This window comes from Manis pentadactyla, chromosome 11 (genome assembly GCF_030020395.1).
Source record: "Manis pentadactyla isolate mManPen7 chromosome 11, mManPen7.hap1, whole genome shotgun sequence".
NCBI lineage: Eukaryota > Metazoa > Chordata > Mammalia > Pholidota > Manidae > Manis > Manis pentadactyla.
In genome coordinates this window covers 30,884,806-31,009,531 of record NC_080029.1, presented here as the reverse complement: position 1 = coordinate 31,009,531, position 124,726 = coordinate 30,884,806, and the positions used below count along the sequence as shown (strand labels likewise).

Here is a 124,726-nt window from a genome sequence, read left to right as displayed (position 1 = left end):
ACCTGAGATTGTTTCCTTGGGACAAAATCCAAGAATGAAATTGCTTGACTATCTTTAAGGATTTTTATATACGTTGCAAATTGCCCTTCAGAAAGTTTGTACCAAATTTTGCCCTCCTTTGTTTGAGGCTTCAAAAGTGCCCTGACCCCTGCACCTTCACTAAGAGTGGGTATTATCACTTATCAAATCTTTACTAATCTGATAGGAAAATAATAGTATGTCTATGTTATCTGAACTCATACTTCTTTATTAGTGAATAACATCTTCATATGCTTATTGACCATTTGTACTTCTTTCTTTGTGATTTTTCTATTTATTTTGTATTGGGACGTTTATCTTTATTATCAATATGTAATTTTATTAAGAATATTATTTTTGTCAAGAAACATTGCTAATATGCTTTCTGAGAGCTTTGCCTTCAAACTTGGGTTATGGTGCTTTTTTAACATACATAAATTCTCAATTCTGAAATTAATTTGCTCCTGTGTTGCCAGATTCTTCTGCCTGTGGTTCACTCTCTCATTTCTATCAGAGCAACCTTTCTAAAACACAATCTGATTATGTTGCTCCATAGCTTAAAAGTCTTTAGAGGCTCCTCATCCCTTTTAGGATAAAGGCCAAACTCAGCATGACACATAAGGTCTTTCACGTGATTTCTTCTGCTGACTCTCCCAGGCTCACCTCCTGGTCCTCTTCCCCAGGTTCCCTACATTCCACTGCTACCCAACTTCTGGTGATTCCCTGAACCCAACATTCTGGGTCTCTGGGCCTTTCCATGCTGTTCCCTCCGCCTAGTTGGCCATGCCACACCGTTCCACCCCTCTTCAGCTTGCTAGCTCCTATAGGTCTTGATCAATGCATCATTGCTTGAATGCCTTTCTTGGCCCCTTAGTCTGCTCCACTAAATTCATATGAGCCTACCTCTGCCTAACACTTGCCACAACAAATTGGAATTTCCCGGATTTGTCTCACCCGGATATTCCTCAAGGCAGCCACTGTGGTTCATTCATCTTTGCAGCCAGAATGTCTAACACAATGCCTGGCATACAGTCAGTGCTCAATAAATGTTGAGCATTGAAACTCACCAGTCAATGCGTGAAGAATGGATTCAGTGGCAAATGGTACTTGAGGTAAACGCAGCGCTGGACTGGATCTGTGCTTCTGAGAATTGAAGAAATCCTAGGAGACTCAGGATAGAAGAGAAGCCAGGTGCTTCGATGCTGTGTTTTCTAAAACATCAGAATCACTTGAAGTAGCTTTTTAAAAATACATGACTGCAGGCCCTAGAGCCACTGAATCAGACCCATGGGGAAATTCTCAAGATACTATAGTTTTTTTAATGTCCTTGAAGTTTTTCTGATGACCAGCCAGGTTAAGGAGTTGCCAGGTTAAGGCAGACAGACAAATCAGAGTACCCAGCTCCACCATTTCAAACCATACAAACTTTTGGAGTGGATCGATGGAGCTTTGTTTGAATACCAGCTATGACATTTACTAGCTGTGTGACCTTGGGACACTTGTTTGGCTTTTCTGATCCTCATTTTTATACATGGGGATAATGTTATAGCCCTTAAAAGAGTGTTGGGAGAATGAAGAAATATCTGTCTTCTAGCTCAGTGCTGGCACACAGTAAGCATAAAATAAACGTTCATTTCCTTCCTCCCACCCGCCTCAGCCTTGGTTTCCTCATTTATGGTGTGGCTACTAGTACTGTATGTTCATCTTCCATATTCCCAACCTGTACACTAGAAGGAAGGCAACTTCCAGCAGGCCCTGGGATTACTTTCTGATCAAACAGGACAAGTACTTGGGGGTGTAGTGGGGCAGAGGAAGTCCTGTACTCCTTCACATGCCCTCTCCAAGCTTATCAGAGACTCCACAGCGATCAATTGGCATAATTCTGATAATTTTCACAACCAAGTGTCTTCTAGTCACACCCAAAGGTCAACAGTTTACTTCTTGTGGTTCTACCCAGGGGCCAGTGGCTTCTGGGCTACAAGGAGGGGGCAGTTGTCAAGAAAGTGAGTGGTCACTGCCCACTCTCCTTCCAGTGCCCTGTTATCCTCATCACATGCCTCCGGGCAGGAAAGACAAACTGGCTGGGAGGCCAAAATGCCTCATCAGCAGCCACTTTGATTAAGATGCCCCCGCTTCCCACTCCCAATGTCTGTACACTCTCCCCAGCAGCCCAGGGTGGGCAGCACAGACAGGGAAAATGCACTCAGTCCATCAGGCATGGCAGAGTTCAAATTACCGAGTCAGCATGAAAAGTCCCACTCTAAATGGACTGAAATTGGATTCTATTAAAAACCACATTCAGTGAGGCCCTTGGCTATTAATATTTTTAAGACATGGGGGAGGGGGAGGACTCAGAGGCCCCTGCAAAAGGTTGGGGATCTTAGCTGGTCCGTTGAATTGCTTGTCTGCAAGTGAGCCTACAACTGAAAGCTAGATTTGCCCTGTTTTCAACATTTCACAGAATATTAGGGCTGGAAGGAATATTTAAGCTCAATAGTTCAACCTCTTATCTTACAGACAAAGGATCAACTCCAGAGATGGTAAGTGACTTATTCTGGGTCACACAGCTAGTAAGTACTGGAAATTCAGAACTGGAACTCAGGTCAGTTTTCTGACAATAAACAATATTCTGTCCACTGAACCAAAATATACTTACAAAGCGCTTTTTTTCTTAATATGATGCTGTAAAATTATTCTCTACCAAAGAAAGAGGGAACATAGTACTCATTCATTCACTCATTTCCTCACTCAATATTTATCATTCCAGTCTCTTCAGTGGTTCAATGGTTAACAAGTTATTGTCTTTCTTGAGAAGCTTACAGTCTATAGAGTAAGAAGAAAAGCAGACAGGCAACTTCAAATCTGTGTAACAATTTTACAAAAACAGCAAGGACGCCCATAGAACAGGCATCTGTTCCAATCCTGGAGGGTCAGGGAACATTTTCCTCAGGGAGGCACCTGGCGGAGCAGAAGTGGGAAGAGATGAGTAAACTTCAGACCAGGGTTAATGGCAAGACACCACCACTCCTTTTCCTGGGTTTAATGTGAAAGGGTTTGAGACGGTCATCATGAGCTGTTTTTCCTACTGTTTTCCTTGTTTTTCATGCCTGGACTCAGACAATATCACCTTTTACTACCCTTGTAGGCCCAAAGCCTGAGAAGTTGCAGAAGACACTGTGGGTCATAGCTGATTGAATTTTCTTTGTATAATCAGGACAAGTGACTACACATGTTATCTGTGAGTGCAATCAGAAGCTCTTCAAAACTTGTGATTTCCACAATAAGTGAAAAATCTAGACCAGGTCTCACAATAAGGCATGATGTCTGAGCACCCTGCATATATCCCATTGTTTTATGCCCCTTTGTTTTTTTCTTTGATCTCTCCCTCTTTATTCTAGAACAGCACCACCATCCATTAGAAATATAATGTGAGCCACCTATATAGTTTAAAATTTTCTAGGAGACACATTTTAAAAAGTAAAAATAGAAAAAATTACTTGTAATAATATATTCTAGACAAAAATAAAATGAAGAAACAATAAAAAAGAATACTCATGAATAAATTCAGCAAAAGTAGTACAAAATTTATACTTCATAAGTTATAAAATGCTATTGAAAGAAAATAAAGAAGACCTCAAAAAATGGAGAGATATCCCCTGTTCATGAATTGAAGAATATTATTAAGATAACAGTACTTCCCAAGTTGATCTACATTGAACATAATCTCTATCAACATTCCTATTGATTTTTTGCATAAACTTAAAAACTGATCCTAAACTTCATATATAAATTCAAGGGACCCAAAATAGCCAAAACAATCTTGAAAAAGAAGAGCAAAGTTGTATGACCCACACTTCATGATTTCAAAACTTACTACAAAGCTACAGTAATCAAGACAGTGTGGAACAGGCATACAGATAGACAATAGATCAATGGAATCAAAATGGTATCCAGAAATAAACCCTTACATTTATGGTAAATTCATTCTGACAAGGGTACTAAGACAATTCAATGGGGGAAAAAAGAGACTTTTCAACAAATAGTGCTGGGAGAACTGGATAGCCACATGCCAAAGAATGAAATTGGACCACTACCTATACCATATACAAAAATTTACTCAAAATGGATAAAAGACCAGTATGTAAGAGCCAAAACTACAAAATTCTTTGAAGAGAATGTAAGTATAAATCTTTGTGATCTTGGATCAGGTGATGGTTTCCTGGCTATGACAACAAAAGCACAAGCAACAAGAGAAAAAAATAGATAAACTGGGCTTGTTATCTATTGAAATTTAAAAATTTTGTGCTTCAAAGAACAACATCAAGAAAACAAAATGACAACCCACAGAATGGGAGAAAATTTTGCAAACATGTATCTGATAAGATGTGTCTCTGATATATAAAGAACTATTACAACTCAATAAAAAGACAACCCAATTTTAAAATGGTCAAAGCATCTGATAGAAATTTCTTCAAAGATATGCAAATGACCACTAAACACATTAACAGATGCTCAACATCATTAGCCACTACAGAAATGCAAATCAAAACCACGATGATGCCACTTCATGCCCACTTTGATAGCTATCATTAAATGAATACCAAGTGTTCGAGGCTGAAGAGAAATCGGAACCCTCGTACACTGCTGGTGGTAATGCCATAGGTGCAGCTGCTGTGGAAAATAGTCTATCAGTTCCTCAAATGGCTAAACACAGAGCTACCCAATAACCCAGCAATTCCACTCAAGAGAACTAAATACATATGTCCACACAAAAACTTACACACTGATGGTCATAGCAGTGTTATTCATAATAGTTAAAAAGTGAAACGATTCAAGTGTTCATAACTGATGAATGGATAAAGTAGTATAGCCATACAATGGAATATTATTCACAATAGAAACAAAGTAGGTACTGATACATGCTACAGCCTGGATGAACCTTAAAAATATTATGCTAAATGAAAGAAGCTAGTTAGTGAAGTACCTCATATTGTATGATTCCATTTATATGAAATTTCTGGAATATGCAAATCTAGAGACAGAAAGTAGATTAGTGGTTGCCTAGAGCTGAAGATTTGGGGGTGATGATGAGACAGGGACCTTGGATGTAGTCAGAGTAGGGTGAGGGCCTCCAGAAAAAGCAAGGCAGGATATTTACAGTCACAGCAATGTAACAATGTGCAAAGAAGTCCCTATCGAAACTCTGTGTTAAGCATTATGCAAAGTCAAGGTCATTCTAATTCTCTAGGGTAAAGATACCAGACTAGGAATATAGACATCTTCAGTGAGATCAGTTAAAGCTCAAAAGGCCAGGAGCAACTTGGCCTGGAATGTTTGAGTGTTCCACAAATAAAGAAGGGTATCTCAGCATAACCATTGACTTCACTGTATCTCAACTATAAACAGCCTTAGTAAACAGACAACAACCCAGCCCACCTTGGGGGCAGGGCAGGTGATACAAGTCTGCACCCCTAGCCCTTTAACCATATTCCTGACAATCCTCAACCAATTATTATCCCCTAGACAACGCACCATCACGGGCTCTCTTGTCCCCTCCTGGTGTGAGCCAGTAACTCTGTCCTCTCACTGTCTCTCTCAATAAAAGCCTCTTCCTGGCTCTCCTACCTTGGGTGTTTGCTAAGTTCATTTTTCGACTCCACAAACAAAACCCTGGTATGAGTGATAGGAGGGTTGGGGAGTGATGACTAAGGGGTGTAGGGTTTCTTGTTGAAATGTAATGAAAATGTTCTAAAATTGGTTGTGGTGATGGATGCCCAACTCTGTGAATATACAAAAAGCCATTGACATGTACATTTTAAATCAGTGAATTATCTCAAAAAAACTTCAAATAATATCTGATTTAACCCAAATATATCAAATATTACCATTACAGCATATAATCAATATAGAAACTACTAAGGATATATTTTACACTCTTTTTTCATAATCCAGTGTGTAATTTACACTGACATCATATTCATTTGGACAAGCCACATGCCAATTGCTCAGTAGTCACATGTGGCTCATGGTTACTATATTAGACAGCGAAGTTCTAGAGCTTCAAGGAACATCCTATGAGTACTAAACAGTCACCAGATTAGTGGAACCTTCCTGGTTGTTTAAATCCTGCTTCTTCATGGAGTTTCCATGTCCCCACCCCAGACTCCTCTATAGTTGCTGCCTTTGAACCAAGGCAGAGGAGCATGGATTGGAGGGCTCAGTCTGCTTCCTTGGCCTCTATTCTGGCCCCATGCTGACTCACACACCCTCTGTAATGTCAGCCAGGTCAGGGCTCAGCTTCAGACTTCAACACATTTTAGTGGTGTGTCTCATTACTGAAACTGGAGATAATAAAAGTACCATGCTCAGAGAGTTTTTGTGAAGATTAAATGTGATAACGTATGTAAACTGCTTTGGACAGTGTCTGGTACAAAGTAAGCATTCTTTAGTATTAATTAATTATTTAACAATAAGAAGGAGAAGGGGGAGGAAAAGAAGCAGGAGAAGAGGAAGAAGAAAATTATTACTCTTAATTTTCTCTCTAGATTTTAGCTGAGTGCCTAGCACACAGTAGACGTTCAGGAAACCGTAGTTCTCCATAGTTGGAAGCCTATGAAATCCTCACTAGTTGATTCTCTAGTCTCTGCCTGAATACTTCCAGTGCACCTTGTATGTGCATTCCATTTTTAGGCAGTTCTACTCGTTAGAATCCACCTTCACAGATTTGGCAAGACCAATAGCTTCCATCCACAACCTACGTTTGACCTTCTTCAGAGCAAAAATGTCCCCTCTTCAGCATGTCATCCTTCTGTCTGGGCTCTCTTTGAAGTCTTCTATTTTTCTAGGGTATATGTTCCAGTTCCTTTAACTATTCTTCTCCTAGCAGGTTGTCCAGCTCTGGCCCTTGTTTTTCAGTCTATTAGTGTCCCTCTTAAAATGTGGCACACAGAACCATACTGGCTAGCACAGAAAACAGGGATCCACCATTGTCTCTCTATATCTGTCTGAAAAAGGTGTCTAGCTTTTTTATCAGATCATTTCAGAGCTGGCTTGTAGTATGCTTGGGGCCTCATCTTCTACCTGTACCATTGATGTTTACATTTTTAATATTGAGTTATAATTAGTACTACAAAAGACATAGATCTCAAGTGTCAATTTGATAAGTCCTAAAATGAACACTCCTGTAACCAGCACAACAATCCTGATCGAGAACATCACTATCGTCCTAGCAAGTTCTCTTGTACTCTTTTCCAGTCATTCTCCTCCTGAAGCCCTAGAGCTAACAACCACTATGCTGATTTCTAGCTCCATAGATCGGTTTTGCAAAAATAAAAATTGTTCTTGAAATTCATTTAAATGGAATGATATTGTAACATATTTTATCTTAATGCCCAACTTTATTCCTACTAAATTTAGTCATATTGATATCAGTTTTTTCTTTACAGATTATTATGACCATTTTCATCTTGATTCCAATCCCCGTATCTGCTAGTTCTCCCAACTTCATGCCACATGGGACAATAATTCTTTCTGTCCTTAATCCAACATAAAACAAGAATGAAGATGGAGTCCAGCATACTGAATTAGAAACCTCCCTCTAATGTTCCGGTTTAGGAGATAGGAAGCGTTGTGGAAGCCCTGGCCGGAAGGAGGCCTGGGAGGTGATCCACGCTGACGGAGAGGACGGAGCTCTGTTTGGAACGCACTGAGAGAGGGAGGTGGTGACCGGACGTGCTAGTGGCCTGTGTGCTGGGGAGAGGGCAGGGCTGCAGAGCCTGGTCTGAGAGGCACAGCACAGAAATGAGCCCTGGGGTAGAGGGAGGAAAAGAGCTCCAAATGGAGGAACCTAGGCCGGGTCCGTCACCCATACTTACGGGCCATGACGGTGTCCAAGATCATCTCGGGAGTCCTGAGCTAAAGTTATTGTCTGGTCTGATTTTATGTTTTGTTTTGTTTGTTTTGCTAAGCCCTAAATGGATCTGGCAGCTGATAAGGAAAACTGTTCTCTCAGCGTTAGGATCTACCAAGGTTGTTGAAACCCTGAAGGGTTCTTTGTCTCTCCTCTTGCTTCCCCAGCCTCAAGGCGCGGAGGCTTTGGGTGCAGGCTGACCGCAGGCCGAGGAGTGGTGGGGCACGGGACACGTGGAACGAGTTGGTTCTTTACGTCTCTCCATCAGGGGACAACTCTGGTAAAGTCAAGTCACCTAATGTTCCCTAAATTTGTACTTAATGATTACTTTTGACTCAGCACTACAGGGCTTCTGTTTCTTTAACACACATGTGGGCTGAGAAATGCAGATAAGCACGTGACCTGATTGAGGAAACCTGACCCCTGACCTGCCATCACCGGCTGTGGGACGTTGAGCCTGTGGCAGGCCTCGTTTACCTCATCTTCATCTCCACAGGACTGAAGCGTAGTCAGAAATCTATCTGGGTATCCGGATCACCCAGCGAGCATTTTTAAGAACACAGATGGTGGGATCCAGGAAATAGCATTTTTTTAGAAGCTGAAATTCTGATATTCATCCATAGACTGATATTTGGTTATCACTGAACTACCGTCAGGTCTCTTACAGTTCTACTATTCTATAAATGTCCTGTAGGATCTCCTAACTGACCCTAAACAGAACTGCCCTTTCTGGTTTATGCATTTCTTTCTTTTATTTGTGTGAATTAATATGCATGTTGGTCAAAGGTAGGAAAGGCTTCCTTTTTTTTTTTTTTTTTTCACTGAGGAGCTTGAGAGAACATAGAGGAATGGGAATTAAGACAGTGGGGTGTCTGACAGGCATGGTTACAAGTTCATGGTAGACTGACACATGATGGAAATTTCTGTAAGGAAGAGACTGAAAAGGCATGCCAGTGCCCCATTTGGCACCTAATTCGGCGTCAGCAAGGTCCTGATACCTCATCATGAGTGGATCAAACTGTGTAACCTCTGAACACGAGGGAACTTAGGGCTCTTAGATATCATCAGAGCTGACATGGAGCTTGTAGCGGGGCTAAATTCTTTAGCTTCCTCCATTCCCCTTCCATTCCTTGCAACCACAGCTGCCTTTTGAGCCATTAAGCCCTGCTGTCATAGCCTGATTCTAATCCTGCACCTGCCTGGGGTTAGCACCAACCTCTAGTTTAAAAAGACCCAAGGTCTTAGTTGAATTGTGCCCTGAGATCCAGAAAAAGGAAGAAGAAAAGTTGCTGAGAGTCTGTTCAATCAGGTAAACCTCTTTGTTCATCATGTTGCTCACTTGGCAGGCGAGCAGCTGGGGCACAGAGCAGTGATTTGCCCGAGGAACCATGATGGATGCAGCAAGAGCGTCACTGACCAGCCCGGAGCCCACCTGGGGCCTGCTGCACAGAGACCACAAAGTCTGCCTTCAGGACTGCTGGAGCTTGCTCGAATTGACTTCCTGCATCCCCTGGCAGGTGGCGATAGGGGAATTTTAATAAGACTATTAATAGAAGTTATGCATTAGGAAATGTCTAGTGAATCCACTAATAGAGGAATGATGTCTGGTGATTTTTAAAAAATTCAAACTGAATACTGTGAATATTAAATTGTGTATATATGCCAAGGACAGGAGGTTTGTTGTTGTTGTTTTTGTTTTTGTTTTTTTTATTAAGGTATTATTGATATACACTCTTATGAAGGTTTCACATGAAAAAACAATGTGGTTACTACATTTACTCATATTATCAAATCCCCACTCATACCCCAATGCAGTCACTGTCCATCAGTGCAGCAGGGTGCCACAGATCCACTATGTGCCTTCTCTGTGCTACTGTTCTCCCCGTGATCCCCCACACCATGTGTACTAAACATAATACCCCTCAGTCCCCTTCTCTCTCCCTCCCCACCTGCCCTCCCACACCGCTCCCCTCTGGTAACCAGTAGTTCCGTCTCAGAGTCTCTGAGTCTGCTGCTATTTTGTTCCTTCAGTTTTGCTTCATTGTTATACTCCACAAATGAGGGGAATCATTTGACATTTGTCTTTGTCCACCTGGCTTATTTCACTGAGCGTAATATCCTCCAGCTCCATCCATGTTGTTGCAAATGGTAGGATTTGTTTCTTTCTTATGGCTGAGTAGTATTCCATTGTGTATATGTACCACCTCTTCCTTATCCATTCATCTACTGATGGACACTTAGGTTGTTTCCAAACCTTGGCTATTGTAAAAAATACTGCAATAAACATAGGGGTGCATATGACTTTTTGAATCTGAGAAGTTGTATTCTTTGGGTAAATTCCAAGGAGTGGGATTTGGTATTTCTATTTTTAGTTTTCTGAGGAACCTCCATATTGCTTTCCACAATGGTTGAACTAGCTTACATTCCCACCAGCAGTGTAGGAGGGTTCCCCTTTCTCCACATCCTCACCAGCATTTGTTGTTCTTAGTCTTTTCAATGCTGGCCATCCTTACTGGTGTGAGGTGATATCTCACTGTGGTTTTAATTTGCATTTCCCTGATGATTAGTGATGTGGAGCATCTTTTCATGTGCCTGTTGGCCATCTGAATTTCTTCTTTGGAGAACTGTCTCTTCATATCCTCTGCCCATTTGTTAATTGAGTTATTTGCTTTTTGGGTGTTGAGGCGTTTAAGTTCGTTATATATTTTGGATGTTAACCCCTTGTCAGATATGTCATTTACAAATATATTCTCCCATACTGTAAGATGCCTTTTTGTTCTGTTGATGGTGTCCTTTGCCATACAGAAAGCTTTTAGTTTGATGTAGTCCTATGAGTTCATTTTTGCTTTTGTTTCCCTTGCTCAAGGAGATGCGTTCAGGAAGAAGTTGCTTATGCTTATAGTCAGGAGATTTTTGCCTATGTTGTCTTCTAAGAGTTTTATGGTTTCATGACTTAACATTCAGGCCTTTGATCCATTTTGAGTTTACTTTTGTGTATGGGGTTAAACAATAATCCAGTTTCATTCTCTTGCATGTTGCTGTCCAGTTTTGCCAACACCAACTGTTGAAGAGGCTGTCATTTCCCCATTTTATGTCCATGGCTCCTTTATCATATATTAATTGACCATATGTGGTTGGGTTTATATCAGGGCTCTCTATTCTGTTCCACTGGTCTATGGGTCTGTTCTTGTGCCAGTACCAAATTGTCTTGATTACTGTGGCTTTGTAGTAGAGCTTGAAGTTGGGGAGAATAATCCCTCCTGCTTTATTCTTCCTCCATTCCCCTTCCATTCCTTGCAACCACAGCTGCCTTTTGAGCCATTAAGCCCTGCTGTCATAGCCTGATTCTAATCCTACACCTGCCTGGGGTTTGCACCGACTTCTACTTTAAAAAGGCCCAAGGTCTTAGTTGAATCATGCCCTGAGATCCAGAGAAAAGAAGTAGAAAAGTTGCTGAGAGTCTATTCAATAAGGTAAACCTCTTTGTTCATCATGTTGCTCACTTGGCAGGCAAGCAACTGGAGCACAGAGCAGTGATGCACCCGAGGAACCGTGATGGACAAAACAAGAGCATCGCTGACCTGCCCGGAGCCTGCCTGGGGTCTGCTGCAGGATTGCTTTAGCTATTCGGGGTCTTTTGTGGTTCCATATAAATTTCAGAATGATTTTCTCTAGTTCATTGAAGAATGCTGTTGGTATTTTCATAGGAATTGCATTGAATCTGTAGATTGCTTTAGGCAGGATGAAGGCCAGGAGTTTTTGATGTGTCAAAGACACATTGGTGATGTGGTTCCCTTTTACTGTTGGTCTATATACACAGACATTATTCAAAGATGAGCCCACTAATGTGTGAAGTTAATTTAAATTTAAAATGTAATCCAGGTCTTCGCATCACTCGCTGGCATTCTGTCCTGGCATAAAGAGTTTAAAACGCACAGCAGCTCACACCCCACCATGGACAGCCTGGAAGCCAGATGGGTGATTGTGAAGAACAGTGCTTCTCAAGCTTTAATGCACCCATGAATCGCTGGAGAATCTTGTTAAAATGCATATTTTGATTCAGTAGGTCTCGAGCAGGAGGCCCAAGATTCTGCCTTTCTAACAAGATTCCAGGTGATGCAATGCAGTTGGCATGCAGACCACACCCTGAGTAGGGAGAGAACAGAGCAGTCTGACTCCTGAGCTGAGGCAGACAGCCTGTAGTCAGCTAGTTCCCAACCCCATGCCAGATTCTTCATCTAGCCACACACACACATATTATTTATGAATAAACTACTGTAGTTGGAAGTATCACCAAAACTTTTGGGGATTCCACCACTCTAAACATTTTGGGAATCAGGATAAGAACTCCACACTCACCTCCATCTCCACCCCTTCTGTTGACCTCTAAGTCCTTCTGTGCATAGTCACCCCAATCCACCCTTTATAACCCATGCGCCCAAACCTGCCTTCTCATTCCCCATTTTTCCCTAAAATGATCCAATCCTATAAGAGTATGCCAGACTTCTGTGTGCCAGAACTGTGTTTTGTGATCCTTACTGATTTGCAAACATCCCTTTATGGGATAGTGAGTATTACAACATTCATTTCACTGATGGCCACTGTGATATGTTGTCCTGGGAGGTTGTCCTGAGAGAGTAAGTAATTCATTCTCTCTGAGATGTCAAGGGCTCTCAGATCCTCTTCTCAGCCAAACTCTAGCTCAGCTTAACCCACTCTGGCTACTTTCATCTCTTCTTAGCTTAGAACGAAACTGCATTAGGTCCTGAATGTCCAGAAGTCTGGCTTAACCTTTGAACATCTTCAGCACATGAGAAGTTGGCCAAATTGATCTTTGAGATCTGAAGCTTCCCCTTCCTGCATCTGCTGCCTCCATGGACCTCCCGACAGCCCCCTTCTCCCACTCACTTCAGGAGCCTCTGCCTGCCTTTGTTCTGTACCCTCCTTTCCTTCCAATCAAAGGTGGCTTTTAGAGAAAGATCTGAAAACACTTATTTATGCCTCCACATGCATGAGTCGTCCAAGGCAGTTTGCATTGTAAGCCTTATCACTTAACCAAGGGAGGAAAGTCTCAGGGAGTGTAGGTCTGAAGGATAAATGGTTGTTGATTAGGCCCAGGCTGGAAAGGGAAGTGAGAGAAGGAAGGGCATTCTGGGCAGAAGGACCTATTCTTGCACACTGTAGTGACTCAATAAATGTTTTTTGATGAAATGCTAAAGAGAAGAGAGTTGAACAAAAAAATACTTAATATACAGAGTCTTCTCTCCTCTCCTGGCCATATAGATTTATTTTTCCTTTGAGTATTTCAGAAGTAAAAATAACAATTCTACCGGGTATCACTTAAAGAAGAGGAAATCTATGTCTTCCAACCAAAAGGTACTTATGATGGAGCAAGTTGGAGTTGCCTTCTTTACCCTCCCACTGGCTCATTTGGTTATTCAGGCCTCTACATAGTTTTTCCCTCTGGGACTGCGGCACAGCCACTTGGAGTCAGTCTCTGACCTTTGGAGCAGAATGGGAACCAGAACCTAGAGCTTGGTTGGGAGGCTACACGTCAATCCAGCACATGACTGAGCAGCTCCACCCACTCTCTGTGGGGCTCATTTTTCTTGCCCCCTCTCTAACTCTTGACCCTTCTGAGTTATACGGACCTGTGGCTGCTCCTTTAAGAGAGGCTCAAGCAAAAGACAGCTTTGGGGTGAACTTTAGGCAACTGGAAGGATCTAGAATTGGTTGATGCCTTTGTACCTCTGAATAAAAGTGTATTAGACTAGAATAGAAGACAGTAGTGTGAAGAATGGATGAGGCTAATGTGCAGGCCAAGGAATAAGGGTGCAGACAAAACAATCAGTTCCTTATCATCTACTGAAACATCTCCCGATTATTTGTTGGGTTGGGAACCAGGGCCACTTGAGTGGCAAGGGCCTGCTTATAACAACAAAGAGCAAGAAGAATGTGTTCACATGGACATACAGAAAGAAAATTCTGAGCTTTTACATCACCAAGTGTGGGATAAGAGTATGGTAAGAGTTTGCATAGTCTTTTTACCAGTGGGGCATCTTGCTAGAAAAACTAAAGAAACTTTCTCATATACAAAATGCTTGGGCAGTGACTTGGGAAAGAACAAGCTTATTCTAGGAACAGCCAGGTTGAATTTTTTTAAAGTAATCTCTAGCTGCTTAGTGAAGTGCTGATCATCTAGTTATTAGTCTCCATGTTTGTCTCCCCAGTCAGATGCAACTACATCGAGGGCAGAGACCCTGTAACTTGCTCATTTTTGCTACCTGATGACAGGTGTCTAACAGTTTTGGTAACCCACTGGCTTCTCAGCATTTAATAGCCAAAGAAAAGAATTCATAATAAAGATCAAGGGAAAGAAAAAGAAACTGAATAGCCAGAACTACTTCTTCATCATCCACTTCTACACAAAGCTTAAGGCAAGGGAAGACACGTGCTCTAAAGGTGCCCTCATGAAAATCCAGCCCTTCCCCAGTCTCTACTGCTCTCACGGTGCATTTCACTCACCTCCTGGATGTTGCCTAAACAGCAGAGCTTTGCACCCCAAAGTAAAATATTCCTAAGTAAGCTGTCATTCTGGAACCGTAATTCTGACCACAGTTTGGTCACTGCAGTCTCAGTGGGGAAAAACCAATTATGTGGTGACTTCTACTCTGATAACCCCATACAGAGTAACCAGCAATCCCATGTCACTGGTCCAAGGGTTATTTAGGAAACATAATCTTAAGGGCGGTGGTGACCAGTTCAAGAAGATCAGAGAGAGAGTTTGGGTTTTCACATCACAGGTTTGAAGGAGTAGCTTCACGCCAGCTTCAAGACAGCTGGCAGGCTCTGTGCTGCCACGGAATGGAGATTCCCCCATGCAAAGCTCGGAGAGCTTCCCTATTTCTCTACAGCCCCTCCTACCAGGTGATGACCCCAAACAGAGCTAGTGAGGGACGGGCGACCTGTGGACACCCAGGAATGGGTGGGCCTGCGGCCACACAACTTAATGTCACTCATCCTTGCCTTGTCACACACAGAGCCCTGGAGCTGATAGAGATGTTTCATTTTCTGTCTGAAAGAACTCATAAGAAACTTGAGACGGGAGACAAGTGGGAACAAAGAAACTCAACTCTGCGGCATCACCTTCCCTCTCCCTGCATTTCTCGCCTCAGAGATGAGCCTCTTCAGCTCAGGCTCCCGAGGGAGGCCACTTGGCAGAAGGGTGACGAGCTTTCCAGCCTTAGCCTGGTAGTCTAGCTCAAAAGGCATCCTCTCTGCCATCAGGCCGTTTTAGAAAAATGTAACTTGCCTACCTCTCTTGATTGATAGGAAGATAAACTTAAGAAAGACTCTGAAGAAGAAACCTAAGAAAGACTTCAGGGAACTAAATACCTCAAATAACAAAGTGCTTTCATTGCATAAACTTCACAGGCCTTTAGAGCTTGAAAAGAGCTCATTTAATTGATCTCCCATATAATGAGGCTGAGGCCCATCAGGACAGGGCTGGGACTCAAGTCCATTACTTGTGGAGTCATAGTCCAGAATTTCTTAATGGCACTAGTTCTTCCATGCCTTCCTAGAGTGGAAACTTGTTTCCTGGGCTAGAAACTCAATCCTGGGACCCCAAAAGGTACACCTCAAAACTAAGAAGGGAGGAGTGTCTTCTAAGCTTCACTGTCAGGTCACTAAATTGAAAGAGAGCTGCTACCACAATAAAAATTCCTCAAACCTCCTCTTTGGGGACTTGGCTTCAGAGCTTCCTGACCCCAGGGGCCATGGCTGTGACATTAGGGGTCTTAGCAGCCTTCTAAGCCTTAGGTCTCCATGGAAAGGGGTGACCCCTGAGTGGGTTTGTCAGAGACATGCACTGAAAAGATGGGCTGGCCAGAAGAAGGATCAAAAGTTACATTTTGGACCTGGAATTGAAATCTATGTTACTGCTAGCAGAATAAGGCAGTGTTCTGTCTCTGACCCCCTCAGTCTATTCCAAAGTGATTCTACTGCAACTTGATTCAGATCGTGTCATTCCTTTGCTCAAAACCTTGCAATGGCTTCCCCCTCACTCAGATTAAAGGCCAAAGTCCTTACTATGAATTACAGGATCTGACACAATCTGGTCCTATAATACTCTACGTTCATCACTGTCACTCTCTGTGATGTGTTTTTTCATATATAACAGTGGTAATAGTATTATACACAGCAGTAATAGTAGTATAAGTCTATTTGGGTTCCCAGACCTGATTCTAATGTGTGGGAGGGGGTCTTCCCATGCATAACACCAAGCAATTCTCAAACACCAGCAGGGTGTCCAACAACTCAACTCAATTCTGATGCTATCTGCCTGAAGACAGCACCAGATTCCCCAGGTTAAGGGCTCTGTCCTCCATGCCCCACTCCAGATGCCGGTTGCAAGCCCCAGACAGTTACCTATGCTTCTGACCTACTGGCTACAGATTGGAGGCCCCCATAACCTCCCCCTTAGGCTCAATTAATTTGCTAGAGCAGCTCACAGAACTCAGAAAAATACATTTACTAGTTTAAGATACTATAACGGATACAAGTTAACAGCCAGATGAAGTGATACATAGGGAAAGGTCCCAAATAAAGGAGTCTCCATCCTCATGGAATGTGGGGCCTGGCTCGGTGGCACCTGGAGGCGTTCTGTCTCCCCAGACATAGAAGCTCTCTCCAACTGGGAAGGAGGATCCAGGAGAGCGATAAGCTCTTCTCAGGGGTTTCTGTGAGGGCTTCATTGTATAGTCATGATTAACTAAGCCATTGGCTTTTTGCTGATTCAGCCTCCTGCTCCTGCCCTTGGGTGGGGTCCAAAAGTCTCTCATCAATATGACAAGACATCCATTTCACCTTTAAGACTCTGCAGTGCTTTCAGGAACTGTGGATAAAAACCAAATACACCTGGAAATACATATTTGGTCATCTGAATGACCAAATATATATATTTTTATGACTTATTATATTGCGCACTCCATCTGCTCCTGTGCCATGGATCCTCCTGTGGGTCCTTCCTGGTGACAGGCAGGCTCCCACCGCAGGCCTTTGCACGGGCTCTTCCTTCTCAACACCTCCCATAGCAGTGCCATCCTGTCACTTCTTTCAAGGTTTTAATCAAAAGACATCTTCTTTGTGATGCCTTCCTGACTACCCCCGTTTAAAATGTTAACCACTCACCCCACCTGGCTGACATGTCACATGCCTCTTTCCCATTTTATTTCTTCTCCTTAGCACTTGCCAGGAACATATTATATATTTTACTTATTTATCTTATTTATTGTCTTCCTCTCCCACTAGAACACAAACACCACCAGAGTTCACTGCTGCATCTCCAGCAACCAGAACAGTACTTGGCACATAGTAGGTGTTTGATTGGTATCAGTTAAGGGAAACAATGAGTGAAAGGATGGCTTGAGTGCTGAAGCCCAGGACATGGTAGCAATGGCCTGCCTTCCAGCTGGGATTTAGAAGTCAGACCTTCTGAAATGAGAACATTTGGACATCCTCATCACCAGTTGCTTGCAGCTCTGTCTCCCTGATGCATGGAGACCATTGCCCATGCTCACACCCCTCGGGCCTATTCCTTCTGAGCTTCCTTCCCTCCCAGGCCCGTCCCAACTCAGAGGTCTGCTGACCAATCCAGTGAACCTTATCTCAGATAAGAGCAAGGACTAAACAAGTGGCAGGCTTACTGTGTTATCAGCCACGATGCTAAGCACTTTATGTATTTTATTTAATCCATTGATCAATTAAATTTAATTAATCCATTAAATTAAATAATAAGAGGTAGTTAACATTATCCCCATTTTCACATGAGAAAACCAAAACTTAGAGTCTGCATTGAACTCCTAACTGGATAATTTCCCACTTCTTTCTTCTCCCTGAGAATCTTTCACCTATCCACAAAGGTGGGTTCTAGCTGGCATGATGTGCCAGGCATACACCGCCACCCCCACCATCACCTGCTTCCTGCACCATCTCCCTGGCCAGGGGGTAAAAGCTTGACTCCCGTGAACAGGTTTCTTTTTAACAGAAATGTAGATTTGAATGTAGAGACCTGTGTCCTCACTGTGAGGCCTTTCATAAAGGTGGGACTGGAACAACAGTATGGGGGTCCTGTGTACCAGGAAGGCCAACTGAGAAAGAAGAAAGGATGTGCTCAGAAAAGCAGGAGCAGAGAACTTTGTGACTCAAGTAAAGGAGAAAGAGGAAGAAAGAGGCCAAACTGTGGCCCAGGGCAGCTCTTCCACCAGCTCCCAGATTTTTGGAGAATCTTCTTCTCCCAATTAAATACTCCATTTTGATTAAGATAAACTGAGGGACTTTCAGATATTTGTAACCAAAAGGCTTGCCGCAGAGAAGTCAAGTAACTCACCGACAGCGCATAGCTCCGGAGGGTGAAGCAGGAGGTCCAGAGCCCACACTCGCCCTCCTCTGCCGAACCACGTGGCCTCGGCTTCCCCCCAGCGGCCGGCAGGGCAGAGACGGGCGCTGCCCACCAAATCACACTGTCTCCTTGCCCTCCTTTCACACCAGTACACTTTCCCAAGGAAAACTGAGATCACAGTCACCTCCAGGGCAGCTTCAAATAGGAAAGTGGTTACTTCCTGATGAGAATGTGTAGAAGCAGAGAAGGGCAGCGCCACTTTGGTGGGCAGGGATGGGGCATCATGGGCTGAGTTCACATTTTTATCAAGCAGGTGGAGCCATGCCTTTCCCTCCATGAGACCCAGCTAAGCTGATGGCTAGGGTGTGGAGGAGAGAGGCTGGGAGAGAGTATGGGGACAGCTTCACCTTGGAGCAGGGACTCTGTCCATGAGTCCTCCAGCCCAAAGCCCTCATCAAGCAAACTGCATTCAGACTTGCTCCAAATAAGCAACCAAGCCAGGGGAAGTCCAGAGAAAAACAGGCCAAAGGCTTCTCTGGGCAGATCCATTAGTGAGAGGTAGCAACTCCCTTGGAACCACTTGTAGTCTGTAGCTCCTGGAGCTCTGTTTATTGACTCTATTTCTCTAATTTGTCAAGTACTGTCTGCAAGCTCGAGCTTACCTTCTAAGTGCTCAGCTTCTAACCCGCCTTGCAGGCTTCCCAAATTTGATTAGCATACTCTGCACTGCATCTTTTGAGTCATTAATGAAAACACAGGTGAATACTGGGCATAAGTCAGATCCCTGGGAGGGCTCTCCTTCACTGTAATGCATTTTTGACTGACTAACAACTGGGCAGGGATGAGCCCCTCCTTTCAGACAGCCGTTGCCCCTTGTTCAGTAGTTTTTACCCTCTCATTTCTTTTTTTATTTTTTTTATCATTAATCTACAATTACATGAGCAACATTATGGTTACTAGACTCCCCTCATCATCAAGTCCCCACCACATACCCCATTACAGTCACTGTCCATCAGGGTAGTAAGATATTATAGAATCACTACTTGTGTTCACTGTGTTGTACAGCCTTCCCTGTGCCCCCTCTACATTATGTCTGCTAATAATAATGCCCCTTTTATCCCCTTGTCCCTCTCTTCCCACCCACCCTCCCCAGTCCCTTTCCCTCCACCCTCCCTAGTCCATTCTTAGGTTCTGTAATTCTGCTGATGTTTATTCCTTCAGTTTTTTTCTTTGTTCTTATACCCCACATATGAGTGAAATCATTTGATACTTGTCATTCTCCGCCTGGCTTATTTCACTGAGCATAATATCCTCTAGATCCATCCATGTTGTTGCAAATGGTAATATTTGTTTTCTTCTTATGGCTGAATAATATTCCATTGTGTATATGTACCACCTCTTCTTTATCCATTCATCTACTGATGGACACTTAGGTTGCTTCCATTTCTTGGCTATTGTAAATAGTGCTGCGATAAACATAGTGGTGCATATGTCTTTTCAAACTGGCTCCTGCATTCTTAGGGTAAATTCCTAGGAGTGGAATTCCTGGGTCAAATGGTATTTCTATTTTGAGTTTTTTGAGGAACCTCCATACTGTTTTCCACAAAGGTGAACTAATTTACATTCCCACCAGCAGTGTAGGAGGGTTCCCCTTTCTCCACAACCTCGCCAACATTTGTTGTTGTTTGTCTTTTGGATGGTGGCCATCCTTACTGGTGTGAGGTGATAACTCATTGTGATTTTAATTTGCATTTCTCTGATAATTAGCGATATGGAGCATCTTTTCATGTGCCTGTTGGCCATCTGAATTTCTTCTTTGGAGAAGTGTCTGTTCAGATCCTGTGCCCATTTTTTAATAGGATTATTTGCTTTTTGTTTGTTGAAGTGCATGAGCTTTTTATATATTTTGGATGTCAGTCCTTTATCGGATATGTCATTTATGAATATATTCTCCCATACTGTAGGATGTCTTTTTGTTCTATTGATGATGTCCTTTGCCGTGCAGAAGCTTTTCAGCTTGATATAGTCCCACTTGTTCATTTTTGCTTTTGTTTCCCTTGCCCGGGGAGATTAGTTCATGAAGAAGTTGCTTATGTTTATGTCCAAGAGATTTTTGCCTATGTTTTTTTCTAAGAGTTTTATAGTTTCATGACTTACATTCAGGTCTTTGATCCATTTGGAGTTTACTTTTGTGTATGGGGTTAGACAATAATCCAGTTTCATTCTCTTACATGTAGCTGTCCAGTTTTGCCACAGCAGCTGTTGAAGAGGCTGTCATTTCCCCATTGTATATCCATGGATCCTTTATCGTATATTGACCATATATGTTTGAGTTAATATCTGGACTCTCTATTCTATTCCACTGGTCTGTGGGTCTGTTCTTGTGCCAGTACCAAATTGTCTTAATTATTGTAGTAGAGCTTTGTAGTAGAGCTTGAAGTTGGGAAGCAAGATCCTTCCTGCTTTATTCTTCCTTCTCAGGATTGCTTTGAATATTCGGGATCTTTTGTGGTTCCATATGAATTTTAGAACTATTTGTTCCACTTTGTTGAAGAATGCTCTTGGTATTTTGATAGGGATTGCATTGAATCTATAGATTGCTTTAGGCAGGATGGCCATTTTGACAATATTAATTCTTCATAGCCAAGAGCATGGGATGAGTTTCCATTTGTTAGTGTCCTCTTTAATTTCTCTTAAGAGTGTCTTGTAGTTTTCAGGGTATAGGTCTTTCACTTCCTTGGTTAGGTTTATTCCTAGGTATTTTATTCTTTTTGATGCAGTTGTGCATGGAATTGTTTTCCTGATTTCTCTTTCTGTTAGTTCATCATTAGTGTATAGGAAAGCAACAGATTTCTGTGTACTAATTTTGTATCCTACAACTTTTAATTTAGATTATTAGTTCTAGCAGTTTTGGAGTGGAGTCTTTAGGGTTTTTTATGTAAAATATCATGTCATTTGCAAATAGTGACAGTTTGACTTCTTCTTTACCAATCTGGATTCCTTGTATTTCTTTGTTTTGTCTGATTGCCATGGCTAGGACATGTTGAATAACAGTGGGGAGAGTGGGCATCCCTGTCTTGTTCCCGATCTTAGGTGAAAAGCTTTCAGCTTCTTGCTGTTCAGTATGATGTTGGCTGTGGGTTTGTCGTATATGGCCTTTATTATGTTGAGGTACTTGCCCTCTATACCCATTTTGTTGAGAGTTTTTATCATGAATGGATGTTGAATTTTGTCAAATGCTTTTTCAGCATCTATGGAGATGATCATGTGGTTTTTGTCTTTCTTTTTGTTGATGTGGTGGATGATGTTGATGGATTTTTTAATGTTGTGCCATCCTTGCATCCCTGGGATGAATCCCACTTGGTCATGGTGTAAGATCCTCTTGATGTATTTTTGAATTCAGTTTGTTAATATTTTGCTGAGTATTTTTGCATCTATGTTCATCAGGTATATTGGTCTGTAATTTTCTTTTTTTGTGTTGTCTTTGACTGGTTTTGGTATTAGAGTGATGCTGGCTTCATCACTCTTCAATACTTCAGGAAGTATTCCCTGCTCTTCTATGCCCTCTCTTTTCATTCATTCATTCATTCACTTATTCAAGCACTCATTCATTACTTGTGCTAGGGCTAGAGAGGCAGCACAATCCCTGGCAAATGCAAGTTTGTGGAAAATGCTTAATAAGTACAAGCTATTGGTACTATGAGGTGCTGTGGGACATAAAGAAGCAGAGGACAGACTCTAGTCCTCAACAGAAGAATGGGAATAAGAATAACAGCTGCAACTTATGAAATGCCTGCCAGTGCTGAGCTAAGTATTATACTGATATTATCAAGCCTATGCTGGACATTATCCATCCTTGGGAGGCAGTTGATGGTCCTAATTAAGCATAAGGATTCTAAGTCAAAGTTCTTATTCTGGCCCTTCCATTTACTGGCTTAAACCTTTGCCTTAGATTCTCCCTCCGTAAACATACTTCATAGGTTTGTCATAAGGATTGAAATTATTGAATAATACAGAAAAGGTGCTTAGAGCACTGCCCAGCACATAATAAGCACTCAGGAAATGCTAGCTATTACTATTATTTATTCCATGCAATACTACTACCTGATACGGAAGCAGTTATCTGTACTTTACCAACAAGAAAAACTATGTAGGAAGAAAACATGCACAAGGAACTATTTTACAAGAAAGAAAAGCAAATGAGACTATAAAACACTGAATATTTTCATGACACACAGTGGATTCTCAATAAATACTACTAAATGAGGATAAGGATGATGATAAACTTACAAATGTCATACTGAAGTTTTAGATAAAAGTGTTTTAGGATGTCAGAGAAAAGAGAGATCACTTCTGAACAGGGCAATAGTAGGAGACTTCCATGGAGGAGGAGCCATTTGAGTAGACCTCAGCAGAGGGGTGTGCGTTGGGCACAATGAGAAAAGAGAAAAAGGTATCCCGTGTAGAGAAAACTGCATGAACAAAGGCAGAAGACAGGAATGTTTAGGGTATGTTTGAAAAAAATAAGAGTTTCCATTTAGATGGCATATGGTATATGAAAGAAAATAGTTGGGAATAAACTAGAAAGGAAGACACATTGGCATGGATAGATGAGGCCTGACCCCAAAACTGGCCAAAGCAAAGAGATCTCTCACATTCCGAGAGTCTCCTGACACTCACAGTGGGGAAAGAACCATAGTACAGATTTGGTGATGAGGAATGGGATTTCTCTAATATTTAGGGAAGAGTAATTTCCAGAACTTCTGTGCAGCAGGGCCTAAGTTTAAGGTGGGGACAAGGTAGGGCTGACCTTCAGCCACACATGTGCATAAATACTGGTTGTTAAAATATTAAAGTGTTTCAGACCTTGAGAACATTATGCTAAGCAAAATAAGCCAGTCACAAAAGGAGAAATATCGTACGATTTCACTCATACAAAGTATCTAAAGTAGTCAAAAATCATACAAATAGAAAGTAGAGAGTAGAAAGTTGGCTGCGAAGAGTTGAGAGGAGGGAGAAAGGGGAATTCGTGCTTAGTGGGTATAGACTTTTGGTTTAGCAACGTGAAAAAGTTCTAGAGATCTGTTGTGCAACAATGTGAATATATTTAGCACTACTGTACTCTTAAAATGATTAAAATGGTAAATTTAATGTCATGTATTTTTTACAATAAAGTGAAAAATAAAATGAAATATGAATAGCTACCCACCCAACCAAAAAAAGAATAAAAAATTAAAGTGCTTTCCTTCCAGCTGGTAAAATGGCACTGCCCTGAGCCACCAAGGCCCCTCCTCCTGGACCCCGGGACCTTCCTGACATCCTGCTATAAAAGGATTAATGTCTGGCACTATTTTGAAAACCACCCCCAGAGCTAGGGGACTTGGCTTCAAGTCACTTTTTCTCACCAGTTTTCTTTAGATGGAAAAACACAACAATCGTATCAGTGAATGGAGGAGGCAGGCAGGGTGGTTGCTGAAGAGCGTTGAAAAGCAAACAGATCCAACCATTACACTCTGGCCTCAGACATTCCTCAGGCAAGATCCCTGCAAAAGAGCAAGCATTGTAGGAGCCCTCTTCCTGCTGAGTCACCGGGGCGGCAGCTGCCATAGGACCGTGCTCTTCAGGAGTCTCGGGGTACAGATCCCAAGAGGATTCCTTTCTGAGCCCAGGGAGACCACAAGGGTCCCTGTGAGGACAGCAGGCCCTGACACAGCACTCAGCACCCACCTGACTGTTTTCTTATTGCTCGCAGCACGGGGTAACCCTGACCCCTCCATGGTGCTGCGGAAGGTGCCAGGAAAAACAAGCCTAGAGTCGGCAGCTTTGGCTCAGTCATTTCTCTTCCTGATGAGCCAGTGAAGAGCTGGTTCTGTGGGCACATTATTGCTTCTTTCCCAGCTCCCAGTTCGTCATCCGAAGGCAGTTCACCTCCCTCTGAAACAGGAGGTGAAGGGAAGGGGCCTGCTCTCTCCTCTTCTGCTGCAAATTTAGTCCTCCTGCCCCAAGCACTGGCCTCTCTCTGTCCCCATTTCAAGCTGATTATCTGCACCCCTTGGAGCCTTCACAAAGGAGAGCCAAGAATAGGGAGGAAGGGACCCTGAGACAGAGGCCCTGTCCCTGATTAGGCCAGGGCCCACAAGGTGACTCCGGAGTCAGGTGAGCAGCGCCCCAGGGTGACAGGTGCCACCAAGCTCAGGGCGGGGAGCCCTGCAGGTGGTGTGCTGCTCCTCACTTGGTAAGACAGTCCTACCCTTCATGTGGGAGCAGTAGGAAGGAGGTCCCAGACTTCCAACATCTGTCCTCCTGCTGGATGAAGATACTGTTTCTCTAATAAAAGTCATAGCCTTCCATCCATCCCACCTGGCCTTAATAACACCCATTGTGTATATAATAAGAGCATGTTTGCACATTTGTGGGATGTTTACGGGTGACAGAGCCTTTGGTCAGTCATAGGAGTACCGGCCCAGGGGAGGCATAGAAAGGAAATGCTCATTCTCTCCTCTGCTGTGTTCCTGGTATGTAATTGGTCAGGCATCTGGGCCCAGGGACCCACCCACAGAGTTGCTCCTGGAGCTTGGGAGCAGGGAGCCTGGGCTGCTGGGAGAGCAGTCAGAGAGCATGCAGTCCCGGTGCTCCTGGAGAATTAAGTCAAAGCAGGGAGCAGAGAGCCTGGTGTGCCACAGGGAGAGCAGGGAGTGAGGAGACTGAGACCTACCGCCTAGAGAAATAATCTCGTTCTGGGGAGCAGAACCTTTAGCCGGCCTGGGGAGAGCATCTGAGCAAGCTGTGTGTACCGAGCTGCCTGCAACCGCCTTGAGAATAAACGTGGTAACCCCCTTTATCCCCATTTTCCTTTGCCTTTATTCAGTCTCCTCACATTCAGAGAACTTCCTCCAGGCAGGGACCCTCTCCTCCTGGAGCTACACCTCCCGTGTAAAGAACACTGAGGAGACCCGAGACAGCCTTCACTCATTCACCCCAGGTGTGAATGCTGTCTGAGGCTTTTCCCAGAGGCCTCTCCTGGGAGGGGGAACGGGGAAGGAGAGCCTGGGAATGGCACTGAGGACCTGAACAAAGGAGAAACGGTGCAGGAAATGGAGGGAGGGGGTGTGACGTTGAAATGGTTTTTCTGGGCACTGCAGCCCTCCACATGCAGGATGGCACCCACCCATCCCCCAGCCCCAGTCAGTTCCTGGGGAAGCCTGCGTATTTTCCAAACACCAGAAGGTCATCCAAGTCCTCCCGCTGCAGGGCATGTGGTCTCTGTCCTCCCGCCCAGCACCGGCCTGATGCTTGCCCCCGAGTCCGGTGATCACTGAAATGACAATCACGCATCCCCCATGCAGAACCCACTTTCCAGTCCCTACCTCAGCTCTTCTCTACAGCAGCTGCCAAGTCTCAAGATGACTGCTGATGTGGGGATTTGGTTCAGCCTTGCCTGGGCTTCGCCTATGTTGGCCTGGCCACCCTGACAGCAGTAGGCATGATTTGGCTGCTCCCACAGCCTGGCCATCCCGTGATGGCCCTTGATTGAACTCACTGTGGCTGGAAGCTGGGGGATGGGAATGCCTCTCCTACATCCAGAAGAACTCTTATTGAGCTACGGTACATCAATTTACATTCATAGATAACACCTAATTTTTATAAAACAAGTGCCAAGCACTGTCCAAAGTGTTTACCTGTGTCACTCATTTAACCCTCTCAGCATCACGAGATCCAAACCATTGTTAGCCCCAATCTGTGGACTGAGGAAACTGGACCATATGAGTCTGGTAACATACCCAAAGCTGCATCTAAGGAACAGAGCCTGGATTCCAACCCGAGTTATTCAACTTCAGCATGTGGGCACATTCCAAAACATCAGGCCACGAGGCCACTGAAAGCACATAGGACCAATACACAGTCTCTCTCTCAGAACAAGTGGTGATGCGGTGGGTGGAGAAGTGTAGGAGGTGGCCTACCTGAAGGCAGGAGGCAATGCAGAAAGGGGACAGGAGTCAATGGCTGTAGAACGGGGCTTGCTCTCCACGTTCTCCATACCTGGCTCCCATGGCAGAGGGTGCTCTGTGGGAAGGAGTGGGGAGGAAGTAGGAAGAGCGTGAGGGGGCAGAGGGGCCTCACAGCAAGCAGTGTCTGCAGGCGGACTGGAGAGAAGTGGTGAGAGGGATATAGCACATCTTGGATGCACCTGGATCACTGATTCATGGCTGACCTGGGCAGTCGCTAACTTCAGCTGTAAGGCCTAAAAATAATCAGTTTCCAGGGAAGAGAGGGCCAGGGAAGCAGAGATGGAGACCAAACACTAATGCTTCTGCCAGGAGGGCTGAGGGCATGCCAGCTAATGCCAGTTCCCTGGCCCTGAAGTGTCAGCAGGCTGCCAGGACAGGCACAGGCTAGGGGCGAAGAACGGGAGGAAGGCCTCCCCAAGGCCCTGGGGATACCTTGTCAACAGGCCAGTTTCCTTTGGGAAACACGCCAGAGACTACAGCAGAAGGGAGACAAAGGATTTCCTTCCTCTTCTGACATGTCAGAAATTCCCTCAGGGTTCTCCCAGGAGCCAGGGGTCTGGCTTTGTAACAATCCTCAACGCTGGTCAAAGTTTTTAATCCACCCTGCCAAGAGGAAATGGAGAAGGAAGACGAGTGAAAACATGTGCCAGTCTGTCGCTGCTGGTGAGGGAACTTGCTGGTCCTTGTTGTGGGGGATGAAGCTGAGGAAGCAGAGGATTCTCCATGCTGTATTTGATGGGGGTCGGAGCCTAGAACTGGGGGTCAGGAAGAACCAGAGGACACCATCAGGGGAAGAGGTCAGTAGGAAGGAAGAGAGAAGCAGAGGCAGATGGAGGGAGAGGCTGGAGGGAAAAGAGAGGGGCAAGGGAGGGACGGAAAAGGAAGGGGGCGGCCGGGCAGGAGAGGGCATAGGGAATGGGGGCGGAGGGCGCTAAGGGGAACTGGAATCCTCACCAACTGTGTGCTCCTCCTCCCGCTGCTCCTCCCGTCTCCGTGCCCTCTCAGGCAGCGAGTTCTTGCCCTTGACACTGAATTCGCTCCACCACGCACCCTTGAGATCCTTCCAACCTCTCACCTGGACCATATTAGTGGTTCCCATTAGTCTTCTTTGCTTGTTTCTCCCATTGCCAAATCAATTTTCCACCAATCTGATCTGCCCTCCTAAAATAACTGTCTCATGATGTTTTCCTATTACATAAACCTCTCTTTTAACTCCCACCCCAAAGTTTAGTGTAATGGAAAGAACATGAGCTTTTCACAGAATAGACCTTGGGGGTTCTCAACTTCAGCACTACTGGCATGTGGGAATGGATAATTATTTTGGGGAGCTATCCTGTGCACTGTTGAATGGTTAGCAACATCCCTGCTCCCCAGAAACACATCTCTACCTCCCAAACCACCCCCACCTGTGACAATCAAAAATGTCTCCAGACATTGCCAAATGCCTTCTGAGGGACAAAATTGCCACTGGTTATGAACCACTGACCTGGACTCAAATCCTGGGTCTGTCACCCACTGTGCTCCCTTGGGGAAGTGACATGACTTCTCCTAACCTTAGTTTCCTTGACATTAACACAAGGTTATTAATACCTACCTCACAAAGCCATTTGAGAATTAAGCAAAATAATGCTAACACATAACACATACTTGGCACTGTACCTAGCACACGATAAGCGCTCAATAGTATTTGTTCCTTTCCCTAATCTCCGTTCTTTCATCTTTGATAGTTATCACTGTGTTTGGTACATACCAAAAGTTCCACCATCATGTAGCCCTTTCCTGTATGTATTAGCTAGAAAATCCATTTGTCTGTTATTATAAGGGATAACATGACAGTGGATTAAACAAGATAGGAGTTTCTCTCTCAACAGTCCAAGTAAAAGCTGTCCAGGGCCACCACGAGTCGTCAATATCCAGGCTCGTTCTGTCTTGTCATCTTCAACACGAAGCTCCCATCTCCAGCCCCGGCAGCCACTCCCTCTGCACTGCCAGTCAGTGAGAAGGAAAGAGGAGTGAAGGGGAGGACCCACCTCTTGCCTTATCCCGGCACAACTGGGAAGCCGCCCACATCACCTCCACTCACATTCTATTGGCCAGAACCTAGTCACACGACCACACACACAGCTGCAAAGGAATCGTCTCTGGCTAGGTGGCCAAGTGCTCAGATGAACCTGCTATCCCCGTGGGTGAGAGATATTGGGAGGACTTTTAGCTGTGTTGGTCTCTGCCTGTCACCACATCTTCCACAATTCTGCTCCAGGAACCAGCCCTTCAGTCAGTCCTAATGACTTACTGGCTCCCTCATCACCTCCCAGTCTCCCCTCTGCCTCTCTGCTACTGTTGTTCCCCAACAGGCGCTTCCCTTTCCCTTTTCCCTGTCAATCCCAATCCTGTGCATCCTTCAAGGCTGGGCTCATTCCCCCCTCTTCCTTGAGACCATTCCTGATTGCCCCAGCCCAGGGCAAATGCTTGATCTCTATCCTACAGTATTTGTTAACAACCTAATCATCCAAACCTGAGGGTTATACTGGCTAGGATGGCCAGCTAATAATCTATGTGCTTCTCCTCCTAAAAGAGTTCTAAGTTCTTTGGGGGCTCTAGCCCTAGTTGTTTGCTTTTTCAAATCCCTACCTAAAGCATTGTATTAGTTTGCTAGGGCTGCCATAAGGAAGTACCATGGACTGGGTGACTTAAACAACAGAGGTCTCTTACAATTCTGGAAGCTGGAAGTCCAAGATTAAGGTGTTGGCAAGATTGGTTTCTTCTAGAGGCCTCTCTCCTTGGCTTGTAGATGGCTGTCTTCCCACTGTGCCTTCATATGGTCTTCTCTCTGTGTCTGTGTCCCAATCTCCTCTTCTTATGAGGACATGAGTCATACAGAACTAGAGCCTACGCATATGACCTCATTTTCCTTAATTACCTCTTTAAAGGCTCTATCTCCAAATTCAGTCATCTTCTGAGGTACTGGAGGTTAGGACTTTAACATGTCTTTTTGAGGGGACATAATTCAACCCTAAACAACCACACTGTAGATGCTTAGGAAATATTCCTTATCTATGTGATTAAAAGACACTGAAAGGAAAAGAAAAATCATGCTGTTAATTGACACCCGTGCCCAGGACCTCTCAGTAATGTCTGACATAGTGACTTCCCCTGTTGCCCCTCTTAGAACTCAATAGCCTCTCTGAGTGTCAGCATTCTGTGACTCCACTTTCTCCTAGCTCTCCTTCACAGGCCACTCTGCAGCTCCTCACCCTCCGCCAGCCTTTAAAAAGTCTGTTCATCAGCATTCTTTTCTCCTCACTCTGAGCTCTTTCCATGGTGCCCTCCTGTACTCCATTGCTGGAATCACCATTTGCATTCTGACCGTCCTCAGAGCCAGAGCTTCCACCAAGACCCCTTCTCAACAACTCATTCAAAGCACCAACAGTTTTATTTGGACATCCTACTGGTCCTACAACCTCACTCGGCCTCAAACGGGATGATTTATCAATCCCCCCTGTCTTCTCCACCGTAGTACAGGATCCTCCCCAACATACATGCACACACACACTCACATGCTTCCTTCTGTAGAGACCTTATCAGTGAACTCTACCACCATCACCCCCTGAGGAACCTCTCCCTCTCTCCTATATCCAATCCCCGAATCCCACCAAGTTTTACCTTCTTAATACTTCCTTCCACCCCCTCTTCTACCAGTTGACTTTGGGCCACTGTCATCTCTCACTGAGATGACAAAGGCAACCTTTCTTATCTCCCTGCCTTTAATTCACTCTCTCCTCTTCAAACAAACTGATTTTCTAAAACAAATACAGTGCTACTGCTCCCCTGATTAAAACCTTAGACAAAATTCCAAATTCCTTAGTCTGGCAGAAGAGTTCTTCACGTACTGTCTTTCAGCCTCCAGCTTTTTTGGCATGTTTCTCACTCTGCCCGGACTCTTTTTCTTTTTCTTCTGTCTTGGCAAATTCTTATCCATATTTCAGGTCTCAGTTTAGACATCACTTCCTCCAAAAAGCCTGATCATCTGAGAAATGAAGCCTCTGCGCTCCCTTCCTGGGAATCTCTCTCTTCCTCCAACCTTCAAGCACATTAACACCTTCCCTGGTGGAATTCATTTTCTAACACCCGAGCTCCTCCTGTCCTTTGTTCATATCTTTTAAAGTGTTATCACACTGTAATTTACTTTTGCCCTCCCACCTCCCCCACTAGTTTGCAAGCTCCTTTAGGATAGAGGCTGTGTCTGATTTCTGTGCCAGAAATCCGTCCTTCCAGTTGGGCACTCTGCTCTGCTGTGAGCCCCAGGAGACTGACCTGTTCCAGCCTCATCGGTGGAGTTCAGCCAATGGGACAAACAGAGGGAGGCCAAGGTTTTCAGCAGCAAGAGGAGGCCCTCAACCAAAGGTCACACACAGCTCCTGCCAGGTGGTCCTTTCCACATGGGTCCTTCCTCTGGATTCTGGGAATTTTCTCTCATCTAATCCCTCAGTTTGGGTTGATAATCTTTCCCAACGCTACTAGCTCCAAGGCATTACACTATCCCTTGTTTTCCTACACTCTATCCTCACCTTTGAAAATAGTCTCTTTATTAACCTCTCCTCAAATTACCAATTACCCAGTCTAAGTTTGCCATGACCTAATTCCCTCTTTGAATCCCTGGCAGAGTCTAGCACATACATGTTGAATGAGTGACATGAGGAAAACAACACATGCCGTGGCGAGCTCAGTTTACTCCATTCCACAAGGAGGGGGTCTTCCCACTTTAGGTGAAACTGAAGAGAGGCAGTTTGGGGGCCAGCAAATAAGGGGCTCCTTGAGACTCTTTTGGCAAGAAGTGTGGGAGGGAATTGGAAAGGGGCTGTTGGGCAGATGCCCTCCCACACAAGTAGCCCCTAAGCCCTTCTGTGGAGCTTCCAGAGGGCTCAGCATTTCTCCCAGGTGACCCCCCAAGGGAAGTCCATTTCCTGCAGTGACTCTGTCCCAAGTTAGCTGGGAAGGGCTCTCCAACCTTTCTTTTTCTTGGTCTCACTTCTAGGGAAGTACTTAGAAAATAACCAGAAATGTTACCTTCTCCCTTCTCAATCAAATCCAGCAGCCTGAAATTCAAGCTCAAGAGGTGTGGGAGTGGAAAGGCCAATAGTCATCATAGCAGGATAGACGGCATTACTGAATGGAGGGGGGGTCACGGACACAGCCTGGGGGCAGGATCCTCTGAGATGACTCATACTCCACACAACCCCTGGTGTTCCCCGCCCCGCCCACCCCTGAGGGCCGGAAAAGCTGGGAAAGACCTCAGAGCTCATCGGAGCGGGGGCCCAGGGAGCGGGAATGATCGCCCAGGATCATGTAGGAAGTTGGTGGCAAAGGAGGTGCCAGGACCTGCGTTTGCCATCTCATCGCTGTATATGTGCTGCCTGCTGAGGACAGGGGGTGTCTCCGAGACGACAGGCTTCAGTGGGCAGGATGAGTTCACAAAAAAGGAGGAGCAGACAGACCACAAGAGTGTTCCCCTGCGTGATTGGCAGCAGGGAATCAGCCCGGGTTGAACCCTACATGTCAGGCCCTGTGCACTCTGACATTGGAGGTGAGAGTACAGGTCCCGGGCTCAAATATGCGCCTGAATTTCTGTGACCCTAGATAGGAGACTCAACTTCTCTAAGCGTCAGGGTCCCCTTCTACAAAATGAGGATAAAAAGAATACCTCATAGCATTTGGGGGAGGGTTAAACACAATAATCCACATAAAGCGCTTGGCACACTTGAAAGCTGGCACTCAGTAAGCGCTCCATATATGTTGCCTATTATTTTTATCTGCAGCAGTTGTTTTATTTAATTCTCATATCTTCCTATTAGGAAGGGCTGAGAGAGGGAAGTTACTTGCTCAGATATGTATTCATTCCTATTTGTTAAGCTCTTGCCAAGAACCAGGCAGAGTTCTAGGTACTGGAGATATGGCAGCAACACAGCCAATAAAAACCCACCCTCATGGGGCTGACATTATAGCTGGGGCAGACAGACAATAAACACAAATTAGAAGTGACTTGCACGATATGCTAGAGGGTAAAAATGCTATGGAGAAGCAAGGAAAGAGGGAGCCAGGGTGCAGAGGACTGCAAATCCAGAGTGGCCACAGAAGGTCCCTCACATGATGACACTGAGCAGAGCCTTGAAGGAGGCAGGGGTGTAGGCCTGTGGATCTCCAGGGGAAGAGCATTCCAGAGAGGGAAGCACAGGGCAAAGGCCCTGACGCAGGCACCAAGTATTAAAGGGACACCTGCAGGCTAGTGTTCTGAAACAGGGGAGTACAGGGAGAAGCAGTAGGAGATGAAGATAGAAAACACTGTAAATTATGCTGCTGGAAGTGGGGATTTGAACCCAGAACCAAATCCTAAACCATGCTCACATCTCTCAGCATCACAGGCTCCCTAGATGACTGGCTGGTGTGATTGGGGAGGGAGTTGAATCTCTTCTTTCCAGAAAGACCTTTGTGTGGTTCAAAGTCAGATATCAGGGATCAGGTGAAGAATTCCATTTCCAAATAAGTGTAATGTCTCTATTTTTAGAACCAAAAGTCAGAATAGAAGTTTCAATAAATACATGAACTTACAAAGAAGGCAGAACAGAATATTTGGAACATGGACATCCAAAACATCCAGGCATGGTAATTTTTTTTTTTTTTTGGTATGGTTAATATACAATCACTTGAACAACACTATGGGCACTAGACTCCCCCCATTATCAGGTCCCCCTGACATACCCCATTACAGTCACTGTCCATCAGGGTAGTAAGATGCTATAGAATCATTACGTGTCTTCTCTGTACAGGCATGGTCATTTTAAGCATCACAAATACTTTTCTGCCCCAGAGATCCTCCACTATTTTACCTTTATCCTCCTTTAATAGGGAGCACCTGAGCAACAGCTCCTTCACTGGCCCGGGGAAGGGGATACTGGGAGCCTCTACCCCTCTGTCTGTTGCAGGAGCAGGTCCAGAGTGGGCAGAGCACAGGACGGTGACTAGGAGGCCTGGTCACCCTCAGGGTCCCTGGTGTGCCCTCTCTTCAATCCTATAAGAGGAGAATCTCCCCCTGCATCCCCCTACCTCCCCAAGGAGGGTACTGCTAGGAAGGATCAAAGAGAACCCCTTGGAAGGGCTGGCTCCCACTCCAGATAATTACCAGGTAAACAGAGTGTCTTCTTGAGGTAATGGGCCTGCACTGGCAGAGCTCAATGGAGGAAATTGCTCACTTGGGGAGGGGCAGGAACGCTTCCAGGACATTATGTTCCACAAAGTTGCCTTTGCCAAGGAGAAATGGTTCCCTTGTGACTTGAAAAGTGAACTATCCCCTACCATTTCACAAAGCATTTCAGTTTCCTGAGCTGGACATCCCCTCTCCGTGAAACCTCTGCAGCAGGGCCACTGGGAAAAAGGCATGAATTTCAAAGAGGGTGGGAATTCATATTGAAGGTGGTAGGTGGGGAATGCAGGGGAAAGGTGGAGAAGAGTAGGCTCTTGAACAGGTAAGGGGCCTCAGAGTTATACAAGAGAGGACCCTGTGCCTGGGCGCCAGACCTGGTCATGCTCTGATGCCACCCATCTGCTGAGTGACCTTGAGCAAGTCAGTTCAGGACTCTGGCCTTCAGATTTCTTATGTATAAAACAAGAAGATAATTGCTAAGTTCAAATTCAGTTCTAAAATTCTGTGATTTTAAGCAGAAGAAGAGATGGCATGGGGCTCGTGTAATGATGGGTTGCTCGTGATTGCACTGAGGTGAGCCATTACTGGATCCTTTGTATCAGGTCTGGAAACCTCTTCCATTGAACATCACGGCCACAGGCCAGCCTGAGACCTAGACAGACATTTTCACACAGGTGGCAAAAATATCACATTAAGTGGGGAGTTGGTCATTTTCACTTGGAGCTTGGAGGCCCAGAGGCAAAACAGGCCAATGGGGCCAGGGACACACATACACTCAGTGCCTGAATTTTAATATCAGAAGATCACTCTCATAAGCTGCATCAACGACTTGGTTTCCCAGCTGGTGCCAGCTAAGCCCTCTTGCTTAATTACATGCTTAGAGCACTACAATTTAAAGTGCTGGCAACCACATTCTATGCAATTAAAAACAAACTAACAAACAGGCCTTTCTTGTGTCCCTAAGATTTTGTTAAACTTTGTCCCTGCTGTTCTCACATTTCCCTGGTCACACCTAAGGCTTTTCACCTGACAGCCGCAGTCCCCCCGCTCCCCGTGCCGTCCTCCACTCTCCAGCTACAGTCAGGCACTATTCAAACCCACACTTTGCTGACTCCTGGCCTGAGCTTCCTGGCCACCGTGCTTCCCTTCTTCCCAGCTGAGACACACAGATTCCTGGGCTGAGTTGGGGATGCCAAGTGGGTTTTGCGTCATCAGCGGCTTTGAAAGTTGAAGTGAGCCTCCAGTCTCCAGCCTTGATTAGCCTTCATTCATGAATCAGCTCTGCATTTTCTGCCTTTCCAGGCTTGTGAGTGGAAACGGTTGCATAGGAGACACTCACTGTCAGCAGGAATCACAGAAGACAGAGAACCCTGAACCAGTGTGCTCACTTCTATACATCATCCCAACCCAATGTCAGCCCAGCTCTAGGTTCTTATGAGAGCTGTGTGATCAGGCTTGAAGTTGAACCCCACTCCCCAAGTCCTGCCCCCCACCGCACTCAGCACGTGCTACCCCTTTACCCTGGGGCAAAGGAGGCACCACTGGGCATTTTTCAGGATGGAATCTCCGCATTGAATCCGTCACAAGACTGGGTGCTCTACTTCGAAAATGGTAAACATTTACACCCTCTTCACTTCCAGTGCCACCACCCCGGCCCGGCTGGCATCATTTCCTGGGTGTCTGCAGACAAGTGCAGCAGCCTCCTTTGACAGCTGTGACTTCCTGTATTACACCAGGCAGGTCCATTCTCCACTCCCCAGCCTGAACAATCTTTTCAAAATTCCCAGTGGTGGATGTCACCCATGATTGAAAACACTTATTTCCTTCTACTTAGAATAAAATCCAAAATCTTTGCTATGGCCTAAAAACATCCCAGGACAATCCTCTCCTGACAGTCTCCCGTTGCCTTTTGGGTCTCAGCTTAACCCAGTGGTTCTCAGTTGGAGGGTGATTCTGGCCTCCAAGGGACTTTGACAATGTCTGGAGACATTCGTGGTTGTCACAAATAAGGGTGGAGGGTGCTACTGGCATCTGGTGGGCAGAGGCACCCTACAATGTGCAGGACAGTCACCACAGCAAAGAATTGCCTGACCCAAAATGTCAGGAACACCAAGTCCGAGAAATCTTGGCTTTAATTCACTTCCTCAGAGAGGCCTTCTCCAGCCATACTTCATCTAAGTCTCTCTATCCCGGTGTCCTTCACATTGCTAACAATAGTCTGTAAGTAGGTTTTTGTTGTTGTTTATATAATTACTGTACGTTCTATCCAGTTAGACACCAAGGATGTTCAGCTTTTGTTGCCTCAGCATCTATCACTTAGTAGGTGCTCCATAAATACCTGGGAAGGACAGCGGGAGGGAAGGGGTGAAGGGAAGGAGAGAGGGAGTCAAGGCTAAGCAGCATCTCCACCCCACTCTGAGCCCTTGCAGGATCATGACCACCTGCATTTTCAAGCGGAAAATCTGCCCTTCCAGTTGGCCAGTTTGACCAATAGTTTTACTAGAGAATAAGCTGAGTGGACTTTGAAACATTTTAAAAAGTGGGTGGTGGAGGGGTGGCATGAAGAAGTCTAGATTTCTTCAGTATTCACGTTGTTTTCAAGTAAGTCCACCTGAGGGAAAGAGTCACATCCTTTTCAGTCTCTACTGTAGACCGACACCCTGAGCAGGGCCCAGCACGTAGATACTAGGATCCAAACGATGTTTACGAACCAGTGAATGAATGAATAAATATCAGAGGAGGTCGCAGGTGAGCTGGCAGCCTGGGAGGGGAGAGGTGGATACCACAGCATGCCCACTTCACTAGCTGCTTTTAGACCCATTCAGGGAGCCAGTCCCCAGTTTAGGATTCAGTTCTTTAGATGGTGACCCTTAAAAGAGCATTGCCAGTAAAAACTTCACCTCTGGAAGGTGAAGCTATTTCAGACTGTCCTTGAAAGAAAAGTAAACTTGGCTTCAGGTTTTCCCAATACGCATCTATACTTCCTCACACAAAGCCCAGACATTTACACTATTTTGTCACCAGAGGCCAGCTAACTCTCTCAAAGGTAACCCTCACTCCACACCACCCCAACTACCTCCCAATCCACTCAGGGCTTCCAAACACCTACGGAAGACGCTGCAGGCTGTGAGGTTGCCACAGTGCACTCCTTACTGGATGAATCTGCCTAAATCTCACTCTGAAACCCCAGAGGTTAACGTTATCTTATTAGCAACACAAAGTGGAAGAGACTGAGCTTTTTTGGTTAATCTGCTTAGTTTCCGTGGTTGCAGGGAGCTTTTCCGAGGAATGCGGCTGGCTTTTGTTAGGGGAACTATCTAAACCCAAACAAAAAATCCTCCAACATATTATTCGGCATAAATCTGCCAATCTAATTTAGATTGTGAAATTCCACTGATTAAGTCCTGGACCTGTCCCTTTTTTTCTTACGGAGTCGACAAATATCTTTGCTATTAGGAAATCTCAGGCCATAAAACGCGCTACTTCAAACTCCACTTATATTCTCTCCCTCCGCCTCCTCACACAGCACAAAATCCGCTCCTTCGTCTCAGCAGCGCCATCTGGTGGTGGCTCAAATTCTCAAATACTTAAAAAATTACTAAAGACCCCGGAGTGCCTAAGTGTGTAGGTGCATTATATCTACAAATTTATCTATCCTATTTGAAAATGAAACAGAAAATGCTTAATGTACTGATTCACTTAAAAATAACAACAGTAAACCTATTAAATGTTTAACAGAAGTAACAAAATTTAATGAAAAAAAACCCCTTATAATACTTACCTGGCAGGGGAAATACCAAGATCACGAAGGTGGTTTTCCCAGGAAGAGGTTTATCCATTGCACTCCGGATGTGATGACCCCTGCAATTTCCCCAGATGTGGGAAACTCGGCTGCATCATTTCTGGTAGTGGGGGACTGCGTTCGCGTTTTCCCTTATTAAAAATTAAAAGAAAAAAAACTTATTTTCCAAAACGAAAAAAATTCTATGAAAAGAGAATATACATTTTTGCACATCTCTTTAATGTCTGGCTAAAAAAAAAAAAAAAGCCAAACTATCATACCTGCTTCTTCATTCAATCTCTTTCAATATCTCATTTTGGTTGAAACACATGAAGAAAATCTAGCCTCATACAGATATGTAGTAGGAAAAGGGAGGAATATTTTAATAACCTTTTCAGATAATTGTGGGCATTCTTCTTTGATACTATACAAGAACACAACAAATTATGGTTTCTTAAAAGGTTAGTTGGGATGTGCAATCTGGAGTCATAACCATGAACTTTTTGTACAATGCTCTACTAAAATCCATTGGTCTATCTTGGACTTTGAATAGATTTTTGAATCATGATTTTGTAACCTCATTCATTATCACATGGAAATCATTGGTACAGAGCTATGCAGAACTTCCAAATGTTCACACATTTCTATATGACATCAGATATCACACTCATTAATATTACTTATCAATCAGAAAAGTCTTTCAATTCTTGGGAAACTCAAGTTCATGACAGATCCAAGTTTTCCAAAATCCTGATTTTCATTTGAAAGCTGGAGTTTCATCATTGGGAACAAATACTTATCAGTCATTTTCCTTAAAGTAACAGTCTCACTTCATTCATTTTTGAGAAGATATCTACCAAATACTCAAGCCCAAACAACCATAGTTTGCTTGACAATCATTTTTTTCAAGAAAAACGGTGTTCTATGAAAAAAAAAAGCAGCTAGTTTGGCTAGCAACTCAATCACATATGTGCTTTTCCTCGAGACAATCCTGTATTCCCACAGGCAGTAGAAGTGCTCCAGGGGAACTTCACATTTCATCACACACAATGTGAAAGAGGATCAGGAGTTGAGATGTGATTAAATTAGCAGTGTATTTTGTCAAGGACGTTCGTAAGTGAAACTGGTACTTCAGTCACTGTGAGTGAACAGTGGTGAGGAGCACAAGGAAGCTGTCCAGTCTGGCATCAGTGCCATGACATGTGCTAAGGTGCGAGGACTTTTACCCCTACCCCCATTGCTTTGTGCCCCTGCTGCAGATAACAACATGAGAAGACAACAGTTTAATGCTATTGGAAGAACTGAAAAACATTCTTTGGGACAAACCTCCCAGTATGGGCTACAGGAGGCAGGAGGGAGGGGCTCTAATATTCTGTCATTAATATCATTTGCTCAGATATGGGGTTAAGAGAAAGGCCTCCTGTGACTGGAACCCATTTCCTAAGCCCTCACCTCACATATAATTTCCCATTGCCTGTACCCTTTCTGATTCCACATAGAAAGTCTCCTTAGAGACACATATTTCCCTCCCCACCCAGGGCAGACTGAACAGCACAGGTGGAACCAGCTGGAAGCAACCATTCCACCTCCCGCCTATGCTAAATTTAACCTTTCCTTTTCCTCTTCCGGTCATCACCTAACCCTAACGCTTAGAATAAAGAAAAGGCTACAAGGACCAAGTCTCCTGTGAGGTAAGGACCACAAAATAAGCCATCTGGCAGAAGATTAAACTCCCCTTTATGTACGCAGCTCGCAATACTTGGAATCCCCATTCCCTTCACCACCCAGTGTCTAGTACTAGTTCAGCCTCATTCATCTCGCAGGTCTCAGCTTAGACATCACGTCCTACCTCTCTCTCTCCCTATATACAGTGCCTTAATTGTATATATACTATATATAAATAATATTTTTATGTGTAAATAAAATATAGTTAAAGTACTAAGTATAAACATATGTATATGTGTTCTGCATATATGTATATACAGTATACATTTTATATAGTTTTATCTATATAAACGTACATATATATAGTGCCTTCATCATCTGTTGTCTTACTTGATTTTCTCCACTTCATGGTAAACTCCAAAAAGGCAGGAGTCATTTTCTGTCTCATGCACTCTCAGGGAGTTTTAATCACAGACAAAACCTGTTTGTGCATTCATTTTCTAAGCAGCTGCCTTCAGATGGGGCGTGCCTCTCCACTCGCCACAGTGCCCCACCACATCCCACCATCACAAGAATGCATCACCCCTCACCCCTTGACCTGCCCGAGCCCGGATGGAAGTGTAGCTTGCCAGTGGCACTGCCTCTCACACCACAGTGGGCCTTCAGTGCACCTTTATCAGGGGAATGGCTCTTCTCTTTTCCCGTTGGGCACAGCACAGAATAAGATGGGAGTGGGCGTTTCTGTATCTGGCCACCCAACTAGCCATGGCCCTCAGGACGGCCTTCATCTGCTGGGGTGCCATGTGCTTGGCAAGCTGCTTCAGGGCATCCCAGCACATTCAGTCTCGCCAAGGAGACTGTGACCCAGAAGGTGGAATCCAATCTCTCTTCTTTTCTTCTCTTTCCCCCCTTTCTCTTGTCCAATATTCCCTGGCTTCCCCTCCACCCCAGATTCAACCACTTCATTTACCAATCATGTGATAGTCAGTTTAGACTAGGCAGCAGAGTGTCTGCTCACAATAATGCTCTCAAGCAAGAGGCTCTGCTCCTGGAAGGTCAAGTCTTACAGGAAACAGAGAAGGGTACCGTCTTAGGGGTGAGGCTAAGAGATCGTGGTAAGAGTTCGGGAAGTTAGGCTGGGACCAGAGCGTGAAAGGGCCCTTAATGCCAGGCTGAAGGTGTATCTTTTCCTACAGACTTTGGGGTGTACCATGATCAGACTAGTGTTCCATGAGCATATTTCCTAGAGCTGATCTTCTGGCCCAGACTTCCCTGTTTCTGCGTTCTCACAAAGTAGTCTCCAGGGCCTGTCACTGAGACTGCACAGGAGGCCCTCCTGATTGGGTGACTGCAGTGTGACCAGTGTCTGAGAGGAAGGGCAGGGCAGAGCGGCAGACATTCATCCTTCTGCACCAGCCCACTTTCCTGCACCAAAACACGTTCGCCAACCTGAGCTGGTCAGACTAGAAGGGGTGGGACCTGCAGGGCTCAGAGGATTAGCACATCAGCCCCAGCCTTGAATGAAGTATTTCCGTTGTCAAGCAGACAGGGTGTGGTGTACCCAGGCCCAGCCCAGCTCCTTTCCTGGAGGAGGGGTGGGGGCAGGTGCTGCAGAGAAGAGCACTCTGCATGCCTGTCAGGGCCTGACATTCCCAACCACCTGTCCTCCAGGAGACCTCATGCTGCCTCCTCTCTTAGAATGCAGCCTGTTGCTGTGTCCTCACAAGGTTCTGCTTGCATTCTGCAGTTGACTCACCATGCCAGCACCATCTTTCATTTGGGAGGAAGAAATGAGGAAAGGCATAAAGGGGGGATTCCATTAGGTAAAGGGGTAATCGGGAAGCTGGACCTGACCCCAGCCCCAATTCTACCTTCCGAGAGCAGGGCTGCCTGAGTCACCTTGCTGTATTGATCAGGGCAGGGGGCAGCCTCGAGCAAGTGGCCTGGGCTTCTGGAACCACTGCAGAGGAGGCTGGTGTCATGGGAAAGACCCCAAAACTACTGTATTCTCCATTGTTTTACTGAATGTGAATTATCATATATTTATTGTAAAAAAAAGTCTTAAAAATTCCAAAAGTAAAGAACACTTTTAATCATCCCTAAAGGTATCAATAAAGAAACATCTCCATAAAGATATCAGTATCTGACTTTTTCCTATGCCTATCAAAGTATATTTACTAAAAAGATGGAAAGGAAATATATTTTTTGTTTATAATTGGGACCAAGTTGTTTTTGAGGTATTTTGTATCCTGCCTTTTAATTTATGAATGTTTCCCTAGTTCTTTAATTCTCTGTAAACAATCTAATTTTAACAGCTACATAATATCACATTATGCCATAAAACCAGAGAGAGGAACCTAGAGTGAGGAGTCACAAGAGTCACTTTCAAAAAGAGGCAGGAAAAGCAGTATGGAGGTTCCTCAAAATAATAGAAATACCATTTGACCCAGGAATTACACTCCTAGGAATTTACCCTAAGAATGCAGCACTCAAGTTTGAAAAAGACATATGCACCCCTGTGTTTATTGCAGCACTATTTACAATAGCCAAGAAATGGAAGCAACCCAAGTGTCCATCAGCAGATGAATGGATAAAGAAGAGGTGGTACATATGCACAGTGGAATATTTTTCAGCCATAAGAAGAAAACAAATCCTACCATTTGCAACAACACAGATGGAACTAGAGGGTATTATGCTCAGTGAAATAAACCAGGCAGAGAAAGACAAATGATTTCACTCATGGAGTATAAGAACAAAGAAAAAACTGAAGGAATAAAACAGCAGCAGAATCACAGAACCCAAGAATGGACTAACAGTTACCAAAGGGAAAGGGACAGGGGAGGATGGGTGGGAAGGGAGGGATAAGGGGGAAAAAGGGGCATTACGATTAGCACACATAATGTAAGGGGGAGCACAGGGAGCACAGTACAACACAGAGAAGACAAGTAGTGACTCTATAGCATCTTACTACGCTGATGGACAGTGACTGTAATGGGGTATGTGGTGAGGACTTGCTGATGGGGGGGAGTCTAGTAACCACAATGTCGCTCATGTAATTGTAGATTAATGATACCAAAAAAAAGGCAGGAGTGTGCTGCTTGATAGGAGAGGGTGCCCTGCCATCTTGACTCAACTCAGGCGTCAGCCCCTCCATAGAATCTGTTAAGCCCAGTTCAGGTAACACCAGTCCCCCGAGCTCCCCTAGTGCCATTGTAGCACTGTCCACATTATTTTAAACAGATTTCTTTTTATTTCAGTCTCTCCCACCAGACCACAAGGTCTTTGAGAACTGGGCTCTATCTGAACAAGTTGTGACTCTCCAGTGTCCAGCTGGATACTGGCACATAGAAGATACTCAGTAGATGCCTTGCAAAGAAGCAAAGTTTAAGTAACCCCGTTGTCAGGCATTTAGACTGTTACTAATTTGTAAAGAGGGCTTTCTCTTTCTCTTGCTCTTGCTCTCACTTTCTCAGATTCTATGTTGAGTGAGGAAGAGGGTGGAGGCTGACCAAAAAAATCTTGTTTGGGTCTCTTGTAGTCACTCGAACTCTCCTGTAAATAATGTTGGGATGGTTTGTAAATAAATCTTTGTCTGCATTATGATACAAGGACAGATGCTAGAATCAGACAAATCCCAGTCCACTATTTGATAGTCATGTGGCTTTGGGCATATTACTTGTCTCTCATCCTCACTTTCCTCAGTATAAACTGGAGATAATAATGGAAGGATCTACTCTTAAAGATGCTGAGATACTGCAGGTCAAGTTTTTAGCACAACATTTGAACACTGCAGCTAACTTTTAATTGCTAAATGGAATTTCTGCCTGCATGTTATAGAATGCCACATGGCCAAACTGCTTTCCAGAAACACAGAACAATTTATAGAGGCATACAGCATGTGGGGCCTCTCATGGCATCTTCTCCAGCAAGGACTTTGGTCATTTTTTCACCTTTGCCAAATCTTCACAAATGTTATGTGGGCCCTGGCTAAACTTACCTGGAAGTTCAGCAATAGGTCATCTTTCTCCTCACAGTCTAAGCAACCAGCACAAAATGCACAGCCACCCCATCCCCAGGCTGCAGAGGGAGAGGCTAAGAGGTACGGAGTCGAGTGAAAGACCATGGCATTAAGCCATGAGGGTGTCAGTAGGGAAGTTCAGAAGCCAGTTTTGCACATGCAGCCTAATGATGAAATGGGGAACTCAAGGGGTGGAGAATGGCCCCAAACAAGATTCTTTCTGTCTACTTGCCCACCCAACACATCATCATGGAAAGTGAGAGCATAAAGGCTGCTTTGTGATCAGCTTGCTCCAAGAAGAGGCCAGAGAGGTTAAGTGGCTTGCCCAAGGTCACACAGCTGAGAAGTGTCATTGAGAGTCTCAAGACCCCAAGGAATCCACAACTCACAGCTGGCAAATCTTGTCAACAAGTGCATTTGTGTTGGTCCTCTTAGCTCCATTCACAAGTTCCCCAAGAATGTCAGGGTGACTAAGGGAGCGGAGACAGCACACACTCACTGGGGGCTCCGAAAGCCAAAATCCTTGACCTGTGCATCAGTCAGTTATGAGAAAAGATGAGTTGTGTGGGCAGGCGCCCTGCAGCGCCCTGCTTCTGGAGGGTACCTGTGGTCCAGCTGGGGGCTCTAGGGCCTTCAGGGAGGCTCCTCCCCCACCCGCTCTTTCCTGTGCCACATCCACCTCTCTATAGTTATTTCATGTGGAAATTCTCCAGTTACTTGGCTATCGTGTTAATTAAAAAGAAAAGAGGGGAAACTAAGTTTACAAAGCACCACGGCAAACCAGAAGTCATTGTTATTGGAGTTTTATTCAAGTCTGTGTGTGCTCTGGTGGTGAGACCAGGCTGAGATCGGCATTACACTGTAATACAGTAAGAGGTGTAGCATTGAACCAAGCCTGCTTGGCATCCCTAGTAACAATTTACAGTACCTTGAAAAAACAAAAGCCAAAGAAAAGAACCTGATGCTTCCTTCAGGACTTTTCTATTTTTAAATATTGTTGACAAATTACAATAACTTAAATCCCAAAGCAAAATGGGAATTCAAAGACACAGGGTCAGGACACATGGACACGACACCAGAGCAGGGATGGCCTAGGGATCAAAACTAGTAGCTAAATACAGAGCAACAAAACAAACAAAAGTATGTGGACTTTCAGTTTACTTAGACTCCAAGGCTCTAACAGGGAGGAAAATCCCAAAGTAACTTCTCTGTGAACTAAGTAAAACCCACCTCCAACACCTTTCCTTAATCCTCTAGAATATACAGATAATCTGACTCCATCTGTGTGAGCATGTGCGCGTGCATGTGAGCATGAGTGTGTGTACATGAGCATGAGCGCGTGTGCATGAGCATGAGCATGTGCACATGTGTGTTTAGGATGGAGTGAGGAAAAGTAGATAAGGTTAACAAGTTCATCACTTCCCTTCTTTGCAACAACTGGGTGCCGAGGGCATGTTAATTATGACAAACGGTCTTTTCTATTTTCAGCTGCAGTCCTGTGCTAAAGACCCAAAGCAAGGTGACTGGCAGAGGCCGCACGGAAATAGGGGCAGTAAGTAGCAGGAAGGACCAGTCCCACTGGCTCCAGATTAAAGAGTGAGCCCAGGGAGGCCAGGGTGCTTCCAGGCCCAAGCCCAGATATGGACACAGGAGGGGGCGGGGCCTGTCAATATCTCTTCAGGATGAATGGAAAATACTCAGTGAAGAGAAGCAGAGGAGGGGCTCACAGCACCAACCAGAAGGCAGGGTCAGACTAACCTGTGAATTAGCCTCCTTCAGCCAGGCCTGCCTCCTGCTTCCCAACACCAGTGCCAGTGACGGGCACCCAGGCAGCCGGGCTGGGAAAAAGCCAGGACCCAGGATGCCCCAGAAGTGGCAGAGGGTTTTCCTCCCTGATGTGGATCTGCAGGCACCTGCATTCCTGATCTAAGGAAACGATGATTTGTCTGGCAGAAGAGAGGCACCACAGAACGGCAGCCATCTGCTCCTTCCCCCAACCTCCCCCCACCCCCCCTCCCCCGAGATGCCTCTGGTGTTTCTGACCTGCCTGCCTGGGGCCCTCGCACACCCGAGCCACAGGCACAGGCGGACTTAAACGTGCCGGGAGGGCAGGGAGGAGGCCACCAACGTGCAATTGGGGGAGCCAGTGTTGCCAAGTCAGGCCCGGTGCCCTTGGGCGTGTCACTGTATCCCAGAGCAGCCTCGGCCTGAGGGAAGAGGGGCCTGTGAGGAACCCCACACCATGACACATGTCCAGGGGCAGCAGGCCCTTTCCCAAAGATCTTCCAGGAATTGGCCTGATTCCAGTCTCTAAATAAATCAGACTCTGGGAAGGACTCCAAGAAGTCAGAGGCCCCAAACTGTCCTTCCGATGCTGCCTCCAGCCTCCCCATCTCCCATTCCCTCCTCTGTAACACACTAGTGGTGGGGATGAGAGGCATAGCAAGCTAAGTGTGGGAATAAGGATGCTTGTAAACACCAGGTGCTACATAAATGCAGAGAAGCCTGTGCCTGACCCCATTAATCTTGCTAAACTACCTCCAAATCACTCCATTTCCAAAAACCAAATGGAAAACAGCAGGCAAATGCCCTGGGCAAAGTTGATGAGAACCACAGTCAACTTCAGTGATTCATCCTTGTCCCCCGCAGGAAGCCACATGCTTCTCTGACCCTCTGATATCTCATTGTCTGGGTGAGGGAAGCAGGTTGCAGGTTGCTTTTACAGGAAGGAAATTTGAGAGGCGCAGAGACAAGCCTGGGGTCAGACAGCAAAGGCAGACTGGGGCACTAGGCCAACTTGCTCAGGTCTCAGAGCCTTGTGCCCAACTCAGCAATCAGCCCAAGCAGCTTTTCAATTTCTCTTCACTTGCATCTTCATCTTTAAACATTTCCCCTTCTCTACCAGCAAGTATATCAACTGTAGAAGGAAAATGATGTGATTTTGTAAAAGGAGGAAATATTAGCACTATCCCACATCATCCAAATATAAGGTTTTGTCATTATCACTACCAAACCCTCAGGACACTAAAGGATGCAAAGAGCATCCATGAACCCGTCTTAGAAATAACCCGTGAGGACAACTGGGACATGTACTCAGCCCCTGGAGGTGGCCTGGCTCCCCAAGGAGGCAGACAGAAGGCGGAAGGAGATGAAGGATCCAAGAAGGGAAGAGGGCAGTGGGTGCTTCCTCTCACTGCCCTCTACGTGGTGAACACCTGCCGTGAACACCTGCTGAGAGCAGGGCAGAGTCTCTGAGGAAAAAGAAGGAAAGAGGAAAGGGGAGGCGGCTCTGGACCCAGCAGAGGCTTGATCCCAGCTTCAAGGTCTGCTCCTGACCAGGGACAGAGACCCAGGAAGCAGCTCAGACCTGTTACTATATAGGACTCTAATCCCATCCTGCCGCGTCCCCCACCCAGACCGTGTGGCATCAGGGGCCCATCGGAGACCAGGTTTGGAGGAGCTGAGATGGTAACTCTTCGGTCTTTGTGGAAGCTCACAGAGGCATCTTCAGAATAACTCTGCTTCTGCCTTTTGCAGGTACAATCCTCTCCTTAGCAGAGACCCTGTCTTCCCTTACTCCTCCTGGCTGGGTGAGTGAGGACTGTGCTCAGCCTCTTCCTCGATGGCAGCTGGCCATCATTTTGTCTATACTACATCAGTTACACTACCGCTTCCAAGGCAGATGGCTGCACCCTGACAAAAGGACAACAGGTAGATGAGCAAAGGCCAGCTCCCCGCCTCAGACCTCAGTGCACTGTCCAGAGCCAGCACAGCTCGCACTATGCTGCAGGCTGTGCCCCAGCAAAGGGCCATTTAGTGGGGCCAATAGTTGATAGATATGCCAGTAGCTTAGGGACTGGGGCTATAGAGAGTCCAGGGGAGGGGCACAGAAAAGACCATCTGTGCTCCTCTCCCCATCAAAAATGAAGACAAGTCATTTGGTCATCTGAAACTAACAGGATTCACATTTTTCTCCTTCCTAGCTGAGGAGCAGGTGGAGGGGGCAAAAATAATCTCTTACATATGTCCTCGCTAAACCAAGAAGAGGAGAGAGGGGGGATGCAGCAACAAAACCATGGGCAATAAACCCCACAGTGCCTCTGCATCCAAGACTAGGTGGGGGACCCTTAAACCAAAGGGCCAGTGGGCTCATGAAATAAGGAACAATCTGTAACCAAGGTCACCTCACCTCTTTTTCCCACCATAGACAGACAGCAGTGACCAGACGCACCACTTGGGCCAGTTTGGCCGCTCCCCCATCTGGAATCCGGGCAGCAAACGCAAGGAGCCTGCAGGTGGGCCTCCAACATCTCCAGGGGAGTACTTCATGGTAAGAGACAGTGGAGCAACACTGAGAGTCTTGAGAGGGAAGAATCATGATCTAAGGACTCTACTTCCAATCAAGTTGTCATTCCCACACAAAGACAACTGCCCATACTTGACACAGGAGGCCTTAGAGTATATGGAATGGTGAAGATACACATGAGAAAGCTCCAGAAGTAGCTCAACCTTCCAGCTCAGGCAACAGATTCCAGAAAAGTCAGGGTTGGGCCACTGTTGTCCCTCCTACCCAGTTCATGGTCCAGAGCCCAGCATTAGAGGCCCTCTGTGCAGAGGTAAGAGGCCTTGGTCACGCCAGTGCTTGGGACTTGAAGGTCACTATACATCAGTGGCTCCCTAAGCCCCTTACAGACATTGCCTCAGCACATCATTTTCAGAAGGTCCCACTGATGGCTGCACTTTACTCCCAGGGCATCGTGGAATGAATGGCCTGGGCAAGAAGGAATCCCCTCAGTCCCACCTCCCAGTGAGCTGCCCTGCCCCAACCAATATGCTATTCTGGTGCAGTGCACAGATAAATACCAACCAAACATATAACCCAAAGTCAAATCCACTAATTCCAGGGATTGGAGGAAACGGCAAGGGAAGGCAGCAGCACAGAGATCAGACAACGAAGGGGACAAACACAGGAACTTTGCCTCCAGCTTCAGAACTGGAACCAGTGAGTGAGGAGGCTCCCTAGAAACTATGCCTGGGATGAGCATGTTTGTACCCGAACCTAGTCTGACCATGTCTGGAACCCAGGGAGGAGATAAGTGCCATCAACAGGTGCTGCTTTCTGCCCTTCTTTGGTGATTCCAAAAGGAACAAGGACAGACAAGCTGTTACCCTCTTTATTGCAGCTCAACTCAATCATCCTGACTTCTTCCCCTCCCCCACGTTCTCACTGAGGCAGGTCCCCTTACCACCCAAAGGCTCAAATAAGTAAGTGGGGCACCTGGAAGTGGGGAACTCCTCCATCCCATGCTGGGGCACTCTGCCTTCAGCCCTCTAGCTGGAATGAAAGGGCTCAGCACACAGAGAAGCTCATCTCTCATACCAAACGAGATTCTGATTCATGGGTGTTGGGGAAGATGTGGAAGAGGGACAAAATCAATCACTGAACATCCAATACTGGTGTGTTTGGGAAGGATGAACACAGGGCTAACAAAGGGACCCCAGACAGGCTCTGGGCATACCTAGGGGGCTGGGGAGAGGGAGCAGCAGACAGATTGGCTGAGTGACTCTGCAGGGTCACCCTAAAGGCGAGGAAGACTGTGGAGGGTGGGGGACATGCATGCACCCCTTCCTCCCCTACACAACCAGAGCTGATGGTCACAGCCCTTCCAGTGGACAGAATGGGTAGAATGGCCCTGCAGGGGCAGGAGACCCTCTGAAGTGGCCCTGCTTCCATCCCTTCCATCTTCAAAGTGCATTATCAGTGCAAGAAGTAGAGCTGGATCTCGGGGGTCCAGCTCTGGGAAAGGGCTGTGCCAGCCAGCTCCCCCATCTCCTCCTGCCTCCCCCTTGCCCACCTGACAGATTTTCACGCTTAAGACCAGAACTCTTGCTGGATCTCATAAGGGGCAGGCCTGTGTGCGCTCAGCTCAGCTCTGCATAGCGGCACAGTGCTGTCCTGACTCTGGCCCTCTGCGTCCAGGTCCAGAAGCGTCCGCTCAGCAGGGGGCAGCACCCCCGCCCGCAACGGGAGCAGGGCCGGGAGTCCAGGCCGCTCCTCCGCGGTACTGCCGCTGCTGGCGAAGCAGGAGTCCGGGTTGCTAGGCGTCTCCGCGCTGGAGCTGTTGGCCGGGGAGGCGCTGCGTGCGTGGCTCGGGGACACAAACCACCAAGGGTCCAGCCGCTGCCGGTTGGCAGAAGGACGCGGCCGAGGCAGAAATTCCAGGGTCTTGGGTCTCTCCAAGGCAGAGTCCTGCTGTGTGTTCCAGCGCCGTGGTGTTGGGGGGAAGACCACATTGGGGTCAGGGAGACGGGGGAACTCACCTGGGTCTCGGCTGGGGCTGGGGGTTTTCAACATTCCTGGTCAAAGAGACAAAGTGAGAGGCATCGAAGATGGCATCACATTTCTGGGCCAGATATACAGCACTCCCTCCCCACATTACCGCATCCTTAACAACTGTGGATAACAAATAAATATTTAATGAGGACCTACTATGGGCCATGTAGTATGTTGGGAGGCACTAGGATACAATGGTGAACTAAAAGGCTATGATCATTGTATCTGATAATAGTAAGGGGAATATGAGGGTCCCATCTGTAATGAAATAACATAAGGCAGATGTCAGCAAACTGCAACTGATAGGCTGGCCACCTGTGTTTGTAAATAAAGTTTTACTGAAACACAGCCACACCCATTGCCGGATCCCACTACAGTAGCAGAGTTGAGTAGGTACAACAAAGACTATAAGATTCACAAAGCCCAAAATATTTACCATCTGGCACTTTACCAAAAAAGTTTGCAGATCCCTGGCATATGGAAGTGTCTGTTCATTCATAGTTCATCCATTTAATAAACATGTGACAAGAACAATTCTAAGTATTAGAAATCTAAAGATGATTAATATAAGGTCTCTATTCCCAAAGACAGCACATATCTGAGTATAACCAAAAATCTAAAGGTGGGAGGGGCAAGCCGAATGGTAAAATACAGTTGCCATTCACACTCAAATCTCTTTGAAAGGGTAGTGCTAACCCCTCCCTTCCTCCTGGATTACAGAGTTTCAAAGTCAGACTTATGTCTTCTAGCGAGCAAGGAATAGTGATGGGAAAGACCTAGGAGGACAGTGTATACGCCCAAATGTCCCCGGTATTGGATGGAAGAGGTACGCATATGCCTGGGCACAGCCACTTAGCTGGACAGGTATCCATGGCTGAAGAGTCAGGCGTGAGTAAGGGATGAGTTATAAAGGGTGTGATGCACGGGTGGAAGCTTGCCTTATGAGTGTGTCTGTACTAATGCCACAGTGACAGGCAGGAGCCCAGCTACGTGGCAGGAAGTACCCCTCCTGTGTACAGTGCAGGATTCTTCCTGTAATTCAGACTCTGCCAGCAACAAGCAGAGCTAGCCTCCTGCCCCTCCTGCACCCTGAGAGCACTGCACTGTGCACAATGAGACCCAGGACCCGAGATACCCACAGGAGTCCTGGGTCTGATTCTTTCTAGAACCTACCTATCTTCTTATTCCTCAGGGAAGCCCTCACTGAGGCACAGAGCCGAGAGAAGCCAGCCAGCCCTGACTCCCCACCCCCAGATCAGCATGTCTTGGTTGGCTGAATCAGAAGAGGAATGGAGTTCACTCTAACATCTCCACTCCTGGAGGGACAAAGGCAGGAAAGAGAAAAGAGGAGGAGGACAGGACTCACCTGCTCCAGGGCTGGGGCTCAACCCATTGCTGGAGGGGCTCCTACTGGCTGGGGGAGCCGCTGGCTTGAGGGCCCCATCAGAAGGAGTCCGCCGGTGCCAACTGGGCTGTGTGGGGGCCGTAAGGGTGACATGGGTGGGAGTCAGGGACTGATTAGGGTCCCGCTTGAAGCGCTCCACTCGGATGTTGACCAGGGGGTTGTGGGTACAGGGGGTCAGGGGCGGGGCCTCAACTGGGGTGACAGGCATTTCATACACCACAATCTCATCACTGTCGGAACGCAGCAGGGAGCGGGTGGAGTTGCACTCAGAGATGGAAGAAAGAGAAAGCAGCGTGAGGGAGGCAGAGGGGTCTCCTAGCAACAGCATGGGCTCTTCCTTCTTGAAGAGCTTCCGGGATGGGGGGCTGGTGCTCCGACGAGGACGGCTGGCCCTCTGAAAAAGACCCTCACGCCTCTTCTTCTCCTCCCGGGCTGGCGGCTCGGGCTCCTCCGGGGGAAGCAGCTGGCACTTGCCAGCTTCCAGCAAGTCAAACCCTAGGCCTGTGGCTGCGAGAACAGCTCCGCAGCCAAGCAGAGCCACCTCACAGCGGCGGTGGTGGGTACCGCCCCGCTTGAGGCTGTTGGTCGGAGTCAGCTGAGGGGTACTGTTGGCTGAGTTGACTGGGGTGGGCTCCTCATGGACTCCATCACTGGACGGACCATCCCCATCCTCTCCACGAGGGAACGGGATACAGAGGTAGGACTGGTTCGGCGAATGCTGTAAGCGACTCTCCCCACTCCTCGGGCCTTCACTGTCCTCATCCTCTGTAAAGATGAGAGGAGTGGAGGGGAAATAGGAAATGGGAATGAAGCAACTAGAGTAAGAATATGGTCCTTATCCCCAGTCCTGGACCTCCTGGCTTAATGGCAGATACAGAGGTCAAACAGTCTGATGGGCAGGACAAAGAACCGGGCATTGAACTACCAGGGCCTTACCCTTCCACAAACAACTGTGACCAACATGGGAAAATCACTCTCCATTCCAGAGCCTCTTCTCTTTGCAGAAAAGGGGATTTGCTAGTTTGCTACTTCTTTTATAAGGACCTTTAACAGTAAGTGCAGTATGAGTGTACTAGAACACTGTTTAGAAAATATCCTTAGCATTTTTGCCCTTGAAATTAGAAGGGACCATGGATTTCTGGAATGATGGCCTAGGGACTTGTCTTAAGACTACTCTCCTGCAAGGTCCAAGATGATGGCACAGAACAACCCAGAACTCATCTCCTCCTACAGATACACTGAATCTACACCTGCATATATGCCAGTCCCTCATGGAGAAGTAATGAGGGCTTACGAACAGCTGCTGCACAAGGGATAGAGGGACCACATGGAGAAGGGGAGGAGAGATGAAGACAGGGCAATGAGACAACCTGCAGTAGGAAGGGATTTCACTGAGGGGTTCACATCCACCCTGTGGCACAGCAACAAAACAGTGGTTTGAAGAGCAACTGGACTATAAGTGAAGAAAATCCATTTACTAGCACTACAGCGTCCACAATGGTGGAGTAACTGCTGGAACTCTCTCGGGGTTGGAAGTGTCAGCAGGTGCCTTTGCTTATATTCCCCCTCCACCTTAACAGCGCAGATGGGAGCAGGGTCCAGGTACTCTAGTTTGCCTGCTAGGCCACCCCACTGAACTCTGGGCCCCTAGCCCATACCAGCTCCAACTGTCCCATCAAGATAATCTCAGCATGGTGTGCTCTGGGACACCCCCAACCTGCACCCAACCCAGCTGTTTCACTAGGACTGCTCTGGCACAAAATGTTGTAGGACACCCTACACCTGCACCCACTTCTAGCTCCAGCCATTCCACCAGGGTGGCCCAAGCAGGGGGCTCCTGTGACCCCCCAGCTCCAGCTATCCTGCTGCAGCACCCCTATGTGGAATAGCCCCCACCTCTACCGGCCTCCAGCACCAACCATCCTGCCAGGTGGTCCAGGTGCAGTACACCCAGGGACCACCCCAACTTGTGCCTGCTCTAGCTCTAGCCACCCAGCCAGGGCACCCCCTGTATGGAGCACCCTAACCTGTACCTGCTTCAGCTCCAGCTCCAGCCATGGCACCAGGGTGTCCCTTTTGTAGACTGTACCAGCCCATGCCTTCTCCAGCTCCAGCCAACCTACCAGGGCAGCACCTGGCAGAGTAACCTGGGATCCCCCCCAAGCCTGTGCCCAAAAGGGGCCAAAGTTTCCAGGCACACATAGTCTATACAGGGGACATTCCTACACAAGGCCACTCCTTCAAGATCAAAAGAAGTAGCTGTTTCACCTAATTTATAGAAACAAACACAGGAAGTTAAACAAAATGAGACAGAGGACTATATTCTAAAGGAAAGAAGAAGACAAAACCTCAAAGAAAAGAAATAACAACCTAATGAAACAGAGGTAAGTACTTCACCAGATAAAAGAGTTCAAAGTAATGGCCACAGAGATGCTCACCAAACTTGGGATAAGAATGAAGAAACACAGAACTTCAAAAAAGAGTTAGAAAATAAAAGAAAGTAACAAACTGAAGTCACAGAGATGAAGAATACAATAACCAAAAAATACACTAGAGAAAATCAACAGCAGATCAGATGATACAGAAAAACAGATCAGCAACCTGGAAGAAAGAAAAATACAAATCACCCAGAACAGCAAAAAGAAAAAAATTCCTTTTTAAATGAGCATAGTTTAAGGACCTCTGGAACAACATCAAGCATAGTAACATTCACACTGCAGGGGTCCCTGATGGGAAGAGAGAAAGGGGAAGAAAATTTACTTGAAGAAATAATGGCTAAAAACTTACCTAACCTAGGTGAGGACCAGACATCCAGGTCCAGGAAGCACAGAGAGTGCCAAACAAGATGAATCCAAAGAGATATCCACCAAGACATATAATTAAAATGGCAAAAGCTAAAGAGAAAATCTCAATGGCAGGAAAAAAAAAAAAAAACAGTTACATACAAGGGAAATCCCATAAGGCTATCTATCAGTTGATTTTCCACCAGAAACTTTGCAGGCCAGAGATGAGTGGCAGGATGTATTTAAAGGGCTGAAAGGGAGGAACTTGCAACCAAGAATACTCTATCTGACAAGGTCATCATTCAGAACTGAAGGAGAGAGAAAGAGTTTCTCAGAAAAGCAAAAGCTAAAGGAGTGTCTCATCACTAAACCAACCTTATAGGAGATGTTAAAGGGTCTTCCTTAAGCAGAAAGGTAAAAGCCATAACTTGAAATAAAAAAATATAGAAAAGAAAAAAATCTCCCTGATAAAGGCAAATATAAAACAAAAGCAGCAAATCAGCTACTTAGAAAATTAGTGTGAAGGTAAAAAGACAAAAACAGTAAAATCAACTATAATAATTGGTTAAGGGATACACAAAATAAAAATGTCCAAACAATGCATCAAAACATAAAATATGAGGGTGAGGGAGTAAAAATATAGTGCTTTTAGAATGCATTTGAACTTAAGCAACAACTTAAAATAGCCTGCTATATGAATGTATGTATGGATGTACCTCATGGTAACCACAAACCAAAAACCTTCAACAGATACACAAAAAATAAAGAGAAAGGAACCCAGACATAACACTAAAGAAAACCATCAAAACACAATGGAAGAGACCAAGAGAAGAAAGGAATAGAGAAGAGCTACAAAAACAACCAGGCAACAATTAACCAAATGGCAATACATACATAGCAATCAATAATTACTTTAAATATAAATGGACTAAGTACTCCAATCAAAAAACATGGAATGGCTGAATGGATTAAAAAACAAAACCCATTTATATTACCTACAAGAGACTCACTTCAAATCTAAAGCCACACACAGACTGAAAGTGAAAGGACAGAGAAAAGATATTCCATGCAAATGAAAACAAAAAGCTGGGGTAGCAATACTCATATCAGACAAAACAGACTTTAAAACTAAGACAATAACAAAAGACAAAGAAGGGTATTACAAAATGATAAGGGGGTCATTCTAAGAAGAGAATATAACATTCATAAACATTTATCCACCCAACATCGAAGCACCTAAACAGATAAAGCAAATATTAACAGACATAAAGGAGGAAATTGATAGTACTAAAACAATAGTAGGGAACTTTAATACCCCACTTACATCAGTGGATGGTCATACACTGACAGAAAATCAATGAGGAAACATTGGCCTTAAACAACACGTTAGATCAGACAGACAGACTAAATATGTGTATAAAAAAATTTTACCCCCTAATTACAGAATATACATTCTTTCAAGTGCATATGGAACATTCTCTAGGATACAGTATGTTAGACCACAAATCAAGTCTCAATAAATTCAAGAAGACTGAAATCATATCAATCATTATTTCTGACAATAATGGTATGAAAAGAAACTAGAAATCAATTATAAGAAGAAAACTGGAAAAACAAACGTTGAGATGAAACATGGTACTAAACAATCTGTGGGTCAATGAAGAAGTCAAAGAGGAAATAAAAAAATACATTGAGACAAATGAAAATGGAAATACAACTTTCCAAAATTTATGGGATGCAATAAAAGCAATTCTAAGAGGGAGGCTCATAGCAATACAGGCCTACCTCAAGAAACAAGAAAACTCCCAAATACATATAACTTTTTACCTAAAGGAACTAGAAAAAAGGAAGAATAAACAGCCCAAAGTTAGTAGAAGGAAGGAAATAATAAAGATTAGAGCAAAAATAAATGAAATAGAGATTTAAAAACAATAGAAAAGATCAGTGAAACTAAAAGCTGGTTCTTTGAAAAGATAAAATCGATAAACCTGTAGCTAAACTCAAGAAAAAAAGAGAGAGTCCAAATAAAATCAGAAATGAAAGAGAAGTTACAATTGACACCACAGAAACACAAAGGATCATAAGATTACTACGAAAAATTATACACCAACAACTTGAAAAACCTAAAGAAATGGATAGATTCCTACAGACACACAACCTCCTAAGACTGAATCACAAAGAAACAGAAAATCTGAATAGACTGATGACAAGTAACATAATTGAAGCTGTAATTTAAAAACTCCCCCAGAACAAAAGTCCAGGACCAAAGAGCTTCAGAGGTTAATTCTATCAAACATTTAAAGAAGGCTTAGTACCTATCCTTCTCAAACTATACCAAAAAACTGAAGAGGAAAGAAGGCCTCCAAATTCCTTTTAAGAGACCAGCATTACCCTGATACCCAAACCAGACAAAGACACTACACAAAAAAGAAAATTACAGGCCAATGTCCCTGATGAACATACATGCAAAAATCCTCAATATTAGCAAACTGAACTCAATAATATATTAAAAGGATCATATACCATGATTAAGCAGGATTTATTCCAGGGATACTAGGATAGTTTATCATACATAAGTTAATCAATGTGAAACACCATATTAAAAAAATAAAGGATAAAAATCTTGTGATCAACTCAATAGATACAAAAAAAAAGAACCTTACAAAAGTCAATATCCATTTATGATTAAAAGATCTCAACGAAGTGGGTATAGAGGGAACATACCTCAACATAATAAAGGATATATATGACAAACCCACAGCTGCATCATACTCAATGGTGAAAAGCTAAAAGCTTTTCCTCTAAGATCAGGAAAAAGACAAGAATGCCCACTTTCACTACTTGTCTTCAGTATAGTACTGGAAGTCCTAGTCACACAATTAGGCAAGAAAAAAATAAAATAAAATGCATCCAAATGGGAAAAGAAGAAGTAAAACTGACACTATAAGCAGATGACATAATATTATAATAGAACACCCTACAGACTCCACCAGACAGCTATCTGTAAGAGAATAAAACTAGAACACTATCTTACATCATACACAAGTAACTCTAAATGGATTCCACTTTTGAGATATCAGGAAAAAAAAATTAAGTAGAAAATCCCATTTATAACTGCATCAAAAAGAAAAAATACCTAGGGCTAAATTTAACCAAGGAGGTGAAAGATCTGTACTCTGAAAACTATAAGACAATGAAGAAAGAAACCGAAGACACAAATAGATGGAAATATATTCCATGTTCATGTATTGGAAGAATTAATATTGTTATAATGTCTATACTACCCAAAGCAATCTACAGATTCAAAGCAATCCCTATCAAAACACAAATATCAGTTTTCACAGAACTAGAACAAGTAATCCTAAAACTTGTATGGAACCACAAAAGACTCCAAAGAGCCAAAGTGATCTTGAGAAAGAAGAACAAAGCTGGAGGTATCATGCTTTTTTATTTCAAACTATACTACAAAGCTACAGTAGTTAAAACAGCATGATACTGGATGAAAACAGACACATAGATTGATGGAACAGAGAGCCCAGAAAAAAATCCACACATATATGTCAATTAATCTATGAAAAAGGAGGCAAACATATACAGTGGGGAAAAGATTGTCTCTTCAATAAATGGTGTTGGGAAAACTAGACAGCTACTTGCAAAAGAATGAAACTAGATCATTATCTTACACCATATCCAAAACTAACTCAAAATGGATAAGCAAATATGACTGTAAGACCTAAAACCATTAATCCTAGAAGAAATCATAGGCAGTAAGCTCTTTGATATCCATCTTAGCTATATTTTTTGGGCCAATTTTCTCAGGTAAGGGCAACAAATGCTAAAATAAAAATTACATCAAACTAAAAAGCTTCTGCACAGTAAAGAAACCATCAATAAAACCAAAATGCAGCCTACTAAACTGGTGATGGTATTTAAAGATGATACATCCACTAAGGGGTTAATATCCAAAATATTTAAAGAACTTGCATAATCTTAATACCAAAAAATAATCCAATTAAAAAATGGACAGAGGACTGGAGTAGACATTTTTCTAAAGACACACAGGTGACCAACAGGCACATGAAAAGATGCTCAACATCACTAATCATCAGGGAAATGCAAATCAAAACTATAATGACTTATTACTTCACACCTGTCAGACTGGCTATTAATTGGCTATTATCAAAAAGACAAAAAAGTAACAAGAATTGGCAAGAATGTGGGGAAAGGAGAACTTCTGTATACTGTTAGTGGGAATGTAAATGGTGTAACCACTATGGAAAACACTATAGAGGTTCCTCAAAAAATTAAAAGTAAATCGTATCATATCATCCAGCAATTCCACTTCTGGGTAGTTATCTGAAAAAAATGAAAACACCAAAAAGAGATATATGATATATGCTCCTCTGCATACATTGTAGCATTATTTACAATAGCCAATATATAGAAGCAACCTAAGTATCCATCAATAGATGAACAGCTACAGAAAATATGGCATATGTGTGTGTGTGTGTGTGTGTGTGTGTGTGTGTACATGCACACACACACACACACAGTGGAATATAACTCAGCCATATAAAAGAATGAAATCTTGTCATTTGTGACAACATGGATGGACTTAGGGGATATTATACTAAGTGAAATAAATCACATGAAGAAAGACAAACACTGCATGATTTCCCTTATATGTGGAGTCTAATAAACAAAAGAAATGAACAAACAAACAGACTCACAGATACAGGAAACAAACTGTTGGTTACCAGAGGGGAGGGGGATGGGAGGATGGGCAAAATAAGTGAAGGGAATTAACAGGTACAAACTTCCAGTAATAAAATAAGTAAGTCAGGGGGATTTAATGTACAGCATAAGGAATATGGTCAACAATCTTGTAACAACTTTGTATGGTGGCAGATGGTAACTACACTTATTGTAGAGATCATTTCATAACATACAAAATATTGAATGTCTATGATATAACACCTGAAACTAACAGGATATTGTATGTCAACTATACTTTGATTAATAAAAAAAAAAAGACTAGTCTCCTGCAAAGGACTGGAATCCCCTACATGGGTGAAGGCCAGTTACTCTAGACTGACCTAGCAACCTTGGAAGTCACAGAGATGAGTACACTATCCAAGAGAGAACCCAGAGAAGACCTACTCATTCGGTAATCACAGGCAATAACCAAACACTAAAGGGAAACTACAGTGGCTTCTACCACCATTGCCTGTTTTGCAGACTCCCCACGTAAAATACAAGGAAACACACTCAGAAAAGGGAAATGCCTGATTCAAGTCTTCACCCTCTGCACTGTCCTCAGCAGACCAGACTACAACTGGCCTGTTGGGATAGGGGGTCAAGGGCAGGCTCTAGGCAGCAGTAGGAAGAAACTGTGACTTGGAAAGATTCAGTAACAAGGCAGTAGTGCAATTGAGAAGCGATAGGGTAGAGGGACCAGGAGCTGAGCAGAAGAGGAGCCAACCCCCACAAAGTAGTACTAGGGGTCCTTCAACAGCCCTAGAAGCTTGTTCAAGAATGCCCTGAGCGAACAAGGACAGAGCCACGACGAGGGCAATGCTTACCCATCTCCATAAGGCTGGTGAACCCTGGCAGCGCTGGGCTACTCCTTGGGCCCTTCCCCAGGTTGGGGGCACTGGATGACCACTGTTTGTATCCATCTACCAGGGACTTGAGGCTGAAAAAGGGGAAATGAGTAAACTGTTACAACTAGTTACTTCCCTTACTCTATCCTTAGTTCCCTGGACCTATGGAAATGTCTGTCTGTTTCATTACACCAAAGCCTTAGAACCCTGGGGTACAGGCAATGAACCCACCTGGTATGAGCCCACCTGCTTCATAAACAAAAGCACACATGCTCTAGGGAAAGAAAAGCAGTGGATGACTTCATACGCTGCTACGGAGCTGTGGGAAGACCTGGCAGGCAGGCTGGCAAGAGGGCAGAAAGAATAACGACTGCCCGGCACTGTCCAGGGTCTTGTCTGAGCCTGTTTTAATGGAGAGGATCAATCAATCCACAGACACTGAATAAAACACATTGGTGACATTAGAAATATTGCAATGCAAACATCTGAGATGCCAGATGCACTGGGCAGATGAGCTAGCAGAGGTAGGCCAGGCTACTTCACTCACACCATTTCTCAGTTTCTCCTTCCAAGCTTATGGCATGCTCAGGCAACTTCCAAAGCCATCAATTTTTCAAAACGAAAAATCAATGAACAAAGTTGCATCAGCCCAGTGCACTTTGGGACAGACCTATGTGGGTAGTACATAATGCTGTACTCAATCCCTCAGTTTGTCTGTAAATGGAGAGGAAAAGGACAGGGACTCACTGTCAAATCCCTATAAACAGCTCACACCAGCAAGCCAGTCACTCAGAGGATACAGACTAGATAACCCGTCAGCCCCCTTACAGGATGGGGGAATCAGAGGCCCAGAAGCACTGGTGTTTCCTCCAAAAGATAATAAAGAGGAGGAATTAAGGACTCTGTGGACTGTTGTTGGCCTGAAGACTCCTGGGTTATAACCAGACGTGGCTCTCATTGTAGGGCTTGAATGAGCCATTCAACTAAAATCCACTCTTCTCAGCCCATCATGAGGGAGAGAAGGATCAACTTTTTCCCTGACCTCAGATCCGTTTCAAGTGCTTTCAGAAATACCAATGAATTAAAATACATTCCAGCCGTGAGAGGTTTCAACCAAAGTGCACAGCCAGGGATAAGCATGCTGATAACCTATAGCCTGGGACTTCTAACTGATGGTATAATATCACCTCCAGTTTTGAGTCCACGGAAATCCAGATCAGCAAAGTCAGAGCCAGTGCTGAAGACCAAAGGATAAATAGCCATGTATTATCTCCTTAAACTAAGGGTGCCAGGAGAATCCCAGCAACAGGAGTGAGAGTCAGGGAAGTGAGGAAAGGTGAAGTCAGACCAACAAAGGAATTTTCCCAAGGTGCACAATGGTACTGCTTAAAAAAAGAAAAAGTCTGCACAGCCCTGGCGATAATGAAGCTTGATTCTATGGGTTGCCATGAGAACAAAAAAATGGAAGGGGAATTATTACCAGAACATTCGATGAAAGGGTGAAGATGAGACTCACCCCAAGTGGAAATGTGGAGATTCTGATGGGGTACTTATACCATTAGTTTTCTCACGTCTCTGGGGGGATCTTCAATGAATAAAAAAAATCAGTAGTAGGAAAAAGTGGGTACATCAAGCTCAATCTCTCCCACATGACAACCCTCAAGGCTGGACGACTGTAGTCATCTCATAAGCTGCCCTCCTCCTGTCCAGCCAGCAAAGCCTACACCATGAGGGAATCTTAACAAGTTGGTCCTGTTTAGCTGCTCCAGGCCCAGGACCCCCCAAGTCTGTGAGACAAAGGTCCCTGGGCAGCCACAGAATAACTGCAGGGAGGCGGTGAATCCAAAGAGCCCCAAGCTGTCTACAGACCAGTGCATATGATTCCTACAGGTAGGCACCTTTTCTTAAAAGGATGGAGATGCAAATTCACTTAACGTTACTGAATTCAATATATAGCTTCTTGTCGTGACATATTTTCTTCATGCAACAGGGACTAAAATTAGAAATATCATCATATAGAGAGGCTCTCAAAAATTTCTAACATTAAAAGAGTCTTTACTCAAGACTGGGCAGAATATGCTTTATTTCTTCAATAGGAACTGAGAATCATGAAAATTTTTAAAAAAAGAAAATATTTTGAACTACTTCAAAAGTTTTAAGGGCAAATCTATGTAAGAACAAAGAAAATTCTGAAGCTAATTAATACTTTGTAATGTGAAATAAAGTTAATTTACTAGCAAGACAAGTAATCAAGTTGCTATTGTTCTACTAGGATCCATAGCCAACCTGGTAAATCCTATCTGGAATCAAACTGATGTCAGAAATACCAAGAGATTCAGGGTGAGCGAGTTTCTTAGATCCAGCCAAACCCCAATCTAGACCAGGGCTTAAAGGACAAACTGAGGAGCTCTTGATCCTACAGAACTTAGTACACAGCAGAGCAATTTAGCATTGCCAGAGGATTTAATCACTTAATTCTTACTTGGCTTAGGTAGTTTGACCTACATATCTAAATTTTCTATTCCAAGTAATCTAGTGATTTCCAAAGCCTGCCTTTGAAGAGTTAATCTTTTATGAACCAAGTTGATTATTTTCTACTCAGGTCTGACAAGGGGCAATAGATTCTGGACATGAAATCTAAGAATATGAAGGAACACTAAGTCGAATTACACAATCAGGGCACCAACATGCCTAATATTCAACCTCAGAAGTTCTTTGGGAAGTCACCAAAAAGGGTACAGGGAGTTGCTGCTTACCTTCATGCTTAGAAAAGTCAAGAAACAGGGTTCTAGATTCTAACCACCAAGAATAAGAAGTACAAACCATTACGTTCATTCACTAGCTATGAAATCAGAGTCTGCCATGAGAAGCAATGGAAGACTTCAGAGAAATACTTACATATGCTTACTATGAGCCCGCTAATCTATGCACTTCACAAAATGAATTGATTTAATCCTCACTTCAATTCCATGAGATGGGTACTGACAGAATCCTCACATTAGAGATGAGAAAACAGAAGGGCACATGGCTAGGCATGGTGGAGCCAGGATTCACACGCAGGCAGTCTGGGGTCAGCATCTGAGCTCTCCACTGCTACTGATGAGTGACTGGCCCGTGAAGAACCAGCACTGGGAGAACTTGACTGCTAGGCCACAGAGAACACAAGCACAGGCAAGGTGCAAAGGTACGTCCTGGGCTTTGCCCAGAGGGGTGCTCACAACACATCCATGTGGCTGTGGGCCTAAAGGAAGTTCGAGTGGCCCCAGAGTTACAGCTGACTGCACCACCAGACCCGGATTATTCTACCTGCCCTGCTTTGGGACGAGCCTCCAGGTGAGAAAGTACTATAATCCCTGCTCTTCCTTTTTCCTCCAAGCAGATGTTTCAAGGGGAAGAGCTAGGTACAAGCAGAGTATGTAGGCAGAACTGTTTACATTTAGTTAATGCCTGGGCTACACGCTGCTCTGAGTCAGATGTCTCCACGTGTTGGCAAACTATACCTAGTGGGCTAAATCCTGCTCCCATCCCCCGTTTTTATAGTTTTACCACATAGTCATGCTCTTTCATTTACGTATCGTCCATGGTCTGTGGCTGCTTTTGCACTACCTCAGTGGAGTTGAGTAGCTGCAAAAGAGATAATATGCTCTGGCAATATGCCAAAAAGCCTAAAATATTTATTACCTGGCCCTTTATGGGAAAAGTATACTGACCCTGTCCTAGGAGGTTCAAGGGAACAAGGAGATTGGAAAACGCTGTTGCCAAGGTCAAGAAGTCTGTAATTTCTCAGAAAGGAGTGAAACTCAACAGAGAAAAAGGTTTTCATTTCATAATTCTCAAAGGGTACGCCGTTCCTTAGGTGGAACTTCCCATCGCCTGGCTCTTACCCTTCGTCTCCTGAGGCAAGCTCCTTCTGCCCAAGCGTACCTGGCCCCCAGGTTCGTCCCTTCTTCTTGGGGGCTCTCTTCTCCTCCTCTTCCCCCTCCTCCTTTGGGGTGACAGGGCTCCGGCCCCAGGTTTTGCTGCTTTCACCTGGTGTCACTGTGAAGAACAAGGGTTGGATGGGGTCTGAAAAAAGAGGGTCTCCCCAAAACTATCCTGTACCCCACCAGACACACACACACACACACACACACACACACACACACACACACACACTTAGAGGTGCAGGGAAGAAGTCAGACTGCTTCAGAAAGTCTGTGCCTGAATGGAGTCTTCCAGGAAAGTAATGGTGACTTCAGCCACCAATCACTTAGCACACTCCAAGTAACAAACATGGGAAAACACCCTAGATCCTTACTAGTCCAGTGTAAAGCTGGAGCTCAGGCCAGCCAGACAGCAGAGTTCCAAAAAGATCTGACTTAAGGAACTTCTGTTGGGTGGAACTGGATTGGGGGTGGGTCGGTGAGGAGGTAGATGGCAGAGAGAAAAGGGAAGGGGAAAGGAAGACGTGAAAGCGCAGAAATTTTGGTATGAGTTCTGGAAAGCAGAAAATGATTTCAAGATATGGAGAAGAAAGTCAGGAGGTAGGAGCAGAGGTGGAAGGAACAGGCCTAGAGAAACATAATAGATAAGAGAGACAGAGCAGTCTTCTAACACTGATACCTTAGAGCAACTATTGAAACGCAATCGCTTCAGAGACTAGGCTTACATCATAAATGAGTGAAGTGAGCCAGTTATCAGAAAAAGGGGAGTTGAAGGGACTGGGGCAGAATACAGTGCATACAGAAGCTGCCTTCAGTTCCATCAGTGGCCACATGGAAAAGGGAATCCACTGATGTGAATTGGTTTTTCAAGGAAAGCCAGAAATCCAGGGCTTTTTAATGAACTCTATCTTTACATTAGGGAAATTAGTTCATTTATTAATACACACAGGTACACATACACATATGTACATATGTGTGTATATGTATATGTAAATTCTTTTTAATAAACATTGCAATAAAAATAAAATTGATCCACATTTGGCCAACTATAAAGTATTTGGGAAGTTTCCCTAAAACTTAAACTTTGAAAACACCCTTCTCTGGGAAGCATGAACAAAAGAAACACAATGGTACCCCAAATATGGCAGAGAGCACACAAGGTCCCCTGGCCAGGGTTCCAATCTGTATATACATCACAGATCAGTGTCCAAATCGCTTTGGAATTCAACAGAGATCCAGTCAATACCCAAAAATTCCTTTGCTGGTATTTGACTAAAAGTAAAAGGCTGAGGAGTCAGTATAGCCAATGGAGAGACAAGGTGGAGGGGCTAAGGGTTTGCGTACATATGTGCATGTATATACACATTGTCGAGGAGAGGAGGCAGAAGTTATGGATGGAGCAAGCCTGGACCAGTCGGTGGCTGGACAGAGCAGGGTACAGGTGCCCCTGGTGTGTTCTGGCCCCAACAATTTGGGAAACAGTCTCACACTGGATGGCTCGAAGGCGAGGAATGATGGTGGGGCTTGCAGGAGGACTGGACCGGCTGTGGATGAGACTCTTCCTTTTATCCATGGTGGGGGAGGCCTGTACCGTGAACTTGTGCTGGAAATCTGCTTGGGGAAAGACAGACACATGTGTGCATTAGAATCTTCCCATAATCAAATTCCTAGGAGAAAACTGATATTTCCTGGAAGGCTTGAGGGACAGACCCTTGTTTCCTGGGAAGTTCCCTGTTCACCTGGGAAATGTTCTCTTTTCAGAATCATCTTTTTCCCAAAAGATTGCAAGACGACAGTATAAGGAGTGGGAAAATTCATTATCAGAGTGAAAGTCATCAGACAGTTTTCACAAAGCCATCTATGTGATGTATACAGGTGTGCCAATTACATATTTGGAACAGTTTTAAGAACATGAGACTTGTTGACTGTTTTAAGAAATCTAACTTGAAATTCTCCATTCCATATATTCCTTTAGTAGTACATGCCCCCTTTTCTAAGCAACCAAAGCAGGGAGACTGATGTTTCCAGCTAAGTGTAGGCACAGCAGAGTAATACGAACTGATCTAATCCTTGGTGGGAATCTAGGAACGTGAGGAAGACAGAGCTAATGGTCCAAATTCTAGCACATTCCAAAGGCAGTTATGGCAGAGCATAAGGAATGTAAAACTTATAGCTCTGAATTCCTAAGTACCAGTCTCCTCATCTATCAGAGGTTTAATAAACAGCTGCATGTTTGCACCTAGGTCTCCCACCAGGCTGATCTCCCTGGAGGTAGGAACGGTTGCTTTCCTATCTGCTTCCCCAGCATGCAGTATGCCGCCCCATGCTAGGTGTTCAAGAGGTGCTTAAAGACTCCATGCACCTGGAAGAACCAAATGTGCAACATCCTAACCAGTAAACATGTCCCATGAACACCCACCAAATTTCAGTAAATAAATTCCCTTGTCTGTACTTAAGCCACAACCCTAGTGCTTAAAATAATCCACTCGTGCTCCTATTAGGTCCTTTTCCTTTGGTTCCTCACACTTCCAATAAGATTGCTTCCTGGGGCCCTCAAGACTCAGAATACAATGAACTTTTAATCTACCTAAGCACACACTTGAGAATGCACAGCCCCACATGGTACATTACACTCCACAGAGATTTAAATTTATAGTTTTATATTTCTTTGCATTTCCCCCAAGGCTGTACATACCACAAGTGTACCTTTATTGAGCCAGCATATTACTAAAAGGTTATGTGTAAATCAAATTCTTATACACTAATCCTAATCGCAACTGCACAGACAGGACTATTTAAAGAAACCTTGAGATGAGTTATTTTGCAGAGCTAAGAGTTCCCTTGTCTCACACACATACACCCTGGAATTTTCCCAATTATATGCTTCCTTCTCCAGATTTGCCTAAAGTGAGCTGTGCCTACGTGGGCAGCCCTGCTTCTAGCAGCCTGGCCCGTGCTTGCTGTCAGGTCCACCAGAGTCACCAGCTTGTCTTCTGTGTTTAGTCACACTCCACAGTCCTGCAGTTGGGTAGCTTTTCGGCAGGCCAGTCTTGCCACCGAACACAACGGCCCATTTCAAACTAGCTCTGCTTTGAGACCTGGGTCTCCTGCTTCCAGGCTCAGACCCTGGCTCTCACACACCCTGCCACCAGCCTCTAAGCAGGTCCCTGGCCACTGACCAGAAGGGAGGCTGATGCGGTTTCCATCCTTGAGCTTCAGCCGGCTCTTCCTGAACTTGCCCTTGCGTTTCTTCACCCGGGGCTTCTCCTGGCACAGCTGGTGGATGATGACGTTGAGCTCGCGCTCCAGGATGTCGATCTCACGCTCAGCCAGCTCCTGCTCCCGGCGCCGCAGCAGCTCCTCCTGGTTCTTCTGCTGGAGTGCGGCCCGCGTCAGCTCCTCCTCCCAGGTGCGGAGCTCCTGCAGGAGGGTGGAACCATCAGAGAGAAGGGTGGGTGCTCATGGCAACCCAGAGGGCATTCCCCCATACTTCCAGTCCCCACGGGCTCAACAGTTAGCAGGCACATGGCCTGACCATCCTGAAGGGTGGGGAAAGGCAGGCTCAGACAGCCATTCTGAAGATACAACTAGAGTAGCTAAAGCCATAGACCAAGCCCTGGAGACAGTTCCCAGTTGCTCCTTGATTATTAAAATTGCCTGTTATTGGGAAAAAATGGGAGTACGGGTAGAAAAAAATATGATCACATATTTGAATTTTACAGACTTGGTTCTATTTTCATTTTTGCCATTACATAAAGGATCTTTTTAAAATCCAGCCAACTTAATATGATCTAGCTTTAAATGTGCCCACTGTAAATCAATCACCCTCTGATATCACCTAACATTCAAGTAACAGTAAATATATTTTCAGGATGGCTGTTCATAAGGTACGCGAAGCATTTCATCTAAGTCTTTGTTCACATAGTAAGTGAGTGCACTGAGGCATGAGGCTAACTCTCATCTTCCTTGAAGATAACCCTTTGCTCTGGAAGGATGGTGACAGCACAGCAAAGAGAAGAGAAAACATTTTCTGAAGTCTTTGCCAGACACTGCCACATTAGGTGGGCAGAACTTCTTCCCTGCTTCCCCTTTTTCTTTCTGCATGAATTTGTAATGAACCCAGCAGAGCTCCTGAGCTGAAGGATGGGGACAGAGAATTAGGAAACAGGAGAGAAAGAAAACAGAAAAGAGAACAGAGCATGTGTACAAAATTTCAAAATCTAGAATCTAAACTGGTAACACTGGTTACCCTGACCTAGGACTGACGTGGGGTCAGGCTGGAGGGCTAAAACTTAAGAAGCTTTTGTATCAATAACCTGATGGAAGCATGTCTAAAAAAACCGGAAGTTTCTTCAGTACAGCAGCAGAGCAACATTTCTGTGGCTGGAAGTCACAATGAAATGCTGCACTGGAAGAAGTAATTCTGGACTAAAAATACTGTAGAAAGGGAACACAGAACTACAAAAAGAAGTATGTCAACACATATTAGGGCAGCTGAGCAGGAAGTAGAGAGCAGAAGAGAGAACAGAGACAAGATCGGAAAGAAATATTCTGATGTTAGGAACTTTTCATTCAACTTGTCCTCCAGTCCCAAGAGAAATGAAAATAGCCATAAAAATGATAAAAAGCAGAGAGATAAGAAAAGGATAAGACACCTGGCACATGGCAGGTGTTCAGTACTTGCTGGATAGCCATTGAGCCAATGAATGAGTGAATGACAAAGAAGAAGGAGACAGAGGACAATTTTATTAATGCACTTCTTTATGGGAACATAGTTTAATCATAGGTGCCCAAGAGTGAACTTTTGAACTCCTTCTTAGAGGAAATAAACTCCAAACCGATCACTGGTTGTATACCCTCCAAATCCTTGGCAACTTTGTCCCACTACTTTGTTTTCACACCAGGAGAACAAAAACACATGAAAGAGTCAGAAAAATTATGCTTGGTTGGTTGATCTTGCTGCTAAATGGGGAAGTTGAAAAGTTCAAGCTAATTTTAGTTTAAGTCCTCCTCTCCTGCATGCTCTTGTCTAGAGGATGGTTTGAGTCTAAGCCCCGTCCTTCCAGGGAACTTGAACCCCAGCCCAGAGACCAATCCACCATCACAATACAGAAGCAGCAGGCTGAGCCACTCTGAAGCCTGAGCTGAATCATATGGGAAACCAGGATATTTATGGGCTACTCACCTATGGCACCACATACCTGGCAATCCCCTTCTTGTGAAATACCTATCTGGGGATCATCTTCATAGTGTGCAAATCATATCTTCCACAAGCAATGATTTAAGAGGACTTTCTTTTGAGAGAAAGTTCATGATCCATCCCAACTATGAACCTTATGATAGACATCGTAGCACAGGGATTAAGAGCAAGGACTCTGGAACAAAATGCCTGAATTGTGGCCTCCGGCAAATTACTATGGGCATCAGATATAATATAATATGGTTGGTACTTAAAAGCATCAACATCACAGGACTGTATTAGAGAAGACAATTACTAGTTTATGTAGGATTACATGAGAATTCATATAAATTACTTATAATAGAGTAATAGAGCATGGCACATAGTACATGCTCTACAAATGTTAGCTATTATGAGAATGGGTTTGACATTTCCTAGTAACTTCTTAATGGACAAAATCCCTTATAATGTCTTCAATCAAAAGAAAGATATAGAGAAGTCAGTAACTGAGCTATCTAAAAAAGGCCAGCAACTCTGGGGTTCCTCTAGCTGGAAGAGCATTAGCAATAGAAGCAGTCTCTTCGAATCCTGCTCCATGGTCGACACAGTCCCACCCACTCTCCCCATCTCAGGTCCCTAAAGATGCATCCTAAGCTCACTCCATTCTCCTGAAGAATGTGCACTAATTTGTCAAATAGTTCAGGGGTTAGTTAGAATCACTACATTGCATAAAAAGAGTTTAATCTCTTCAAATCAGCTCCAGAAATTATTTTTTAAGTCGTTTGTTTTGGGAAACAGCAATGATGTTGGAAAGATGATAGTCCGTGTGACTTTACACAAGTCATTGACCCTCAGCTCTGAGATAAGAAAGACAGTAACACCTGCCTTACATTCTGGTGGCAGGGGCTCTAAGACTCCTGAACAAAAGGAATAAAGGTCATGTCGTCACGAGACTTTTCAAGGTGAGACAACTGGGAAGCCAAAAAGACATATACATTTTTTTAGATTAAAGTATCATTGATATACAATCTTATGTTGGTTTCAAATACATAACACAGTGGTTCAACAATTACCCATATTATTAAATCCTCAAGACATACACAATTTTAGCTAGTAGTATTATATCGCTTCCCAAATTCCCAGGGTGCAGAGCAAGCAGGGAAAAAAGAAATTAATCAAGTCTTTATGTGGACATCCCTTGTGCCCCTAGCTGTAACCTCTGATTTGGCCAGGCCCCTGCAGCCTAAGTGACATAAGGACCCATGATCAGCTCCACCTGTGCAGACACCAACTGCCACCTAGACACTAAGGATGCAGAGAGGAGCTGCGCAGGGAATGGCCAACAAAGTAAAAAGGCGGCTCCCTAGGAAGCAGTGAGTCTCTCAACTCCCCAGTCAGTTTGGAGCCTTTTCCATAAAAATATGAGAAATGCCTAACAATTTCAGAACCACAGTATTTTTAGCCCATATGCTGTTTCTGATTCTAACGCCAAAAAATATCAGAAGGAAGGTCTGATTAAGTGTTCTCAGTGTTGAAGTATCTCTGTATCAAGTTAACTGCCCTCTTGAAGTCCACTGCAGAACCAAGGAACATTTCTAGACCTCGTATTTTAGCGGGTGGGTGAGACACCCCACTGGTACTTGCCCAGTGGTGCTCTTCATCCAGTTTGAATAATTAAGTAGATACTCTGTAAAGAGAGCTTTGGACTCCTACTTATTCCTGCCACATCCCAGAAAGAAAGAAGAAGTCTGTACCATTTCAGGCCACACCTAAGGCCTGGAGAACTCTCTCTATGTAAAGCTGGGAAGGAAAGAGCTGCCCTGATTCAATGCATGTCTTTTTCTTTGTTTTCTCTTACCTTTTCTTTAGCCCTGAGTTGGTCAAACATCTCCTGAATCTCATGTTTCCAGTCATCCTGCAGGCAGTGGAAGGAGTCCTTGGGCATTTCAAAGAAACCAGACTCCTCTATGGTAGTTAGCTGGTCCAGGATGTTTGTGAAAGATGGTCGTGAATGAGGGTCGGGATTCCAGCAATCTATATGGAACATGTGAATAGACAAAAAGCATGAATAGGCAGACACAAATGTAAGACTTAGGATATTACATGACTTCACTTACCTGAAAACTACCTATCACTTCTCCTTCTAGAAAGAGATGGGACTTAGGCAACCCCAAACAGGGCTCAGGAAGTAAAGTAAAATATGATTTATCACAATCACAAAGAGTGAATTTGGAAAGAAAATGCAGCAGTTTGGGCCCATCCAATTCTGACTGCTGATTTAGTAGAAGAAAAGCAAGCCCAAAGAGCTTTCTTTTGTGAAGTATGACTACCACGATTTATCACATTACTACACGATTCCAGTCCTGATAGGGGATACTACACCTTGGGCCTCAATTTCCCATAAATAAGTGAGCCACCTTTCCCCACCTCAAGGGGATAAGAAGGCACGGATAAAAAGTACTGGAGTGGGAGGCTAGAAAAGCGAGTTCTCAGGTCAGACGCTAACAAAGGCAGGAGCCACCCACCCACTTCACCACTCACAGCTTTGATTTCTCACTTACACAATTATAGGGTCTGATTAGATGACTTTTAGAGATCTTTTCTTCCCAGTCTCCATTTCTCTATGTATGACCCCCAGAGGTCCTAAAATAAAAGCTGCTATACCTTATTTTATATTAAATAAAAATATACTGAAGTACTGGATAGCAGGCTTTAGTTACTAAGTCCTATAGTCTAGTCACTGGAGGTGGACAGAAGGGATATCTGTGACCTCAGTGTAGCATCTTGAAGTAACTCTTCCAATCACTCACCCTCCTTGAGTGACTAATACTTCATCTCCTCCTTTAGTAACTGCTCCTGCAGAATGGCCAAAATCTATCAAGCGCTGATAGGAAGGTAAACTGACTCCCCTTTTCCTCCAGCCAGGGGTCACTTACCTTCCATAAGTTTGGCAAAAGGTTCTGGGCATGTGGAAGGAATGGGAAGAGCAAGCTTGTTCATGGCCACACCGTAAGCAACTGCTAAGCCATCGATTCCTCGGAAGGGCACCTCACCAGTCAGCAGCTCCCAAAGCAGGACCCCATAGCTAAGGAGGGAGAGGAGACAGAAATCACGTAATAAAGCACAGGTGCAACCCCACTGGAGTAGCTCATGAGGCTTTTCTGAGCATCCCACATTTTGTCTGACACACAGGGAGACTAATGAAACCAATGCACCAGTGTAATATAAAAAGGAGGCTATGGCCTACTAGCTAAAAGCAAAAATTCTGGAGTCAGGCTTACCTGGTTTCAAAGTCCTGTTCTTCAAATTCCTCAACTGTGAAGTGCAAATAACACCACGAGTCTCCTAAGGCTGTCATGAAATTAAATGAGCTACTCAAGTATTGAAATCAGTGCTCAACAGCCACAGCTACTTTGTTGTTATTAGTGTTAATGGAATAAACTGGGAGAAGAGGCAGCCTCTTAAGAATACATTTTTTTCTGTTTAAAAAAAATGTCAACTTTAGTCAGGTTTTTTTAGCTTTAGGAAAGAGAGTTGACCACCCAAAATAAATAGATTTTGTTCCTGTAAAAGATGTCTTTAAACGTCCACTAGGTTAAACAGATTGCTACCCCTGATCAGTGTGAGTGAGCCCCTAACAGATCTGCCCAGTTCAAAGGGGAATGTTTCACAAGGGTGACCAGCATCAGCAGAGCGGAGCAGTGTGTCAGCTCTGAGGACTTCAGAGCTCCATCCTTATCTCTCAAGTCCACACGAAAAATTTAACACATCGTGTGAGCACAGGGGAGCACAGAGCTTAGCAGAATAATTCTATGAAATCACAATTAGAACCAGGCAATATTATGTAGCATTCAGTCCTTCCAGGAATAGGGCAGTACCGGCAACTGTAAGGCCAGGAACAGCTGGAACAGTGGCTCTCCCTATATTTTCAACACAACCCTCAAGTTTTTTGTAATACTCATCAGTAGTTTACAACCAACAAAAAGTCATGTTAATTTAAAATTAATATGCCCAGTATCTATTTTATCATGGTACCTTGTATATACAGAGTGCTAAGCCCAAGATGGGGTAGGAATCCCTAGCCCTTGAGCTAGACCTTGACTGCTAAGTGAAGAAGGAGCCAGTGGTCCAGGGACAAGGATCGGCATGTATAAAGGCATGGCCATCCTCAAAGAACCCCAAATGGCATAGTGTGGACCGACAGAAGAACAATGCACCACCTGGGGTGCCAGGGCATCTCAGAGGATCCCTGCAGATGGGACCTCAGAGTGGCCTGGCTGGCCTCCTCGGACAATGGCTTTCTCCAGTGAGGCCTCCAAATACTATCATTTTCTTCACATATCTTAACAGGGAAGAAAGAGCCTGGTAGACAGTTGCAGGTCTTGTCTCGACAAGGAGTTGGATTTTAGTCTGAGGCTCATGCGTACAATGCTAGACACTTTAGAAAGCCTTCCCCAATGCCCCCAGGTGTTACTCCACCCTTCCTGGGGCGCCATGCCCTGTAGTTGTTTGTTTCCCAACCTATAGGCTCCTAAAGGGCAGGAATAGCTTTCAATGTCTGCATTCTCAAGGCCTTGCCCAAGCTCTGGTGCAGAGTAGGCACCCATGCGGTGAATGGGTTGGTGGGTGGGCATGAGGAAGAGTGTGTGGTCAGATGGTACTGCTGCAGGCTGCACTGGCTACCCAAGAGTAATCCCCAAATATCATTTTCACACCTTTGAAGTGACTCATCCAGGCAGTGGTCAAGACAGGCAGCTTCTACCAGGTGGCCTCCCTGAGTTGTCAGCACTGCTGACTAGATTCCAGGTCAGAGTGACTCTCACCTTCAGCGGCCTGCTCTCGGCATTAAGGCCCCCATCCACCCTAGGGAACAAAAACCCAAGGTCCCAAAGAACACATTCTTCCATCCAGGCAAAGACGATTGGCCAAAAACTACCTGGACAGACAGAGTGTTTCAAAGACCCAAATGTGTCCTGTCTGTGTCCTCACATCCCCTCTGCGATGGTTTTCACACTGAGCCCTGGAAGACCCATGGAAGACCCATGGAGATGTCTCAGGCTGCCTGGAAGACAGAGGAGCCAGGGACCCCACCCCTCCCAGCTTTAAGAAGGCAGCTCTGCTCTTCCCTGGCTTGTTTCTTTATTCATCTGCATTCCATTCTACTTGAAGGGCTCTATAGCTAAGAGAAATGGGAGAGCTGCTGCTCAAGAAAGGTCTACAGACTTGAGCCAAATGCCTGCTTTACCACTTAAAGCTGTATGATATGATCCACCTCTCTACACCTCAGTTTCTTCATCTGTACAGTGAAGAAAATCTGTACCTCACAGAATAATTCTGCAAGGGAGACTAGGGAGAGCCCAGTGTCGGGTGAGAGACTTGCTGATGGAGACCAGCATCTAGGGAAGAAGCCTCTCTGGGAATGACTGCCTCCGCCAAGGTCTTCTACTGCCAATGTCCTCTTTGTTTTTGTAACAGAATGTGGGTGACATGCATGAAGCCTTGGCATTCCTTTGGCAAGAAACAGGATACAAGAAGGGAGCTGGAGAAACACACGTCAGATGGTCTGAGTCCCAGGGAGAGGAGGGCAGTAGAAGGCCACGTGATTTACCTCAGGTTTACCTACTTGGTTGCCCTCCAAGGGTTGAGGTCCTTTCAAGACCATTTACAAGCAGCCTGGAAGTACCAGCTTGGCTAAAACTCTGCCTCGGAGTCCCTCCCCGCATGGGGAACCCCAGCTCCCACAGTGCTGCCGGGGATTTCCCAAGAGTCCTCATGGCCTAACACCAAGCCCTCAGGTATGTACCCTGTGTCAATAATTAACAGCCTCCAGAGGTGTTTTATTTTTTTCAAAGTGAGGGAAAGTGGATGGCATTCCAGGAACCACACTGTTTAACAGGATTTGGCAAAGGCAACTGAACTACAATATGTGAAAGCACTCTGTAGCTATAAATAACATTCTTGTTGTGGTTATTAATTGGGCCTCAATTGAAATGATGATATATTATTACATACATATGTAATATACATTAATATATTTATTGGCATAATAAATGCTTATTGACATGGCAATATGCTCATGCTGTATTATATTCAAAAAGCAGCTTATGAAACAGAATGATCCCATTTTAAGGGATGAGTGGAGGAGCATCTGACAAGGTATAAATGAACCAAAGTGTTAGCATAAGTTATCTTTAGAAATAGGTTATGGATGATTTTCTTTTCCCTTTTTTTTTTTGTTTATTTATCCATATCTTCTCATTTTCTTCTATAAGGAATGTGTTTTGCTTCTGTAATTTTAAAAACTCAAGATTAACCAAGTGCTTCCACCATCTCATCCCACATACAACAGGCAGGAAGTAACCGTCGGACAGTGGTGTCTGGCTGTAACCACCGCTCTCCCTGCACAGCACAGCCAAAGGGAAAGATTTTGTCAATTACTCTACTTGAGGTGGTCCGAATTCCAAGTGGATTAAGAGATTTAGGCCATTGACGATCTGAGCTATTATCATCTTACCCTCCCTCACGGCATGTGGGAGAGGCCCAGAGAATTACACTCAAAGAGCGGTTGAGACAAACTCAGCTGGCCCTGGGCACCCAGCAAGAGCAGAGGCCCAGAGGCACTAGGCCCTGCATGACGTGGGGTAGATGGGTAAGGGCTGAACTTAAGCTCAGTCCAGGACCTGACACACAATAAGTATTCAACAAACATTTCATGAATAAGTAACTAAATTACAAGTCAATTTGGGAACCAGCTCTGTTCCATGGCATAATCTGGCCCTGTCTGGGACATCCTGCTGGGTTCCAGGCAATGGCAGGCTGATCATCCTGGAAGAGGCTGCCCAACATGGCAGGAACACAAGGACACAGACAGTGACATGGCTATAAGCACAGAGCTTCAAGAGGTACAGATACCTAGTTCTAATCACTGCTTTACTTCTACCACCTGGTGAACTTAAGCACATGACTTAAATCATCTAAGCCTCAGTTACTTCATCTGTAAAATGAAAATAATAATGTCTACTGTTGGGGATTCTTGTAAGGAATAAGTGAGATAAAAAATACACAACACTTAGCATAGAGCCTAGCCCTTAAGCATGTGTAGATGGTAAATACTATTTCGAGTGTGTGTGTACTGTACACAGAGCAATGGACATGTGTTTTCCTCTGGTAACAGTATGAGATCATTGGAGCCACTGGGTGAGTACTTTGAGGAGGGAGAGACTAAAGGCCCATTTAATGGATTCCAATAAATTCTGTCCTAGTAGGAAATGCTATAAAATGGAACCTAAGAAAGCTGGAAAGGAGCAGGGTGAATTGTTTGTAAACCATATTCATCAGTCAAGCTGAGTCAGGAGGCGTTAAGTGGTGGGTACCATTGTAAACTAGAGACCCAGTGGCAGAGCAGAGCAGACCATTTCCAGATTCCTTGACCAAAGTGCTGCTGATTTGGAGTTTACCTCCAAGCTAGTCTCCTCTGCGAGTAGAATAAGTCCATCAGATGGTTCTTACCAGAGGCTCCACAAACCTGCTTTGAATATCTGCGGTTGAAGGGCAAGACCCAGAGGTTAGTCCTGGAACAAGGACATTTTGCATAAAAGTTGAAAGTCCTGCCTTGTTCTTTTCATGATGGACAAACCCTACAGTAGCCTTGCCCTTCCTTGCTGGCCATTTCTGTCATGAGCAGACCCTGCCTTAGGCATCTGGGCTTTCCTTTCCCACTAAGATTGTGCCTGGATACCTGAGACAACTCCAAATCATTATGGCAGCAAAACCTTTGGAGAATATGACAGTAAACCCAGAACGATTTCACGGTCAGCCTGGAAGAAGAAGCCTAGTGGGACTACAGAAGTAAAAACCAATCCTGTTACTGAAAAGTCACAGCTTCCCATGAAGAAAGGAAAGATCAAGCTGAGAGTGGCAGGTGGCTGGCTGCCGCCAATTCCATTCTCCCCTCCCTCCACAGTAAGAATTTTACCACAAGGCTGCTCATGTGAAACCTTCGTAAGATTGTATATCAATGATACTTTAATGTAAAAAAAAAAAAAAAGAATTCTAGCTGGGCACATGGTTGTCCAACTAGAGCGGACATTTGTTTGCCTCCTTTAGAGTCAGTGTGCCCACATTCTAAAGAGCAGGCAATGGGCTGTGCACAGAGGAGATACGCAGACTCCTGGGTCATCTAATTAAAGACAAGCTTTTTGCCACAGAAAACTCTTTTCACTTTTCTGCAGAATACAATAGAAAAGTAACAGTCACTTAGATGTAACCATTCAGACAAGACCAATGTTCTGAGAGACCCCAAAAGAATCTGGGTTTCTGAATGATCTTATGGGGCATAGCTACTCCATGGCCTGGATTGACTAGACTACTCTCTGAAAAAGAAATCCATTTCTACCTTAGTTAAGCCACTGGTCTGTAGGTCTTTTGTAACAGCAGTTTGGTTTAAGTAATATATTGACTAATCTCATTAGCTTATGGTTAGGCAATGAAGGTGTTAGGTTGAAGCATATGAAATTACTGTTTTTGTAGGACAAAATGGTTGAATATTAGTATATAGTTCAACCTAATGAGATCTGGTCAGGTATTTTAGGGAAAGGAAAACTCTCTTCTCCAAAATAAATACTTCACCCTGCAGTTAATGCGTGGTTAAATAAGAAGCAGTATACAGAAGCTACAAAATATCACTGAAAGAAATTAAAGGAGACCTAAATAAACACAAACATATCCCATGTTTGTGGACAGGAAGACTTAATGTTTTTAAGATGGCAATATTCCCTAAAGTGATCTACAGATTTAATACAATCCCTATCTAAATTCCAGCTGCCTGTTTTGTAGAAATTGATAAAACTTTTCTAAAATTCATATGTAAGTGCAAGGAACCCAGAGTGGTAAAACGATCTTGAAAACGAAGAACAAAGTTGGAGGACTCACACTTCCTCATTTCAAAACTGACTACAAAGCACAGGCATGGGTGATAGAAGTGAAAGATAAAAAACTAATTAGCGAGAATGTTTGGTATCTTGATCTGGGTGATTGTTACATGAGTGGATACAAACATCAATATTCATTGAGCTGTACACTAAGATTTGTGCATTTTATTATATGTACCTCAATTAAAAAATAAACTTAGCACAAAGCTACAGTAATTAAAACAGCATGGTAATGCCATAAGGGAAGACATATAGAATAGAGTAAAACTCTTGAGTCCAGAAATAAATCTGAGGATTTGTGGCAAACTGATTTTTGACAAGGGTGACAAGACAGTTAAAGAAAGGAAAGTCTTTTCAACAAATGGTGCTGGGACTAGACAGCCATGTGCAAAAGAATGAAATTGGACCCCATCTCACATCACACACAAAAATTAAGTCAAAATGGAACAGAGACCTAGATGTAAGAACTAAGATTATAAAACTCCTAGAAGAAAACACAGGTGTAAATATTTGTAACCTTGAATTGGGCAGTGGTTTCTTAGATATGAAACCAAAAGCATAAGCAATCACAGAAAATACAGATAATTGGACTTAATCAAAATCTAAAAACACTTGAGTTTCAAAGGATAAGATCAAGAAAGTAAAAATAAACCCACAGAATGGGAGAAAATATTTGGAAATCATGTATCTGATAAATGACTTGTATCAAGAATATATAAAGAACTCTTTAACAACTTAAAAATAAAAAGACAGACCCAATTTTAAAATTGGCACCATATTTAAATACATTTCTCCAGAGAAGATAAACAAATGGCTAGTAAGTACATGAAAAAACACTCAGCACCAGTAGTCTTTGGGGAAATACAAATCAGAATTAGAATGACTTACTACTTCCTATCTACTAGGATGTTTATAATAAACTAGAAAGATAATAACAAATGTTAAGAGAATATGGAGGTATTCGAATACTCATAAATTGCTAATGGGAATGTAAAATGGGGCAGCTATGGTAAAAAAAAAGTTTGGCAGTTCTTCAAAAAGTTAAACATAGAATTACTACATGACTGAGCAATTCTACTCCTAGGTATATATTCAAGAGAATTAAAAAATACATGTCCACACAAAAGTTCATAGAGCATTGTTCATAATAACCAAAAGTGGAAACAATCCAACTATCTATCAGTTGATAAATAGATAAACACATTGTGGTATATCCATATAATGGAATATTATTCAGCTATAAAAAGGAATGAAGTTCTGGCATAAGCTACAACATGAATGAAGCTTAAGAATATTATGTTAAATGAAAGAAGCCAGTAACAAAAGACCACATACTGCATGATTCCATTTATATGAAATGTCCAGAATAGGCAAATTCAGAGATAGAAAGTAAATTAGTAGTTGCTGGGGGTTGGGGTTGGGGGATTGTGAAGTAACTGCTAATAGGTATGGGTTTCTTTTTTGGGTGATAAAAACTTTCCGGAAATAGATAGCAGTTATAGTGGGTTGAAAGGTGGTCCTAAAAGATATGTCCATGTCCTAATATCCAGAATCCTTATTTGGAACAGAATTTCCCCTAGAATCTCTGGAGGCAGTATGGCCCTGCTGACACCAGTTTCAGATGTCTAGCCTCCAGACTATAAACTTCTTTTTAAGCCACCAGGTTTGTGGTAATTTGTAACAGCAGCCCTAGGAAACTAACAACAGTGGTTACTGGTATAAAACTTTGTAAATTTACTAAAAACCATTGACATACATTTTAAAGAGTGAACTTTATATGTGACTAAATCTCAATAAAGCTATTATATAAAATACATACACACAAACATACACATACACAAGTTCACTTTACAGCACATCAGGAGGCAATAACTTCACAGACTAAAGCACAATGAGTACCTACAGTCCTTTGTTTTGTACACTAAGATGGTGTTACTGTCACACAGCCATGAGGATGCATACTCTGTAGATGTTCCCTGCCCATCAGATGACAAGACTTTAGGTCTATGTCCTTGTGACCTCCTAGGCTGACATTTCCTAGGGGAATGGTTGGTCTGATCTGTGACCCTGCAGTTCTGGGTACATGTTTGGGATTCACCTTTTCCCATTTCTATGTCAGTGTTCAGCAGATAGAGCCTTGACTAGAAGGTTAACTGGATAACTAGAAAGGATAATTTGCAACCCATCAAGAAAAAAGAGACAGCTTAAAGAACACTCATCAGCTGAAGAGCTTACAATGAGGAAAAGTCCAGCAGTAGCAGCCATGGTTGCTAAGGAAGGCAGGGAGACCCTGGAGAAGGTTCCCAGGAGTGACTGGGTGCCCTCACCACCTACAGTTAGAGCTGGGAGTACACACTGTCCCTGCAGTCTACTGGTCTTCCCTGGGAGCATCCACCAACACAAAGGGGCCTGCACAGAGGTGGTGCTGGCCATAGCACTGGAGGGATTCTGGGTAGATGAAGGCACCGAAACAGTCCCTTGGCAATCTATAAATTAGTGTAGATTGCTCTGAAGGGGGTCACTTAGACCTACTTGGGGTACCTGGGATTCTAGGCAACCTCAACTCTCCAAGTCCTGAGGCATGTGTGTAGCCAAAATGGGCCTGGGGAACACTGACTCTGAACCTCTGGACCTTACCTCCACACGTCACTGCCTTTGGAAAACATGGAGGCACGAATGACCTCAGGGGCCATCCAGGCATACGTCCCTGCTGCACTCATCTTGGTAGTTCGATGCCATTCCCGAGCCAGGCCAAAATCAGTGATCTTCAGGATCTTGTTGCTCAGGTCTCCATTCTCCACCTTCTGGAGGATCAATACTGGGCAAGGGAAGAAATACAGAAGAAACCAGAGTCTGCATTAATCAGAGGGAAACCACCCAGTACAGAGACCTCCTGACTCTCTTGTCCTCTCTGTCAGGCTCCACTGGGCAGCATCCATGGACTGAAGGTGGGAGTCATCACTTGGTATCATACACCCACGATGAATCCATTTATATGCCAGGTCTCTTATAGGCATTACCTTTGACCCTCACAACCATCCTATGAGGTGGATACTATCACCATCTCCATTTTACAGATGAGGAAACTGAAATACAGCACCATTAAATAAAATTTCCAAGGTCACCCAACTCATAAGCCAGGACTGAAACCCAGGTGGGCCTGACTCCAGAGCCTTCTCTCTCAACCCTTACACCACACAGCCCATGACACCCTACCAAAGAAGCTAGGGTTCTTGTTTGCAGAGTCAAAGAATGAACTTAGCAAACAGTCAAGGTAGGAGAGTCAGGGAGACTTTTACTGAGAGATACAGTGAGAAGACAGATAGCTCCTGGCTTACGCCAGGAGGGGACAAGAGAGCCCAGGGTGGTGCGTTTGTCTAGGGGATTTATAGGCAGTTGAGGATTTGGGGGAACTGAGGGCTTAGGGTGTGGACTTGTACCACCTGCCCTGCCCTCAAGGTGGGCTGGGTTGTTGTCTGTTTGCTAGGGCTGTTTACAGTGAAGTCACAGGTTATACTGAAATACCCTTGCAGAACACTCAAACATTCCAGGCCAAGTTGCTCCTGGCCCTTTGACCTTTAACTGATCTCACTGAAGATGTCTATATTCCTAGTCTGGTATTTTTATCCTAGAGAATTAGTGTGACCTTGACTTTGCATAATGCTGAACACAGAGTTTCAATAGGGACTTTACATTGTTATATTGCTTTGACTGTAAATATCTTGCCTTGCTTTTTACGGAGGCCCTCACCCTACTCTATCTAAGCCCATGGTCCCTGTCTCAGAGCTGTGGGGCCCCAGCTGGCCCTTCTGAGGAGCAATCCTCACGCTTCCTGTCTGCCAGGGCATGCCTGGGCTGTAACCACTCTCAGACCACAAGGAATGGAGGTGCATGTTGGATTTTCAAAGTTTCAACTGTGTCTGGACAGTTTCTGTGGACCTCTCCAAGTTACTTTACTTAAACTCTTTGGAAAGCATGTCTTTTGGGCACAGAGATTTCCCCTTAGTCTAGGCATTCACCTCCACCCATTGAGAACCGGCTGACAAGTTGGGGAAGTCAAGGGCATGTACATGTTCACACCTGTGATGCTCTCTGTGAACATGGCTGTGGGTAAAATTGTAATATTTCCAGAATATCTTGCCTGGCTTTAGTACATCTGCATATCAATAGGCGTAGAGAGGTGGAAAGAAGTATGGCTTTAGTGCATTTGCATCATTCCTCAGGGGTGGAGAGAAGTCATCTCCATATCCTGGGCAACCGAGGGCTTACCTGTACTGAGAGGTGAGGGGGGAGGGCCAGTTTTGCTTCTGTTGGAGCAGGAAAGAGAGAAGGCCCCAGTCCATAGTTTGTAAGCAATAAATGGATTTTAAACTTTATTTCTCCCTCTGACTGATTTCAGTTTTTAGAGGTATTGTGCCCCAGGATTTCCTTTCCCTGGACTTATGACGGCCCAGGAAGGAAGAACAAGTGTGCTGAACTAGTTATACTCTGGGTCTTGTCCCCCAAGTTTCAACACCAAAGCATGTAGTGTTGGAGCTGTCTGGGCTTACTAGGACAGCAGCTGAAGCAGCCACCTCACCCACACAATGGTTCTAGTGATCAGGGTGTCCTCGTGGGAGCCAGTCTCCCTAAAAAGAGCAAAACTGCTAATTGACTGAAGTGCTGTAAGCTATTCCAGGGAGCTGCCTGAGTGGGGAGCCATCGAGCTCCTTGGAGATGTGGAAGCCAAGCCTCCATTTTCAAGAGTGAGATAGTTCCAAAAAGGCTCTCTACAAGCACAGCCTCTTGTGGACCAGATGCTGAACCACCCAGATTCAGAGCTCTGTAGTATACTGGACTTCAGAGGAAGTTAGACAGATTCTCTCCCCACCCCTGCCATTCAAGTCCAAATGGGGAGGGTGGGGAAAGGAATCCACTGAAGGCAGAATAACACCTAGAAGAAGGTTGACTCAGTTCAGTCCAGCCACTCTATCTAGGTAAACAGTGGAAAAAATGCAAATTAGTTCTGGCCCTACCTGTGCTGGGTCACACCCTCCCTCGGTTGGTTCTCCATTTATTCCCACTGAGGGGAACAAGATTTACCTTTCCCTCTCTTAGAGGTACTTGTCATTTAAGAAGATTTTCAGACAGCTCAAACTCTTCCAATATCTAGAGAAAGGAATCTGTGATGGTGGTACATCGGGCACCCGTGAGACGTTCAGGGGCATTTCAGGACAGGGCCTTAGCCAGGTCCCTCCTGTCCCACTACTCCACTTTTCCTTCCCTGCCCCCAGCCCACAAATGTCCACTGAATTGTTACAAATCATACAGATGTGGGCCCAAGATCTCTGTGCCCTACACGTTTCTCAGAAAATCAGCAATAAAGAGGGATTACACGCAGCTCCAGAGCTGGAAGCACAAAAGAAAACAGTGCCAGCCACTCCCTAGATCTAATGGACTGTCTCCTTCCTCCACACCCTCCCCCTAACTCCCCTGACACATAACCCCTAGACATGCCTCTCCCCCCTTTGAGCTTCTAGAATGGGTCCAAACCTCTGAGTGTGGGGGCAAATTTAAAAACAAAAAACTTTTTCCGTCTCATCTAGTAACAAAAATCTTTCCAGGTTCTTCTGTGTCTCTCTCTCCCAATCTCTGTGGGCAAAGATAACAAAAATACACGCTCCTATTACTGGGCAAGCGACACTAAGGAAACCCACTGCTGTCCCTATAGAGGTGGCCACCAGCTGCTGACCATTTCTCTCTGAACTGCCCTTAAACCGAAGACTCAAAGTGAGCCTTTCCTCTTACACAACCAAAGGGGTTCAGTCCCGTCACCCCACACCTCCTGGTGGCTGTGACAGGGTGCAGCGAGGAGGATGAGAACAGGTTCTTGATACTATATGGAACGAGGTGAGCTTCCTCAGATTCTGGAAGGAGAAGCAAAGAAGTTTAGATCCTGTTGTAGGAAATAGATTTTTAGAAATTGAATGGCATATTGAAGATGACTTTTTAAATGGATTAGTTCATCAGATGGCTTTAAAAAGATGGCAAAATGATGGAGATGGGGCAAGAAACAGCCCAGGACCGTTTGTCTAAATTTCAATGGCTTTAAATAGTGCAGGGCCAGCCCATTTGCACCTACCCCGCACTACTCCTTGCTGCCTTACATCCAGGTGACCTCAAAACATTATCCCAACAGGATGGACCCCTGAAGCATCTGAGTTAGCAACCCCTGGCCTAGGGGTCCTGCCCTCAGCAAAGAGGAGAGGCTGTAATTAGAAGCAGGCTAGCAATCTCAGCAGATGGTTACAGCCAATGATTCTCAATCACAGTGTCCTGAAATACTGTTATCTAGCAAGCATCTATACTATTAATAATTAAAGCAAGACTCTTATGAATGCTTTATATTTTTGGTATATTTTTTATTTATTTAGATGAAATTCACATAACATAAAATTAACCATTTTAAAGTGAACAACTCAGTGGTATTTAGTATATTCACAATGTTATATAACCACCATCTCTAGTTCCAAAATATTCTCATAACCCCCAAAAGGAGATCCATACTCATTAAGCAATTATTCCCCATTGTCCCCTCCTCCCAACCTCTAGTAACTACAACCTGCTTTGTATCTCTATGGACTTACTTAGTCTGGATATTTTATACAAATGGAATAAGATATGTGACACATCTGGTTATTTCATTTAGCATAATGTTTTCAAAGTCCATGCAAATTATAGCATATATTACTACTCCATTCCTTTTATGGCTGGATAATATTTCACTGTGTATATATATCGAATTTGTCTATTCATCTGCCCATTGATAGACATTTGGGTTGTTTCCACCTTTTGATTACTTTTAGTAGTGCTGCAATGGACACGTTTGAACACACATTTGTTTGAGTACCTGTTTTCAGTTTTTTTGGGTATATTCCTAGGAGTGGAATTATTAGGTTTTATGTTAAATTGTATGTTTAACTTTTTAAGGAATTGTCAAATTGTTCTTCACAGCAGCCATGCCATTTTCTGTTCCCATCAGCAACGTATGAAGGTTCCAGTCTCTCCACATCTTGGCCACACTTGTTCTTTTTCCTCTACAGCCACCCTCGTGGATGTGCAGTGTTACCTCATTGTAGTTGTGACTTGCATTTCCCCAGTGACTAATGATGGTGAACATCTACTCATGCGCTACTTCACCATCTGTGTGTCTTCTCTGGAGACGTGTCCACTTGTCTTTTTGTTTGGGTTTATAAAGTTCCTGTATATTCTGGATACTAGACCTTATCAAATATATGATTTACAAATACTTTATCCCTTTCTGTAGGCTGTTTTTTCACTTACTTTTCATTCCTTTAATGCAGACACTTTTTAATTTAGATGAAGTCCACTTAATTTTTTTGTTGCTCATTCTTTTGCTGTGTTACCAAAGAATCCACTTCCAAATCCAAGTCTATGAAGATTTACCTCTGTTTTCTTCTAAGAGTTTTATGGTTTCTGCTCTTAAATTTTATACATAGTATGACATAGAGCATCAAACTTGACTCTTTTGCATGTGGATTTCCAATTGGAGCATGGTTCTCTCCGATATCTTGCCCCCAGTGAGAGAGAAAGGTTATCTTCCCAGCAGCTTATCTGTACCACTGCACTGAGCCCATTCTAAGCTCCTACTGCTGACAAACAGCTGTAGCAATAACAAATTATTGTGCTTTACTTTCTGGGAAATGTAAGAATGTTCTATCAAAATCTGGGGAACCCCATGAATGTGTATTGTATGAACTTCACCTCTCATGTGTGGGTCAAGGGAACAAATGCTGAGAACAAGCCAAGGCCTACGTCAACAGAGGCCTGGCCAGAGTAAGGAGAACAGAGAGGAAAAGACACATTTGAACTAAAAAACTTAGTGATTAACCAGATATGGGGGCTTCACAGGAAAGGAAGAGGTCTCCAGCCTTTCAGACATGGGAGACACAAGTAGAATGGTGGTGCCCCTCATGGAGAGGTTGAGAGACAAAGGCCATTTGAGGGAGTCAAGCTCAGTCTGGGACATAATGGGTTTAGGGTGATGGTAACAAGAGTCAATATGGAACAGAAGGAAAATAGTAGATGATTTAAATCCCAAGCTTGGCACTTCCCATGTGACAAGTTTCTTAAACTCTGTACTTCTATTCTTGCTTCTATAAAATGGAGATAAAAATTGAAGGTGATTTTACAATGAAGTACCTAGGTGACTGCTTGACACATCAAGAGGCCCTCAGGACACCACAGCAATCATTATTACTAATATGATTAAGTGTCCTGTACATAAACAGAAACCATGGGACTCAGTGTTCCAAGTATGGAGAATACTGGTGGGAAGCCTAGCAGTCCCTGACACATAATAACCATGCAATAAACGTCTGTTGTGGAAATAAATGGGATGGTTGATTCATAAATAATGATGGCTACCCATTACTGATCACTTACTATGTAGTGGCATGATGCTCTTTACATGATGTATGTGAACAGCTGTATATACATCCCCTTAGTTAATCCTTAAATCAACGCTATGCCGTAGGTGGAATTATTTTCCCTATTTTGCCCACGCTGAAACAGACACAGAATGGTTAAGTTGGTTGACCACAGTTCATGAGGGATGAAGATGGGAAGCCAAGTCAGATCTCTCTTTATGTGCTGTGCCATCCACAGGAAGAAAGGAATTCTGGATGTCTTTAAGGCTTCTCTCAATTTCTGCTTGATCCCTTAAATTGTCATAGATTAACTGGTCCTAATTGGTCCCCCTTTTCCCTCCCTGCAGCACACAAAACTAATACCAGGCACCTCAACATGACGATTTCCGTTTGTCATTCCTGACTGCCTCATGTATGTGTGTCATGCCATTTCTTCTAGAATGGGATGGAGTATGTTTCCTAGGGGTCAGAAACCTCATTCTCTTTCTTGCGGAACCCACACACCCCCCGTCCAGGAACCATGGGAAGCCCAGGCTCTCTGAAAGAACTGACCCCTCATGGGTCACTTACTTCACTGAGAGAGAATCTGTACATCCTCTTAGTCTATCCACTTCCCATCCTATTGTTTCCAGGTGTTGGGGGGCATCTCCCCGGTGTTATCCATCCCCAGGGCACTAAGGGGAAGCAGTGTGCACCAGGCTGATAATGAGCCTGGAGAAAAAGGATCACCTCAGCCAGGGTCCGCTAATGACTGACACATCCCGCTGATGCCAGGTGGGGTAGGGAATGCAAGGACTGATAAGCTACAGATTCTGCCTTTCAGGGCCTTCTCCATGCCAGACGGAAAGATACACCACAACACTGATTATCAGGTCGAGACAAGGTATACATGGCTAAGGGCCCACATGTTGCTACAATCAGTAAGATAATTACAGTTTTCCAGACCTCAGCAACCCAAGGGCATTATTCTTGATTATTTCTGGATCACAACACTACCTATTAGCATTTACTTAGTATTTTCCTTTAAACTGACTTTTTAAAAGTTACTAAAAGAAGAAACTTTCTACCATTATTATAAATGGATAAAACAAGTATTCTCCTAACATGAGGTAACCTGTACACATACATAAAATGAAAACAAAAATAAATGTTACTATGTTTTAGTAGATGCTGCTACTGGTCAGAGTCTGAGCCTAAGGCTCATCGTCTCTGTTAGGAAGGAAAGCTTCGAAGTATTAGTGAGACACAAAGACAAACTGCCCCCAAACTGACTTTCCATGAATACGGAGAGGTTGAATGACTTTCTATGGTAGGTGTGTACAAGGATGCCAAGGCCATCCCCTGCTAGGATATCAAGGCCACAGAGTGCCCCTGAGTCTGACTTAATAGCATTAAGCTGGAAGCCAGGCTCTCAAAACTTGGCATAACTTGAGGACACTCTCCCATATGTCCTAATGTTAACTTTGGCTTTGGTTGATGATTCACCATTTTGAGATTTCTTATTTATTATTCATCTCCATTAGCACAAGAGCCTCTGATTTGCTAACTGCTCACCATGGCGCCAAGGCTCTTATCCCCAGGTCTTATTTGGTTCAAATGACTCAGCATCATCTCTCTGAGATGAGGCAACTGGTCTAACTGGAGGCTTTGTTTTACTTGGCTTTTTTTTTTTCAGTCTATTGTCAAATGTATATACACATAGAAGAGTGTATAAAACATGTCTGAACAGTTTAATGAAAATAAGATGAAAACCCATGTAATCCTACCAGTCCCTTAGAAGCTCCACACGTCCCTCCCCTTCACATCCCTTTCCCGTTATCCAGACATCCGCCATGATCCATTCCTTTTCTTTATGATTTTGCCACCTATGTATACATCCCTAAATAAGATACTATTCTGTTTTGAAAAAGTCAGTGACAAGCACAAATGTGGCTGCGTGTACTAGTTTTTAGGGCTGCCAAAACAAATCAGCACAAACTTGGTTCAAAACTGCCCACAGTTCTAAAAGCCCACAGTCAGGGTGTCAGCAGGCCATGCTCCCTCCAAAGCCTCTAGGGAAGAATCCTTCCTTGCCTCTTCTAGCTTTGAGGGGCTATCAGCAATTCCTGGCATTCCTTGGCGTGGGAGAGCATTAACTCCAATGTCTTCATTTAGCTACCTGCCCCTTGGGTCTTCACATGTGTGTTCTCAACTCTGCGTGTCTCTGTCCACACTTCCCTCTTCTTATGAAGACACCAGTCATTGGATTGGGGCCTGCCTTCATCCAGCATTACCACATCTTCACCTGATTACATCTACAAAGACCTTATGTCAAAATAAGGTCACATTCACAGGTTAGGACTTCAGCATATCTTTCTTAGGGGAACACAATTCTACCCACAATACAGTATAACAGTAAAAACATTGCCTTTACCAGATGGAGACTCCCAGAAGGGAACAACTAAACATAGTGTGTCTGGTAACGGTCCCAGAGAATGGACAAAAGCCCTTTCTGGGAAATAATTAAGCAAGATCATATACAAACGCTATAAACACTGGGCAGTGGCCATATGGGAACATCCAGCAGGTGGGGAGGGGAGGTGCGTATACTAGACACCCACCAGGCACAAGGTGGGGGCTTGGACTCCTTTTCTGAGCACATTCAAATCTGAACACTTGTGTCCTTCAGTTACAGGGAATTTTCTTCAAGTATTTCACTGTCAATTTCCTCTCATTTATTCTCTGTTTTCTCTCTCTCTGTAGAACCTTTGTTATTTAGATACTGGGCTTTTTAGACTGGTCCTCCCAATTTTCTTATCTGCTCACCTCTACATTTTCCATCTTCTTTCCTCCTTGCTCTTCTCTCAGACATTATCACTTTTATCTTCTAACCTTCAAATGGGTTTTTATTTCCCTACCATGGTTTTAATTTCTAAAGGGGCTCTTTTTTGATCTCCAAATTTCTTTTTAATTGACTGACAAGCACAAATGTTATCCATGTAACAGTTGCTTTTGTATTATGGGTACAATATCTGTTCTTTTACCTGAGTGCAGTACTGATGGTTCTTTTTTTATTTGTTTTCTACCAGTGTGGTTTGTTTCAGCTGCTTTTTCTATTTGTGCCTTGGTTTCTACTTACTTTTTATAGTAATCCTTGGATGTCTGTTCATGATTAAGAACCTAATGCTTACATTTAAAATAAGGAGGTCCTTATGTTTTAAAGGCAAATACTGAAATGTTTACCCAAAAAATGATATGATATTGCAGTTTACCTTCAAAATAATCAAGGGTGGGGAATGAGTGGGGTAACAGAAGAAACAAGATTACTCACAAGTTGGTCATGGCTGAAACTGCATGAGTACACTGAGGTGCATTGCACCATTCCCCTTACTTGTGTGTATGTCTTCCATAATAAGCTAGGGGGAAAGGGATGAGGGATCAATAGCTGACAAGACTAAGCACACAGGAGGAATGGATCAACTTTGAGCTTCAGTGTCGGAAGATCCGGGTAAACCTGCAGAAGACGACCTGAGGTCATTTCTCGAGCTGGTCACCTCTCAAGAGAGCAGCACTCTTCCAAACTGTTGGGAAAATCAAGGTCTGGCTGCCAGTGTGCAAGGAATCTAAGAATGCATGCTGCAGAGTAAACAGTTATTTCATATCTCTGTCTAAATAAAGTACCCATACCCTCCACTGTGCTTAGTCCCCAGTCCAGAAACTGTTTACTGCTTCCAAAGGAAAGGCAGTCAGGTGGCTGCAGGGAGTAGAAGAGGAAAGGATCCATGGGACCCAAACGCATGTCATACAGTTGCTACCCAATCTTCTATATTTTAGCACCCCCTTCGCCCCAGTATCAGAGGCACCTAGTGCTACCAGTTCTTAGGCTTTTTAGGAGTCTGTGATATAAACTGGTTCTTTGCTTCCCACAGTCATCTTAGATTATATTTCTCAATGTTCCTAAACTAGTTACTACTCATCCACCTGTTTTCCAACTTCCAAACTTTGTTGCTGTTGTGTCCTCTCCTACTGGCTTTACGAGCTCCAGCAGTGTTAGCTAGGTGTCAGGACAGACCACACCCATGTAGTATGTATATGTGTTCAATCTGCAAGCCTAGCCCAGGATCCTGCCTTCCATTCCACTTGTTTTCTTGGGATAGGGAGCAGGAAACTGGTATCTTCTGTATCCCAAGGTTTCTGGCAAGGGCCTCCAGCTTTCCTTGGCTTGGTTCTTCCCTCTTCCCCAATATGCAAAATCTATCCTGCTTATTCCTGCCAAAGCTCAGTTCAACCACTGGATGTGCGTCACAGAATCCTCTCTCACCTTAACAAGGACAATCTCTGGCTGCAGCAAGGCAGAAAGGAAAAAGTAACAAATGAAGATCCAGACTATCTGGGTTCAGGCTCCACCACTGTGTGACCTTCTCCAGGCCCCTGTTCCCCACCTCTGACATTCTCTGAGTCTGCAATTCCCTGAAAGCAGTGTTGGTCTTTCCTGGGGCCAGCCAAGCTCCTCCAGCCATCTGAGCTGAATAGCAGCTTAGGGCAAAGAGGAGCTGGCAAGATGATTCTACCCCAGAGAAAAGCTGCATTCTCTAAATACAGCTGGGCCTTAGGGCACCTGAGTCAGCACTGGAGACACTTGCTTCCTGCAGCCCCTTGTCTACAGTGGAAGATCTCAGGCTCCAGCCCCGCCCAGCAGCCCAGGCTGCCAAGAGGCTAGGCGCTGATACACAGCAGGCTCCCTGTTGTGCTGACTCAGCAAGGGCCACATGGAAAAGCCTGACTCAGGACCACCACTGCACGGCAAGAACCTGGCCAGCTCGCATCTCGGGCCTCTCCCAGCCCCAGCCCACCCCAATCTGCCCCTCAGGCGAGGCAGAGAAAGGCCAGATTTGCTTACTGAGGCAAATGATTCACCACCTAGACTCTCTGCTCCACCTCAGCAGAGGTGTGGTGCTGCCTAGAGATGGCAGGGAGATGCCCGCAGCAGCTCAAGCTCCAGCCTTGTTGAGCAATGTCAGCAGAGCCACACCACATTCCACTGGCACAACCAGCAAGCACTTGGACCCAGGCAGTCAGAAGCCCCTGCTGAAGAATGACAGCAAGACAGAGAATTGGGTCCTTCGGTATTTAGGCTTCTCCCCTCTCTTAGTACAGAAGAGGAGACCACTGGGTGTGCAACTCCTGGAAAAGCCAGAGAACACTCAGCACAGTGACCTTTACCTAACTGGAGCAACGGCAAAGTTGAGCCACAACAGCCTCCCCTTCTATGCCTATAACCTGAAGAGGCATAACAGGTGCTCCATTAAATACTTGTCTTGAATGAATGAATGAATACAAATCATCCCAAAAGGTTTCTGGTTAGATCAGTGTAGACAGTGGTCCCCAAATACCTCTGTAGAGGGCTGGCTACATCAGAATCACCTAAGAAGCTACAGCATTGATTCCTAACCTCTTTAAACATGACCTTTCAGCTCAAAAAAATTTGCTATTATGATGGTAGGTAAACTTTTAGTATGTGTTAAGAAGAAAACAATACCAGAGCTAGTGTTTAGGGGGCCTTAGTGTGTGCTTCATGCTGGGCTGAGTGATTTACATTCATAAGCTTATTTAATTCTTTCAGCAGTTCTGGAAGGTGCTTTCAGATATGGAGACTGAAATTCAGAGAGGCTGGTCCACAGGTGGTAAGAGGCAGAACCAGGCATAATCCAGGTCTAAATGAAATCACAGCGAGGGCCCTGACCACCACACCATATTAAATACCCACTAAGAATGCTTTGAAATTAATTTGCATTTTAACAACACAACAGCACCCACAAATTTGAAAAACAGAAATATGAATGTTTATTTTCTATGAACACATTTAGATTCAAAGAGACCTTGCTGTAGCCCCCTCCCCAGCAGTCTGCAACCCTCCACTGGGAACTGATCTCAGTGCTGTGACCAGAAGCAGGTTACTGCTCCCAAGGGAAGGACCCACCTGTCTGCCATCATCTCGCACCCAAGCAGGTGTCTCAAAGCCTCAGACTCCAAAGGAGTGGATGGGAGAGAAGTCTCCAAAGAAAGGTTAAAACAGGACAGAGTCAGCAGCATTCATCGAGAAAGAGAAAACAAATTCAAAACACAGCAGGAATGAACTGCTACATTAGCAATCCTGTCAACATACCATGGAAAGGCTAACACGGGATTAATGATAGGAAAAGAGCCTAAAATCTGTGCCCAAACCTGCTAGTTGCCCTTCCATGGTTATCCTCCCCCATCAGCCCATAATAACAGAGTCCTCAGTTGCAAGGTGGAACCCCCCGCCATGCATAACTTTAACTACAGTTTCCAGTCTCCTTGTACCAAGGCATAGACAGGGGATTAAGAAGTCTCCTGTGGCTGCTTTCTGTAACCTGTCTTAAAAGATATCAGCTCAGCGCATTCAGTACTTCATCTCTTCCTACATTGTGCTGCTGGGAAAATGAATGTGATAGCTGGAGGTCTAGCCACCACCTTACACCATGAGGTTAAGATCTTGCCCAAAAGTTGGCACAGCTATGAATGGGAAGGAGCCTAGGGCTCATGAAACAGAGGGACACCACACTAACCACAGGTTCTCTCCGGCCAGACTTTTATGCACAAGAAAAATGGACTTCATATTTCAGCCACTGTTCTTTGGGTGTCTGGGTCTCAAATCTCTACTCTAACCAATATAAAGTTCAATTCCAAAACTATAAAACCTCTTCATAGCAAAATAGAAATAGACATATTAAAATGTAAAATATAAACCAAAAGCAACATTCTAGTCAATAAACTTCGTAAAATATAGCCAATGATTTGGACAGCCTCTCCAAGCTTCTATAAAATGAATCAACTTGAAGTGTGTTTCAGCTGCATATTGAATTTAAAGTAGTATGTCACATTTTATAATAAGTGTTGACTTATATCTTAAAAAAGAAAAAAAAAAACAACCACATGTATAGAAAGGACCATATGCACTGTACTAAGTACAGGATGTTCAAATACAAATTAAGCTAGTACCTCCCTCCCCTCAGGATCACTAGCCAGGAAGAAGATTCAGGAAATAAGAAAGGATAGGACAAAAGATCTTTGTTTTTTATTATAATCCTTGTGATACAATTTGGCTTTTTAAACTGGATACTGAACGTGTACTTAAAAATATATATTTTAAAAAGATGTGGTAGGCAATTTAGTAGTATCTGTGACTATATTATAATAAAACATTAGTATATAAAAACACATAGTTTGATATTTCTTTTTGTTAAGAATATGCTGTTTATCTATCACACAGAAAAACACCTAAAGGATTTATATCTAAATGCTAACAGTATAACTATCTCTGGGTACTAGGATTTGGGGTCATCAGTTTTTCTTTATATTCATCTATATTGTTGAAACTGTCTACAGTAAACATGTCATTTTTGTTAATGTAAAACAGTTAGTCATTTAAAAATAATAATAGCAGCTGCTACAATTTCTTGCATACCTACTAAAAGTCCCAGGCACAGTACTAGAACTTCACATACTTACCTCATTCTGTCCTCGTGGCAACCCTGCAAGGTGGGAGCATGCTCCTTTTATAGGTGAGAAAGAGGCAGGGTCTGAATCCTGCTCTGGTGTCTATGTCCTTGCTCCTTCCAGTACACCATGCTACCTCCTCAACTCAGGGTTCAAATGTTCAGTAATCACATCTGTACGATGCCTTGTACATCTCCACAATGCTGGTCTCTCTTATGCCACAGTGTATGACTCACATCTTCATTTTATTTGTCTTGGGATGGTCTCATATGATAAATTAACTGGGCAGGAACCTCATCTAATCCTACGTCTTATATGGACAGAGCCACTTTTAAGAGTGGTTTTCTCACAACACTGGCAAGTTGACGGCTACTTCACACTGGCAGGGACAAGGAGGGAATCCTATGCTTAGAACAGAAGAGAACTGACAGAGAAGACACCAAAGCTAGGAGTCACTACCTCTAGGTCCACTGCCCTTTCCACTCGGACCCGGGGGTCTCTGACTAAAACCAAACCCCTGGAGTACCGGGCTATACCGGTCTAGGAAAGGGAACCCCTTTCATATTTAAATGAGAGTGCTTTAGAGGTGAGAACCGTATATATTTGGGAAACTCAAAGATACTTAAAACTAGGACAAATTTGACAAGGAAGATACTTAAAACAGACCAGTTTTGACAAGGTGTGGTGGCAAAAGCTTGCTGGGGGGTAGGCAGCATCTCACCAGGCATGATTTAGGGCAAACAGTACATTAGTTGGGGTAGGTGCTGATGGGCAGCACAAGTAACCCTCACGCCAGGGCTGAAACCATTTTAGAAGCTGTGACTTTTGCTCTGAGCCATACAGGCGGGATTCTGCAAATTCAATACCACTCATCATCTTCAAATCACACCCTTCTAGATGGTATATCTAAGCAAACCATCAATAAAGGCTGCGGGAGAGCTGAGAAGAGAAAACGCGAATGTTCAAATGTGTGAGGATAAAACTAATAAAGCAGAAGAATACTAGGATCTTGATGATCTGTGATCTCCACGGGACCTTCATCCTCAACACAGGTATGTATCTGGTGCTGGGTAGTAGCAGGCAGGCCCAATCAAGCTGTTCAGTTCTCAGTCCAGGATCTCTGCTTTGATGTACATAGAACCCTCTCCAGTCGGCACTCCAGGCACAAGGCTGTAACAACTATGACACACCCTTGACTGATCCATTTCTGATTTCCCACCATCTATAGGGCCTGTTGCTTGGGCCAATGCCTATCTCACTACCCCTTTCACAGGGGAATGTCCCGTTCTTATCCCCACCCAAGCCGAATCACCATCCACGTCTCTTTTTCCTTTTCTAAGATGTGTGCCTTATGCAGTGATTCATCCTCAGACCAGCCAGAAAGGGCCTGCAGAGAATGGTAAGAGAGATAAAGGCTTATACATCAGAAAAGCAAAGAAGTGTCAACTCCAAGGCTGTGGACCTCAGCTCCCTGTCACCAGCAGCCAGTGCTTGGGAGAAACTGCTCACTGCTCATTCAGTCCAGGAAGGACCATTCTCCCCATTCAAAAATGGAGGGAGAGGTTATTTTAGAGAGGAAGATTCTCTGTGCTCCATCACAGCCCAGGGGTCAGAAAGTTTCCCCAATAAATACCAGCCCGGTGCTAGTAAATGCCCACGAACCTCAGGCCCCTCCCCGACTAACTAGACCATCCACCCTCCTCTTGGGGAAGAAGGTACCACTGCCATGGGTGAAAGGGATTTGGGATTAGCTAAAGTACAACCAACATCCAGGGTCAGAACTACCACCAGGAGAGAATCCAGGTTATTAGTCCAAGAGATCAAGACTCCTCCTGCTAATAATCCTGCCTGAGAGGCTACTGACTTTGGCTGGTAAAAGATACCAACTGCTTCGGTTATTGGAAATGGTCAGCAGTCACATACACAGACAAAAGGGAGAAAAAGAGAGAGGGATGCCGAGATGGTCCTGCAAAGGAAAACAGGATGGCCTTCCCTCGTTCTCACATCTCTGCTCCCGTTCACTCTGGCCCTACGTTTATACTTATAACCATTATCAGCAGCACTGCTAGTATTTATGGAGCGCTAACTACATGCTGGCTCCATGCTAAGCACTTTACATGCATTATCTTAATCAAAAGCCTCAGGAGATGGGCACTGTTTCAGTCTCTACAGATGAAGACACTGTGGCTGAGTGAAGTGGGGATATTCTTCAGTTACACAGCCAGTAAGTGTCAAAGCTGGGATAACTGGCTTCAGCTCCCATGCTCTTAATGATTCTTTTATTCTACCCCACCTGTCCACCTTGTTCAAACATCTACTGTGGAGGATTCTGGAAACAACTGAAGTAGAGAGGAAGGAACTCCTCAGAAGGGGGCCACAGCATATAGGCTGCTCTTTGAGCTGTGGAGAAAGGACAGGGCTTGGTCCAAGGGGAGAATCAGAAGGCCTCTCTCAGCAGGGCCAAGCGGAAAAATGCCCCAGACACATCTAGGAAATAGGAACAGTCCCTCATAGCTGGAGCAGAACGTTCATGAAAAGGCAGAAGATGGAGCAAAGGGTTGGGACTGGAAGACTGCAGGCTGCACAGAGCAGCAGCTTGAATTCTACCCTGGGGAAGGCAGTGTTTGCACAGGGGAGCACTGTGGTAGCACAGAGACAAACTGAACTGAAAAAGCTACAGCCAGGCATCAAGGACACAGGTAACCTATTACAGCTGTCCAGGGGAAGGTGGTGAAGAATGAACTGAGGTACTGGGGGTGGGGATGATGGCACAAGGAGATGGAGTAATTAATTACACACACAGGGGAAAGGAGCAGCCAAGGAGCCCACGGAAATCTCCTGGCTTTGTGTCACTCACGTGCTTTGGCTGGGTACCTGCAAGTCATCGATCTTACAGGAAGGTCCATGCATCAGTGAGTACAGGGTCCCACCTCTGTGCTAACATCCATCTACCCACTCCTCCCTTCCAACAGGAACTGGAGCTTCCCACCCTACCCTAGCCTCTCCACAGCCACCTAGGAACATGGTTCCTTCATTTTCAGTGGAAGCCAACTCACCCACTGCTTACCACCACTGTCTGGAACACATGCAATTCCACAGTTCTGACATACGAAGACCAGACATTATTTGCCAAAGTGGCTCAGTCCTGCATTCACCTGGGACAACAGGCAAGCCCTAGATATCAGTGTACTGTGCTTCACAACGGCCATGGAGGGCATGCAGCCTACAGGTCAGGGAATGAGGGTGGAGGGACAGGATTGATAGATGAGCTTCCTGGGGCTGCTGAATGGTTTGCTCTGGCGAGCCGGTCTCAGGCAGGCTCCTGCGCCTGAAGCACAGTGTTCAGACAGGCTAGTTGGTTTACAGGACTGTGACATTGGGCCTTGGTTCAAATCCAGAGAGTGCCCAGGATTCTAAGGCTGTTCCCAACTCTGGCTGGCCATCTTGTGAATATGTGCCATGGCGAGCCAGGGAAAATCAGATGCACATGCATGAACTAGCACTTGAGAACCTCAAAGCACCAGGCTTCTTCGTAATGTGCCCATTACGACACATGACTCAACGGCAAGAGGGGTGGATTTCTGCCATCTCGGGCTGGAGGACAGAAGGGGACATGACAGGGAACTAATGTATTTATAGACTAACAATGGCTGGTCTCAACAGACACAGCACAATTCAGCAGCCTTTTTAAAGCTATTTTTCAATGACCCCTTTAACCAGCCCCAGCTTTCCATGTGTACTTCACTTTCATCTCTTCTATGGATGCTGGACCCCCTTCCCACCTCTCTCATGCTGCTGAGTAAAGGTTTTCTTACAGCCAACCTTTATATGATTAAAACAGAAAAATCAGTGCCATCTTCCCAGCCAAACCTCCCAGTGCATGTCTGCAGGACACTGTGCTCTCCCCTACATCCCAAAGTATGACTATTTCAAAAGATATTAGCTTGGGCACCTATACCATTGGCATCTTGGTCAAATTAGGCCCAGATAACACAGCTGGGCCTCCATCCAGATGAGTGTGAGCTAATCCAGACACAGATGTAACCAGCGGGCAGTAGAAAGGTGGCAGAAGAACTTCCATGCAGCCACCTGCCTTATTAAACAACATCTCCTCAAACTCCTGCCTGCCCTGAATTGTCCAACCATTCCAGCTCAAACAGACTGAGAAGAGCTGCCAGACAGGAGCTGTCATGCCTTGGAAACACCCAGCTACAAAATGGATAAAAGTAATAATTTAAAAAAAGAGGCAGCATGTCGAACCTTTGACGATTTTGTCATCAAAAGTTGTTCTTCCTTCTCGGCACGTGGACCTGGAGCACTGCTGCCCCACGGGCTCTCTGGGACCTCATACCCCTGAGCTCTGCACCAGTTACTTGGGCAGGTCCAGCAGGCCGCATTTTTACAATGGCACATCTCCCATCTTACATGCTTTTCTCCAAGGTTACCTGGACACTCTCCCACTGCAAGGTGGGTCTCGGTCTCCTCCACTTGGATCTGAGTGGGCCTGAGACTCACTTGAACTACTAGAATGCAGTGGAAGTGACACTGCATGACTTCAAAGCCAGAGCACAGAAGGTGGTACAGCTCCTGCCTTGTTTACTGGAGCACTTGTGCTGGAAGCCTAGACCCACCGGTAAGAAGGCCAAGAGCCCTGAGATAGCCACGCTCGTGGAGGGGTTACACGTGGGCACCCTCTTGGCAGTCCCAGCCTTCCAGCCCTCCCAGCCCAGGCACCAGCCCTGTGTGAACAAGCCTTTCTGTCGATTCCTGCTTCCATCTGCAGCCTCGCCCTGAGCCTTCAGATCTTCCCAGCTGAGGTCCCAGATACTGAGAAGCAGGAACAAGCCATTCCTACGGAGCCCTTTTCCAAATTCCTGACCCAAAGTCTGTGTGAGCACAACAAAATGATCCTTGTTTGGGGTATTTTCTTCCAAAGTCACAGTAATGGAAATGGTGACATCCTTGTCAATCCTTTCTCCTATCTGCTGCTACCAGAGAAGCAGTTGCTCTTGGAATCACTCTTTTTTAAAAAGGAAAAGCTCCCCTTTATTGAGCATTTACCTTGTGCCAGGCCTTATGCTAAGGGCTCACAAGCATAATTTCATTTAATGCTTATTACAATGCTATGAGTAAATATTAGAACTATCCCCATTTTACAGAAGAGGAAAGGGGCTCAGAGGTTGAGGACCTTACCCAAAGCCAGATCTGCTTGATTCGAGCCGATAATACTGCACGACACCCTGCTCCCCAGACACCTGGAGACAGGAGCTGTCTCTATGTGGAAGACTCAGATATTTGGGCTTTCCTTTCAACAGTCCAGGTCTGGGAATTTCCTGAAGAACCTAGGTGACAGGGATACAACATCACCAGACACTTGCCTTGCCTGGGCTGAGGCAGGCGCCCTGCCTTGGAATGTCACTGCTGCGGCCCACCGCCCAATGACTGCCATCTGAATCCCACTCCTTCTTTTAGGTCTAACTGCTACACCACAGCCTTCCAGAGAATTCTGTCTTCTCTGGACACCATCTCATGTACCCTTGGCACACCCTTCCCTACTGTGTCACACTGTTCTGGCTACTTGGGTGTGTTTACATAGTATGTCTCCTGAGGATGGAAAGCATGTGGTGGAAGTAGGCTCTATGGTATCTATGTGATGAAGTGACCTGTGGCGTTTCCTATGGGATCTGCACAGTAGCAGACACATCATCAGTTTCTCACAAGGACCCACTGGGATGAAAATCATAGCCCAGCACAAAGCAAACACTCCAGGCTCTGTGACCTGTGCCTCACGTGGGACACTGCAGAGGAGAAGGATTTGGGGTAGAGGAGGAAGCCGCCTGACAGACCACAGATACCCATCACCACCACCATGCATGCAAGGAAGCCTGACCACAAGGCTCAAAACAATGGAAGTTTCCATTTTGAACCACAAATCCTTAATTGTCCTGGAAAGCTAAGAAACGCAGATTAAAGTTTCCTGTGAGTCACTGTGAGGATAAGGAGCTACCAGCCTCATGTACGTCCTTAGGCTAAGGCTAGCTTTGTTCTGACCCACGTCTTTGTTTATGCTATGGATGCCTTTCCTAGTACCTTCCTTCCACCTCTGTGCCCGGTGGGATGGGTACGACAAGGTCTGCACTTGCACCTTCCCAGCCTGCCCCCACAGATTACACTGTGAGTCCTACTCCCCAGGGGATGGACTTGAAGATCTAACTATGGTTGGGCAAACTCAAAACCACACAGATTCTCAAGGTGTTACCCCTCAGTTTCCATGAGAAAGCCAGTCTGTCTTTCCTTCCCTGTTACTTGGGAAGGAAAGCATAACAGGCATACCCAGAAACTGCTGGGAATATGCTCAAATGCCTTATTTCTTGCCCTTGGGGAACATGTGAGGAAAGGTCTTAGAACGTCTCCTACTTCCTGAGCAGGGACATTCTTATTCCTCCTTCAGGTCATTATCAGTGACCTTCCCACTCCCAGCCTCATCGCCAATATACTACTTAACAAATCAAGCACAAAAAGTTTACGAGGAGCCTAAGAGTAGCCAGATTCATGGTCCATACAACCTACAGCCATGCATATAAACCCCCACTCACCCATCATAATCACTGGGCCGAGACGCATCTAATGGAGGGGGAGATCCTAAAGCAAACCAGAAATGGGTGCTGTACTCACTTTGTCAGGCACCAGTGGGCTCATGTGCTCCACAGCAACACTTCTTCCAATCCCCCTTTCTTCTTCCACTCATTACCCTAAAACAACGAAGCTCACAAATTTTCTACTTATAATTCTTTTCTAAAAAGTGTTTTGTCAGGCTGAATCTGCAGGATTCTAGTCCTTGTCCCCTCCCCTTTCATCCCATCACAAAACTTCAAGGGCTGGTAGCAACAAAGTCAAAATTCTCTTCGTAAGGCAGGAGAAGGGAACAGCTGGGAAACTCCCCTCGTAATAGTTTGGCTGCTATTCCACCAGGAATCAATCCACACTGGAGCATTAAGGAATGAGTGGTGCAAAGTCAAACTTCTTTCCTGATAGAAATCTAAAAATATAAGTGGTCACCACAAAGCACTCCGAGCTCTCCTCCATGGGGACGGAACCACCACGCAGGCCCCACATGGCCCATCTGCTCACAAACTCAGCTGCAAAGACAACACCTGAGGAGGGCCTGCTCACCTCCAACACACGGAGCTAAAAGCCATGGCCTCTGAAGAAACAAATGTGACCAAACCCTCTTTCAATGTTTACATTACTTTTCTGGCTAAAAAATTTTTAATTTCATAAACAAGCATCCATGAATTTATCCATATCTACATATACTTCCCTTATTTAAACAAAAACAAAACCGCAACACAAACATAAGCAAAAACAAGAGCTCAATAAAGCAAAAACTTCTGTTATGGCCCAACTTTAGGATAGCTGTATAAAGTATAATTCTGGTTTATGACCAACACTAACAAGAGGAAAAACTAGGGTACAGAATGGCAGCTGAGATTCACATTATGCTTTTGGAGGGCCCCAGCGAAGGAGAAATGAGAAACTAACTCTCTGCTCCTGTGCATTTTATTTAGTGCCATGGGGCTAGAGGTGTCACAGGCCCCTGGATTGGAGCAGTGAAGAACCCCTCCTTGCAATTTCAGATGTGGGGATAATCTGCCCCCCCAAAGCCCCAGGACAAGGTTTAAAGTTGGGAGCTAGCCCCAGCGCCCTCTGGTGAGTCACAGGGTCCGTCCTGCAGAACAAGCTGCTAGAAGAGCACTATGATTTGTTCCCAAAGAACAGAGCAGGAAGAACATCACACGAGCACTATAGACGCCAGGGTTCAAGCTCAGGCTCCACCATTCACTAGCTGTGTGTCTGAGCATGGCACGAAACCTCTCTGAGCTTCTGCTTCCTCTACTATAAAATGGGGGATCCTACCACCTCTGCCTGGGTTACTTTATTTAGATAGAAACTGTTCCAGGTAAAATTATGTAGCGCCAAATAAAAAATATGATTATTTTTTATCCCAACTTCAGGAATACTTAGGGGAAAAGCAAAGGGCCATTTACTGCTATGCCATGAATAACAAACTAAGGAAAATAAAAATCAAATGATGTCACATTTCACTAATAATCTTCAACCATCTGAGAGAAGCTTATGTGGGAGAAATGTGCCTTCCCATTATCATCCATGAGATTTATGGGGCTCCTTCCTCATCACCAGCTGCCATGCACTTGGGAAAGGCAAGCTGATTTTATGATTCATTTAATTCAAATAACTAGAAAGGGTAAGTTTCCTCTGGTCAAGAAGAGAGAACTGCCAGGGGCAGAGAGGTTGTTATTGATCCTCCCTAGGATCCTTATCCTGAAGCACAAGTAGCCAGGAGTTGAGCACTTAAGAAATATTTTTCAACCTGACTAAAATGAGCAGAGGACTTGAATAGACATTTCCAAAGAAGACAAACAAATGGCTAATAGGTACATGAAAAGATGCTCGACATGTAAGTCAAACCATACTGAGATATTACTTCACACCTGCTGGGATGGCTATGGTCAAAAAGACAAGAGACAGCAAGGGTTGGTGAAGATGTGGAGAAAAGGAACCCTTGTGCACAGTTGGTGGGAATGTAAACTGGTACAGACATTATGGAGAATAATACAGAGATTCCTCAAATAAAATACAGACCTACCATGCAATCTGGCAATCCCACTTCTGGGTATATATCCAAAGGAAATGAAATCGCTGTCTAGAAGAGATATCTGAACTCCTATGCTCAGTAAAGCGTTATTCACAACAGCCAAGATATAGAAACAACCTAAGTGTCTATCTATAGTTGAGTGGATAAAAAAGATGTATCTGTGGACACACACACACACACACACACACACAATGGAGTATTATTTAGGCATAAAAGAGAAGGAAATCCTGCCACTTGTGACAACATGGAGGGATGTTATGCTAGTCAGACAAAGACACATACTGTAAGATCTCACTTATATGTACAATTTTAAAAAGCTGAACCCAAAGAAACAGAAAACAGAATGGTGGTTGCCAGAGACTGGGAGGGTAGGGGAAATGGGGAGATGTTAGCCAAAGGGTGCAAACTTCCAGTTATAAGATGAATAAGTGTGGGGATCTAAGGTACAGCATGATGACTGTAATGAACAATGCTGTATTATATACTTGCAAGTTTCTAATAGAATAGATCTTAAAGGTTCTCACCACAAAAAAATGGGAGATTATGTGAAGTGATGGATGTGTTAACTAACCCTGTCATGGTAACCACTTTGCAATATATACGTGTACAAATCATCACATTGTACACCTTAAACTTATACAATGTTAAATGTCAATTATATCTCAATAAAGCAGGGAGAAAAAAGGGGAAAAAATGTTTTTATTGTTTTCTTCCTGAAAGTAAACTATTCAGAAGAGCCTGAACATTATTAGCCTTCTACATACACAGTGAAGAAAATGATTGAGTTCATGTTAGTGATCAGGAAAAATGCAGACTTCACTCCTCAATTTGGACTGCTAGGCCTTATAAGCAAGTTATCCTTGATTCCTCCAACAGTATACACACCCTCATTCTACTACTGTCCACAGAACTAGCTGGAACACCCGCGAGAGTAACAGGCCCTGCTGTCAGGGGCTGTAGGACGGAACCCTCGTGAGACTCACAAATCCCCAGCAGGATGACTTTGGGCAAGTCACTCAACTCTCAGAGTCACAACTCCAAGGCTCCTTTAAGCTCTAATCTTATCACTAAACACAACAGTTAAGAATGGAAACTAAAGACTATCTCTATTTTCCCCATGCCCCCTTCCTCTTGGATTCTGAAGGTTACCAGAATGCAGAAATACAAAAAAATAACGTGTCCAGATGGCATGCACACTAAAATGACAAGAGATGATGAGGTGAGACAAGAATAGACAAATCATATAGAAAAATAAAAGTCACATCTGTAGAGTGGAATCTGGGAATCTTTTTCTTTTTTCTATGAAACTTTTTCTGGTTATATTGCCGTACTAGGCATGCCAGACTGCCAAAAGACAGAAGGATTTGCAGAAAAAGTCTTAAGTTACAAGATCAGTCACAACTAGGGCCCTGTAGCCTTGCTGGTGTGGCAACAGGTCCCACCCCACCCCCAGCCCTGCCCCTGGGGATGGAAAGACAGTCCGAACCCTCGAAGCTGGGCAATTCCAGAGGCTTCTGACTGAGCTACTCCGAGGAACTCCTTCCTCTAGGGCCTAAGCTCCTAAAAAAGTTTATTAAGTGGATATATAAAATCAAGGCTTGAGGACAGCAAATGCAGCTCACTCGATAAAGGAGTTTGAGTCCATCAGAAAGGAATTAGGGACCGCAAAGGCAAGACTTCACAACAACACTGGAATTGCTGTCAAACATCTGGACTGCTATATGCAAGTCCTATACTGTTATGATTCAAGGGAGGGGAGAAGCGGGAGCAGGGGAAGATGGAAGGAAGAAAAACACCACCTCTGCTGTCAAGAATCCTACTGGGATTCCTGTGTTTTCACAGAAAAAATTATGAAAAGAGACCAAAAAAAAACCTTAATTTCATTTGCTTTTAAGAAGTAAACTTAAGGTTTAGGGTAGGAAGGAGACTGACTTTGTATATTTTTACCTTGTATATGTATTGCATTTCTAATTTTAAAAATTCTATGGTGCAATCAGAGAGAATATGACTAAAGCATTGAAAATACACAAGACATTATACTCAGAAGTAAAAGATCACAAAGTGTGGATCTCAATACTGAGGGAACTCTTCAAACTCTTGTCTAAGAGTAAGGAGCGACCAACCTCATGTACAGCCTTAGGCTAAGGCTAGCTTTGTTCTGACCCACGTCTTTGTTTATGCTATGGATGCCTTTCCTAGTACCTTCCTTCCACCTCTGTGCCTGGTGGGATGTATTGTAGCCACTGCAACTACAATAATAATGATCAATATATGGAAACCTTACGAAGTGCCAGGCACTTCACCTACTAAGAGCTTCACCTAGATTATTATATTTAATCCTCACTTCTACTCTATAAAATGAGATAGGTGGGACTATAATTCCCATTTTCCTTTACAAAAACTAAGGCACAGATGGTTTATCATTTGTTCAAGGTCCCAGATAGCAAGTAAAAGAGCCAGGATTAAAACAAAGTCTCACCCACAGCTCATGAGGGCTCATCTCTAGTGGACAAGAAGGATCACATCCTAAATGTGGGCTCTAAAGGAGGAGAGTCTGGGGACAGTTTGGAGAATGTCTTGGGACGAGGGGAGAGGTTAATGCATGGGAAAAGGCACAGTGCTAGAATCTGTGATGAGTAGACCCACAAACATTCCTTGTAGACCCACTAAGTGCTGGGCACAACCAGACTGAGAATAGCTATAGGCAATAAAACTGCTATTTGGAGATGGAAAAGGGCAATTACTCTCCAATCTCCTTCCAGAAGAAGACAGCACTCACAATAAAACCTCTTCAGCCCACCCTGAATATTTCACAATTTTAGAAGAGACTGTGCAACAAGACACTATGTTGATTTGAAGAAGCCAGGAGGGGGATGTGAAGAAAGACATATTCCCTTTGACCTCGACAGCAGACTGGTGTAGGAAAGGGAGAGAGAATATACTGCCTTCCTCCTGGGCAAAAGCATTTTAATTACCAGTTTAGAGGTCAGCAGAGCCATAAAACCAGCCAGCTGTCCCATTCAATCAGGCTAAAGGCCATAAGAAGAGGAGGCAGCATTTCTCAAGGGACCAAGCACGTGTTAAAGCAGGTCCAGAGGGAGGGAGGGGCTCAGGCACAGTTGGAAGGGCTGGTGAGGATCAAGGCCCTTCTGAGGCTTCAGCTGAAATAGATCTGCCCAGTTCAGCGGAAGCAGTAAAACTATGCTGGGCCAACTTGGGAGAAGGCAGCTCGGGGCTGCTTAAATTCCTACTACTTTGGAAGGGAAACCCCACTATATTCTGTGTATACCTAAAACAACAGGGAATAGAAAGAAGTGTCTCCCACTTGCTGGAAAAGAGGGAAAAACTGCAGCCCCATTATTGAATGTGGTTCCTATGGGACACTTGGCACATATTTCTTACCATCTTAACACTGCTTTTTTCTGTATTGCCCACATTTTACAGATGAGAATTCTGGAGCTCCAAGAGGCTAGTCACATGCCCAATGTCAGGGGCTCAAGACGTAGCTTAAATCCAAGTCTCTCTGACCCCCAAGCCAGTGTTCCCTCCATTAGACCACAGTGGTCCCCCAAACCAAGCTTAAGGGGGCAATGCTTTCTTCCCAAATCAAAACCTCCAAGTTTCCTACAGACAGCAAAAATCCTGGGGTAGTTGGGAGGGCAAGGGATGTGCAATCCACAGCTTTAACTTGTCTCATTTCAGTACCTTATCTCACCGTCACGGTCTAGTGTGCTGCACAATCTTCCTGCAAGTCTGTTAGTGAGTGGGGACAGAGGAACACAGCTCAAACTGCCCAAGTGGTATCGAGCCCTGTCCAAAAAAATCTTATGTGAATTCAAAGAAGTGGATAGCAAGCCAGAAACAAAGCTCTGAGATAAAGGATGCCCCTTGCTCAGCTCCAAGGACAGAAGTGCCACTTGACTAACTGCATCCTGCTTCCAGGGCGAAGGCTGCCCTTGGCGTACTGTGAGTCCCAGTCATGATTCATGTGACTAGAGCGCCTTCTCTCAGCAAAGCCATCTGTCATGCGCTGGGCAGCACGGTGGGAGGGGGCACCTGTGGGCTCCTGTCAGCTGCTTGCACACTAAACCGCTTGATGAAGATTCCCACACTGGGAGCTTTGGGCCCTCAAACAAGAAGCCAGGAAGGGAGGAACCTGGGTAGCCTGACACACAGATTCACACAGACCACGCGGCCACCACATACTCCCAAACACACAAGTTCACTTTTCCAGTCACATCATGTCAGTCCTGGGAAGGACCTCAGAGACCATCTCATCCAAACCTCTCATTTCACAGGAGAGGGATCTGAGGCCTAGAGAGACCCCACAATGTGCACAAGGCCGCTCAGCCAATCAGGGCCTAGGACGGCACCTGCACCAGGGTTCCCGCCACTGCCTCAGCCGTCCTCTTATCCAGATGCCCAATTTAATAAGTTCTTTATAACGGTGCTGACTCATAACCTTCTCTAGGTCATGGGTTAGTAAATGCTACAGCCCTCTCCCCCAAAAATGAACCTGAGCACATCTGCATCAGTCCCAAGGGGTTCAAGGGCACTAAGCTAACAACCCTTCCTTAAGAAAAGCAGCAAGTACGGCTCTACAGGAAGCCAATGGTGACTCCAAGGTAAAGAGATGGCCAACCTGGGGAAGAAACTGTGTTTCTCTTGACTCAACCAGACCACTGCCATCACCATTTGTGTCTGTTTCCCTGTCCATAAGAAACCTTGTGGGAATGCGGCAAAACACTAAGTCAGGAACAGAAAATCTTCTAAGAGATGTGCAGGAAAGAGACGGCCCGCTCTTGTCTTGTCTCCTTAGAGATCCCGAAGCACAGATTCTGGCCAGAGCAATGACAGTGCTGGAGGCCACCTCTGAAAGGTGGAGGTCACTACTTAGCTGTTACCAGGTTGCTTGGGGAGGGATGCAGGGAACAGAAGACATAATAATTATTTGATTTTCAAGGCAATAGTGCCTTGAATCAGATGAAACAGAGATGAAAGGGAAGCGACTAGGGAATCATCTGGAAACCTTTCAAAGAAAGCCCTTCCTACCCTGAACCTGACCCCTCACGAAGGCTGTTTTCCCCAAGCTGACAGCTCAATCATAGTCCAGAAATGCCTACCAAGATCCTTCATACAATGATCTGCTGCTCTAAGGCCCACACAGGCTCCACAGGTACCTAGATGGTGTCCAGGACCCCAAGCTACTCCCTGCTCCACTCAGGAAGCTGCAGAGAAGCCCCCAGAGTCCCCGGGGAGGAAGAGAGGGAGGCAGCACTCCGGAGCATGCATGGGAGAAAGTGGCAAACATTCCACAAAGTGATCAGTCTCCTCCTGAACCCTTCTCGGTGGCCCCCAGTCCCTCCAACCACAGGAGGGGACTATGGTGAGAGTGTCCACAGGGAATGTCAAGGCCCCATCTGCCTCCTGGGGCACCATGCGCTCACTGGGCATTTGAGTCTGCTTGTCTCCCTGCCTGGACCCACCTACCCTCACCACCTTGGCTCATCAACTCCTCCTCCTTCCACCAGATCACATCCTCAGGAGTCCTCAGGCATGTCCCTTTATTAGTCAGGCACCGTCACCTTCCTGCCCCAGCACTCACCATAGTCAAGATTTCCCCTGTAGGTCCCTCTCAATGACCCCTCAGGGAGCTCCCTGAGGGCAGGGCCTGTGTCTGTTGCCACTTACTGTTATTTTTCCAACATCAGGTGCTCAAACTGACACACGAATTGAGAACCACCTTTCACAGGCAACAGCCATGCCCCAGGGAACAGAGAAAAACAAGGTTCCCAGGCAAAGTTAAGGACCTGAGAGATGCAATGCAACCTGAAGATCAGACCTCCTGGCCTCGCCAGGTTCTCCTGCTGAGTCACCTTCACCTGGCTGGTTGTTTGCTTCATTTCAGCTTTATTAATGAATGTATTGATTTTGACTGCAGAACAAGTCTCTGTACCCATGGGTAATGCTACCCATCAACTAAACATAACACTCTGGGCCATGCCTGGTGGCTGCTAGCTAACCTCGGGTTTAGCCTCCTCCAACCAATGGAGAAATCCAATTCGTTGAGCACGTGTACGCTTTTGCCAAGACAAATCCCCAAAACACGTGTGTCATCCTCCAACTCTCTGTAAGAGGGAACTTGTAGCAAAGAACCACAAAGACCAGAAAAAGGGAGAATAACAGGGAGAAGGATCAAAAGGACCTGAGGTAGGGACCGCTGGAAGCATCTCATTTGGGGATGCATTCATGAAGCATAGAAAAAGTCATTCTGCACCTCTCAAAAAGGACTGGGAATGTGGTTCTCTAGCTGATACTTGCTGCCTATCAGACCCATCCCAGGAATGTTTTGTAGTTATTTTATCTCTTATGGGAAACACTGCTTTTACAGCTACTCCTCATCCCTTTCTAGGCAAGTCCTTTCTGTCACACTGCTCCTGGCCAGGATGCCTGCACCTTAGTGCTTCATCCTTAAGGCAGGAATGCGCTCTACCTCAGTGTATAGGAGCAAGGACACTAGAGCAAGCATGGCCAGTGCTCAATGCATGTGCACTCCAGGCTTGGGACCTTAGAGCCGGCCTGAGGCCAAGGGCACAGTGGAAGCTCTGTCCTCCTCACACTTGAAGAAAGCAGGTCTTCCATTTCGTTACCTTGTAAACTGTGATGAAGGCTGGAAAGCGAAGCACACATGAGCCCAGCACAGTGGGATGGGTGCTGCTCGGGCCTTCAGCTGCAAGAAGAGCAGCCAACCAAACAACTCAACAGAACGAGAAAGGACACTGTGAGGAGCATGGCAGGGAACTCACAAGCCAGGAAGGAAAGCAACACAGGACAGAACAGACTGGCAAGTGGATCCAGGCACACAGGGTACTGGAGGTTCCAGCTAGACCTGGCAGCCTGAGGCTGGCTGCAGTGGGGACATCAGCCAGGCAGAGTCATTGGGGGTTGGTGCCCTCGAAGGGTGTGGAGAAAGGGGCATTAGAGGTTGGTAATGAATGCCACACATGGCACATGTAACAGGTTGGTGAACTTAGATGTCATGCAGTAGCAAGGGCCTTTGGGTGAAAAGATGGTAAGGAGGAACTTCCATACAAGTGAGACATGAGGGAAAGCCTCTGATGAGAGAAGGGGATTTCCACATTTTAAGATCCTGAAGCAGACCAGTTCAACTGATAACTTCATTCACTCATTTGTTTATTCATTCACATGTTCAGAAGCTAGAAACAAAAGTTTATGGAGACCCAGGGCATGCTCCTGAAATCACAGCCAACAAAACAGGATGCACGTTGGCAGAGGGCTGCAGGCCAGCCCAGGATTTGGTTTTGTTTTTCGAATGGCCTGTGTTGGGTGAAGCATATGCATTCACCATCATTCCCACCAAGCAACAGTTCATACCAGCTGTTTCACAAATTGACTGACTCTGATTGGAAGGCATGTGAGCTCACAACCACTGGACTAGCAGTGGTTACCCGTTTACTCTGGTCCTGTTACCCAAATAGTTTTTTTATCTCCCATCAGGTAATATGTGTTTGGCACCAAATGACTCCTTGGCACTGAATACAGTGATGGGCTATTGTGAAGGAGAAGCAGCCAGGACGGAGTTCAGCACAGAAAAACAGGTAGGGTTTGGCTAGGCAGAGAGACAAGGCAAGGGTATCCCTGAAAGAATGTACTCCAGGGGAAAGAGGAAACCAGCCTGGTGCAAGGGGAAAGTGCCTTCAGAGGCAGAAGAGGAAGATGAGACAGCAAAAACCTCGTGAGAAGTTTAAGTTGTCATCTGAAAAGAGGAAGGCAGGTGTGGTTAATCCCGAACCAAATCCAGCCCACCGCTCCCCTCTGCTCTCTCAGCGATGAAGGTAAGAATGAGTTTACCATACACACATTAATGAAACATGGATGCTACAGCTCTGAAATGAGAGTATTATTATTCCTAATTATAGACAACTAAAGCACTATAGGGCCATATGGAATAATGTAGGCAAAAACCTCGCTGCCCCACAGCAGTGTCCGGGTGGTAGTGTGATGATTAGGAACACGGGCTGAGGAGTCAGACCTGGGCTCCAAGTTGGGTCTGACAACTGGCAGTGAGATCCTACAGATTTGGCTGACCTCTTCTGGGCCTCAGTTTCCTCATTTGTAAAGACATTCATACTCTACTCTGTAGTCCACTGTGAGAAGTTAACTGAGAGTCCACTTTATGCTCAGACAGTGCCTGACCGAAGGAGAGCACTCCCTGAACACTTGCTATTGTTGTTACATAAGCTTTGGTTTAGCAAATACAGTACACCTAAATAGTGGAAGACAGTGCAATCTTTAACTATACTGCAGTAGATTGTTTATTTACATAAGAAAGTGTCACCACATGCCAACAAGTTGGGGATGAGGAAAGTATGCTAGAGCAACATGTTCATTAGGATTTCCTGTGTCCTATTTAGGGACAAAAATAAATATGCATACATGTAAAAATTGAAACAACACATAATGCTTTTACCTCTATGTTCTTCTGCATTTTCTAAGAGGAGGAAAGAAGTTATCTAATAACAAAATAAAACTAGTAACACTACTTTCACTTTGGGTAAGGCTTTTCATTTTCCAAAGCTTTTTTTATATGATCTCATTTTTACACTAATTTAATTTTCAATGGCCACTATTAAACTGTTATTTTGCCAAATGCTTTAAGCCTGAAATCTATCTATCTACCCTCAAAAGGACAAACTTTCCACTGAAAGACTATCTTTCACTAACACCTTTGCTAGCAATCAAGTATGGCTGACTTTCCCCAATCTAATGGAGCAGACACATAAAATCCCATTTTTATAGTCAGGGCTTTTTACAAGTAGTTTTAAGAAGTGATATTTAAGTTAATGATGCAATGTGGGAAAGGAGTATAAACCATTAGTTAAATCAGGGGTTTGAGGCACATGGCCAGGGCCTGGCTAACCTTGTTCGGCCCTATGATGCTAAATATCTGAGATAACAGATGCATGTCCTGCACTATGATTCCATGGTGAGACTGCCAGCTGCTTCCCCTCCAGCCATACTCTCCCTCTTCCTGGGTAACAGACACTGATTATTAGCTGGGCTCACTGCCACCCACAATAAAATCCTCCATCTCCCAACCCCTCTTCTGCACTAGCCATGGCTATGCAATTACATGCTGGCCAATTAATGCAAGCAGCTTTGTTGTGCTGGACTTCTGGGAGGTTAACTCAGCCAACCACAGGAGCACCTTTTTCTGTGCTCTGTCTTTCCTGCTTCTGACCTGTTACTGGGACCAAGTAACTGGCATTTCAGCAGCCATCTTGGACCGTAAGGTGATCCTGAGGATGCAAGCTAAGTTCTGGGAAGACGGAGTGAAAACCAGGGGCCTGTGTCCCTGATCACACTGGGTAGATGCCCTAAAACCCTTCATACTTCTTTTCAAAGACAAATGAATGTACACCTTGATTTAGCCACTGCTATTTTGTTTTGTTTTGTTTTTTTAGCTATGTGCAGTCAAACCTAAGCTTATTGCAGATAAATATCTACAAAGGATGCTATGTGCTATACATGTTTCATTGCCAATAAACAGCACAAGACTTTAAGGGATTAAGATAACAAGCATTTTAATAAATCACTTTTTCACTGAACCTTTTTTAACAGCTAGATATTTATCACCAACTAGTTTCTCTTCCGCACAAAGTTAGCCCCCATATATACATACTCTTTTCTGTAGTGGTTCAAAGCCAAGTAACACATATAATTCATAGAATTCTGTCCTCACATGACAGTGACAAAAATCCAGCTCTCTAGAAGGCCTAATAAAAAACAAGGGAAACAGACCAGCATCCCCAGGTCTGCAAAGCACAAAGAGTTATGACTATCCAAGCGGAGGTAAAGGAGTAGCATAACATTTCTGAATGATTTTCAAGTCATGTACACACAGCAACAGAGTAAGAACGACACTGTCATCAAGCCTCATACTGGATATATACAATCCCAAGCAGACAGCCTCCCACAAAGGTCAAGGAGCTACTTCAACTCAGACGTGAGATTTACAGCAGGCATCGACATCACCACCAAGCACGCGGCCAATTGGACTGTGCATCTGATGAGGTCCTTCAAGATGATGCTTTATGTGGAAGTCCAACTCCTGCCACAATATGCTACATCTGAGGGGTCGCCCGTCAGCAATCCTAAAACCCACTTAAGAACAAAGAAAGGAGCAGGGCTTTGACTCTTGGAGGATAAAATGACATTCAGGTCTCTTGTCTTCTCCTACAAACAGCAGAACCTTGGTAAGTTAGCTTTTCCTTCACAAAAGCCTGGACTTCCAAACACAAATCTCACATAAAGTAAAATTTTGTATTTACACCCAGATTTAAAGCTTCCTAGAGGAAGTTGTTATTAACTTTTGCAAGTCCATCATCCTAGCTCAAGTTTTAAATGGGCTCAGTTACGCCAGATTAGAGAACTTTCCCTAGTTTTCCCAACATAGTGAGGATATAAGAAAATTCAGTTTCTGTATCACATTTTCTACCAATACATCTTATTCTTACTCCATCACCCAAAGCAATACCTAGGAAGAAATTTCTTTGAAAATGGGTCACCAAAGGTTTTAGTTTATTCAATATACCTAAACAACAGAATTCTGGAGGAGGGATGGGAATGATTATACGGGTAAAGAGAGAGAAAAATGGCAGAAAGGAAACCAGATTTTATTTTATGGAACTTAAATCCTTCACATGCATTTTATCTAAAATACATATCTAATCTTCCATACTCTCACATGGCTGAATTCTTCTGTTATGAAGGGGGAAGAAGGTGCCACAAGTAGAGATAAGGGTAATAAAGGCTATTTTAAAGTAAATTGGAAAGTATATGTATATAAATATAAACCATATATGCTTTAAAAATGTCTGAAAAGATATGCCAAATGGAATAGGTACACTCCCTGGAGGAAAACATTATGGGTCATCTTCCTCTTCTTTATGTTTATCTAAGTTAATGTTTGTACAATAAAAACACTACCTATATAATTTTTTAATGTATTTTTTAAAGTAAACAGATTCACAATAGCTTCAACAGAAAAATAAGCCACATGTGGAACAGCTCAGAACAAAACAGAGTCTGAAGGATTTCTGGGCTCAAAACTGAAGGACATAGAGAGAGTAAAGTTCCTGAGGCCCATGCCACTCCAAAGTCCTAACAGCCCCCTCTCTGGATGGATGCTCAAAGTAATTTTAAGCATATACTGTTTTAGCAAGTTATATCCTCTCTACCATGCTGTATAAGCAAGAGAGAGGACCAATTACTATGCAAAAGCAGCATATGCCCAGTGCCTGGGTATTCAGCCAAGGAAAGAGACTGACGTTTCTACCAACTCACCATTTAATTATGTCTAACACTTGCTTTACAATCCAGTTTATGGATTCTGGATGTTTAAAAAACAGTTACTTCTCAGTTCCCTGCTATTAAACACTAGGTAGTTACAATTAGTTAACAGCACCCCTAGGCTATCAGGAGGTCTGTAAAAAAATAGGCATGTCTTACACTCCAAGTTGACATTGTCTCCTGCCAATCAGCCTCACAGCTTAAACAACATGCCTGCTCTTCCTTATAGCCCCTTTCTCTGGTGGGCACCTCAAGTTGGGGCATTAGGTACAAATGCAAACAGGTGGTATAAGTCTCCTTTACCTGCTGGTCTATCAAAAGCAAATTGCTTTTGTGATAAGAGACACATTTCCCTCAAGTGGAAAAATAAACCTGTATGTTTTCTCGTACAGTACATCAGAATTACACACTACCAATCTTGCCTGTTAATATGACCTCAGAATTATCCCAAACACCCCAGGTGCCTCGCTCTGCCCTTCCTAAACCAACTTTTCTTGGCATTCTTTTCACCCCTACAGCTCCACTCAGGATGGAATGGCTTTCTGCAAAGAGTTTGCTGCCCACTAAGGGTCCGTTAAGAATCCACTCCAACTGAAGCCACGGACTGAGTCTGAAACTGCTCCTAAGGCCTCCAGCCCCACCTCATAATACTCACTGTTGCTGGACTTAAGGTCACGGTGGATGATGGGGACAATTGCCTCATCGTGTAAGTAGTTCATCCCTCTGGCGATCTGCACGGCCCAGTTAACCAGGATGTCCGGGGGAATCCTTTTCCCAGATAACACTCTATTCAAAGGCCCTCCACGAGCAAACTCCATGACCAAGCAGAGGTTGGGTTCCTTCAGACACACTCCCCGAAGGGCGATGATATTAGGGTGCTTCAGCATGGCGAAGAGCTTGGCCTCCTGGCGAACATTCTCTATGGTCTGGCTGATGTCCTCATCGGGGTCATGGCGAGCTGCTTTCACGGCGACCTCATCTCCTATCCAGAAAGCACGATAGACCTTCCCAAATCCCCCAATGCCAATAATCTCTTCCAGGGTTAACTCTGCAAAATCAATCTCAAACACTGAGAAAGAGAAGAAAAAAAGAAGTAAGTCCAGTATATTGTGAAAGCACCACTTAATCACCCATTTACCCAGATGGATAAACACAGCACGCTATCTGTTCACTTGGCTTTTCTGTCTTTCCACTATAAAATAAACTCCATAAGGGCACGAAATGTGATTGACTTACTTTCTGTGGCATTATCCTTAGTGACTAGCACATAGCAGGTATTCAATAAATATTCATGAAATAATTTCCACTTGGAACATCATGCAGAATCTTGTACCAAGATCAACTATTTTAATTAAAGGAGACATTGGGGGAGATCATTTTTATAAGACTTATTCAGATTATATTGTGTAGTAGGTGGTGAGAAGCATATAGCCCAAGGACAGGGCAGACACACAACAACCAAATCATAGTATGAAAGCTTGCAGCACTATGATCAGAAGGTTAGGAAAATGAACAACTCTTACCATGGGACAGGGATAAGGACGGTTGGGTAAGAAAAGGATTCTCAGGGAAGGCAACATTTGAAATGGGCCCTAAAGAATGAGTTGTAGGAATCTCAGCAGACAGTGAAGATCAGAGAGGAGGACAATCCACGCAGAGGGAAGGTCATGAGCAAGAACATGGGGTATAAGAACATAGGGCATATTAGGAACTTCAGGGAGTCCAGTGTGACTGGATTATATGCATTAGGATAGAAGCTGATGCTCAAAGCCTTGCTGGGGTCTGCCAACTCATGAAATGTTTCTAAAGCCATTCTGAGGGGCGTGAACCTCTGCTGTCAATGATAGGAGTCATGTATCTTTAAGAAGGAGAATGTTGTTAGACCTGTGATTTAGAAAGGAAGCCACCTCTGGCAGCCATGTGGGTACAGCCTGAAGGACAGAGAGCCTACAGCCAACGGAACCACTAAGGAGGCCACTGCAATGACCCGGGCATATGAGCACAAGGGTCTGAACCTCAGCAGCAGTGAGAAGGGGGAGTACAGAGGAAACTGGGAGGCTTTCAAAACTTGTTTCTTCCAGGACCCAGTGACTAAGATGCACAGGAAAGGAGCCTCATGGAGCCATCCTGCTCCAGCAGTCATCTGGGCCACATCTCCATCCCTGAGGCCCCTGCCACCACACCCACCACTCAACCTCCTTCCCAAATCCAGAGTTTGACCCTGTGGTACTCGATCATATCTTCAGCTCTGTCCAGAAAGGTTTCCACGGATAGATGATAACAGCAATGAATGATTATAAATCTTGGGCTAGATATGGTATTGCTATATAAGTAAAGTGCTATTTTATGTTTCTCTCATGAAAACCCTGTTCTCTATCTTCTCTCTCTCTTTGTCTTTAGCTGGCTGACTCACACTCATCCCTCAGGTCTCAGCTTAAACATCAATTTCCTAAAGGAACTTTTCTTAACCCCTGACTAAACAAGGTCGGGCCCCCATCAAGCAGTCTCTGTTTGGCAAGACTCAAAGGTTTTAATTACTTGTTCAATGTCTGCCCACCTGCTAGATTGCAAGATCCACCAAGGCAGATTCTGTCTGCCTTATTCACCCCTGTACTCATCATGCTGAACATTTAGTAGGTGCCCAGTAGACAGTGAAGTAAAATGGAGAAAAAACCTATCTCAGGAGGAAATACACCAAACTCAGATCTGAAAAAAAAAATCAAATTGGATCTCCTGATACAAATACAGAGAGTCATACTTTGCTAACAAACTATGAAAACAAAGATATATTTCTGAACTTTTGGCAAGACCAAAAGAGGAACTGCCCACTGCTGGGTGTTCACTTTCTTTTTCAGCCAACTTCATCATGCCTCCATTTTCCACTCAGATGCGGTGGTACTCAAAGCTCTACTGTTGCTTGATTATAGTACTTCTTCTACCTAGGGCTCACAATTTAATGTAACTCTCAAAATGCATGAAGGAACTCAGGAAAAGTTAGTTGGACTATCTTTAGGTATACAAAAAGTATAGCCCATCTTGGCCTCCAAAGTTCCAATTGTTTAAGCTTTTCACCTTATCTAGCACTCTTCTTGAAGAATAAGTGGTGTGGCAGGTACTGGAACTAGCAATCAATGTCCATTCTGAAATCCTTCTAGCATTCTTTTCATTACTACAGAAGCCAGAGAACTAAAAACTACATTTCCCACACTTCCTGACAGCTAGAGTTATGGTTCTGCCAATTAGATGTACAAGATTTGGAAGGCAGAGTGAGATGGAGATTCTTGCTGCTTCTCCTGGCAAGCATGGCTGCAGAGAAGTGCATTTTTTTCTGCAACAGCATGTCAGTGTCCAGTCATTAGGTCTGTAGATGTGGAAAGGAATGTTGCAATGCCAAGTGCTTGCCTAATCTCTGGACAGCAACTACAGCAGGGTGTTCTCGAAGTTAGCAGCTTCCCTGGCAATTGCTGATTCTGTACCTTCCCAATTAGAGAAAGGGTAGCTTGCCTGGAAGGCCAGGCCTGCAATGTTCTTGGTGTTGTTCCCATAGGTTCAGCTGACAGCCCTTTCTCACTGCCCTTCCAACAATTCTGTAAGCATCTAATTTCCTGTGTGAAACCACTTTCAGCTTAAAAATACCTTGAGTGTTTCCAGGTCCTAAAATGAATCTCAACTGATTACTAATTCTTGCCTTATCTCATCTACATGAATAAGAAAAATATGCCTATGTTAAAGAGAGATTAGAAACCCTCTTAGAGAAATATTTAAGTTATGTTAGCAGTCTCCTCAGTCAGGACCGAAGGAGCATTCATTTTTTTCCTATCAACTTTACACTGATGAAAATATAGGCCTATTTAACCAATTTGCATTTATACATCTTATTTCCTCAACTAAGTATCTGAATTCTCCTTAAGAGAACTAACTGGTATTTTCTCCTGTACCCTTCCTTCTTTCCTCTGGTCTGAAGCATAGTTGTGAACACAAAGGAGGTGTTAAATATTTATTTAAGTGTATGAGGTTTTAAAAGAGGTGATTCTGAGCGACAGTGCTGAAAGGACAGCTCCTCAGATGGCATTTCACAGAAGATAGAAGACCTCTGTGGGTAGAACTTAAAACTCTCAGGTTCTTGCTACTTAGTTAAGGAAATATTATGATCAACCTTGAAGAAAAGTACATCTTACAAGCAGAGAGAATACAGAATGGTGGGAGTTTGGGAGAAGGTGATTTTTTCTCCCTTTTGTGTGAAGAAGTCCCTTCAAGCAGGAACTAGAACTTCAGTTGCAGCTGGGAGGATGTGGGGCTCTCCTTCCCTCCCCCATCCAGTCAAGACCTGGTTTTAAGTAAGAATCAGGTCAAACTGCATTCAGCACATTTTTCAGTTTCTATGGGAGGAGATATTTCCAGGAATATCAGAAACAAAACCTTATTTCTTTCATTTTAAAAATGTTATTCTATCTCAATTGTATCCTTGGAAACTAACTGAGAGGCACATTCTGGTGGGTTTTGAGCATGTGAATGGTATGTACCTCACTCATTTAAAAATCCTAAGTACATCTGAAAATACAACCTTATATTTCTAGTGGATGCAAGAAAAAAAAAGGAAAATACTAATAATCTTAATTTATGCTCCACCTGAAAATAAACAGAATTCTCCTGTAAGAGCAGCTTTTTTTAAATACCTAGGATTACATATCTCCCAAGAAGATAAATTTGGAACTGCACATTTTCATCTTTCACTAAAAAAAGATGGGCGAGCTCCTGGGTTATTTATATTTGTCAGCCCCATGGAGAGCTAAATTCTACCTACACTGGAGGGACTAAAGGCACAATATAAATGTTAGATGATTTCTAATATCGCTTATATATTTCTTTGTCACAAGACTTTGTAATCTCCCTATCTTATGTTTTGAATTAAGTTTGAAAAAAACCCTTCATTTTGAAAACCAATATTTAAAACTAAACCTGAACATTGTTACTTGACTTAGTGTCTTCTACTCACCATCTAATATCACAATTCATGCCCCAGAGGGGAAGTTCAAAAGGGCAACTGGGGAAAAGTTGTCAGTAGCACAATTTCATTCCAAGTCTGTGGAAACAAGGTTGTCAATCACCTTTATTTTCTGGGTGACACTAACTGAACTGATGATACAGCATACAGATCAGAGGCACACCTGTCAGGTACTTCTGACTTTCGTTTTTACCAAGGCACTGCACTGAAATTACATATTTACATCACCAACCTCCTTTATGTGTGTCTTATAAACATTTCCTCATCTTTTTTCTTTATCCCAGGTTTTTAACACAGTATCTATCATGAGATATTCTAATTGGTTTTTGATTGGGATAAAATTTCCTGAATTATCAAGAATTAATTTCAGTCAAGATCAGCATTCCTGGTGTGGCTAAATAAAATAAGTTGCCAGGATCTTCAAATGCCATGTTCTTCAAGTCAGTTCTATCAATAAGCACTGTGTACTTCCTACTTTCCCATCATCTGAGTTCTAAGATAAAGGATCTACTCTATCCAAGGTAACTTTTGTTCCAATACAGACGAAGTCCTAAGAAAAAGGAGCTCTCATGTAGTAGTACACTGTGGTAATGCCTGGCTTTCTGCAGATGGGATCTTCCAGCCTAAGTCATATTCACTTCTGACTGCTCTGATGACCCAGAGCAGAGACATTAAAGAAACTGAGTTCCTGCTCATAAGCCTTACGTAGCTCTTCTACTCCAACATTAGCTATCCCTGAAAAATAAATCACAATGTATCACCGGAAAAAAACTCAAAATATGACTTTTGTTTAGAGCCACACTGTTTTTAACATGCCAGGCCAGTCTCCCAATATTTCTTGCAATATGTAACCAAGTTCACCTTCAACACTATTTCACACACTATGCTAGGATCGACAGCTCTCATCTTCCCAGTACTAGAGCCCAAAAGATTTAACACCTAGGAATAATTTAGAGTAATTTGATGCCTCCAGACATTATAAAGATAAAAATGTAGAAGGAGGAAGTTTTAAATTGAATAAGAGGGAGAAACAGGGAATTAAAGAGCTGAACATCAATTTGATAGTCAAAACACTACTAAAAAGAAGTAGAAAAACAAGGAAACAGACTGATTTTAAAATTCAGTGATAATATTTAAAAAATCTAAAGATAAAGTAACACAATTATTCAGGTGAAAATAAGTTACAAGTCCAGAAAGATAACTGATACAAATGAAATTTTAAAACTAAATGTCTAAAGTCCGCCGTTGGTAATAATGTTTTTAACCAACTAAAATGCAAAGCACACAAAATATGGAATAAATAACAATAAATATGTATTAACAATACCTTTTTAGTAGGGAAGAAATTATGGAAACTCTCAAATAAGCTGCACAAGGAGATATTTACATCTTTCTTCTAAAAGCACCTAGCATAATTGCATAAGGGATTCTAGTGACAATTTAACTCCTTTAAAAAAAAAAGGAAATTTCATTACAGGATGTGAAGCAAGGGGCTCCTGGGAAAGTGGTGAAAACCAGGACACTGGAAGAAAGGCCCTTGGAAGGACCCCTGGGCATGGTCCTCCTGAGATTTGGCAAATACCAAATTTAGGCAAGGATGTAGGGTGAGAAAAAAGGAGAAAATGTATTGCCTTAACAGCCAGGGTGCCAAGAGTCTGGGATGTAGACACTGTACCTTGTGCTTCTGATCTCTCATGTCGGAACGACATACTTTCCCCCACCCAATCATTTCTCTACCCATCACTTGCTTCTAAACACACACACACACTTCTTAGCACATTATTCAGTGAAACTACTAAAGGTACAACTTCTGAGACCCAGGATTAGGATCCAAGAAATCAACACATTTCAGACACTTCAGCCTTGAGTTCACGCAGGCTTCAGGGACTAGTGAGCCAGCCCAGCCCAGCGGGAGACACCCCTATCTCCTTCAAAGCAAATGCCTTTAAGGGGCGGGGACAGACGATAGAACAGGTCGGAAGGGTCCCTAATTTGGGGACTAAGGTTACGACAGAAACCACCAGCTTGAGTGAAATCCGTTCAGATGTACCGGCGGGCGGGACAGTGGGAAATGAGGGAGATTTTCATGCTGGGGCTTCAGAATGTGGAAGCCAGAAGCTGCTGCTGAGGTGGTCAGATGAAGGTTAAGAAAGAAGCCTGAGGTTCCAGGGAAGGCCTGCGGCGTCTCTACCTAAGGCAACGCACCCACCAAAGCCCCTACAGACCGAGCTGGCGCGCCCACAGGTCAACCATTCCCCACCCGCAAGCTGGCCCTCCAGGAAGGATATCCTCCCTCCACGAGCACCCCCAGGTCTCCATCATGCCTCCCTCCTCGCCGGACTCCGGGGCCCCGCCTTCGCCTTACACTGAATGGGCGGGTAGCAACTGGGGTCTTCGCCGCCGGGCTGGCAACGACTGGAGAAGGCGCTGCGCGGGGTCACGTAGTTGCTGGGGAAGATGCCCACCCGCTGGTTCAGTTGCCCGGTCCACCAGCCCTCGTCGCCGGACACCTGCGAGTCCTTGGATAGCACCTCCACAACGTCGCCCAGCCGCAGGGTCAGCTCGTCCTCTCCCGCCGCCTCGTACTCGAACACGGCCGTCCAGTAAGGCAGCGGCGCGTCGGAGCCCAGCTCCCCAGTGGCGGCCGCCGCCTCCTCCTCCTCTTCCTCCTCCTCCTCGGCCCCGGCCCCCGCTCCATCCTCCCCCGGCGGGGCGACAGCGGCGGCGCTCGCCAGGCAGCCGAGAAGCGCTCTGGAGGGCTCCATGGAGCGGCCGATCCATAGGGTGCGGGGCTGTCGCCGCCCGCAGGAGCCGCCGCCGCCTATTGTTCATGCGGCTCTGCAGAGCTGGAGGGACCCCTTCTCCCGACGGCGGCCGCAGGTAGGGCCCGGGCAGGAGGGCGGGGAAAGCCGGCTCGCTGGGGCCGGCGCGGCGCGGCGACAAGTGCGCCGAATGCAAGGGCTCACCGCAGCATGGGGGCGCGGCGAGCCGGAGCCTCCGTCTTCTCGCTCGCCCGCGGGGCGGCCTGGCCACCTCCGCTGCGGGTACCTGCTCGCGCGGCCGGTGCCCGCTGCCGACCGCCGACCGCCTCTCCCCTCTCGGCGCCGCGCCCCGCCCCAAGCACCGTCCGCACGCCCGGGACCACCTGACGCGGGCCTGGCTCCGCCCCAGCCCTGCGGACCCGAGGAGGCGGGGCCGCCCGGCGCCGGGCCCGCCCCCGCGCCAGCCCGTCTCCCCATTGGCGGCCGCGGACCCAGCCTCAGGTTCCTGCCTCCGTGGTTGGGGCAGCCCGGCCAGCCACCCGGCCCTCGCCTCTCGTCCCCTGCGCCTGCGACACCCGCCCCTCGCCCCCGTTCCGCAATTCCCCCCCAGCTCCGCCCCTTTGTGCGGACTTTCTCATTCTCAAAGCCCAGGTCTACCCATTTCTCGCTCCCATTGGTCTGCGGCAGCTCCAACCATTGGTCAGCGGTACCTGTCCATTTCCTGCGAGAGTTCAACCCCTCCCGGCAGAAGGAGGCTGCGGCTTCATTGGGTGTTTGTCGAGGTCTGGGTGGGTCCTGAAAGGTAAAGCGGAGCCTTCATTCAGCCCAAAAAGGTTCCTGGAGGCTGCTGCTGTAGTTTGCTCTGGATGGGGAGGGGCTCCATCTGGCAGCATCTGTGTTCTTGATCCTAAAGTGAGCTTTTGAGAGTGAGTTCAGGAGAAGTGAGCTGGGCTGCACTCCCGGAGCTTTTTCTTCCGCACCTTTTTCTTACAATTCGATTCTCCTCTCGGTGCCACTGCCGTAGTTCCAACCAGGTGGGTCTGCTTCCGCTCCACTCGTCTGAATTGCACCCCACCCCCACCCCAACTCCGAAAACCTTCATCCCCTCTTTAGATGTTCTTTAGAAGAACACTTGAAACAGTTCTCGCCCTTGTGAAGCCTTCACCCAGCTTGCCCATTCCCAGGTTCCTGTAGAAATTCCAATATTGTCAATTTTTAGAATTCAGAAACGCGGGAGACCAGCCTGCTAGGGCTTCAAACTAAGGCTGGGAAAGATAGTGGTGAGGTGGGCTTGGTCTGAGGGTGCTTGGGGGAATTGCACTAAGGATCGTGGCGACATATGTAGAAATCAGATGAACAGCCAAAGCAGACTATACATATAAGCCGATGCTGCTACCGTTCATGATCAAGGGCCCAACTTTTCTACATCCTCCATTTCTCAAACATTAAGAAAGAATGAGATAGGTGGCCCCTAATATTTCTCTTCTGCTTTACCCCTACCATAGCAATGTAGACTTCCAATGAGAAAGTTCTCTGACATTTCAAAACAAGTCAATCCTGAAAAATCTAGCCCAATCTCTACAAAACTGTTACTTTTTCCCCTTCAGTGGTAGAAATAGATACGATTCATTTAGCAAGAGTACTTTGTTTCACTTTAGTTTGGGGTTGTTAGACAAACTAGAGACAGTGGGGCAATTTGAAAAGATAACTGGGGCTGGCATCTTCTGCTCTGCCCCCACCAGCTGCATGACCTTGGGCAAGTATTTAACATTGTAGTACAATCTGCTCATCCTTAGGGGAGCAGAATATGTTCCTGTAAGCTAGGTATTCTGTGGTTTACATATGAGTATGGCTGCACTGTATACCTAGGCATTCCTCACATCTACGGCCTTGATAAAGAGAGGTAAGACTGCTGTTCTGAAGATCAGATCTTGAGAAAGGACTTCTGCGTAAATGCTCTAAGACAGTGTTCAGATTCTTATTGTGCATAGGATAGTGAACTGGAAAAGATATGGATGAGTCTTTGAGTAAATTCTCTAGGTTTTGTTCCCCCTAGAACAAACTATTCCATCCCAAGCAGAAGAGAGCAGGACAGTAAAAGTAGAGATACTCTGTGTTTTTTAAAAGACTAAGAAAAAAGGTTTGCTTGGTAAAATTTTAATTTGGAGGGAAAAGAAATTTTAGAAATGGATAGACATACATGCAGAAATAGAAACAGAAAAAAAAACCCAGAAAGATACAGAGAGAATTGTCAGCAGTAGAGCTCTTTGAAGTAGTACAATTATAAGAAATTAGGCAATTTTATTTAACAGTTTTATGGATCTCTATTCCTCCCCCATCCAGAGAAGAGGAAAAAAAGTCCTTGATCTCTACCAGTAGGAAAATTAGAATTTCAATCTTTAATACCATAATACCGTAGCCTGTGTTTAGGATGTCATAAAGAGTCATTCATCAAATATTTCAAGAAGCCATTCCGTAAATATTTGTTGAATGAATAAGTACTTCAAACAAGAGATCTTTCAGGCTAAAGCTGTGCAGCAGGGTTTCGTAGAAGAGACGAAACCAGTGCAGGTCCTGGAAGGAGACTGGCTAAAGTCGGGGACATCCTGTGTTCAGGAGCAGAGGGAGAGTACAGAAACAGGCACAGAGGTGGGGAAGCAGGAGCAGGCCTGTCTGGGGAGAAGAGAAGAGAAGGGACTCTGAAAATAGGTTGAGAACACCTTGCAATCACTTGATTCATGCTAATAATTATCTAATTGATTATTTGTAATTATTTAGTGTCCAGTTTGTTCACCCTAAGGGCAGGGGCCCATCTGACTGCTTCTCTAGCACCTAGAGATTGTCTAGCATGTAATTAACTCTCAGTCCGTATTTATGATTGAATGACTGACTTGAACACCAGGCAAAGAAGCCTGGGCTTTGTTTAGCAGGTAAAAGGTTATCACTGAAAGCTTTTGCACAAGGCTGCAAGGTGGCCAATGTCACTGTCACTGAGGACTAGAATAGATGAGGAGTGTACAAGGAGGGGCTTAAGTTGCGCATGGAAGGATATATGCAACTTGATCACTGGGGAATAGAAAACATGGAAATGCAAATTAATGTAATGGATAGCACTATGGGAAATACCAGCTTGAGAAGAGGAGAGTGCAGAAGGGAAGTAATGGGAAATAAAGTTGACTAAATAAGAGAAGTGTAAATTGCAAGACTTTGGAAGCCAGGTGGAATGACCAAGATTTCACCACTCTTAATTTCTTGAGCTAGCATTGACAAATGTCACCCCGAAAAGGACCATCTTCTCTACCACACCAAAAAATAGAGTGTAAGTCAGGGAGCAAATAATAGCAATCGGTGCCGCAGCTTGGCACGAGACTTAAGCCAGAAGATCATGATTTATCCTGGGTCTGCCCATTAAAAGCTTTGGGTAAGCTGCCTGTTTGAATCTCAGTTTCCTCATTGTTAAGCAGTCAGGATGATAGAAACTGCTTTTTCTAGAGGTTTATGGGATTAAATGAGACAAGTCATGCAAGAGCTCTGAACATGCTGCTTAGCACCCACTAAATATTCAATATATTTACTGGCTTCTTTCCCCTGGCCAGCACCCTCATCCTTTAATGCCACCCTAGAAAACTGCAAAGGCTTCTTGACAGGGAGAAAAACTAGGATTTCTCCCCTTTAAAAAAAAAAGAAGAGAGAGAAAAGGAAGAACAGAAAGAAGGAAGGGGGGAGAGAGGGAAGGAGGGAGAAAAAGAGATGAAAAAGGAAGAAAAACAGGCAGCACGACTGATGGTTAGAGCTTGAGGCCTTGGATTCTGACTGAACTGCC

General features: G+C 44.6%; 1 protein-coding gene and 1 non-coding gene across 4 annotated transcripts; one reads left to right on the top strand and one right to left on the bottom strand.

The window, feature by feature from the left end:
• The first annotated feature begins 37,309 nt into the window (after positions 1 to 37,309).
• Positions 37,310 to 37,473, top strand: LOC118926475 (U1 spliceosomal RNA). Its single transcript, XR_005030485.2, has one exon. It is a non-coding gene; the product is annotated as a U1 spliceosomal RNA (small nuclear RNA).
• A 6,314-nt stretch (positions 37,474 to 43,787) lies between these two features.
• On the bottom strand, positions 43,788 to 121,236 carry MAP3K9 (mitogen-activated protein kinase kinase kinase 9). 3 transcript variants are annotated; one of them, XM_036913331.2, is made up of 12 exons: positions 120,507 to 121,235; positions 113,792 to 114,205; positions 79,795 to 79,975; positions 71,164 to 71,312; positions 70,086 to 70,261; positions 66,228 to 66,468; positions 64,537 to 64,659; positions 63,010 to 63,163; positions 60,642 to 60,710; positions 59,105 to 59,217; positions 50,701 to 51,504; positions 43,788 to 49,357 (listed from the first exon to the last, which is right to left on the bottom strand). In XM_036913331.2, the coding sequence occupies exons 1-12, from the start codon at positions 120,904 to 120,906 to the stop codon at positions 48,873 to 48,875; spliced, it is 3,309 nt and encodes a 1,102-aa protein (XP_036769226.2). In that variant the 5' UTR covers positions 120,907 to 121,235; the 3' UTR covers positions 43,788 to 48,872. The 3 variants fall into 3 exon arrangements, with proteins under 3 accessions (XP_036769226.2, XP_036769225.2, XP_036769227.2); XM_036913330.2 differs by lacking the exon at positions 60,642 to 60,710 and having other exon boundaries at positions 64,393 to 64,659; positions 120,507 to 121,236; XM_036913332.2 differs by lacking the exon at positions 60,642 to 60,710 and having other exon boundaries at positions 120,507 to 121,234.
• Positions 121,237 to 124,726: the final 3,490 nt, after the last annotated feature.

Bases quoted from the DNA above. Each gene is read 5' to 3' on its own strand.
- MAP3K9 (XM_036913330.2), bottom strand. From the start codon at position 120,906: ATGGAGCCCTCCAGAGCGCTTCTCGGCTGCCTGGCGAGCGCCGCCGCT. The intron at 66,469-70,085 runs GTAAGAGAAAAC...ACCCTCCTGCAG, and splicing joins AACTCAGGGCTAAAGAAAAG to GAGCTCCGCACCTGGGAGGA. The intron at 49,358-50,700 runs GTGAGTCCTGTC...CTCTTTGACCAG, and splicing joins GAGCCCCAGCCCTGGAGCAG to GAATGTTGAAAACCCCCAGC.